The 144,179-nt window shown below is 41.1% G+C and overlaps 1 protein-coding gene across 1 annotated transcript; it reads left to right on the top strand.

Moving 5' to 3' along the window:
• Positions 1-74,655: 74,655 nt before the first annotated feature.
• On the top strand, positions 74,656-129,771 carry LOC142759228 (17-beta-hydroxysteroid dehydrogenase 13-like). The gene is made up of 7 exons (XM_075861189.1): positions 74,656-74,925; positions 116,984-117,091; positions 117,165-117,296; positions 119,993-120,099; positions 124,582-124,719; positions 126,598-126,714; positions 129,563-129,771. The coding sequence occupies exons 1-7, from the start codon at positions 74,716-74,718 to the stop codon at positions 129,651-129,653; spliced, it is 903 nt and encodes a 300-aa protein (XP_075717304.1). The 5' UTR covers positions 74,656-74,715; the 3' UTR covers positions 129,654-129,771.
• Positions 129,772-144,179: the final 14,408 nt, after the last annotated feature.

Below are 144,179 nucleotides of genomic sequence, written 5' to 3'. Positions count from 1 at the left end.
AAGAAAAAGGACTGTTTTTATTTTCACTGCCTAATTCTAATAAATTCTATGAAACATCTGTGGGGTCAAAATGCTCACTACACCCCTAGATGCATTCCTCAAGAGGTGTAGTTTCCTAAATGGAGTCCCTTTTTGGGCGTTTTCATTGTTTTGTCCCCTCAGGGGCTTTGCAAATGTGACCTGGCCTCCGCAAATCATTCCTGCTAAATGTGATCTCAAAAAGTCAAATAGTGCTCTTTCCCTTGTAAGCCCTGCCGTGTGTCCAAACAGCCATTTATGACCACATGTGGGGTATTGTTTTACTCAGGAGAAATTGCTTTACAAATTTTGTGGTGCTTTTTCTCCTTCAGTCCTTCTGGAAATGAGAAAAAATTAGCTAAACCTACATTTTCTTTGAAAAAATGTAGATTATTATTTTCAGGGCCTACTTCCAATAATTTCTGCAAAAAAACTGTGGTGTCAAATCGCTCACTATACTCCTAGATAATTTCCTCAATGGGTGTAGTTTCCAAAATGGGGTCACTTGTGGGGGGTTTCCACTGTTTTGTCCCCTCAGGGGCTTTGTAAATGTGACATGGCCTCCGCAAACCATTCCTGCTAAATTTGAGTTCCAAAAGCCAAATGGCGCTCTTTCCCTTCTCAGCCTCGCCGTGTGTCCAAACAGCCGTTTATTACCACATGTGGGGTATTGTTTTACTCGGGAGAAATTTCTTTACAAATTTTATGGTGCTTTTTCTCCTTTTAGTCCTTGTGGAAATGAAAAAAAATTAGCTAAACCTACATTTTATTTGAAAAAATGTAGATTTTCATTTTCACAGCCTACTTGCAAAAATTTCTGCAAAAAACCTGTGGGGTCAAAATGCTCACTATACCCCTAGATAATTTCCTCAAGGGGTATAGTTTCCAAAATGGGGTCACTTGTTTGGGGTTTCCACTGTTTTGTCACCTCAGGGGCTTTGTAAATGTGACCTGGCCTCCGCAAACCATTCCTGCTAAATGTGAACTCCAAAAGCCAAATAGCGCTCTTTCCCTTCTCAGCCACGCCGTGTCTCCAAACAACCGTTTATTACCACATGTGAGGTATTGTTTTACTCGGGAGAAATTGCTTTACAAATTTTGCGGTGCTTTTTCTCCTTTAGTCCTTGTGGAAATGAGAAAAAAAATCGCTAAACCTACATTTTCTTTGAAGAAATGTTGATTTTAATTTTCACGGCCTACTTCCAATAATTTCTGTAAAAAACCTGTGCGGTCAAAATGCTCACTACACCCCTAGATAATTTCCTTGAGGTGTCTAGTTTCCCAGATGGGGTCACTTTTGGGGGATTTTGACTGTTTTGGCACCGCAAGAGCCCTTCAAACCTGACATGGTGCCTAAAATATATTTTAACAAAAATAAGGCCCCAAAATCCACTAGGTGCTCCTTTGCTTCTGAGGCCGGTGCTTCAGTCCAGTAGTACGCTACGGCCACATGTGGGATATTTCCTAAAACTGCAGAAACTGGGCAACAAATATTGAGTTGCATTTCTCTGGTAAAACCTTCTGTGTTATAAAAAAAATTGTATTAAAAATGTATTTCTGCAGAAAAATATGAAATTTGTAAATTTCACCTCTACTTTGCTTTAATTCCTGTGAAATGTGTAAAGGGTTAAGACATTTTCTAAATGCTGTTTTGAATACTTTGAGGGGTGAAGTTTTTAAAATGGGGTGACTTTTTTGGGGTTTCTAATATATAAGGCCCTCAAAACCACTTCACAACTGAACTGGCCCCTGTAAAAATGTCCTTTTGAAATTTTCTTGAAAATGTGAGAAATTGCTGCTAAAGTTCTAAGCCTTGTGAGGTCATAGAAAAATAAAAGGATGTTCAAAAAACGATGCCAATCTAAAGTAGACATATGGGTGATGTTAATTAACAACAATTTTGTGTGGTATAACTGCCTGTCTTACAAGCAGATACATTTAAATTGCGAAAAATGCTAATTTTTGCAATTTTTCGCTAATTTTTGGTGTTTTTCACAATTAAATACTGAACATATCGAGCAAATTTTGCCAGTAACCTAAAGTCCAATGTGTCACGAGAAAACAATCTCAGAATCGCTTGGATAGGTGAAAGCATTCCGGAGTTATTACCACATAAAGTGACACATGTCAGATTTGAAAAATGAGGCTCTGTCAGGAAGGTCAAAAGTGGCTAAAGAGGGAAGGGGTTAAGCTGGGCTTGAAGATTGTGTGCTGTAAGGCGCCGATCATGCAAACTGTTGACTCAGAATCAAAATTCATATTATTTTTATGTTTTTAACTTACATTCGAGCCTATGAACCATTTTACATTATTTGCTGTACTAGAACTGTGTTAATGTAATAAAATAACTGGAAAAATTGGGGTGTTCTAAAGCTTTTGTCTGGTAGTGTATATGTGTGTGTATGTATATATATAACTAGCAAAGAACAGCAGCACTCACAAAAAAGCATGTGAATTCTGGGCGCCAAGCAAGTAATCCTGATCCTAGGGATTATATAGATACATGAAGAAGATCTTGCAGCACTCCAACTTCAAAGTATAAAACTGGTTTATTTAGACAACATTAAAAAAAGGTGCAGCGTTTCAATTCCTCATTGGGATCTTTCTCAAGCATGGTGATACAGGACAAGCCATGGTTTATACAGCATGTGTGTGATTAGCATAATTAACTTCATTAAAATATATCAGTGTTTTTACATATTGTACACACAGTGCATAAGGTATCAAATAGCATAACATTTATACAGATAATATACGTGACAAAATATAATTAGTGACTATCAAAATAAACAAACATAATATAGAAAGAAGTACATAATTACTACATTATCTAAAATTCAGCAGTTGTGTTAGGGGCTGGGACTGCAGGACCACTCACCTATCCAAAGAGAGAAGTTTTTTTATGCATTCAAATCCAGGTAAATTAAAACACAGGGCAATTATGTAGTCGCAAGCTGTGTGCAGCATCACATGGTATCTGCTGCCCATGCATGAAACAGACAAGGAGAGCATGACTCACAGCAATCTATTAACCCCTAGTAGTTACAAGACTATGACATCCAGCTTCAGGAACGGAAGTATTACGTTGCTAAGCAACGTACTATTCTGTGTGCATGTCTCATTAGACTGGCAAAGGAGCTTAAAGTCACTCCCGAAACTTCGTTAAAGTTTCTTAGGGACTTACTCACACAGCACAGCGTGATCTCGCGAGATCACGCCGTGCTGTCATTCACTGAAACTTTACTGAAGTGTCGGGAGTGTGAATAGACATCGCGTTCTGGCTGGAGGCAATGTCTATTCACTCTCAAGACACTTCGGTAAAGTTAATGTGGGAGTATGTGATTGCACAGCGTGACCTCGCGAGTGTATGACGCTGATTGGTCAGCGTCATACACTTCTCTTTAAAAAGCCCAGTTGGTAAAAATGTAAAAACACGCCCAGTTATCTATTAAGACACTAATTAGCATAAATCTAAAATTGCTCATAACTTGCTCAAAATTTATCGTATTTCAAAATAAAAACCACTGTTGTTATCTACATTACAGCGTCGATCACATTATGTAGGAGATAGGGCACTTATAATGTGGTGACAGAGCCCCTTTAACCCCTTCCCGCCGCAGCCCTTTCTCAGATTTTCATTTTCGTTTTTTTCTCCCCACATTCCAGAAGCCATAACGTCTTTATTTTTTCGTCGATATAGTACTATGAGGGCTTGATTTTTGCGGGACAAATTGTAGTTTTTCGTAGTACCATTTATTTTGCCGTATAATGTACTAGGAAACGGGAAAAAAATTATTTGTTAACTTTATTCTGCGGGTCAATACGATTACGGCGATACCAAATATGTATCGTTTTTTCTATATTTTACTACTTTTACAAGTAAAATCCTAAGTGTAAAAAATAACATTTATTTTGCGTCGCCAAATTCCGAGAGCCATAAGTTTTTTATTTTTCCTTCGATTAAGTGGTATGAAAGCTTATTTTTTGTGGGATAAGCTGTAGTTTTTAATAATACCATTTTTGTGTAAATGCGACGGTTTGATTGCAATTATGTTTGTTTATTTATTTTTTTAATATGCTCTAGGGGGAAAATGGGAAAAGAGGTTTTTTTTTAACTTTTAATTCTTAAAAAAAAAATTTTTACATAAAAAAAAACTTAATTGAACTCATTTTTACTTTTTTTATTAGTCCCCCTAGGGGACTTCAACCAGCGATCGTCAGATCGCTTGCACGATATACTGCTAATGTATTTCATTATATCGTGATTCTGACAGGTACGTATTAAGCCCTGCCGGAGGCAAGGCTTAATAGGTGTACAAAGGTGGCGGACCTGGTGGCGTTCATTAAGCCCTCAGGCAGCCATAGCAACCATCGCCCCCCCCCGCGATTGCGTTGCGTGGGGCGCGATGAGCTGTTAGAGTGGGTCGCCCCCTCTTTCTGACGATCTAAATGCTGCGGTCGGTATTGACCGCGGCATTTAACTAGTTAAACTAGCGGGATCGTGCTCGAGCGTGATACCGCTAGTTACTCTGAAGTGTCAGCTGTAACATACAGCCGACACCAGCATCGTATGGAGCGAGCTCACTGCGTGAGCCCGCTCCATACTTCCCCTACCCGACTTTGGCGTATGGATACGTCAAATGTCGGGAAGGGGTTAAAGCAATTAAAAAGAATGACTTGCCAGAGATAAACTCATTGTACAGGCCAGTAGTAAAAAGTTATGGTCAATGCATTCTATTGCAAAGCACATTGTAATGTCAAGGGATTAAAAAGTGAGAGAGACAAAGGGAAAAAATACCCTGTTTTAGATCACCATAGGACATAGTGGGAAACAATAAAAACAAACAAAGTCATAATCTACATATTACAATCGACAGTGCTTTCGTTCATATAAAATTAGTTGGCTATAATAATAGTCCACACGTGGAAATTGAAACCCTGGTCCACCCTTACGTGGCCAGTAGTCACCGCAATCCGGGTTCTGAAAAGATCCACGTAACACTTTCTATCACCTGGGCCAATCTCAGTATCCCACTATCGTGTCACACACAACTGGGTGCCAGCTTGCACAGCGGCTCAACCAGCATTATTTAAAGTGTGCTTACTGTCATATTATTCTTTTTTTTTTATTCAATAATGTTAAACAAGAAAAATGACATTGTGACCCCAATATATGCCATGGAATAAAAATTAGACAAATACTACCATTATATCTCAATCTAATCAATCTCAAGACATTACAAAATTTGTAAACAAATAAAATTTTCATCTTGGAGCATGCAGTGGAATTTTGCGAGATGGTGTTTTGTGGTCCCGGAGTCCCGCAAGATTCTATAAACAAAATATCAGTATAAACATCAATATATGTATATAGCTATATTAACCCCTTAATGATTCTCTGCATCGTTTTTTTTGTTTATTTTTTATCCCGTTCATGTTTTACGCTAAATAACACAGATTAATTCTTCAGGTTTTCACGGTCGTTTAGATACCTAATATTTGTAGGTTTTTTGTTTTTATTTAGTGTAGGGGCAATAGAATATATTTTATGCAAAATAATGACTTTTTCTTTTACTTTTTTTTTTTTTAAATCCCTTTAAGGGATAACTTTATTTTTAACTTTTTTTCTTACTTATAATGTATTAGCATACTCCTGTATGCTAATACATCAAACTGTGTCACTATGACACAGGCTGCTGTTAGGGCAGCACATAGTGTGCCCGTACAGCAGGCTTACTGAACAGACAGCCCTGGGGTCCTTTTGTAGGTCCCCAAGGCTGACTGCAGAGGGATTCCCCGGTGTTTGATCACGTCACCGGGTTTCAGATGACTAGATCAAAGTGGGGAGTTACCTTTGATCTTGCCACGGACCGCGACGATCAAAGGGTTAAACAGCTGGGGTCCGAATGTTTTCCGACCCCATCTGTATTCAGCAGGCTCCTCTAGGATCAGGAGCTGTTAGTTTCAGCTCCTGCTTAGAGGATGAGCACTCATAGGAGCGCTCATCAGCCTAATCTACAGCGACACCAAAAGACGTCGCTGTTAAGGAGTTAATAGAACATTAGAATGGATCACATAATGGACATGGAGGATATTGTGAGAGCAGGGAGGGGCCAAATATTTAACTAACCCATTGTGACTCTAGCCACGTTGAATTCAACATTCAGCCCATTGGGCTTAAGTGAATTAAGCAAGAAGTTCCACTTTAATTCACACTTATTCAATAATTTTTGTCTATCACCATCTTTACGAGATATGGGAATGTGGTCAAGAATCATACATTTTAAATCTTTCTCATTTTGTTTAGATACGGGTAAGTCTAGTTTTTTCTTCCGTATAGAGTATCTGTGGTTGTTTAATCGAGTTTTGAAATCACAAGTGGTTTCTCTCACATACAGAAGTAATCATGGGCACCATAATACATAAATTACCCAATTAGAATTACATGTGAGATAATGCCTAATCTTGTATTCCCTATGTGTAAGGGGGTGTATGCATACACTACCTCTACACATTAGGGGACAATTAATACAATTATAGCAGGGAAAGTTACCCACTTTATGAGGTCTAAGTAAGGTCTGTTGTCCACCCTTGGGGACTGCCCCAACTTCCGTTTTAACGATTTTGTCCCTTAAATTCTATGGACGTCTGTAAGATATAAGTGGGTTATTATTTAGTTCCTCAATATGTGTAAAACATTTCTTTATAATTGACCAATGTTTGTTGATAATTTTTTAAACATTCCCACTTAGATCATTGTAGGTTGCGATGAAAGGAACTCTCTTTCATCCATTTAAATTGCTATGTGTATTAAGTAGCCTTTCTCTTGGTATTTTATTAATCTTCTCCTTGTGTGTTCGCAATAACTTTCTAGGGTATCCCCTCTGGAGAAAGTTAGAAATCATAATTTCAAGAGAGTGATCCAAAGTAGTCTGATCCTCTACAATACCTTTCACTCTCATCATTTGGTTATATGGGAGCGAGCATATCATATTCTTTGGGTGACAGCTTTCAAATCTAAGAAGTGTATTACGGACTGTTTTCTTAATGTATAGTTCAGTATAACATTTACCATTGTTTAGGACAACCATAACATCCAAGAATTGTTTAATTTCAGTAGAGTATACCATAGTGAACTGTATATCGGGATCAATATCATTCAAAAATGTATGGAAAGCCAACAATGAGTCCACAGTATCAGTCCAGATGAGGAAGATGGCGTCTATGTATCTCCACTACCTCAAAACATGGGGAAGTGGTGGGATACAGATGAACATCTCCTCAATCATTTTTGTGACTTGGTCTGGATGGCTATGCTGAGATATTTCCTATAACTTTGTAAGATAGGCACATGTAGATATGCATCTGTTAGATCTATTGATGACATAAAGCTGTCTTTTTGAAGAATGGTAAGCACAGGCCGTATGGTCTCCATCTTGAAATTTTTTGTCAAAAATTTGTGTAGATATGTAAGATCTATAATCATGTGCCATTTTTTCTCTGATTTTGGAATAAGACAAATTCTGAAATATCCTTTTTTTTTGTTCGAATGGGACTGATTCCAAGGCTTTTTTGTCTAAATTCTTGAACAAGATTCATCAGAACTTTAGTTGCTTGATTGATGAAATATTTGTCTTGTGGAAAGTGTTTGAATTCTAGTGAGTAGTCCCTTTGAATTGTGGAGGACACCCATTCATCTGTGGAGGTCTTTGACCAAATGAACGAAAACAGATTTAGTCTTCCTTTATAGCTCTGGCATCATAAATCATTGGGTTTTGAGTTGTTCTGCATCTTTTTGAAGTTAGCAGAGTTGTCTTGTCGAGGTCTGAAACACCATTGCTTATTCTGAAACCCTGATTTCTTTCTGATTATTCGGGACCTTATATTTTGGAAACGAAAGGACCTGAGACTGGAATTAGGTCTTTTCGATTGAGAAAAGGAGTGACCTTTCCCACCCGCGAGTGCTTATAAAATATCTTTTAGCTGTGGACCAAAAAGACTACCTGACTGAAATGGTAAGTTACAAAAATTTGTCTTGGCTCGAATATCCCCGTTCCAGAGTTTTATCCATAAGGCTCATCTGGCTGAATTAGCCACAGACATTGCTTTAGATAAATTTTTAATAACATTAAGTGGGGCATCACAAAGAAATTCAGATGCATTTTTAATGAGAGGTAGTGACTCCAAAATGTCATCTCTGGGAACACCATCTTTTAAATCCTGGGTTAACTGAATTAACCACACACGTAAGGCTCTAGCTCAGGGGTGGGCAAACTTTTTGACTCGCGGGCCACAATGGGTTCTAAAATTTGACAGAGGGGCCGGGCCAGGAGCATTTGGAGGGAGTGTTTGGGCCGGATATACTAAAGCATTAAATGTAGTGTGTGCAAACCTCATAGCACAGTAAGAACACTACAACCCAATTTATTAACTGTCTTTCAAATGTGAAAAATAGCCCTTATCAGTTAATAAATTTGTCTCAAGGAATATGCAAGATATGGCATTTACATACTATTTCGCAGATACTGGGAGGAGGAAATGTAAATAGATTAAAATAACATACGCACTGTGATTTATCAAGAAAAAAGTTCTGTTGACTCTGTAAATTAGCTGCCAACCTCTGAGCAGTAGCCGCCCGTTCTTGTGTTGACTGCTTGCTAGCATAGTTTGCATGCTTCGTGGCAAAGTGACGGCTGATATTGTACTCTTTGAAAACCGAAGGGCTTAATGGTGACGTGAAACGAAGTGAAAATTAAAGTGAAATAAAGAGAAATACGCGCCACATTAACCCCTTAATGACCGGGCCATTTTGCACGTTAATGACCAAGGATTATTTTTTGTTTTTTCACGGTCGCATTCCAAGAGTCGTAACTTTTTTTTTATTACGTCGACATAGCCGTATAAGGGCTTGTTTTTTGCGGGACGAGTTGTATTTTGTAATTGCACCATTTTTAGATGCTTACAATATATTGATTAACTTTTATTAACTTTATTTTAGGAGAGAATTGAAAATAAGCAGCTATTCCAGCATTAATTTTCACGTTATAAATTTATGCCCTTTACTATGCAGCATAAATAACATGTTACCTTTATTCTACGGGTCGGCACGATTACGAGGATACCAAATATGTAAAGGTTTTATATGTTTTCCTATGTTTGCACAATAAAAACCCTTTTAGAAAAAAATTACTTGTTTTTGCATCGCCGCGTTCCAAGAGCCGTCATTTTTTTATTTTTCCGTCGATGTGACCGTATGTGGGCTTGATTTTTGCGGGCCAATGCGTAGTTTTCATTAGTACTATTTTGGGGTACATAGGACTTATAGATTAACTTTTATTTTATTTTTTATGGGGGGAATGGGAGAAAAGAGAGAATTTTGCCGTTGTTTTTTGCGGGTTTTTTGGACGCCGTACATCCGGCGGTTTCATTAATGTGTTCATTTTATTGGTCAAGTTGTTATGATCGCGGGGATACCATATATGTGTATGTGTTATTTGTTTTGACACTTTTACTGAATAAAACCACTTTTTGGGCAAAAAAAGTAGTTTTATTTGATTTTGACTGTAATTATTTTATTTTTTTTCAACAAACTTTATTTAACTGATTGACATTTTTTTTTTAAGTCCCACCAGGGGACTTCACTATGCGATGTGCCGATCGCATATATAATGCTTTGGTATACTTAGTATACCAAAGCATTATTGCCTGTCAGTGTAAAACTGACAGGCAACCTGTTAGGTCATGCCTCCGGCATCGCCAAACAGGCAGTTGCGGAAGACAGACCTGGGGGTCTTTGTTAGACCCCCGGCTGTCATGGAAACCCGACGGCGACCCGCGATTTGTTTGCGGGGGCGCCGATCGGGTGACAGAGGGAGCTCCCTCCCTCTGTCAAACACATTAGATGCCGCTGTCACTATTGACAGCGGCATTTAATGGGTTAAACTGCCGGAATCGGAGCGCGCTTCGATTCCGGCAGTTGCAGCAGGAGCCAGGCTGTGTATAACAGCCGTGCTCCTGCCGCTGATCGCGTGGGTACACTGGCAGTACCCGCGCCATCACAGGACGGATATATCCGTCCTCCTGCGCGAACTAGCAGCTGCTGAGGACGGATATATCCGTCCTTCGGCGTTAAGGACAACGGTCAATGTGTTTTGAGTGCGCCATCTATTGGGAAAACGTGGGCATTGCAGGGAAAGGGGAAAAAAAAGGAGGTTTTTACTATGATTTGGACAAGTTCGGCGGGCCGGATTAAAAAGCCTAACGGGCCGTATGTGGCCCGCGGGCCGTAGTTTGCCCATGTCTGCTCTAGCTACTGGAACTGAGGGAAATGCCACTTTGCAGGTAGAAGCTGCATCTAAATATGATTTCTTTAATGACCCATCAGCCTTACTCTCCCTAGGGTCTGGAAGCAGGGTAGAATCCTCTGAAGGAAAAATAGATTTTTTTAGAGAGCTTGGCAACTGGTTAATTTATTTTTGGTACACAGTCCCATTGTATCCCATACTGAAAATCCATTTTATAGGTGGATCTTGCACCTGGTTCAAATCTCTTGACAGGCTTAGCCCACTTTCTGTAGGGCCCTGTTCACACAGAGTTTTTTGCAGGCAGAAAAATCTGCCGTTTGCTGCGTTTTTCAGCCGCAGCCATTGAGCACCGCGGGCAAAAAGCGCAGTGAAAAACGCTTGCTCTGCCTCCTATTGATGTCAGAGACGGAAACGCCCGAAGAAAGGGCATGTCGCTTCTTTTACCTGCTACGGTCTTTTTCCGCTTGCGGCAATAAACGCCTCCGCTTGCCATTGAAATCAATGGGAGGCAATTTCGGACGTTTTTTTTTGCCACGGCAAAAAAAAACCTCTGTGTGAACAGGGCCTAATCATTCAGTGGGGACAGAGTGGTCAGGAAGACCTTTGTCTTTGGTAATAGGTAAATAGAAAAGCTTATCTTTTTTAGATTTAGCTTTAAGCTCTTTTTTAGACACCATGGTGACTTTTACCGACTTAATGAGAGGGGGCAAATTCTCTTTTTTGAGAAGAAAGAGATCCTCAGGGACATCAGTCTTCATGATGAGGATATACTAGAGGATAATGGGGTGGTTGCTCTGGCAGAGTTATGCTTCTTCTTTGTATGAGAAGATCTAAGACCTTCAAATGTAGAAGAAAGTTGCTTTTTTAACCAGGACAAAAAATATTGAGCTTCAGCCCTATGAGGATCCTGTTCCTCTGTGTTACAACAAATAGAACAAATATTCAAAGGTGTATCTTCAGACAGGGGCTGGTTGCATTTTTCACATATTCTCTGTTTAGAATTTCTCTTTCCACTGACATGTCTGGTAGAGGGCATCTAGCAGAAAAGAGAGAGTAAGCCAGTTAAGATACTAAGGGCAACACATGCTAACAACATGTAACATAGAAATATTTAAAAGCACAGAGGTCCAAACTCAGAAAGTATAACCTAAATGTTTGGAATAGAGCAACAACTGATGCTATGATGTATAATACAAACCGTAAATACATAAAACTTTTCCAGGTGACAATTAGAATGCCCCAGATAGGGATGCTACTCACATTGCAGGACCCAGGATTCTGCTGCCTTGGCAATGGCGTTATCAAACACTGAGTGCTAATGTTTAACTCTCCTAAAAATCCGATGCATGTACGCAACGAGAAGAAACAAGTAAGGGATTACCTAAAATGGCGAGATATCGCGCATGCACCATCCTTGCTCGGGATCAGCTGGTTTAACACCGGCACCTTCATCACACAATTCCATGGAGGTGCATACAGAAGGGAAGACCATGTACGGCTGCCTAAGCAGGACACTGGTGATGTATTCCTGTGTCAAATATGCCAATAAGGCACAAAGGTGCAGCGAATGGAAAAAAGACAAGAGGGCATAATGGCTCTTCGGAACGAGGTACCAGAAACTCTTCTGGTATACAGCCCTGAATGATAGATAAAAAGAACGGAAGGAAGTAAAATAACTAACTTAAAGCGGTTGTCCAAGATTTTTTTTTCCAGTAAATTTAAACACAATTTGCACATATTTACAGTTGAAAAATATACTTACCCGTGCAATCTTGCTTCTGTTCTCCGCTCTGGCTGTTCTTTTCTTCAGCTCACATGACTTCTGACGTCACTTTTTCAGGCTCCTCCACTGTCGTGTCGTATCCCAATCACATGGTCTCGCCCCAGAGAGACCTCGGATGGGATACGACACGTCACTGGTGACGTGTCGTTTCGGCGTGTGCTGACTGATTACTGCCCGCCCAGTGACTCAGGTCAGGGGACAGGTCCACTCCCGTGCTGCGGCCTCCCAGCAGCTGCTTCTACTCTGTGCTCTGTCGAGAAGCAGAGTTGAAGCTCCGCCCACAGCCCGTCCTGACCTGTCAGCCAGGAGACATGGTGAGTGTGTATACAGTGTGTGCCTCTGTCTTTGTATGTGTATATGTTACAGTGTGTGTGTCTCTGTCTGTCTGTGTCTCTGCATGTGTTTTTCTCTTACATTATCTGTTCTCAGGGAGTTATCACTGTGTTATCTGTGGTGTTACATAGGACTGCAGGCAACATCTACCACATTATCTGTAATCAGAGAGTTATCACTGTTATCTGTGGTGTTACATAGGACTGCAGGTAACATCTACATTACAGGGGATCATGGGAATAGTGGGTTACAAGACAGGAAACAGACAGTAAGGGATGTAAACAAACAGCAACGGATGTAAACAAACAGAAAGAGCAGCAGTGACGATGGAAATCAAACAGGAACTGGTTAGAAGTTTAATAGGGGGTATTAGGGAAGGCAAACCAAGGCTAGGGGACACTTTTTAGAAAAAAAAAAATCCTGGACAACCCCTTTAAGGACTCCAACGGAGTTCCACCTGTAATCTTCTGACAACTGAATAGAAAAAAATATATAAGTACTTAGGGTTCCTCTGTGCCTTATATAGGAGGTCCTCCCTTAGTCTAAAATCTAATAAAAATTGAATCTTTCTTTCTAACATTGTCAGCATTTAAATTATCCAAGTCCATTAGGGAATCAGTATCTAATGGCAAAATAAATTGTGGCTGGATATACTGAGCCAAAATATTTTTCTTAAAATTAGTGAATCAGCTAGAAAAGGTGAATTACTTTGAAAAATTGAGGGAAGAGAGGTAAAACTGCTTGAAAAAACAATAAATTCGATTTTACAATTGGTTTCTGCAATTAATGCTCTCCAGTAGGCTTGACCATCTAGTGTATCAAAATTATAAAATTGTCAGTCTTAACAAATTCTTAAAACTCATGATATACTGTAGCTGTAAAGACTTTCTATTCGTAAAATAGTTGTGGATATTTCTACAAAGTTGCTCCACAAATTTTGGAATTTCCTTACAAGCATCTGCTGCACATAAAGCATGACAAGTGCAGTGGATATGAAATATTGATGGTTGTTCCATTTTAAAACCTAGCACGGACAGAATTTTTTGACTCTATGATAACATTGACTCGTCAGTTAATAGTGCCTTAACATTTTTATGGGGATTCCATCCTCTGTAAAGAATTTTCTTATCGCACTAATATAGCATTAGCTGTACCATTTTTTAAATCTACAACCCTGCATAATTTATATTGGGCTTTGACTAGCACTTTATAAGGGCTCGTCCACACGTAGCGGAATTGCTGCGGGCGGAAAATATGCAACAGAATACAGTAGCAGCAAAGTGGGTGAGAATTAACAAATCTCATCCACACGCTGCGTAAAAATTCCGACCAGAAATTGATCTGCTAGTGCGTATTTTTCATACCGCAGCATCTGAATTCAAGCTGCGGAAAGTGGAGTGAATTGCTGCATTTTTCAGAGGAGATGTCACCATCTCCCAGCATTGAGAAAAAAGCAGCAAAATACTCCCCATTTTCTGCAGTAAAAAACACAGGAAATGATGCTTTTTTTGCCGCAGCGGAAAGTCTGCTATTTTCGAAGGAATTGCTACAGAAATTTTCTGCAGCAATTCCGTTACGTGTGGACAAGCCCTTAAATGTAGCAAAACAACACACATATGGGTATGTAAATGGAAAACAGACCAAATAGTAACTACAAGTTGCACAAAAATTTGTTTATTTAGAAATAGACATGTTTAAAAACATTTAAAACAGCACATCATGCTGGAAAAAAATACACAAGGGGGTTGCCACACTAATAAACGGCCAAATAGATAATACCCCGAAACCACCTAAATCCCTCAGCTTGTATAGCTAATATAAAGGCATAAGAAATTTTGCATCAAACCGTGAGTATTGTAGTGTCATGGATACCAAAAAGAATGGGATGAATGGTTCTGACTGCCCCACGCGTATCAGGTGATCCCTGAGTATAAAATACATCCCCGAACCTAGAAAAAAATGTAAATGTGCGCTGGATACAGAGCGCTCTGTAGTAGCATTTTATAAGCATTCTCAATAGCTGATACTTACCACACTTCCTCTTGTGTGCTGTTGTCAGGTCCTCCCAGGAAGCATCTATGGTCGAGTATACCTCCTATAGGCGTGTTGTGGTCCTCATGTTGGCGATCTGACTGGTCCCACAGCGGTAGATGAGCCTCCATCAGATTGATGAGGAGTTCATTATTTATAAAGATCTTATAATCCTCTTGCTCCTCATCTTCCCTGATGGAGCTTGTGGAATCATGGAAAAAAGTTCAGAGATTAAATTGCATTTTTAAGCACAGAAAAATTCAAATACAGCATACATTAATTACTTTACTTTATAACATTAGCCAAGATAAAATATTTTTAATAAGTAAAGAAGATAATGCCTGTCTTTGGGAGAGAAATGACATTAGGGGTAAATGTTACAATTGATAATTGGTACAAAAGAAAATGATAACACAGACGTTTTGATATTCAAATGTGTGGAATTCCTTTTTTCTTTGGGGGCTGCAGTATGGCAAAATGATAATAGAATTGATATTGTATAAATGTGCAATATGTACAAGTCTGCAACCACCATATGCTCCCCGACGCTGCACTGTGCCGGTCCTGGGATGACCTGACTGGCGCACTTGAGTTGGTATTTCCTGTAAACAAATTCAGTAAAGAATGAATAATTTGTAATATTTTTGGGGATTTTTTAGCATAATATTACAATACTCACATTTGGTGAAGCCACCTCGGGTATAGCTTCTAATGAACTGGTTAGCGATCGCTGGTCAACAACCGGCTAAAATACGATGGAATAATTAGTAATATTTAACAAAAAATAATAATGTGTGTATATATATATATATATATATATATATAATGTAAAACTTACGGCTTCTGCAACAGTACTATTTTCTTCACTAGAGGATGAAGAGGAAGCTTCTTATGGGGGGAAAAAAAAGCATGTAGGGCACATTTTTCATTATTAATTTAAAAGCCAAAGAACAATACTTACTACAATTCACAGTCTGGATCTTGTAGGGTAATCTTCACCACTAGAAGACATCTATGGAAAATGCATTTCATAAAAACAGTAATCAATTTACCTTTTTGTTTTTTGTAAAAGAATTAGTCAGGATTTATTTGCATGCTGAATAGTTGTTTTTCCCACTTTGATTGTACAGGGCAGTGAGGTTGATCTTCTGGATTTAAAAATAAAAAATAAAATCGATGTTAGTACTTTAAAAACTTAAAAATTTAGATAACAGGGAAAACAGAGTAAAAACAAAAAAATTGCAAACATGAAAAGTCAACTCAGCACACTGATCATAATCACTGACGTATATAATAATTCAAGATTTTGATTGACTAATGATAACAATAATTACGCTCCTAAAAGCATATCCCACATGCAACACATAAAGCCCTTTGTACCAACGGTATTTCAAACGTTAAAGGGATTGTCCCACAAAACACATGTATCCCCTATCCGCAGGTATGTATCCCCTATCCGCAGGTATGTATCCCTATACATGTGTGATCGCTGGGGGTCAAACCGCTGAGACCAATAGCGATAAGGATAATGGGGAACCGAAAGTTGTTTATTATGGAGCTGCCCGACACAGGCTCCGGATATCCCATATAAATTAATTGAGCACTAGTCAGGCATTCGCACAAGTGCATGGAGCACTTCGGGGAAATTTCGGGCACCCATTATCCTTATTGCTTGGGGTCCCTCCGGTCAGACCCCCAACGATCACACATGTATCTCCTATCCTGTGGATAGGGGATACATGTGTTTTGTGGCACAACCCCTTAGGCTATGTTCACACAGAGTATTTTGGGGGAGGAATATCTGCCTCAAAGTTCCAAACGGAATTTTGAGGCAGATATTCCTCCCCCAAAATACTCCGTGTGAACAGCAATTATCGCGCCGTTTTTCGCCCGCGGGCATAAAACAGCGAGATATACGCTTTCTCCTGCCTCCCATTGAAGTCAATGGGAGGTCGGAGGCGGAAGCGCCCGAAGATAGGGCATGTCGCTTCTTTTTCCCGCGAGGCAGTTTTACTGCTCGCGGGAAAAAGACGCCGACGCCTCCCATTGAAATCAATGGGAGGCGTTCTCGGGCCGTTTCTGCCGAGTTTTGCGACGCGGTTTCCGCGTCAAAAAACTCGGCAAAAGACCCCGTGTGAACATAGCCTTAAATGACCAAGCAGTTTTAACTTTTGACATACTCGCATTCAAAGACCTATTACTTTGAAAATTTTCAGTCGACATAGCTGTATAACGACTATCATTTATGAATTATAAACTTTATGAAACATTTTTTTTAGTCCCACTAGGGGACTTCACTATGCAATCTTTTGATCACTTTTATAATACACTGCAATACTTCTGTATTGCAGTGTCTAATGCATGTCAGTAAATGACAGGCATCTGTTAGACCAGGGGTCTCAAGCACGCGGGCCGCATGCGGCCCCTGAGGATGTCATCTGCGGCCTGCGACCCGCGGGGAGAGGAGAGAGCGCTCCTTCAGGACGTCAGTTCTACGGCGAACGAATTGCTGAGCCCGCGGGGAGAGGATAGATAGGTCAGAAGGAGGAGCGCTCCTTCATGACGTCAGTTCTCCTGCGAACGCATTGGTGAGCGCTACTTCATTACGTCAGTCCCGGACGCATTGGTGAGCAGTGGAACGACAGTCCCATGTAGTGAAAAACCCTTGTAGTAGCGCCCCACGCACCCCACTTTTGACAGCGCTACACACTTCGGTCGAGGAGGGAGTCACAATGGAGCTACCTACATGGAAGGGGCATGTGGCGCTGTCAGCAGGGTGGGGTTTGTTGTGCCCATTCTACAGCAAAGGAATCCCAGGCCAGTGCATCGGCATGCTCTGGCTTGGGATTCCACCCCTGTGTGGTACTATCTATAGGGGGGTGATGATCTACAGTGGTTTGTGGCACTATCTACAGAGGGCACTGTGGCACCATACAGAGGGCAGTGTAGCATTACATAGGGCACTGGGGCACTATACAGAGGGCAGTGTGGCACTACAGAGGGCACTGTGGCACTATACAGAGGGCAATGTAGCATTAAATAGGGCACTGGGGCACTATACAGAGGGCAGTGTGGCACTACAGAGGGCACTGTGGCACTATACAGAGGGCAGTGTAGCATTACATAGGGCACTGTGGCACTATACTGAGGGCAGTATGGCACTACAGAGGGCACTGTGGCACTATACAGAGGGCAGTGTAGCATTACATAGGGCACTGTGGCACTATACAGAGGGCAGTGTGGCACTATACAGAGGGCAGTGTATAATTACATAGGGCACTATACAGAGGGCAGAGTGACACTACAGAGGGCACTGTGGCACTATACAGAGGGCAGTGTAGCATTACATAGGGCACTATAAAGAGGGCAGTGTGGCACTACAGAGGGCACTGTAACACTATCTACAGAGGGCACTGTGACACTATCTACAGAGGGCACTGTGACACTATCTACAGAGGGCACTGTGGCACTATCTACAGAGGGCACTGTGGCACTATCTACAGAGGACACTGTGACATTATATACAGAGGGCACTGGCATTATCTACAGAGGGCAGTGTGGCATTATCCACAGAGGGCACTGTGACATTATCTGCAGAGGACACTGTGACACTATCTACAGAGGGCACTGTGGCACTATCTAAAGAGGGCACTGTGGCACTATCTACAGAGGGCATTGTGGCACTATCTACAGAGGGCACTGTGGCACTATCTACAGAGGACACTGTGACATTATATACAGAGGGCACTGGCATTATCTACAGAGGGCAGTGTGGCATTATCCACAGAGGGCACTGTGACATTATCTGCAGAGGACACTGTGACACTATCTACAGAGGGCACTGTGGCACTATCTACAGAGGGCACTGTGGCACTATCTACAGAGGGCACTGTGGCAATATCTACAGAGGGCACTGTGGCATTATCTACAGAGGGCAGTGTGGCACTATCTACAGAGGGCAAATTTTAATTATTGGGGGATCGGACAGTATATTTTTACTGAGGGGGGGCAGCAGACTGTGTATGCGGCAGTGGCTGTACAGCGGTGTATTTGTAGGTAATAGTGCCCTGCAGAAGTGGATGTAGGTTACACTGCTCTGCAGTGGTGGATGTGGATAGTAGTGCTCTTCAGCGGTGGATGTGGATGACAGTGGGGTCTCAAAAGAAAATTTCAAAAGGCCATTTTTTCAGGGACCAGTTCAGTTCTGAAGTGGCTTTGAGTGCCTTATAAGTTAGAAAATCCCCATAAATCACCCCATTTTGAAAACTGCACCCCTCAAGGTATTCGAATCAGCATTCTCAAAGTGTTTTAACCCTTTAGGCGTTTCACAAGAATTAAAGCAAAGTAGAGGTGAAATGAACAAATTTTTTTTTTTTTTGCCAAAATTAATTTCTAATACATTTTTTTTGTAACACAGAAGGTTTTACCCGAGAAATGCAACTCAATATTTTATTGCCCAGATTCTGCAGTTTTTAGAAATATCCCACACGTGACCCTAGTGTGCTAATGCACTGAAACACAAGCCTCAGGAGCACCTAGTGGATTTTGGGCCTCCTTTTTTTAGAATATATTTTAGGCACCTTGTCAGGTTTGAAGAGGTCTTGTGGTACCAAAACATTGTAAACACCCCAAAAGTTACCCCATTTTGGAAATTACACCCCTCAAGGAATTTATCTAGGGGTATAGTGAGCATTTCGACTGCATAGATTTTTCACTAAATATATTGGAATTAGTCTGTAAAAATGAAAATCTACTTTTTTTCTGAAAAAACATAGAAATTTTTTATATTTACAAGGAATAACGAAGAAAATGCATTTGTAAAGCAATGTCTCCCAATTTACGGCAATACCCCATATGTGGTAATAAACAGCTGATTGGGCAGCGCTCAGAAGGGAAGGGGCGCCATTTGGATTTTGTAGCACGGATTTTGCTGGATTGATTTCCGATGCCATGTCTCATTTGCAATGCCCTGGAGGTACCAAAACAGTGGAAACCCCCCAAATGTTACCCCATTTTGGAAACTGCACCCCTCAAGGAATTTAGGGGTATAGTGAGCATTTCGACTGCATAGATTTTTCACTAAATATATTGGAATTAGTCTGTAAAAATGAAAATCTACTTTTTTTCTGAAAAAACATAGAAATTTTTTATATTTACAAGGAATAACGAAGAAAATGCATTTGTAAAGCAATGTCTCCCAATTTACGGCAATACCCCATATGTGGTAATAAACTGCTGATTGGGCAGCGCTCAGAAGGGAAGGCGCGCCATTTGGATTTTGGAGCACGGATTTTGCTGGATTGATTTCCGATGCCATGTCGCATTTGCAACGCCCTGGAGGTACCAAAACAGTGGAAACCCCCCCAAATGTTACCCCATTTTGGAAATGACACCTCTCAAGGAATTTATCTAGGGGTTTAGTTAGCATTTTGACCACACAGGTTTTTTGCAGAATTTAGTGGAATTAGGCAGTGAAAATGAAAAAACATAGAAATTTTTAATTTTTAAAAGGAATAAAAGAAAAAAGGACTACAACATTTGTACAGCATTTTCTCCTGATTACGGCAATACCCCATTTGTGGTAATAAACAGCTGATTGGACCCATGGCAGCGCTCAGAAGGGAAGGAGCACCATTTGGATTTTGGAGCACGGATTTTGCTGGATTGGTTTTCGGTGCCATGTCGCGTTTTCAACACCCTGGAGGGACCAAAACAGTGGAAACCCCCCAAAAGTGACCCCATTTTGAAAATACACCCCTCAAGGACTTTATCTAGGGTCATAGTGGGCATTTTTACCCCACAGGTGTTTTGCTGAATTTATTGGAGCTAGGCCTGGAAAAATGAAAATCAAAATGTTTTCCAATAAAATGTAGTTTTAGCTCACATTTGTTCATTTTCACAATAGATAAAGGATAAAAAAAAACTCAACATTTGTAAAGCAAAGTCTCCTGAGCACAGCAATACCCCATATGTGGTAATAAACTGCTATTTGGACACATAACAGAGCTTAGAGCGCCGTTTTGCTTTTGAAGCACAGATTTAAATTAAATGGCTTTTGGGCAACATGTTGAATCTGCAAAGTCTTTGATTTGCCTGGACATACAACTTTTCCTCCTTTGCTTGAACATATGACAGGACTCAGGAGTGAAAGAGCAACATGCGCATTTTTAGGTGTAATTTTGTGATTTGCACAGTATTGGTCCACAATTGCATAGGCTCCGAGGTAAAATAAAAAAAAACCTGAGTAGTAACCCTATTTTGGAATGTACACTCCTCAAAGTAATTATCAAGGGGTGTAGTGATCATGCTGAGGTATGAATACGAAACTGGAGATAGTATTCTGAATTCCTTTATTTTAAATTAGCCCTCAGGTGCCAGAACATAGAAGCATTCACCAGAAACGAATTAGAGAACTACACCCCCAAAGTATTCATCTAGGGGTATAATGAGAATTTTTAGTTTTGTTTGGTATTTTGGTGGAAAGCCAATTTATCTGTGGGCATTTTGATAATAGAAATAATAGTTTAGAATTTTTAGAAATATATAATTTTTAATGGACAAAATAGTTAAAGGGGTATACTAGTAAATAATTATAATTTAATTTAGTAATCAAGGGAGGTATCATAAATCTGAAAGCATTGTTTCATACATAACCCGGGTTTAGAAGGGCATGTGTCACACTGATACGTTGTATCTTTCCTGATTCCTCTCTTAGAACAGACACGACATCGCTTTTGGGGTTTACTTTTTTTTGCAGTAGGAGGCACTTTACTGGGGAAATGCTGCCCTGGTACGATCCTGGTGGCCTCACTAGTAGCCCTGCTTGCTCCCGTTTCCTCCTGATCTCCAAAAATAAGGCATTTTATGACTTTTTCTTGGTAACCAAGAAAAGTCTCCTGATTGCCGGCACGCTAAAAAAAAGTACAAAAGAATTGTACATGGCCATTTGAACCAGATGGACAGCTAGTTATTTGTACCATAATCTGTTTTTTCTCATGGCACATTATGGCTGCATCATTTGATCGGCGAGGTCAACTCCACCCATATTCTTGTTATAATCCTGTCTGCAGAGAGGCTTGGAGGTTGTGGTGTATTTGGACAGGGTTGGTGTCATCGCCATGAATTAAGGTCAGCATCAGAACGTCTTTTTTATCCCTAAATTTCATGTGCCGGATCTGATCGCTGCACAATGCTCTGCATTCCCCGGCTCTCAATTTAGCAGCTATAAAAGGCTTTGGGAGGCCTCTCTGATTGCGGCGAATTGTGCCACAGGCTACCGTGTTTTTGTCTTGGAGGCATTTAAAAAGTGACATACTGGTGTAGTAGTTATCAAGGTACAAGTTGTATCCTTGATTTAGAAGTGGATGTATGAGGTCCCACACAATTCGTCCATTTATTCCCAGAGAAGGGGGGCAGTCTGGGGGATTTATTTGCAAATCTTTCCCCTCATATATTCTAAATTGGTGGGTGTATCACTTTCGCAGAGTTTATACATTTTTATTCCGTATCTCGAGCTTTTATTAGGTAAATATTGGCGAAAGTGTAGCCTCCCTTTGAAGTGGACTAGGGACTCGTCGATGCTTATATTTTTCTCTGGGATATATGCCTCCTGGAATTTCATGTTCAGAAAATTTATCAGTGGCCTTATTTTATTTAGCCGGTCAAAGTTAAGGTCATTTTGAGGGGGACACAGGGAGTTATCACTATAGTGTAAGAATTTTAAGATGGCCTGAAAACCTTTCCTGGGCATTACAGCCCGGTACATTGGGGTATGATAGCGGACGTCTGTAGTCCAATATGACCTAATTGTGGGTTTCTTTATTAGGCCCATATTTAGCAGAAGCCCCCAGAATCTCATCATTTCAAATGAATCTATAGGTTCCCATCTCTGGGTCTTGGCAAAATGGGAGTTGGGAAGAGTGGCAAGAAACAGTGTTGTGTATAAGTTGGTTTGCACAACTATTAGATCAACTAACTAAAATCTAAAAAAATCTATTGCCCTGTTACCCATGATGTCCACTTTTATTCCTGAATGTGCAAGAAAATCAGGAATATGGGGTGTATACATAGAGGGGGGCAGCCAGATGGTATGGTTTGCGGTAGGCTGACTCTCAACGCCACTTCTGCGCCTTTGAGGAGGTTCCTGAATATCCTCATTATCAGTGGAGGAAGATGATAAAAAAAAATTGGAAATCTTCGTCACTGTCTGTGTCCGAACAGACAATAGCATACACCTCCTTGGCGGTATATAGGCGGCGAGACATACAGTGAAGGAAATAAGTATTTGATCCCTTGCTGATTTTGTAAGTTTGCCCACTGTCGAAGACATGAACAGTCTAGAATTTTTAGGCTAGGTTAATTTTACCAGTGAGAGATAGATTATATAAAAAAAAAAAAAGAAAATCACATTGTGAAAATTATATATATTTATTTGCATTGTGCACAGAGAAATAAGTATTTGATCCCTTTGCCAAACAAGACTTAATACTTGGTGGCAAAACCCTTGTTGACAAGCACAGCAGTCAGACAAGTACATTTTGTTGAACATCATAATTTTTTGCATAATTATTAAGGGATGCTCATTCCTCATAATAGGCCATCTACTGTATATCCTATTGGTGGGTGGTGCGACTACATGCACCCATGACTATCAGCTGTATTCAACATGGCATAGCGCTCGTATATACGGTCTTTCGACTACATAGTTTAGAACCGGTTTGTACGGTCAATTCCTGACACACTTGTAGTGGGAGTTCACAGAAGTGTGTACTGTGAATTGCAAAGTGTGTGTGCGATTGATATTACAAGCAGGTTAAATGAAGGGGAAGCATGCCTTGTAGAAGCGCTGTTTACACAAAAATTTTGAAACATGCATGCGATATTTAAACAAAATAATACTAGGCCTGTAATACGTCATGACGATAGTAACATTACTTTAAATTTTGTGGATCAAATTACAATATTGTTTAAAAAATGCGCAAAAAACAAAAAAAATAAACTTACGGACAAAGTTCCATCACATCTTCCAAGAACATTTTGTTACAAAACAGCAATGAAAATAAACATGCCCAAATGTCAAATATTAATATTTCTGATACCAAATGTGGCAATTTGAAATGCAAGTTAAAGTGTATGTTCACAAATGGCAGAAGTCTAGCAAGCAAAATGGGGGAGCTAGAGGCCTTGGTACTGGAAGAAAATATAGATATAGTTGGTGTTGCTGAAACATGGCTAGACTCTTCTCATGACTGGGCTGTAAATCTACAGGGTTTTACACTTTTTCGGAAAGACATGACAAATAGGAAAGGCGGTGGTGTATGTCTGTATGTGAGAAGTGATATGAAGGTGAGTGTGAATGAGAAGTGTGAGTGTGAAGATTGTGCGGAGATTGAAACCTTGTGGGTGGAACTAGAAAGGGAGGTAAATACTGAAAAAATAACTTTTGGTGTAATCTATAGACCCCCAAATATAACTGAGGAGATGGAAGTTAAGCTATACAAACAGATCACAGGCGGGTATTGTAGTGATAATGGGAGACTTTAATTACCGGGATATTAATTGGGTTCATGGTTCGGCTTCAACTGCAAAGGGGAGAAATTTCCTCAACCTGTTGCAGGAAAATTTTATGGGCCAGTTTGTGGCAGACCCGACTAGAGGTGAAGCTCTGTTGGATCTGGTCATTTCTAATAATATATCACTATATGTACTTCCAGGAGATAAATCTTTTGACTATCAGTCAGAAAAGATTAAACATATAACCAAGTGAGAACTTGGTGCATTGACCTATTATATGCAAGAAATAGCCTACAGATGGGGTCAATTAACACAAGATTGTTTGAAAAAATGGCCTTTATTGTTAACGTATGAGACAAAACAGGTTTAAAAATGAAACATGCAGTGCAATATAAAGGTGTCCTACAAAGCAGGAAGCATATGGGCATAACACAATAAATAAGAGTAAATGTAAGCCACAGGGGAATAATGACACAGTACACGCTGCTTTATAATGGGCAAAAATCCCCATGCATGTAGTTGGAGTTGGTTACAAGATGAGCGTGAGGTAATCATTGAGAGTAACAATATAGATTTATGTAATAAGAGAAAACGCGCTAATGGGAATATACACCGTGTTCCAAATTATTATGCACATTGGATTTAAGTGTCATAAACATTTAACTATTAGTTTTTCAATTAAACTCATGGATGGTATTGTGTCTTAGGGCTCTTTGGATCATTGTAATCGATCTCAGACACCTGTGATAATTAGTTTTCCAGGTGTGCCCAATCAAAGGAAAACTACTTAAGAAGGACGTTCCACATTATTAAGCAGGCCACAGGTTTCAAGCAATATGGGAAAGTAAAAGGATCTCTCTGCTGCCGAAAAGCGTGAATTAGTGCAATACCTTGGACAAGGTATGAAAACATTGGATATTTCAAGAAAACTTAAGCGTGATCATCGTACTGTGAAAAGATTTGTGGCTGATTCAGAGCACAGACGAGTTCGTTCAGATAAAGGCATAATGAGGAAGGTTTCTGCCAGACAAATTAATAGGATTAGGAGAGCAGCTGCTAAAATGACATTGCAAAGCAGCAAACAGGTATTTGAAGCCGCTGGTTTCTCTGGAGTCCCGCGAACCTCAAGGTGTAGGATCCTCCAGAGGTTTGCAAGTGTGCATAAAGCTATTATTCTGCCACCCCTAAACAATGCTCACAAGCCGAAACGGTTGCAGTGGGCTCAGAAATACATGAAGACTAATTTTCAAACCGTGTTGTTTACTGATGAGTGCCGTGCAACCCTGGATGGTCCAGATGGATGGAGTAGTGGATGGTTGGTGAATGGCCACCATGTCCCAACAAGGCTGCGACGTCAGCAAGGAGGTGGCAGAGTCATGTTTTAGGCTGGAATCATGGGGAGAGAGCTGGTAAGCCCCTTTAGGGTCCCTGACTGTGTGACAATGACCTCTGCAAAGTACGTAGAATTTATGACTGACCACTTTCCTCCGTGGTACAAAAAGAAGAACCGTGCCTTCCATAGCAAAATTATCTTCATGCATGACAATGCACCATCTCATGCTGCAAAGAATACCTCTGTGTCATTGGCTGCTATGGGCATAAAAGGAGAGAAACTCATGGTGTGGCCCCCATGTTCCCTGGACCTCAACCCAATTGAGAACCTTTGGAGCATGCTCAAGCAAAATATCTATGAGGGTGGGAGGCAGTTCACATCAAAACAGAAGCTCTGGGAGGCTATTCTGACATCCTGCAAAGATATTCAAGCAGAAACTGTCCAAATACTCACAAATTCAATGGATGCAAGAATTGTGAAGGTGATATCAAAGAAGGGGTCCTATGTTAACATGTAACTTGGTCTGATAAGTTTTTTTATTATTGAAAGAGCTTTTGATTTCTGTAAATATTCTCTCCTGATGCTGCAAATTCAACAAATTATCATTTTAGTTCTCGTTACAACCTTTAAAATGTTTTGATCTCTGCTGTGCATAATAATTTGAAACAGTGCATTTTGAGTTTTTTACATCTAAAAATAAATCTGTTATCATTAGGAGATTTGTTCAATAAAATTTGCATTATACTCCAACGGTTGATGGCTTGAAGATTATACTGACTGTCATTTGTATCGACTATTTAGGAAAATCAGAAAAAAATAACATTTGCATAATAATTTGGAACGCAGTGTATGTTCAACCAGACCTGTGTAGGTGGCACAGTAAACAATGTTACTTACCCATATTATTGCTCCTGCACTGTAGAGATACCAGCCCGACGCGCATTTCGGCAGAATGCCTTCATCCGGGGGTGGTGTCTCTCCAGAGGAAGCTGCTAATTACATAGGCATTGTCCAATCATGTCCGGTGTCGCGTCATCCGGAGGGGTCAGAGATAGAGCGACGAGGATGTCACTCCGACTCCGCCCATCCAGATAGAGACTGCAGGACATCACGGACACTCCCCCTGATTCGTAAGCGCTCGGCTTATGCCTGGTTGGTGGAATGGATTATTCTCTGAAACGAGATTGGACACATGCAGAAAGAAAACACATGTTTGGAGAGGAGATACTTGAAGGGAGACAAAGGTTGATCGCTAATATGCTAAAACACAGAATCTGTCAAACGGATGACATGTAAGTGAATCAAATAGGGGAAACATATAAACGTGAAAATTGTGAAAATAAAATATGTGTTTGGTGTGCATGTGAAAACACATATGTGTGTGCAAAAATTATGATATTTAAAAGTGTGTGACTGAAAGAGAATATTATAATTGTGAACGAAAGATATATATGATGATGAATGGGTGAAAAAAGTGTGAATGGTGAGTTAATCGGCTGAATGTAGATATGGTCCAAGCTAAGTTAAATAGAATAGATGTGCACAAGGCCCCAGGACCAAATGGGTTACAGCCTACAGTTCTTAACTCCTTAATGACCGCCCACCGTCTTTTGCCGGCAGGCGGTGCAGGTCCTTAGTCTACAGCGACGTCTTTTTGGCGTCGCTGTAAAAGAGGCTGATGAGCGCTTCTGTGAGCTTTCATCCTCTAAGCAGAAGCTGTAACTAACAGCTCCTGATCTTAGAGGAGTCTGCTGAATACAGCTGGGGTCGGAAAACATTCGGACCCCAGCTGTTTAACCCTTTGATTGCCGTGACCGTGGCAAGATCAAAGGGTACTCCCCGTTTTGATCTCGTCATCGGAAACCCGGTGACGTGATCAAACTCTGGGGAATCCCTCCGCAGTCAGCCCTGGGGACCTACAAATGACCCCAGGGCTGTCTGTTCAGTAAGCCTGCTGTTCGGGCACACTATGTGCTGCCCTAACTGCAGCCCGTGTCATAGTGACACAGTATGATGTATTAGCATACATGCTAATACATTATTATTAAAAAATAAAGTTATAAATAAAGTTATCCCTTAATGGAATTTAAAAAAAATAGTAACAAAAAAAATAAATAAAAAGAAAGGTCCAAAAAAAAAGTCATTATTTTGCATAAAATATATTTTATTGCTCCTACACTAAACAAAAACAAAAAACCTACACATATTAGGTATGTAAACGACCGTTATAACCTGAAGAATTAATCTAATGGGTCATTTAGTGTGAAACGTGAACGGGATAAAAAATAAACATGAAAAATGATGCCGTTAATCGTTTTTTCTTATTTTCACATCGTAAAAATATTTTTTTTCTACCTCCAAACTATGAAAAAAAATATTAACATTTTTTCAGCATAAAACAAGCCCTCATATGGCCACGTCAATAAAAAATAAAAAAGTTATGGCTGCTGAAATGCAGAGAGGTAAAAACTTAAAAATGTAGCTGGTCATTAAGACTTTTTCAGGCCCGGCCATATAAGGGGTTAAAGAGCTTAGTTCAGTTTTTTTTTTCCCCCCTCTTCATAATATTTAGAGATTCTCTAGTGACTGGTATAGTGCGCAGGGCAAATGTGGTGCTTATTTTCAAAAAGCTCTATGTCTTCCCCCGGGTAATTATAGACCAGTAAGCTTGACATCCATCGTGGGGAAAATGTTTGAGGGGCTATTGAGGGACCATATACAGGAGTATGTGACAAAAAATAGTATTACAAGTGGCAGCCAGCACGATTTTACTAAGGACAGAAGTTGTGAAACCAACTTGATTTGGTTTTATGAAGAGAAGACAGAGGGGCCTGTGGATATAGTGTTTTTGGACTTATCAAAGGCATTTGACACTGTCCCTCATAGACGTCTAATGGGTAAATTAAGGATTATATGTTTAGAAATTATAGATTGTAATTGGATTGAGAATTGGCTCAAGAACCGTATCCAGAGAGTTGTGGTCAATGATTCCTACTCTGAATGGTCCCCGGTTATAAGTGGTGTACCCCAGGGTTCCATGTTGGGACCACTATTAATCAACTTATTTATTAACCCCTTAAGGACTGAGCCTGTTTTGGCCTTAAGGACACAGCCTATTTTTTCAAATCTGACATGTGTCACTTTATGTGGTAATAACTCCTGAATGCTTTTACCTATCCAAGCGATTCTGAGATTGTTTTCTCGTGACACATTGGACTTTATGTTACTGGCAAAATTTGCTCGATACATTAAGTATTTAATTGTGAAAAACACCAAAATTTAGCGAAAAATTGCAAAAATTTGCATTTTTCTAAATTTATATGTATCTGCTTGTAAGACAGATAGTAATACCACACAAAATTGTTGCTAATTAACATCACCCATATGTCTACTTTAGATTGGCATCGTTTTTTGAACATTCTTTTATTTTTCTATGACATCACAAGGCTTAGAACTTTAGCAGCAATTTCTCACATTTTCAAGAAAATTTCAAAAGGCTATTTTTACAGGGGCCAGTTCAGTTGTGAAGTGGATTTTAGGGCCTTATATATTAGAAACCCTCGATAAGTCACCCCATTTTAAAAACTTCACCCCTCAAAGTATTCAAAACAGCATTTAGAAAGTTTCTTAACCCTTTAGATGTTTCACAGGAATTAAGGCAAAATAGATGTGAAATGTTCAAATTTCTTTTTTTTTTTGCAGAAATTCATTTTTCATCAATTTTTTTTTGTAACACAGAAAGTTTTACCAGAGAAACGCAACTCAATATCTATTGCCCAGATTCTGCAGTGGCCCACATGTGGCCCTAGTGCACATATTGACTGAAGCACCGGCCTCAGAAACAAAGGAGCACCTAGAGGATTTTGGGGCCTCCTTTTTATTAGAAAATATTTTAGGCACCATGTCGGGTCTGAAAGGCTCTTGCGGCGCCAAAACCGTGGAAATCCCCCAAAAGTGACCCCATTTTGGAAACTATACCCCTTGAGGAAATTATCTAGGGGTATAGTTAGCATTTTGACCCCGCAGGTTTATTGCAGAAATTATTGGAAGTAGTCCATGAAAATGAAAATCTACATTCTTTCAAAGAAAATGTAGGTTTAGCTAATTTTTTCTAATTTCCACAAGGACTAAAAGGAGAAAATGCACCACTACTTCTGTAAAGCAATTTCTCCCGAGTAAAACAATACCCCGCATGTGGTCATAAACGGCTGTTTGGACACACGGCGGAGCTTAGAAGGGAAAGAGCGCCATTTGTCTTTTGGAGCTCAAATTTAGCAGGAATGGTTTGCGGACACCACGTCGCATTTGCAAAGCCCCTAAGGGACCAAAACAGTGAAAACACCAAAAAATTGACTCCATTTAGGAAACTACACCCCTTGAAGAATCCATCTAGGGGTGTAGTGAGCATTTTGAACCCACAGGGGTTTCATAGATTTTATTAGAATTGGGCAGTGAAGATAAAAAAAATCATTTTTTTCAAATAAAACGTAGCTTTAGCTCAAAATTTTTCATTTTCTCAACAAATAAAGGAATAAAGAACCCCAACATTTGTAAAGCAACTTCTCTGGAGTACGGCAATACCCAATTTGTGGTCATAAACGGCTGTTTGGACATACGGCAAGGATCAGAAGAGAAGGAGTGCCATTTGGCTTTTGGAGCACAGATTTTGCTGGATTGGTTTCTTGACACCATGTCACTTTTGCAAAGCTCCTAAGGTACCAGTACAGTGGAAACTCCCCAAAAGATACTCGATTCACGAAACTACACCCCTTGAGGAATTCATCTAGGGGTGTAGTGAGCATTTTGACCCCACAGTTGTTTCACAGATTTTATTAGAATTGGGCAGTGAAAATAAAAAAAATCCTTTTTCTTCAATAAGACGTAGTTTTAGCTGAAAATGTTTCATATTCTCAACAAATAAATGAAAAAAAGCACCCCAACACTTGTAAAGCAACTTCTCCTGTGTACGGCAATACCACATATGTGGTCATAAACTGCTGTTTGGGCACAGAGTAAGGCTCAGAAGGGAAGGAGCGCCATTCGGCTTTTGGAGTACAGATTTTACTGGATTGGTTTCTGGGTGCTATGTCGCATTTGCAAAGTCCCTGTGGGACCAAAAGAGTGGAAACCCCCCAGAGGTGAACCCCATTTTGGAAACGACACCCCTCAAGGTATTCACCTAGGGGTGTAGTGAGCATATTAACCCCACAGGTCATTGGCAGAAATTGGTGTGCACTCGATGTTGCAGAGTGAAAATGGTTTTTCAATAGATATGCCATTATGTGGCGCCCAGCTTGTGCCACTGGAGACACAGACCCCAAAAATTGTTAAAAGGGTTCTCCCGGGTATGGCGATGCCATATATGTGGAAGTAAACTGCTGTTTGGGCACACTGTAGGGTTGAGAAGGGAGGTAGCGCCATTTGGCTTTTGGAGCATGGATTTTGCTTGTAGTAGTTTTGTTTTGAGTCTTACTAGTGTTTCCGTTTATAATGTGGGGGTACATGTAAGGCGGGCGGAGTATATAAGGGGCATAGTCAGGTGGTATAGTGGGGTAAATAAAAACAATAAAATAATCCATAGATGTGTGTTACGCTGTGAAGCAATCCTTTCAGCACAGGCCGATGTCGCACTGATAAATGGTCTTTACTTATTCCCCTTTTGGTCCACACTCGGCACCTTTGAAGTTTGGGGAATTTTGCTGGGAAAGTGTTGTCCTGGTATAATACGGGCACCATCGCTTCTAGCAGATATGTTTGGGCCCTCCCCTTCCTGGTTCCCTAATTTTAGGGGCCTTGATAATTTGCCACTTGAAACAGAAGAAATGTTCCCCTCGGGCCGGCACAACTGCATATTTTTATTTCCTGGCTTTTTTGGTGCCTTGACTAATTTTATTTTTTCATAGACGTAGTGGTATGAGGGCTGGTTTGTTGTGGGACGAGCTGTAGTTTTTATTGGTACCATTTTGGGGTACATGCAACTTTTTGATCACTTGTTATCCTTTTTTTTTGGGAGGCAAGGTGACCAAAAAACAGCAATTCTGGCATATTTTTTTAGTTTTTTTCATGCAGCGTTCACGATGCGTTATGAATTACATGTTAGCTTTATTCTGCGGGTCAGTCTGATTCCGGTAATACCTCATTTATAGCACTTTTTATGTTTTACAACTTTTTGCACAATAAAATAACTTTTGTAAAGAGAATGGATTTATTTCTGTCGCCAAGTTGTGAGAGCCATAACGGTTTTAAATTTTTCGTCGACGGAGCTGTATGAGGGCTTGTTTTTAGCGAGACGAGTTATCGTTTTTATAGGTACCATTTTTAGGTACATGCGACTTTTTGATCACTATTTATTTCAATTTTTGGAAGACAAACTGACCAAAAAATAGCAATTATGTCAGTATTTTTTAGTTTGTTTTTTTTACGGCGTTCACTGTGCAGAATAAATAAGATAATATTTTTATAGTTCAGGTTGTTACGGTCGCAGCGATACCAAATATGTATGGCTTTATTATTTTTTTCAATAATAAATGACTTGATAAGGGAAAAAGGGCGATTGTGTTTTGTGTTATTATTTGAAACTTTTAGTGTATTTTTTACAACTTTTATTTTTACTTTTTTTACATTTTTTTTTTACACTTTTCTTTAGTCCCACTAGGGGACTTGAAGGTTCAACTGTTTGTTTGATGTTCTAATACATTGCACTACCTATGTAGTGCAATGTATTAGAACTGTCAGTTGTTCACTGACAGCAAGCCGATCAGGCTCCTCCTCCGGGCGGGGCCTAATCGGCTAACGTAATGGCAGATAGGAAGCCATTGTTAGGCATCCTGTTGCCATAGTAGCAGTCGCCAGCCTTGCCATCGCATGGCAAGGCTGCCGATTGCATACAAAGCACTTTGATGCAGCGATTGCATTGAATCGCTGCATCGAAGGGGTTAATGCCAGGAATCGTAGCTAGCTCCGGTTCCTGGCGATAGATCGGGGTGTCCGCTGTAACATACAGCGGACACCCACTGCTGATGACGAAGGCTCAGCTTCTGAGCCGGAAGCTGAGCCGGCGCCATCTTGCCGATGGTACCAGAAGCCTCCTGGGCCCCGCCGACGACGGGGCATAGGAGGATTCCGTTACTGGCGGACCGGGAGGTATGTATTACCCCTCCGATCGCCTTTGCAGCCACCGGCAACCCAGCGATCACGTTGCTGGGGTGCCGATGGCTATAAACTCCTCACATGCTGCGATCTCTATTGAACGCAGCATGTGAGGGGTTAATTGGTCGGATCGGAGGCTAGCTCCGGTCCTGCCCGATACCTCAGGGTGCCAGCTGTAACATACAGCTGTCACCCGGCGGTGATGTCGCTGGCTCAGCTCCTGAGCCAGCTTCATCTCCATGACGTACAGTTACGTGGAGATGCGCGAAAAGGCCATCTCCCATGACGTAACTGTACGTGAAATGGCGCGAAGGGGTTAATGATATAGAGGATGGGATTAATAGCACTATTTCTATTTTTGCAGATGATACCAAGCTATGTAGTATTGTTCAGTCTTTAGAAGATGTTCATAAATTACAAGCTGATTTGGACACACTAAGTGTTTGGGCATCCACTTGACAAATGTAGATAAATGTAAAGTTATGCATCTGGGTACGAACAATCTGCATGCATCATATGTCCTAGGGGGAGCTACACTGGGGGAGTCACTTGTTGAGAATGATCTGAGTGTACTTGTAAATCATAAACTAAATAACAGCAGGCAACGTCAATCAGCTGCTTCAAAGGCCAGCAAGATATTGTCGTGTATTAAAAGAGGCATGGACTCGCGAGACAGGGATATAATATTACCACTTTAGAAAGCATTAGTGAGGCCTTTGTCTAGAATATGCAGTTCAGTTCTGGGCTCCAGTTCATAAAAAGGATGCCCTGGAGTTGGAAAAAATACAAAGAACAACAAAGCTAATAAGGGGCATGGAGAATCTAAGTTATGAGGAAAGATTAAAATAATTAAACCTATTGAGCCTTGAAAAGAGACGACTAAGGGGGAACATGATTAACTTATAGAAATATATTAATGACACATACAAAAATTATGGTGAAATCCTGTTCCATGTAAAACCCCCCTCAAAAAACAAGGGGGCACTCCCTCCGTCTGGAGAAAAAAAGGTTCAACCTGCAGAGGCGACAAGCCTTCTTTACTGTGAGAACTGTGAATCTATGGAATAGTCTACCGCAGAAGCTGGTCACAGAAGGGACAGTAGATGGCTTTAAAAAAGGCTTAGATAATTTCCTAGAACGAAAAAACATCAGCTCCTATGTCAATGTGTAGAAATTTTTCCCTTCCCTTTTCCCATCCCTTGGTTGAACTTGATGGACATGTGTCTTTTTTTTAACCGTACTATGTAACATAAGCTGCTGGGTGAGCATGTACGCTATTTTTTTTTATGGAGCCTGTCCGCTTTTTCCAACTTGGGACCGCTCATGTCTAAATTGGTCCTGACACGAATTCCGATGAGTTTTAACCTTGTGTACTTAAATATTAAATATTACGTTATTATTGCACTAGACATAGAACAGGCCATATGTATGATCGACTAGATGCACTTTCGCGGATCAGCTGAAGGGGCCGTGGCGATTGTGCGAGGTATGCTGTTTACCCTCTGACACACTTGGAGCTGCGCATACTGTATACCACACCTACAATTGTGTGTGCAAAGCACATTAACCCCTTAAGGACGCAGCCTAGTTTGGGCCTTAAGGCTCAGAGCCCATTTTTTAAATCTGACATATTTCACTTTATGTGGTAATAACGTCGGAATGCTTAAACCTATCCAAGCGATTCTGAGATTGTTTTCTCGTGAGACATTGGGCTTTATGTTAGTGGTAAAATTTGGTCGATATATTCAGTGTTTATTTGTGGAAAATTGCAAAATTTAGAGAAAAATTTGAAAAAATAGCATTTTTCCGAATTTAAATGCATGTGCTTGTAAAACAGATGGTTATACCAGCCAAAATAGTTACTAGTTCACATTTCCCATAAGTCTACTTTAGATCTGCATAGTTTTTTGAACATTTTTTTATTTTTCTTGGACGTTACAAGGCTTAGAACATAAACTGCAATTTCTCATATTTTTAAGAAAATTTCAAAAGCCTTTTTTTAAGGTACCTGTTCAGTTCTGAAGGGGCTTTGAGGGGCCTATGTATTAGAAACCCCCATAAAACACCCCATTTTAAAAACTAGACCCCTCAAAGTATTCAAAATAGCATTTAGAAAGTTTTTTAACCCTTCAGGCATTTCACAAGAATTAAAGCAAAGTGTAGGTGAAATTTGCAAATTTCATTTTTCTTGCTGAATTTCAATTTTATTCTATTTTTTTCTGTAACAAAGAAGGTTTTACCAGAGAAACACTACTAAATATGTATTGTCCAGATTCTGCAGTTTTTAGAAATGCCCCACATGTGTCTCTAGTGCGCTCGTGGACTAAAACACAAGCCCCAGAAGCAAAGAAGCACCTAGTGCATTTTGAGGCCTCTTTTTTATTAGAATATATTTTAGTCAGCATGCCAGGTTTGGAGAGGTGTTGAGGTGCCAAAACAGTAGGAATCCCCCAAAACTGACCCCATTTTGGAAACTGCACCCCTCAAGGAATTCATTTATGGTTATTGTTACTATTTTGACCCCGTAGTTTTTTCACAGCGCGTATTTGAATTGGGCTGTGAAATTAAAAGAATGACAATTTTTCCAATAAAATGTCATTTTTGATCAGAATTTCTTATTTTCACAGGGAACAAAATGCCCCATTTGTCCTGAATGCGGCAATACCCCATTTGTGGTGATAAACTGCCGTTTGGTCCCATGGGAGGACTCAGAAGGAAAGGAGCGCTATGTGTTCTTAGGAGTCCAGATTTTGCTGGATTGGTTTTCGGGTGCCATGTCGCATTTGCAGAGCCTCAGAGGTATCAAAGCAATGGAAACCCACCAAAAGTGACCCCATTTTGGAAACAAAACCCCTCAAGGAATTTATTTATGGGTGTTGTGACCATTTAGACCCCACAGTTTTTTCACAGAACTTATTTGAATTGGGCTGTGAATTAAAAAAAAAAAAACTTTCTTCCAATAAGATGTCGTTTTGGCTCAAAATGTCTTATTTTCACAACGAATAAAATACCCCATTTTGTTGCCCAATTTGTCCTGAGTGCGGCAATACCCTATTTGTGGTGATATACTGCCGTTTGGGCCCATGGGAGGACTCAGAAGGAAAGGAGCGCTGTGTGTTCTTTGGAGCCCAGATTTTGCTGGATTGGTTTTCGGGTGCCATGTCGCATTTGCAGAGCCCTAAAGGTATCAAAGCAATGGAAACCCACCAGAAGTGACCCCATTTTGGAAACTACACCCCTCAAGGAATTCATTTATGGGTGTTGTGACCATTTAGACCTCACAGTTTTTTCACATAATTTATTTGAATTGGGCTGTGAATTTAAAAAAATGTAATTTTTTCCAAAAAGAGGTAGTTTTGGCTCAAAATTTCTTATTTTCACAAGGAATAAAATACCCCAATTTGTTGCCCAATTTGTCCTGAGTGCGGCAATACCCGATTTGTGGTGATAAACTGCCGTTTGGTCCCATGGGAGGCCTCAGAAGGAAAGGAGCGCTATGTGTTCTTTGGAGCCCAGATTTTGCTGGATTGGTTTTCGGGTGCCATGTTGCATGTGTTATGTCTTATAGCGTTTGCACAATAAAATACATTTTGTAAAATATAATTTACTTTTTGTGTTACCTTATTCTAAGAGCCATAACCGTTTTATTTTTCCATCAGGAAAGCCGTGCGAGGACTTATTTTTTGCATAACGAACTGTAGTTTCCATCAGTACCATTTTTAGGTACATGCGACTTTTTGATCTCTTTTTATTCCATTTTTTGGGAGATGAAGTGACCAAACAATTGTGATTGTGGTACGGTTTATTATTATTTTATTTTACGGCGTTCACCGTGCGGGATAAATAACGCCATAGTTTTGTAGTTCAGGACGTTACGGACGCGGCGATAACAATTATGTATAGCTTATTTGTTTTTTTATATATTTTTATTAATAATAAAGGACTGATGAGGGAAAAAGGGGGATTTTTACTTTTAGCACTTTGAAAACTTTTATTTTCTTATTTTTACACAACTCTTTTTTACTTTTTTACACTTTTTTTACTTTGTCCCACTAGGGGACAAGAGGGCAGGAGGTTCTGATCGCTATTCTAATACACTGCACTACATACGTAGTGCAGTGTATTAGAGCTGTCAGCTTTTCGCTGACAGCAAGCATAGTGGGTCCTGACTTTGTCAGGACCCACTAGGCTTCCGTCGATGGTGTAGCCAGAGTCCATTGTTAGGATTCTGGTTGCCATAGTAGCCATCGCGGCCCGCTATCGTGTAGCAGGCCTGCGATGGCAGCTTAACCCCTAAGAAGCCGCGATCGCTATTGAATGCGGCTTCTAAGGGGTTAATCGGCGGGGACCACCGCGATCGGTCCCTGCACACTAAGCTGTGATAGCCTGCTGTCGGAAACAGCAGGTATCACAGCTCAAACACTCGCCGGGGAAAGATGGCGCCGTGTTAACTCAGGTCAGTACTATTACTGAGCTGAGCGCGAACGATGCGCTCAGCAGGACGTAATAGTACTGACCTGAGCGCGAAGGGGTTAATGAGACGGTAATCATTAAAATGGATTCAGCGCTTGCACATGCACAGCAGCTCAATTCAACAAAACATTTTCATGTGTGCGTAAAGTTTGACCACAAACAAGCATATATTAATGGCATAATAGCAAAACAGGTCATAAATAATCAATTACAGCAAAGTGCAATGTATGTATTTACTTATTTTCTGACGCTGTGCACTTGTTCCCAGCTCCCATCTGCGCACCAAAAGCTCCTTTGCAATTTCCTCCAATGCTGCATCCTTTTTATAGCAGTCGTGGTAGGATTTGGACCACGTATCCCATAGTTCTGGGTGGTCATGCACCAAATCTATCTTGTCTGTTAAATGCTAGGAACTTTGGCACACCCTGCCGTTGCTTGGCAACGGATCCATTAAAAACTGACGGCACACAAATGCCTTCCGTGTGTCGTCCGTTGTTTGGACTGACCCATAGGCTGAAGTGGGCATGAGGCCTAAGGTCGTGCAATTAAAAAAGGATATACCACCAGGAAGAAATTGAATCTACTATATTATTATAAAAAGGCTGCCTTCTCATTTAGTCCCAAATGGGCCTGGGTCCGTAGTTTTACAATGCAGTGATATTCAATCTGTTCAAGATGCTAAAATTAGTTGCCCCCCTCGGGAGCCCAAGGAGAGTTTGTCAATTCCACAAACTTTCAGATCCTGCCATCTCTCATTATGTGTTTCTCTAAAATGTCTCAGTATTGGTTTATGTTTTGCAAATCTATCAAAAAAATGGAAAGAAGATATCCAAAACCCAAAGATTTGTGGCTAAGGTGCCACACGGTGCTGTCCTAGTAATTTAATCAAAAACAAAAAACTGTCCAGGACATAGCAAGCACTCATCTGGGTATAAAAATAAGGCACAGAAAATATATATATTTTATCAAAAATGAATTTATTTATAGGTATAAATGAGGTATAAAAATATATAATATATAAAATTTTATTTGTAGAAAAGGAAGGGAGATTAGGAAACCAATTCCCTTATGAATTCCCTATCAATAATAGAAATACAAATTAAAAACTACCAGGCCAGGATTATATAAATTAGAACAAGAAACTACAACCGCATATATATACATACAGTGAAGGAAATAAGTATTTGATCCCTTGCTGATTTTGTACGTTTACCCACTGTCAAAGTCATGAACAGTCTAACATTTTTAGGCTAGGTTAATTTTACCAGTGAGAGATAGATTATATTTTAAAAAAAACAGAAAATCACATATTCAAAATTATATATATTTATTTGCATTGTGCACAGAGAAATAAGTATTTGATCCCCTACCAACCATTAAGAGTTCAGCCTCCTCCAGACCAGTTACACGCTCCAAATCAACTTGGTGCCTGCATTAAAGACAGCTGTCTTAAATGGCCACCTGTATAAAAGACTCCTGTCCACAGACTCAATTAATCAGTCTGACTCTAACCTCTACAACATGGGCAAGACCAAAGAGCTTTCTAAGGATGTCAGGGACAAGATCATAGACCTGCACAAGGCTGGAATGGGCTACAAAACCATAAGTAAGACGCTGGGTGAGAAGGAGACAACAGTTGGTGCAATAGTAAGAAAATGGAAGACATACAAAATGACTGTCAATCGACATCGATCTGGGGCTCCATGCAAAATCTCACCTCGTGGGGTATCCTTGATCCTGAGGAAGGTGAGAGCTCAGCCGAAAACTACATGGGGGGAACTTGTTAATGATCTCAAGGCAGCTGGGACCACAGTCACCAAGAAAACCATTGGTAACACATTACGCCGTAATGGATTAAAATCCTGCAGTGCCCGCAAGGTCCCCCTGCTCAAGAAGGCACATGTACAGGCCCGTCTGAAGTTTGCAAATGAACATCTGGATTATTCTGAGAGTGATTGGGAGAAGTTGCCTTGCTCAGATGAGACTAAAAGTGAGCTCCTTGGCATTAACTCAACTCGCCGTGTTTGGAGGAAGAGAAATGCTGCCTATGACCCAAAGAACACCGTCCCCACTGTCAAGCATGGAGGTGGAAACATTATGTTTTGGGGGTGTTTCTCTGCTAAGGGCACAGGACTACTTCACCGCATCAATGGGAGAATGGATGGAACCATGTACCGTCAAATCCTGAGTGACAACCTCCTTCCCTCCACCAGGATATTAAAAATGGCTCGTGGCTGGGTCTTCCAGCACGACAATGACCCGAAGCATACAGCCAAGGCAACAAAGGAGTGGCTCAAAAAGAAGCACATTAAGGTCATGGAGTGGCCTAGCCAGTCTCCAGACCTTAATCCCATAGAAAACTTATAGAGGGAGCTGAAGATCCGAGTTGCCAAGCGACAGCCTCGAAATCTTAATGATTTACAGATGATCTGCAAAGAGGAGTAGGCCAAAATTCCATCTAACATGTGTGCAAACCTCATCATCAACTCCAAAAAACGTCTGACTGCTGTGCTTGCCAACAAGGGTTTTGCCACCAAGTATTAAGTCTTGTTTGCCAAAGGGATCAAATACTTATTTCTCTGTGCACAATGCAAATAAATAGATATAATTTTGACTATGTGATTTTCTGTTTTTTTTTAAATATAATCTATCTCTCACTGGTAAAATTAACCTAGCCTAAAAAATCTAGACTGTTCATGTCTTTGACAGTGGGCAAACTTACAAAATCAGCAAGGGATCAAATACTTATTTCCTTCACTGTATAGAAGATATCAATTTATGAGGATGTATAGGTTTAAGAATTAACCGGGAAGACCATCTAGGAAAATGTGTGTATATATATATATATATATATATATATATATATATATATATGAGATGAATGAAGTACCATTAAACAATTCAATACAGGATATGGACAGAACAGGACAGACGTTACAGGTCTGTCAGAACGGCATAGATATTAAGCACAGTAATGAACCAAGGTGCGGCCGGTGAAATAAAATATGCAGTAAGCATATACAAGATCCTTGATAGATTTTAGTATACTCATCTGTTGTATGTTCATCAGTCCGAAATCGGTCTAAGATCACTCTCGGAGCTGAGTGCAAATTGTTAGCTACATACATCCGACCTTGGGTTGTTATTTCCTGGCTCCAACCAAAAACTCCAGATTAATTAAGGAGTGAATTTCTCCGATCCCTTTTCGTCCGTGACGAGGTGGATTAATCCAGTTCCCAGGTGCAGGTAAATGGGAGATTGTTGTAACCACGTGCACTTCAGGATTATGGAGCCGGGACGTAATATCCTTTAGGGTATGTGCACACACACTAATTACGTCCGTAATTGACGGACGTATTTCGGCCGCAAGTACCGGACCGAACACAGTGCAGGGAGCGGGCTCCTAGCATCATACTTATGTACGACGCTAGGAGTCCCTGCCTCGCTGCCGGACAACTGTCCCGTACTGTAATCAAGTTTTCAGTACGGTACAGTTGTCCTGCAGCGAGGCAGGGACTCCTAGCATCGTACATAAGTATGATGCTAGGAGCCCGACTCCCTGCACTGTGTTCGGTCCGGTACTTGCGGCCGAAATACGTCCGTCAATTACGGACATAATTAGTGTGTCTGCACATACCCTTAGGATTAAATCCTATTAGTTCGCAGATTGCCGAAATAGATTCTCCTGGTTTCATGTGCAAGGTTTGTAAGGATACCTGCCAGAATAGTGAATAGCAAACCAAGCGTGGTTTGCGGCGTGGAGCTAGAAGCAACCACGCCAAAAGCGAGCGGTGTGATAACGTTTCTCACCACCGTTCATACGTCTTACGTGTTTCATCCCAGCTGGGACTTCATCAGAGACAGTGAATCATGTTCACAAAAGTACCTGTTTATATATAGCACAGGCATTTAAAGGTAAATTACCTATTTAAATATCCCAATCTTTTACACACAAGGAAAAATTGGGAATAAACTTTAAATCTAACTTGAAATAAATGTACAATACTTGTTAGCCCGATTATAGAAAAACAATCATTATAAAAACAATTTTTTTCGTTAGATAATATAACAAAATTACTATAGAACAAACAAAGCACATAATAGTCCTTATTACAAATAAGTCCAATAGAAATACTAAGATCGTATTCCGTGGGGTGAGGCATTTCCCTCCATAGAACAAAGAAAAAATGAAAAAGAAGAGAAAAAAAATTATAATAATAAAATAATGAAAAGAAAAAAGGGGAGAAAAAGAGAAGAATAAATTCCCAAGACATATTGCATATAATGATAATCCATTTGGTTATGAAACATTGAATTAGATGTTTGTCAATTTAATTAATATCCTCCTCTGTGTTTTGAACCACATAGATGTTTAATTCTCTATTTTAGAAAAAAGGACAAAAAAAGAAGGGTAACTGAGAGGGATGCCTACAAAAAATTCATTCAATCAGAAAATCACCAGTTAATCAAAAAATTACAGAGAAATGGAGGTACCAATTTGCTAGGTCGCCAAAATAAGCCGACATAGGCAAAATCAACCTCTCTACCAGCCAGATACAACAATTCCAAAGAAGTAATTAGAGGGAAAGAATAGGGATCTATCCAAAAATGGTTACCCGGGTCCACTAAAGAGAGCAGGGAGCCAGTCAAGGACCAATATGGTCATCGACCGGGTCCCCACTTCTCTATGGCGGAACCCACAAATAATCCAAAGCATCTAATGAGAAGAAAATGAATACATTATACAGGCCAACCAATAAAAGATACAAATCAAGTATAAATCTTCTCTATTTGAATACAAATAAAGGGAAAGTTATCTATCTGGTAAGCAGTCAACCGAGCGGATATCGTATCCACCCATCCATATACCAATACAATTTCAAAAGGTTAATAAGAGAACATAATAAAGTGTACCAAGAATTAGCTGCCAAAAAACTATTCTTGGGGGCAGGGAGCGAGTCGAGGGCCAAATTGATGACCATCAACCCAGTCCCCACCCTCCAGAGCAGAATGTCTAGGAAAACACAGCATGTTTAACCCCTTAAGGACGCAGCCTAGTTTGGGCCTTAAGGCTCAGAGCCCATTTTTCAAATCTGACATATTTCACTTTATGTGGTAATAACGTCGGAATGCTTAAACCTATCCAAGCGATTCTGAGATTGTTTTCTCGTGACACTTTGGGCTTCATGTTCGTGGTAAAATTTGGTCGATATATTCAGTCTTTATTTGTGAAAAATTGCAAAATTTAGAGAAAATTTACAAAAAATAGCATTTTTCAGAATTTAAATGCATCTGCTTGAAAAACAGACAGTTATACCACCCAAAATAGTTACTAGTTCACATTTCCCATATGTCTACTTTAGATTGGCATCGTTTTTTGAACATTATTTTATTTTTCTTGGACGTTACAAGGTTTAGAACATAAACAGCAATTTCTCATATTCTTAAGAAAATTTCAAAAGCCTTTTTTTGAAGGTGCCAGTTCAGTTCTGAAGTGGATTTGAGGGGCCTATGTATTAGAAACCCCCATAAAACACCCCATTTTAAAAACTAGACCCCTCAAAGTATTCAAAACAGCATATAGAAAGTTTTTTAACCCTTCAGGCATTTCACAGGAATTAAAGCAAATTGGAAATGAAATTTGCAAATTTCATTTTTTCTGCTGAATTTCAATTTTATACAATTTTTTTTTAGTAACAGAGAAGGTTTTACCAGAGAAACACTACTAAATATGTATTGTCCAGATTCTGCAGTTTTTAGAAATGTCCCACATGTGGCCCTACTGCGCTCGTGGACTAAAACACAAGCCCTAGAAGCAAAGAAGCACCTAGTGCATTTTGAGGCCTCTTTTTTATTAGAATATATTTTAGGCAGCATGCCAGGTTTGAAGAGGCGTTGAGGTATCAAAACAATGGAAACCCACCAGAAGTGACCCCATTTTGGAAATTACACCCCTCAAGGAATTCATTTATGGTTTTTGTTATCATTTTGACCGCACAGTTTTTTCACAGCACCTATTTGAATTGGGCTGTGAAATGAAAAAAATGATATTTTTTCCAATAAAATGTCATTTTTGATCAAATTTTCTTATTTTCACAGGGAACAACATACCCCATTTTGTTGCCCAATTTGTCCTTAGTGCGGCAATACCCCATTTGTGGTGATAAACTGCCGTTTGGGCCCATGGGAGGGCTCAGAAGGAAAGGAGCGCTATGTGTTTGTTGGAGTCCAGATTTTGCTGGATTGGTTTTCGGGTGCCATGTCGCATTTGCAGAGCCCCAGAGGTATCAAAGCAATGGAAACCCACCAGAAGTGACCCCATTTTGGAAACTACACCCCTCAAGGAATTCATTTATGGTTTTTGTTATCATTTTGACCGCACAGGTTTTTCACAGCACCTATTTGAATTGGGCTGTGAAATGAAAAAAATTATATTTTTTCCAATAAGATGTCATTTTTGATCAAAATTTCTTATTTTCACAGGGAACAACATACCCCATTTTGTTGCCCAATTTATCCTTAGTGCGGCAATACCCCATTTGTGGTGATAAACTGCCGTTTGGGCCCATGGGAGGGCTCAGACGGAAAGGAGCGCTATGTGTTTGTTGGAGTCCAGATTTTGCAGGATTGGTTTTCGGGTGCCATGTTGCATTTGCAGAGCCCCAGAGGTATCAAAGCAATGGAAACCCACCAGAAGTGACCCCATTTTGGAAACTACACCCCTCAAGGAATTCATTTATGGTTTTTGTTATCATTTTGACCGCACAGTTTTTTCACAGCACCTATTTGAATTGGGCTGTGAAATGAAAAAAATGATATTTTTTCCAATAAGATGTCATTTTTGATCAAAATTTCTTATTTTCACAAGGAACAACATACCCCATTTTGTTGCCAAATTTGTCCTTAGTGCGGCAATACCCCATTTGTGGTGATAAACTGCCCTTTGGGCCCATGGGAGGGCTCAGAAGGAAAGGACCACCATTTGGCCTACTGGAGCTTTTCTGGTGCTAAGTCATGTGTGCAGAAGCCCCTGAGGTACCAGTACAGTTGAAACCCCCGAGAAGTGACCCCATTTTAAAAACTACACCCCTTAAGACATTCATCTAGAGGTGTAGTGAGCATTTTGACCCCACAGGTACTGTGTAAAAGATAATGCGCAGCAGATGGTGCAGTGTGAGATTTGCAATTTTATATATGTATATGCCATTTCAGTGTCCAATATAGTGTGCCCAGCATGCGCCACGGGAGATATACACCCCTTAAATTGTAATGTGGGTTCTCCTGGGTACGACAATACCCTACATGTGGCTGTTATCAGCTGCCTGGGCATACGGCAGGGCTCAGAAGGGAAAGATGAGGGGGGTAAGCTGTGCGGAGTGCATCAGGGTAAATTAAAAATCAAGGGATGTATGATACATTTTAAAACAATCTTTTATACAGAGCCCTGGTTTTTCGGGACACGTGTCACATTGGTATATTGTGTTCTTCCTTATCCCTCTCTTATAGCAGACTCTGCACCTCTTTTGACTCTTTCCCTTTCCACCGGTTTGGGGAACTTCTCTTGGAAAGTGTTGCCCTGGTACGATGCGTGTGGCCTCGCTTCCAGAAGTACTGGGTCCCCCCCCTTCCTGGTCCCTAAAGATTAGATCTTGAAATTCCAGGAAAGTTCCCCTCTGGCCTGCACATCGACGTAGCACATACGCATTGTACAAAGCCATCTGTATGATGTGCCCGGCCAGCTTCTTATACCACACCGCATGGCGCTGTAGGGCTTCAGGACTTGATTTGACAAGTCCATCCCTCCCATGTACCTATTGTACTCCAGGATGCAGTCTGGTTTGGGGGTGGCCTTTCCTTCATATATCCTAAACCTGTAGGTATACCCTGATGCACTCTCGCACAGCTTATACATCTTCACGCCATACCTTGCCCTCTTACCTGGCAGGTACTGGCGGAATTGAACCCTCCCTTTAAAATGTACCAGGGACTCATCAATAGAAAAACACTTCTCGGGGGTGTATGCTTGGGAAAACCGGGCACTGGAACGGTCTAATAGGGGTCTCCGTTTATACAAACGGTCAAAACTGGGGTCATCTCGGAGTGGGCACGGCTCATTATCAGTATAATGTAAGAAGCGAAGTATTGCCTCATTTATTTATTTTTTTAGGTTCCAGTTCATTTCTGAAGTTGCTTTGAGGGGCCCATATATTAGAAACCCCTATCAAACACCCCATTTTAGAAACTAGACCCCTCAAAGTATTCACAACAGCATTTAGAAAGTTTATGAACCCTTTAGGTGTTTCACAGAAATTTAGAGCAAAGTAGAGGTGAAATTTACTCTTTTTATACCATTTTTTTTATAACACAAAAGGATTTATCAGAGAAACACAAATTAATACGTATTGTCCAGATTCTGCAGTTTAGAGAAATATCCCACATGTGGCCCTCGGGCGGTAATGGACTGAAGCACCGGCCTCCGAAGCAAAGGAGCACCTAGCGGATTTTGAGCCCTCTTTTTTATTAGGCACCATGTCCGGTTTGAAGAGGTCTTGTGGTGCCAAAACATTGGAAACCCCCCAAAAGTGACCCCAATTTGGAAACTAGACCCCTTGAGGAATCCATTGCAGTTTTCATGGGGTGCATGCGGCTTTTTGATCAGTTTTTATTCCATTTTTAGGTGGCGTGGTGACTAATAAACAGCAATTCTACTATTGTTTTTGTATACTTTTTTTTTTACAGCGTTCACCGTGCGCTATAAATGACATATTCACTTTATTCTGCGGGGCGATACGATTACGGCGATACCAGATGTTTATAGTTTTTTTTTATGTCTTATGGCGTTTGCACAATAAAATACGTTTTGTAAACAATCATTCACTTTTTGTGTTACCTTATTCTAAGAGCCATAACGTTTTTATTTTTCAATCAATAAAGCCGTGCGAGGACTTATTTTTTGCGTAACGAACTGTATTTTCCATCAGTACCATTTTTAGGTACATGCGACTTTTTGATCTCTTTTTATTCCATTTTTTGGGAGGTGAAGTGACCAAACAATTGTGATTGTGGTACGGTTTATTAATATTTTTTTTTACGGCGTTCACCGTGCGGGATAAATAACAAAATAATTTTGTAGTTCAGGCCGTTACGGACGCGGCGATACCAATTATGTATAGTTTATTTGTTTGTTTATATATTTTTATTAATAATAAAGGACTGATAAGGGAAAAAGTGGGACTTTTACTTTTATTACTTTTAAAACTTTTATTTTCTTATTTTTACACATCTTTTTTTAACTTTTTTTTAACTTTATTACTTTGTCCCACTAGGGGACTTGAGGGCAGGAGGCCCTGATCGCTATTCTAATACACTGCACTACATGCGTAGTGCAGTGTATTAGAACTGTCAGCTACTCACTGACAGCAAGCATAGTGGGTCCTGACGTTGTCAGGACCCACTAGGCTTCCGTCTATGGCATAGCCGGACGCCATTGTTTGGTGTCCGGTTGCCATAGTCACCATCGCCGGCCGCTATCGCGTAGCAGGCCGGCGATGGCAGCTTAACCCCTAAAAAGCGGGGACACAGCGATCGGTCCCCGCTGTAGGAGCTGTGACAGCTGCTGAACAAGACAGCAGCGTCACAGCTCCTGTATGTGTCGGGAGGACGGCCGAAACGGCCGTTACTCCCGAGACGTACTATTACGGCATGGAGCGCGAACGATACAGCTGCCATGACGTAATAGTACGTCAAGGAGCGGGAAGGGGTTAATAAGGAGGGACTATAGTACAGAAGCCAAATGGACTTAAAGGTACATATTAAACTTGATCTCATTATTTAGACTTCTAGGAGATAAGGTACCTAGGGTATACAGTGGAGGAAATAAGTATTTGATCCCTTGCTGATTTTGTAAGTTTGCCCACTGTCAAAGTCATGAACAGTCTAGAATTTTTAGGCTAGGTTAATTTTACCAGTGAGAGATAGATTATATAAAAAAAAGAAACAGAAAATCACATTGTCAAAATTATATATATTTATTTGCATTGTGCACAGAGAAATAAGTATTTGATCCCCTACAAACCATTAAGAGTTCAGCCTCCTCCAGACCAGTTACACGCTCCAAATCAACTTGGTGCCTGCATTAAAGACAGCTGTCTTACATAGTCACCTGTATAAAAGACTCCTGTCCACAGACTCAATTAATCAGTCTAACTCTAACCTCTACAACATGGGCAAGACCAAAGAGCTTTCTAAGGATGTCAGGGACAAGATCATAGACCTGCACAGGGCTGGAATGGGCTACAAAACCATAAGTAAGACGCTGAGTGAGAAGGAGACAACTGTTGGTGCAATAGTAAGAAAATGGAAGACATACAAAATGACTGTCAATCGACATCGATCTGGGGCTCCATGCAAAATCTCACCTCGTGGGGTATCCTTGATCCTGAGGAAAGTGAGAGCTCAGCCGAAAACTACACGGGGGGAAATTGTTAATGATCTCAAGGCAGCTGGGACCACAGTCACCAAGAAAACCATTGGTAACACATTACGCCGTAATGGATTAAAATCCTGCAGTGCCCGCAAGGTCCCCCTGCTCAAGAAGGCACATGTACAGGCCCGTCTGAAGTTTGCAAATGAACATCTGGATGATTGTGAGAAGGTGCTGTGGTCAGATGAGACTAAAATTGAGCTCTTTGGCATTAACTCAACTCGCCGTGTTTGGAGGAAGAGAATGCTGCCTATGACCCAAAGAACACCGTCCCCACTGTCAAGCATGGAGGTGGAAACATTATGTTTTGGGGGTGTTTCTCTGCTAAGGGCACAGGACTACTTCACCGCATCAATGGGAGAATGGATGGAGCCATGTACCGTCAAATCCTGAGTGACAACCTCCTTCCCTCCACCACGACATTAAAAATGGCTCGTGGCTGGGTCTTCCAGCACGACAATGACCCGAAACATACAGCCAAGGCAACAAAGGAGTGGCTCAAAAAGAAGCACATTAAGGTCATGGAGTGGTCTAGCCTGTCTCCAGACCTTAATCCCATCGAAAACTTATAGAGGGAGCTGAAGATCCGAGTTGCAAAGCGACAGCCTCGAAATCTTAATGATTTACAGATGATCTGCAAAGAGGAGTGGTCCATAATTCCATCTAATATGTGTGCAAACCTCATCATCAACTACAAAAAACGTCTGACTGCTGTGCTTGCCAACAAGGCTTTTGCCACCAAGTATTAAATCTTGTTTGCCAAAGGGATCAAATAATTATTTCTCTGTGCACAATGCAAATAAATATATATATATAATTTTGACTATGTGATTTTCAGTTGTTTTTTTTAAATATAATCTATCTCTCACTGGTAAAATTAACCTAGCCTAAAAATTCTAGACTGTTCATGTCTTTGACAGTGGGAAAACTTACAAAATCAGCAAGGGATCAAATACTTATTTCCTTCACTGTATATTGTAGGGGTACATGGCTCCCTAACCTCCAAAAAAACAAACTCTTTTTTTTTTTAATCAACCCTCATTGAGGGCAAAATTTATTTTTCTATTCAAGACTCGCTTTATATCTTCAATTGGGTTCTCATGTAGGGAACAATAATTCGGAGATTTGAGATATTGTTCAATTTCGCTGACAAAGTAATCCTCCGTGAGGAGGACAACATTACTACCTTTATCACTAGGTTTGATGATTACATCTTATGATTTTTGTAGATCTTTCAAAGATCTGAGTTCCTCTTTGGTAAGGTTGTCCTCACTCAGGAAGGAGGACCAGTCAACGGCATCCAAGTCCCTACTCATAGCTTCCTTAAAGGCCTGAGTATATTTGTTCAAATAAAAATTAGGCATAATACCACTTTTCTTACATAAACTAGTAAATTCTGGTATCAAAGGACTGTTCTCTGTTTCTAAAGTCCAATTTCCAACTAAATGTCCCTCCATCAAAAGATCTTCCAAATCTGCCAAGGCCCCCATATCTGATGGGGTTAATTTTGTATCATTAATCATTCCCTCACTTATCTCTCTCCCATCGTCATGCCACAGTCTTAACAGTATATTTCTTACAAATAGATATAAATCTTTATGGATTTCAAATTGATTTCCGGGTTTGGTTGGTGAAAATCCCAATCCCCGATTTAATAGACTTATATGGCTAGAGGATAGTGGGAAGTCAGTGAGGTTAATGATATTTTGGCTGTCTATTGTCTGCCCCTTCGTTGCCTTGTGTTAAATCTTCTTTTTTTCTCTTCCACATTGTCCCCTACGAGTAAACCTCGTTTTGGACCGCCTAAAAAAAGACACCTTTGATTGTGTAGTTTCGCTATTAGTATGTCTACCCATCTCATTATCGCTGGAGAAATCACTTGTTGTGTCTCCATCTGTGGAGACATATGTACTCTTTTTGGGAATAGCTTTACGTCTATTTTGACCCTCCCTTGAACCAGAAAAGGAAAAAACTTGATTTTGTTCAAAGTCATATATATCTCGCTGATATTTTTTTCTTTTTACGACTAGAGATTTCTATTAATTCCTGCTCAACATCTTTTCTCAAGTTGTTATTAAATTTTTCAAAATCAGGATGGGAAGAAAATTCATCTAGTTTTTTGACACTGATATCAATTTCTGAGGTCAAGGTTCCCAAAAGGACCCTCTCCTCATCAAGGATCATTTGCATTACATTTTTAGAATGATTTAAACATTCCTCATCCCATTTTTTAATAAATTCCTATCTTTTTAAATGTGACAGTGGTATAATACGCTTGCGTAAACCTCTTGGTGTAATTTCTGATTTCTTGTAAGCTTCCAGACTTTGAATGTCCCATTTTCTTCTAAAATGGCTTAATATTAATCTCCTATGATTCTTAAATAATCCAAATAAATCTCTATTTGAGTCATCTATATTTTTATTAATTTTTATTAATATACAATTGAAAAAAGCAGATATGTGAGCATCTACCTCTGCATCCAAACAGTAAGCCATTGAAAAAAAGGAAAAAAGAAAAAGGGAGAGAGGCGAGAGAGATGCCTCACCACATTGGATTTAATTAAATTTTACGGATATACAAAAAGAAAAACTGAGGAGAAGAAACTCCTCACCAATATAACAAAAAAAATGGAAAGAAGATATTCAAAACCCAAAGATTTGTGGCTAAGGTGCCACACGGTGCCGTCCTAGTAATTTAATAAAAAACAAAAAACTGTCCAGGACATAGCAAGCACTCATCTGGGTATAAAAATAAGGCACAGAAAATATATATATTTTCATCAAAAATGAATTTATTTATAGAAAATGAGGTATAAAAAGATATAATATATAAAATTTTATTTGTAGAAAAGTAAGGTAAATTAGGAAACCAATTCCCTTATGAATTCCCTATCAATAATAGAAATACAATTTAAACACTACCTGGCCAGGATTATATAAATTAGAACAAGAAATTACAACCGCATATACTGTATATTCATTGTCATGACACTGCAGTAACGTTATAGTGTGTTTATGTGGCTGCACATAGCTATATCGCTATGTGCAGTGTAAATGAATGGAGAGAAGTGTATGACGCTGATTGGTCAGCGTCATACACTCCTCTGTACAACGCTCACTTAGCGATATAGTAAAACACGTGCAGTTGTCCATTGAGAAACTCATTAGCATAAAGGTTATATTGGTCATAACTCCGTCAAAAATGATCGTTTTTCGAAATAAAAAACACTGCTGTAATCTATATTACTGCGCCGATCACATCATGTACAATATAGGCCATTTATAATGTGGTGACAGAGCCTCTTTAAACTCTTAACGCCGAAGGATGGATATATCCGTCCTCTGCAGCTGCTAGTTCGCGCAGGAAGACGGATATATCCGTCCTCTGACCGCGCGGGTACTGACAGTGTATACACGCGATCAGCGGCAGGAGCACGGCTGTTATACACAGCCTGGCTCCTGCTGAAACTGCCGGAATCGAAGCGCGCTCCGATTCCGGCAGTTTAACCCATTAAATGCCGCTGTCAATAGCGACAGCAACATCTAATGTGTTTGACAGAGGGAGGGAACTCCCTCTGTCATCTCATTGACGCCCCCACAAAGAATTCGCGGGTTACCGTTGGGTTTCCATGGCAGCTGGCAGCCTAACAAAGACCCCCAGGTCTGTCTTCAGCAAATGCCAGAGGCATGGCCTAATAGATTGCCTGTCATTTCTACACTGACAGGCAATAATGCTTTGGTATACTAAGTATATCAAAGCATTATATATGCGATCAGCAGATCCCATAGTGAAGTCCCCTGGTGGGACTAAAAAAAAAAAAATTTAAAGCAGTTAAATAAAGTTTGTGAGAAAAAATAAAATAAAATTTACAGTCAAAATAAAATAAAACTGTTAAACAAATAACACATATATGGTATCCCCGCGATCGTAACGACTTGAACAATAAAATTAACACAATAATTAAACCGCCGGATGAACGACGTCCAAAAAAAACCGCAAAAAACAACAGAAAAATTCTCCCTTTTCTCCCATTCCACCCCTTAAGAAATGAAATAAAAGTTAATCTATAAGTCCTATGTACCCCAAAATAGTACTAATGAAAACTACACCTTAGCCCACAAAAATCAAGCCCACATACGGCCACATTGACGGAAAAATAAAAAAGTTACGGCTCTTGGAATGCGGCGATGCAAAACAAGTAATTTTTTTCTAAAAGGGTTTTTATTGTGCAAACGTAGGAAAACATATAAAACCTATACATATTTGGTATCCGCTTAATCGTGCCGACCCATAGAATAAAGTTAACATGTTATTTACACTGCATGGTAAACGGCGTAAATTTATAACGTGAAAATCAATGCTGGAATAGCTGCTTATTTTCAATTCTCTCCTAAAATAAAGTTAATAAAAGTTAATCGATATATTATAAGCATCAAAAAATGAGACAATTACAAAATACAACTCGTCCCGCAAAAAACAAGCCCTTATACGGCTATGTCGACGGAATAAAAAAAAAGTTACGACTCATGGAATGCGACCGTGAAAAAACAAAAAATAATCCTTGGTCATTAACGTGCAAAATGGCCTGGTCATTAAGGGGTTAAGCATGCAATATGAATTGTTTATTTTGTATTGTTGACATTATTTTTTAAACAATTTGTATTTTATATATATATATATATATATATATATATATATATATATATATAATTTGTAAAAATACACTCCTATTACAAACAAATCACTGAGAAATAACTATATTAACCCCTTAGTGTCTAAGCCTGTTTTGGCCTTGTGGACACAGTACTTTGTGATACTGAAAAAATTTGGTCGTTAAATTCAATATTTATTTGTAAAAAGCAGTAACAGTTAGAGAAAATTTGCAAAAATCTGCATTTTTCTAAATTTGAATGTATCTGCTTGTAAAACAGATCGTAATACCACACAAAATATTTACTAGTTAACATTTCCCATATGTCTACTTTATGTTTGCATCGTTTTTTGAACGTCCTTTTTTTTGCTAGGACGTTACAAGGCTTAGAACTTTATCTGCAATTTCTCGCATTTTCGAGAAAATTTCAATAGGCCATTTTTTTTCAGGGACCAGTTCAGTTCTGAAGTGGCTTTGAGGGCCTTATATATTAGAAAGTCCCCATAAGTCACCCCATTTTAAAAACTGCACCCCTCAAAGTATTCAAAACAGCATTCAGAAATTATTTTAACCCTTTAGGCGTTTCACATGAAATAAAGCAAAATAGAGGTGAAATTTACAAATTTCTATTTTTTTTACGAAATTCATTTGTAATACAGTTTTTTCTGTAACACAGAAGGTTTTACGAGAGAAACGCAACTCAATATTTATTGCCCAGGTTCTGCAGTTTTGGATTTTGGGGCCTCTATTTTACTAGAATATATTTTAGGCACCATGTCAGGTTTGAAGAGGTCTTGTGGTGCCAAAACAGTGGAAACCCCCCAAAATTGACCCCATTTTGGAAACTACACCCCTCAAGGAATTTTTCAAAAGGTATAGTTAGCATTTTGAGCCCACCCCTTTTTTCTTTTGCTAAATTTATTGGAACTAGTCTGTGAAAATGAAAATCTACTTTTTTTCTGAAAAAACATTCGATGTTTTAGGTTTTACAAGGAATAAAGGCGAAAAAGCACCTTAACATTTGTAAAGCAATGTCTCCCAATTACGGCAATACCCCATATGTGGTAATAAACTGATGTTTGGACCCACAGCAGGGCTCAGAAGTGAACGAAGGCCATTTGGATTTTGTAGCTCTGATTTGGCTGGAATAGTTTTCCGTGCCATGTCGTGTTTGCAAAGCCCTGGAGGGACCATAACAGTGTAAACTCCCCAAAAGTAACCCCATTTTGGAAACTACACCCCTCAAGGAATTTTTCTAGGGTTATAGTTAGCATTTTGACCCCACACGGTTTCTGCAGAATTTATGGGAATTATGCCGTGAAATTGAAAATCTACATTTTTTCTAATAAAATGTAGTTTTAGCTCAGATATTTTTATTTTTACAATAGATAAAGGAGAAAAAACACCCCAACATTTGTAAAGCAAACTCTTCTGAGCACAGAAATACCCCATATGTGGTAATAAACTGCTGTTTGGACACAGCAGGGTTAGAATGAACGGAGCACCATTTGACTTTTGGAGCTCAAGTTTTGCTGGAATGGTTTGCGACCCCATGTCACATTTGCAAAGCCACTGAGGGGCCAAAACAGTGCAAACCTGGCAAAAGTGACCCCATTTTGGAAACTACATCCCTCGTGGAATTTATCTAGCGGTATAGTGAGCATTTTGACCCCACAGTTTTTTTTGCTGAATTATTGGAATTAGAGATGAGCGAACTTATCAAAAGTTTGGTTCGGCTAGTTCGCCGAATTTCACAAAAAAGTTCGATTCGGACCGAACCTGTCACTTCCGTGCGCCGAGCATGCTACTGTCCAGGATGCTGATAGAGTTAATGGGCTGCACTAACTTTTTCAGCAACCTTGACAGTACATGCTCGGCGCGCGGAAAATAATGTAATAAAAAAATAAAAATAATACGTTCGTACTTACTTTCCTCCTGTCCGGCCTCCAGCGATGACGTTTCATCCCTTTCGCCGCTGCAGCCAATCACAGGCTGTAGTGGCGGTCACGCACGTCAGGATGACGCTTCATCCCACGTGACCGCCTCTGCAGCCAATCACAGGCTGCAGCGGCGACATGGATGAAACGTCATCGCTGGAATCCGGACAGGAGGAAAGTAAGTATGAACGTATTATTATTATTTTTTGGCATGTATGTATGTTGGCATGTATGTATGTTGTCATGTATGTATGTTGTCATGTATGTATGTATATATGTGCATGTATGTTTGCATGTATGTTGGCATGTATGTATATATGTGCATGTCTGTATGTATATTTGCATGTATGTATGTATGTATGTATGTTTGCATGTTTGTATGTTTGCATGTATGTATGTTTGCATGTATGCATGTTTGCATGTATGTATGTTGTCATGTATGTATGTATATATGTGCATGTATGTTGGCATGTATGTATATATGTGTATGTGTGTATGTATATTTGCATGTATATATTTGCATGCATGTATGTATGTTTGCATGAATGTATGTTTGCATGTATGTATGTTTGCATGAATGTATGTTTGCATGTATGTTGTCATGTATGTATATATGTGCATGTATGTTTGCATGTAAGTTGGCATGTATATATATGTGCATGTTTGTATGTATATTTGCATGTGTATATATGTATGTTTGCATGTGTGTATGTTTGCATGTGTGTATGTTTGCATTTATGTATGTTTGTATGTATGTTTGCATGTATGTATGTTTGCATGTATGTATGTATGTATGCATGCATGTATGTATGTATGTATGTTGTCATGTATGTATGTATGTTGTCATGTATGTATGTATGTATATATATGTGCATGTATGTTTGCATGTATGTTGGCATGTATGTATATATGTGCATGTTTGTATGTATATTTGCATGTATATATATGTATGTTTGCATGTGTGTATGTTTGCATGTATGTATGTTTGCATTTATGTATGTTTGTATGTATGTTTGCATGTATGTATGCATGCATGTATGTATGTATGTTGTCATGTATGTATGTATGTTGTCATGTATGTATATATATATATATATATATATGTGCATGTATGTTTGCATGTATGTTGGCATGTATGTATATATGTGCATGTGTGTATGTATGTTTGCATGAATGTATGTTTGTATGTATGTTGTCATGTATGTTGTCATGTATGTATGTATGTATATATGTGCATGTATGTTGGCATGTATGTATATATGTGCATGTTTGTATGTATATTTGCATGTATATATTTGCATGTGTGTATGTTTGCATGTGTGTATTTTTGCATGTATGTTTGCATGTATGTATGTATGTATGTTTGTATGTATGTTTGCATGTATGTATGTTTGTTTGCATGTATGTATGTTGTCATGTATGTATGTATGTATGTTGTCATGTATGTATGTATGTATGTGCATGCATGTATGTTTGCATGTTTTTATTTTTGCATGTATGTTTGCATGTATGTTTATATATATGTGCATGTATGTAATTATGTTTGCATGTATTTATGTTTGCATGTATATTTGTGCATGCTTGTATATATGTATGTATGTATGTATGTATCTTTGCATGTTTGTATGTATGTATGTTTTCATGTGTGTGTGTGTGTGTATGCATGTATGCATGATAGTTTGCATGTATGTATGTATATATGTGTGTATGTTTGCATGTATGTATATTTGCATGTATATATGTGCATGCTTGTATGTATGTATGTATGTTTGTATATATGTATGTATGTATGTTTGCATGTATGTTTGTTTGTATATATGTCTGTATGGCCATGTATGAAACTGTCTGCTGGCGCCCTGTATCTAAGTCAAATTCGCGGCAGGCTTCTATACATGGTATAACAGTCAGTATCACACATTAAACGGAATCTAACCCTATGACATGTTTTATTTAATTTTTTTTTTTTTTTTTTTTTTTACAGGTTTGGTGTTTGGACTACGTCGGTTTCGAGGACTACTTAGATGACGGTTTTTTTTTCTACAATAAAATGGTTAATGAGGGTTGTGTTGGGGGTGCTTTATTTCAATAAAATATTTTATCTATATCTTTGTCTTTTTCTTTTCTAATTTTATTAATACCACTTTAGTAATGGCCGCTGTCTGAGTGACAACATCCATTACTAAGGTGAGGCTTAGTGTTAGCCGGTGCAGACGCTAACACTAACCACCATTATTACCCCGGTACCCACCACCACCAGGGGTGCCGGGAAGAGCCAGGTACGATCCAGTACCCAACCATCTGTTGTGATGGTCGGGCTCTGGGGCGGCCGTAGGCTGGTATTATGAGGCTGGGAAGGGCCAAAAAAGGTGGACCTTCCCACCCTTGTAATGCTAGGCTGCTGCTGCTGTGTTGTATCTGGCTGGTTTTTAAATGATTATTTTTTTTAAAAAAAAAGACATGGGGTTCCACCCAATTTATCATAACCAGCCACATACAACACAGTGTTATTAGCCTGGGAATGGACAAAAGCAGTGGCCCTTCCCACCCATGTAATGCCAGACTGCTGCGGCCTTGTATATGGCTGGTTATTAAAAATGTGGGGGACCCGTCTATTGTTAAATTTGTTAAATTCCCAAAAAAAACGACGTGGGGGTCCCCCCCATTTTTATAACCAGCCCGATACAACACAGCAGCAGCAGCCTGTTGTATGTGGCTGGTTATGATAAATTGGGTGGAACCCCATGTCTTTTTAAAAAAAAATTACAAATAAATATATAAATAATTTAAAAAAATGACGTGGGGTCCCTCCCACTTTTATAACCAGCCAGATACAACACAGCAGCAGCAGCCTAGCATTACAAGGGTGGGAAGGTCCATCACAACAGATGGTCGGGTACTGGATCGTACCAAGCTCTTCCCGGCACCCCTGGTGGTGGTGGGTACCGGGGTAATAATGGGTGGTTAGTGCTAGCCTCTGCACCGGCTAACACTAATTACCGCCTTAATAATGGACGCTTTCAATCAGCCAACTGCCATTATCTAGGCACTAATAAAGTTTAAAAAAAAACACAAAGACAATTATTTTTTATTGAAATAAATCCCCAACAAAACCCTCGTTAACCATTTTATTAAAATTTGAAAAAACGTAGATCTATGCAGTAGTCCAACGAATCTAAGACGTAGTCCAATCGGTACATCAAAATCTGCAACAACATAAAAAAACAGTTATCAATGTGAACAATACCAATACTTCTACTCACCTACACACATATATACACGCACACACAAACAAACAACCATACACAAACACACACATATATACACAAACACAACAAGATATACACACACACACACACATAAACAGACAAACACACACACGTATACACAAACTCACACATATACAAACAAAAACACACATATACAAACACACACATATACACAAACACACACATATACACAAATACACACATATACACAAACACACCCATATATACACAAACACACACACATAAACACACACCCATATACACAAACACACACATATACAAAAACACACACACACAAACATCTATACACAAATACACCCATATATACAAACATATACACAAACACATATACACAAACACACCCATATATACACAAACACACATAAACACACACACACACATATACACAAACACACATATAAAAACAAAAACAGACAAAGACACATACCCAAACACACATATATACACAAACACACACATACACAAACACACACACTGTTTCTTTTAAATGCTGCTGGGGAACCCGCTCGATCCACTATATAAGGCTGCGCTACAGTGCAGCATTTAAAAGAAACAGGATCCTGACCTGTCCATAGAGTTTAAGGCAGCACAAAGTATTTCCGGAGATGAGCGTGCAGATTCAGTGCTGCTGTGAACTCTGCTCTTACCATTACGTAGCTCTCAGTCTGTTACCTCTCCTCCACTCCTCTCCTTTAAGAACACCTTCACATGATTGGCAAGTCACCACGTAATGGTAAGAGCAGAGTTCACAGCAGCACAGAGTATTTCAGGAGATGAGCGTGCGGGGTGGTGACTTGCCAATCATGTGAAGGTGTTATTGAGGACAGGAGTGGAGGAGAGGTAACAGACTGAGCTACGTAATGGTAAGAGCAGAGTTCACAGCAGCACAGAGTATTTCAGGAGAGGAGCGTGCAGATTCTGTGCTGCTGTGAACTCTGCTCTTACCATTACGTAGCTCTCAGTCTGTTACCTCTCCTCCTCTCCTGTCCTCAATAACACCTTCACATGATTGCCAAGTCACCACGTAATGGTAAGAGCAGAGTTCACAGCAGCACAGAGTAATTCAGGAGATGAGCGTGCGGATCTTGTGCGGGGTGGTGACTTGCCAATCATGTGAAGGTGTTATTGAGGACAGGAGTGGAGGAGAGGTAACAGACTGAGCTACGTAAAGGTAAGAGCAGAGTTCACAGCAGCACAGAATCTGCACGCTCCTCTCCTGAAATATTCTGTGCTGCTGTGAACTCTGCTCTTACCATTACGTAGCTCTCAGTCTGTTACCTCTCCTCCACTCCTGTCCTCAAGAACACCTTCACATGATTGACAAGTCACCACCCCGCACAAGATCCGCACGCTCATCTCCTGTGCGTCCCATGAGTTCGATTGGTCTCTCCCGGCCACCGTATCTCCTTTGATAGCGGTCGTCATGACTACGGCCTTTGTCATAACCAAACACTCGTCCTGCTTGCGCCCTATAAAATGGCGGCTATGCGTCTCACCTTGCGTTCCATTGGCGTTCCTTCCCTGCCGTGTCAATTACAAACACTCGTCCTGCCTGTGCCCTATGAGATGCTATCTGTGCGTCTCATCTTGCGTTCCACTGGCATTTTGACTTCCTTCCCGGCTGTGTTCGCTTCTGGTCTCCATGACAACGCGTTGCTATTGTTGGTACAATTATTTCCATATGTGTCCAGCAGTTGCAAATGCATTTTTATCTATCTTACTTTAATTCTTTGTGTTTTTTTAAGTTTATGTTCAATGTTGGAATTTCATAATTCATTGCCTTTTCGCGCAAATATTTTATGCTATTTTGTTTAAATTATTTCATTACTATATAATTATGCAATTATGCGGTTATGTACTGTCTGATCATTTTAATTCCACTAAAGTTGTTAACATATGACAGCAATGAATTGTTTTAACACTTTACGTTTTGATTGAACTCTGACCCGCTGTTTTTGGCGTTTTTTTCAGGACTCTGGTCTGAATTTGGCTCAATTAGCCCTGCATTCCATATGTGTATAAATATGTGCCTCCTTACTGTCATCTTTACTTGCCTGAGGAAGACGCCAGTCCGGCGTTGAAACGCGTAGCAAATTGTCTATTATCAATACTACCTCAATTAAATGTATTAACTCTTTATCAAGCAGCGCCTCAGTTATCCCGTTTTTTCTTCCTTATCAATCAATTTTGCCATCTCTTTGAAGTTTTGCGTTGGGATCGGCAGCAGCTTTGTACTCACAGATTACTTTCAACTTAACAGGTGAGCAGTTACGATCTTTTGCCCATCAAATTCACAATTGATACACACATGTGGCGCCGTGTTTTTTCACTCTATTTTTAGTATATTACCTATGTTAGTCTCTGTAAATGGTCCCTTAAGTGTTTTCCAGCTCCCAGTGTTCCCGTTCCTGTATCCCGTGTTATCCTGGTCCTAGTTTTTTTTCGGAGACTGTGTGTCTAGTAAGTATCGTATTCTGGACTTTTGGTGCTGTAATTTAAGGTGGGCGGCCAATAGTTTCCCAGCTTTATGATTTTGTGACTAGAACCTAGCTTTAGTTTTTCTAAGATTCTTTTCATAGTCTGATAATTGACATAGTCTGAGTTGTCTCAGGAGGAGCAATTGTGATGCTGCGAGTTTAAAGGTGCAGTTTTGTTTTTTGCATCTATAAGACAGATTTCATCCGTCAGTCGTGATCTGAGCTATTCTTTGTTTTTTGACCATATGACTCAATCAAATAAATGTACCTCTAATTTAGGCCTTATGGGCATTCCATAGGGAGGCAATGCCGACTTCCGGTGTATCATTGTTTTGGAAATATTCATCAATAACTTTTTCTACGGTTTGTCTATGCGTGGGGTGGTAAAGTAGAAATTGGTTACATCTCCAGAGATACGTAGGGGGTGAGTTATGAGTTTCCATAAGCGTCAATGTGATTGGAGCATGATCCGACCAGCGGATGTTTCCTATGGATGTGGTTTTAACAAAGAAGTTAGCTTCACTGTCCAAGCTGACAAGAAACATATTGATTCTAGAATAACTATTATGTACTTGAGAATGATGGGAGACGTCTTTTTCAGAACTATGTTGTATACGCCAGACATCATGTATCTCCTCCCTCCAAAACAAGTCACCCAGGGTGGTGTGTGAGTGTTGAGACTGTGACGTAGTGTCCAAGTCCACATCCATTATGGAGTTAAAGTCACTGCACAAAACCAATTTGCCTTGTTTGTGCTTGGAAATTAAGCAGATAATTTTTTGTAGGAACTTCAATTGATGCCTGTTGGGTACATACAGTGTTAATATAGTGTATCTAACATTGTTGATGGAGCAAATAAGAATGATGTATCTTCCATTAGGGTCGTTTGATTCTACTTCAATAGCAGCACGATTTTCTTTGCGTGCATACTATTCCTCAATTTTCACTGAGAAATAGCGTGCTGCTATTGAAGTAGAAGCAAAGAATGAACAAAGTGGACATTCAGGAGGCTGTGGTTCAATAGGAAGCCTCAAACCCGGGACTTCTGACGTACACCTGGGTTTGAGGCATCCTATTGGTCCACAGTCTCCTAGATGCCCGCCCCATTGAATTCTTTGCTTACGCCTCAATGCTTGACCCATTTTCCTCTCATTAAAAACTCCTTAGGCCTCATGCACACGTCAGTATTCTGGTCAGTATTTTGCTTCAGTATTTGGAAGCCAAAACCAGGAGTGGAACATAAATAGAGAGAACCTATAATGGAAAGATTTGCACCTCTTACGTGTTTTGGATCCACCCCTGGTTTAGGCTTCCAAATACTGAAGCAAAATACTGACCAGAATACTGAGATGTGCATGAGGCCTTAGTGCTTGTGCACTGCCCCGCATGGAATAAATAGTGTTCCTGGAAAACACCTTTAACCCCTTCAGGACGCAGCCTGTTTTGGCATTGTGGCACAGCCGATTTTTTTCAAATCGGACATGTGTTGATTTATGTGGTAATAACATGGGAATGCTTTTACCTATCCAAGTGATTCTGAGTCTGTTTTCTCGTGACAAATTGTACTTTATGATAGTGGAAATATTTGGTCGATAAATTCAATATTTATTAATGAAAAACACCAAAATTTAGAGAAAATGTGCAAAAATGTGCATTTTTCTAAATTTGAATGTATCTGCTTGTAAAACAGATAGTAATACCACACAAAATAGTCACTAGTTACCATTTCCCATATGTGTACTTTATATTTGCATTGTTTTTTGAACATCCTTTTATTTTTCTAGGACGTTACAAGGCTTAGAACTTTAGCAGCGATTTCTCATATTTTCAAGAAAATTTCAAAAGGCTATTTTTACAGGTACCAGTTTAGTTCTGAAGTGGTTTTGAGGGCCCTATATATTAGAATCCCCCAATAAATCACCCCATTTTAAAAACGGCACCCCTCAAAGTATTCAAAACAGCATTCATAAAGTTTCTTAACCCTTTAGGCGTTTCACAGGAAACAAAGCAAAGTAGAGGGGAAATTTACAAATTTCTTTTTTTTTTGCCGAAATTCGTTTGTAATAAAAAAAATTCTGTAACACAGAAGGTTTTACCAGAGAAACGCAACTCAATATTTATTTCCCAGATCCTGCAGTTTTTAGGAATATCCCACATGTGGCCCTAGTGCCCTAATGCATACCTCCTAACTTTTGAATTCGGAAAAGAAGGACATTTTAATCCATGCTCCCTAACCACGCTCAATATCCCGCATAAGCACATCAAATCACGGCCATATCCTTCTTCAAATAACAAGCGCACATTCTCACTGCGGATCTCTAGACTGTCTGGATATCACAGATATTATATTTCAGGTTATATCGTCTTTATGTTACTTTTCCTATCTTGGTATAACATTTGCTCATCACGGCGGCAGCAGCTGCAGGACAAACCAAAAGGCTGAGAACAATGAAAGTCAAGAGGGAGACCCTGTGGTGGATGACTTTTCAATTGACAGGTAGCAGAGTTACATGATGGGGATTTTTTTTTCCAGTTGTGTAACTGCTACCGGTCAATGGAAAAATCATCCACATGAGCTCCCTTGTAGATTGCTCCACACACAGACCTCCTGTACATAGCGCCCGACACAGCCCCCCGTAGATAGCTCCACACACAACCCCCTGTAGATAGCTCCACATACAACCCCCTGTAGATAGCTCCACACACAGCCCCCTGTAGATAGCGCCACACACAGCCCCCTGTAAATAGCTCCACACACAGCCCCCCTGTAGATAGCTCCACACACAGCCTCCCCTGTAGATAGCGTCACACAGCCCCCTGTAGATAGCGCCACACACAGCCCCCCTGTAGATAGCTCCACACACAGCCCCCTGTAGATAGCTCCACACACAGCCCCCTGTAGATAGCGCCACACACAGCCCCCCTTTTGTACATAGCACCACATTACCCCCTCATCCTTGTACATAGTGCCACACAACCCCCCTCCCCCTTGTACATATTGCCACACAACCCCCTCCCCCTTGTACATAGTGCCACACAACCCCCCTCCCCCTTGTACATAGTGCCACACAACCCCCCTCCCCCTTATACATAGTGCCACACAACCCCCTTATACTTTGTGCCACAATGCCGCAAGAGCAGTAAAGGTAGCCGGCCCTACTGCTGCCACTCTCCGCTCTGCTTTGATGTCACTCACCGTCAGAAGAAGGCAGGAGTCTTGCAGCGGCGTTCTCACTGGTGTCGATGCCGGCCCGGGAGTGGACCAGTCCTGTCACCTGACCGGTGAGGTGACTGGACTGGTCCACTCCCGGGCAGGCATCGATCCCAGTCAGAACACCGCCGCAAGACTCCTGCCTTTTTCTGATCGCTGCTGCAGATGTCCGGCATGCAGGGCGCCTGTCAGCAGTGATCAGCTGTTTTGATACAGCTGCAGCGCCCAGCTGGACATTTTGCAGACCGCCCGGGATAGCGGGACAGCGGTGAGAAAACGGGACTGTCCCGCCGGATCCGGGACGGTTGGGAGGTATGCCCTAATGGACTGAAACACCGGCCTCAGAAGCAAAAGAGCACCTAGTGGATTTTGGAGTCTGCTTTTTTTTTAGATTATATTTTAGGCACCATGTCGGGTTTGAAGAGGTCTTGTGGTGCCAAAACAGTGGAAACTCCCCAAAAGTGACCCCATTTTAGAAACTAGGACCCTCAAGGAATTTATCTAGGGGTATAGTTAGCACTTTGACCCCACAGGTATTTTGCTATATTTATTGTAGTTAGTCTGTGAAAATGAAAATCTACTTTTTTTCTGAAAAAACATAGAAATTTGTCATATTTACAAGGAATAAAGAAGAAAATGCACCCCAACATTTGTAAAGCATCTTCTCCCGATTACAGAAATACCCCATATGTGGTAATGAACTGATGTTTGGACACACAGCAGGGCTCAGAAGGGAGGGAGCGCCTATTTTGCTGGATTGGTCGTCAGTGCCATGTTGCTATTGCAGCGCCCTGGAGGGAACAAAACAGTGGAAACATCCCAAAAGTGACCCCATTTGGGAAACTACACCCCTCAAGGAATTTTTCTAGGGGTATAGTAAGCCTTTATACCACACAGGTTTTTTGCAGAATTTAGTAGAATTATTCAGTGAAAATTAATATAAACATTTTTGTCCACTAAAACGTTGATTTTTTTTCATTTTCAAGGGATAAAGGAGAAAAAGTCACCCTAAATTTGTAACGCAATCTCTCCCGAGTATGACAATACCCCAGATGTGGTAATAATTTATTTGTTTAATAGAAATTAATTAACCTTTGCAGCACTGATCCTTTTTTGCTTTTCCATTTAAGTTTTTCACTCCAAGCGTTCCAAACGCCATAACTTTTTATTTTTCCATGAATTGAGCGGTGTGAGGGCTTATTTTTGACAGGATGAGCTGTAGTTTTTATTTGTACCATTTTTTGGTACATACAACTTTTTGATCACTTTTTATTACATTTTATTTAGAGCTTTGGTGACCAAAAAATAGTGATTTTGGGATATTAAATTCTTTATATCTTATAAAGATACCATATGTATATAGTTTTTTTTATGTTTTGCAGCGTTTGCACAATAAAATCACTTCTTTATAAAATAATTTATTTTCTGTGTCACCATATTCTGAGAGCCGTAACTTTTTTACTTTTCCGTTTAAAAAAGCGGTGTAAGGGCTTGTTTTTTGCGGGACGTGTTGTAGTTTTTATTGGTACTATTTTGGGGTACATGCGACTTTTTGATCACTTTTTATTCTATATTTTGGGAGGGGTGGTGACCAAAAAATAGTAATTCTGGCATTGTTTTTAGTTTTGTTTTTTTTGCTGCGTTCACCGTGCGGTAAAAATAACATTATAGTTTTATAGATTGGGTCGTTACGAATGCGGTGATATCAAATATGTGTGCTGTTTTTTTAACGTTTTCATTTTTTTCCTATAATAAGAGAATTATTATAGGAAAAAAATAATCTTTTATTTTTACACTTTTGTAAAACATTTTTCTTTACTTTTTTTACTTTTTTCTTTACTTTTTACACTTTCTTTTTTTACCTGCAGCTCTGATCGCTGCTAGAATACATTACACTACCTAGGTAGTGTAATGTATTCCAACTGTCAGTGTGACGTCACAGTCACTCTGACAGTTAGTCTACGAGGACCAGCCAGAGGCTGGTCCTCATAGGCTTCCATACATGGCAGACCCAGAGGCCGTTGCCTGGCCTCCGGGTGCCATCACAAGCATCAGCAGCCCTCACAATTTCTTGGGGGCTGCCAATGTGCTACAAACCCCCTAAGTGCGGCAATCACAATCGAGCTCCGCATTTAACGGGTTAATTGCCGAAATCAGCGGCAATGAGCCGCTGATCGGCAACAGTGGAGTGTCAGCTGTCAGGGACAGCTGATCTCCCAGTTCCCGATGCACACCTTGTCGCCGACACTGTGCATCGCGAACGGCAGTGACATCCTGTCACTCTGACAGAAAGTCTATCAGGAGGCTGGTCCTGATAGGCTTCCGTACATGGCAGACACGGAGGCCATGCTAGCCATCTGCAAACCTCAAGATTTCTTTGTGAGGTCTGCCGATGTGCTAGAAACTCCTAAAATGTGGCGATTGCAATCGATCACCGCAATTAAGGGGTTAATTGCCGAAATCAGCGGAAATAAGCCGCTGATCGGCATACAGTGGAGGGACAGCTGGCCTCCCGTTTCCTGGTGCACACTATCGCCGACAGTGTGCGTCGGGAACTGCACAGTAACTGTACGTCCCCGTGCGCTAAGACACTGGTCATCAGGACGTACAGTTGCGTCGTGGTACGACTAGGCGTTAACGGCCGGCGTCAGCTGTTTGAAACTTACGTATGGTGTGGGCTCAGCTCCTGCCATATTATGATGGCGTACGTTCAACCTAATAGTACGTTGTATGTCGCCAAAGGATTAAAATAAGCATATGTATGCGTGTTTATACCTGTGCATAGCTGTATGCTTATGGGTATGTGCTTTGTAGTTGATTATCTAGGTATTAACCCCTTAAGGACGCAGCCTAGTTTGGGCCTTAAGGCTCAGAGCCCATTTTTCAAATCTGACATATTTCACTTTATGTGGTAATAACGTCGGAATGCTTAAACCTATGCAAGCGATTCCGAGATTGTTTTCTCGTGACACTTTGGGCTTCATGTTCGTGGTAAAAATTGGTCGTTATATTCAGTCTTTATTTGAGAAAAATTGCAAAATTTAGAGAAAATTTAGAAAAAATAGCATTTTTCAGAATTTAAATGCATCTGCTTGAAAAACAGACGGTTATACCACCCAAAATAGTTACTAGTTCACATTTCCCATATGTCTACTTTAGATTGGCATCGTTTTTAGAACATTATTTTATTTTTCTTGGACGTTACAAGGCTTAGAACATAAACAGCAATTTCTCATATTTTTAAGAAAATTTCAAAAGCCTTTTTTTTAAGGTACCTGTTCAGTTCTGAAGTGGCTTTGAGGAGCCTATGTATTAGAAACCCCCATAAAGCACCCCATTTTAAAAACTAGACCCCTCAAAGTATTCAAAACAGCATTTAGAAAGTTGTTTAACCCTTCAGGCATTTCACAGGAATTGAAGCAAAGTGGAGGTGAAATTTGCAAATTTCGTTTTTATTTCTGAATTTCAATTTTATTCTATTTTTTTTCTGTAACAAAGAAGGTTTTACCAGAGAAACACAACTAAATATGTATTGTCCAGATTCTGCAGTTTTTAGAAATGTCCCACATGTGGCTCTAGTGCGCTCGTGGAATAAAACACAAGCCCCAGAAGCAAAGAAGCACCTAGTGCATTTTGGTGGTGCTTTTTTATTAGCATATATTTTAGGCAGCATGCCAGGTTTGGAGAGGTGTTGAGGTGCCAAAACAGTAGGAATCCCCCAAAACTGACCCCATTTTGGAAACTGCACCCCTCAAGGAATTAATTTATGGTTATTGTTACCATTTTGACCCCGTAGTTTTTTCACAGCGCGTATTTGAATTGGGCTGTGAAATTAAAAGAATGACAATTTTTCCAATAAGATGTCATTTTTGATCAGAATTTCTTATTTTCACAGGGAACAAAATGCCCCATTTTGTTGCCCAATTTGTCCTGAGTGCGGCAATACCCCATTTGTGGTGATAAACTGCCGTTTGGGCCCATGGGAGGGCTCAGAAGGAAAGGAGCGCTATGTGTTTGTTGGAGTCCAGATTTTGCTGTATTGGTTTTCGGGTGCCATGTCGCATTTGCAGAGCCTCAGAGGTATCAAAGCAATGGAAACCCACCAAAAGTGACCCCATTTTGGAAACAAAACCCCTCAAGGAATTTATTTATGGGTGTTGTGACCATTTAGACCCCACAGTTTTTTCACAGAACTTATTTGAATTGGGCTGTGAATTTAAAAAGAAAAACTTTTTTCCAATAAGATGTAGTTTTGGCTCAAAATGTCTTATTTTCACAACGAATAAAATACCCCATTTTGTTGCCAAATTTGTCCTGAGTGCGGCAATACCCTATTTGTGGCCATAAACTGCCGTTTGGGCCCATGGGAGGTATTAGAAGGAAAGGAGCGCTATGTGTTCTTTGGAGCAGAGATTTTGCTGGATTGGTTTTCGGGTGCCATGTCGCATTTGCAGAGCCCCAAAGGTATCAAAGCAATGGAAACCCACCAGAAGTGACCCCATTTTGGAAACTATACCCCTCAAGGAATTCATTTATGGGTGTTGTGACCATTTAGACTCCACAGTTTTTTCACAGAATTTATTTGAATTGGGCTGTGAATTCAAAAAAATGAAATTTTTTCCAATAAGAGGTAGTTTTGGCTCAAAATTTCTTATTTTCACAAGGAATAAAATACCCCAATTTGTTGCCCAATTTGTCCTGAGTGCGGCAATACCCCATTTGTGGTGATAAACTGCCGTTTGGGCCCATGGGAGGCCTCAGAAGGAAAGGAGCGCTATGTGTTCTTTGGAGCCCAGATTTTGCTGGATTGGTTTTCGGGTGCCATGTCGCATTTGCAGAGCCCCAAAGGTATCAAAGCAATGGAAACCCACCAGAAGTCACCCCATTTTGGAAACTACACCCCTCAAAGAATTTATTTATGGGTGTTGTGACCATTTAGACCCCACAGTTTTTTCACAGAATTTATTTGAATTGGGCTGTGAATTAAAAAAAAAAATATTTTTTCCAATAAGAGGTAGTTTTGGCTCAAAATTTCTTATTTTCACAAGGAATAAAATACCGCATTTTGTTGCCCAATTTGTCCTGAGTGTGGCAATACCCTATTTGTGGTGATAAACTGCCGTTTGGGCCCATGGGAGAGCTCAGAAGGAAAGGACCACCATGTGGCCTACTGGGAATTTTCTGGTGCTAAGTCGTGTGTGCAGAAGCCCCTGAGGTATCAGTACAGTTGAAACCCCCGAGAAGTGACCCCGTTTTAAAAACGACACCCCTTAAGGAATTCATCTAGAGGTGTAGTGAGCATTTTGACCCCACAGGTATTGTGTAAAAGATAATGCGCAGCAGATGGTGCAGAGTGAGATTTGCAATTTTCTATATATATGCCATGTCAGTGTCCGATATATTGTGCCCAGCATGTGCCACCGGAGACCTACACCCCATAAACTGTAATGTTGGCTCTCCCGGGTACGGCAATACCCTACATGTGGCTGTTATCAGCTGCCTGGACACACAGCAGGGCTCAGAGGGGAAAGATGAGGAGGGGTAAGCTGTGCGAAGTGGATCAGAGCGAGTAAAACTGGGGTAAATTAAAAATAAAGGGATGGATGATAAATTTGAAAACACTCTTTCATACAGAGCTCTGGTTTTTCGGGACACGCGTCACATTGATATATTGTGTCCTTCCTTATCCCCCTCTTATAGCAGACTCTGCACCTCTTTTGACTTTTTCCCTTCTTGCCAGTTTGGGGAACTTCTCCTAAAAAGTGTTGCCCTGGTACGATGCCTGTGGCCCCGCTTCCAGAAGTACTGTAAGGCTTCAGGACTTGATCTGACAAGTCCACCCCTCCCATGTACCTATTGTAGTCCAGGATGCAGTCTAGTTTGGGGGTCCCTGTACTGGTTCCTCGTACAGGTACATGGGTACTGGTGTGGCATCTCCCTGGTCTTGTACTTGACACACAATATGTTGCTGCTAGATTGTGCCCTGCTCTCACCCCTTCTGAGTGTTTGCCCAAGCAGAGTCGTAGGGAGGCCTCTCAGGTTTCTTCTAGCAGTGCCGCATGCCGCAGGACTTCTGGAAGCGAGGCAGTTGAAGAGTGGGACGCTGGTATAAAAATTATCCAGGTAGAGGTGGTAACCCTGGTCCAGCAGTGGGTGCACCAAATCCCACACAATTTTTGTATTAACTCCCAGTAAGGGGGGGCATTCTGGGGGCTGAGAACTGGTGTCCTTCCCTTCATATATCCTAAATTTGTAGGTATACCCTGATGCACTCTCGCACAGCTAATACATCTTCACGCCATACCTTGCCCTCTTACCCGGCAGGTACTCGCGGAATTGAAGCCTCCCTTTCAAATGTACCAGGGATTCATCTATAGAAATACACTTCTCGGGGGTGAATGCTGGGAAAACCGGGCACTGAAACGGTCTAATAGGGGTCTCCGTTTATACAAACGGTCAAAACTGGGGCCATCTCGGGGTGGGCACGGCTCATTATCAGTATAATGTAAGAAGCGAAGTATTGCCTCATTTTTATTTTATTTTTTAGTTTCCAGCTCAGTTCTGAAGTTGCTTTGAGGGGCCCATATATTAGACACCCTTATCAAACACCCCATTTCAGAAACTAGACCCCTCAAAGTATTCACAACAGCATTTAAAAAGTTTATTAACCCTTTAGGCGTTTCACAGGAATTTAGAGCAGTAGAGGTGACATTTAATTAATTTAATTTAATTTATTAGGCACCATGTCCGGTTTGAAGAGGTCTTGTGGTGCTAAAACAGTGGAAACCCCCCAAAAGTGACCCCTTTTTGGAAACTAGACCCCTTGAGGAATCCATTGTAGTTTTCTTGGGGTGCATGCGGCTTTTTGATCAGTTTTTATTCTATTTTTAGGTGGCGCGGTGACTAAAAAAACAGCAATTTTACTATTGTTTTTTATTCTATTTTTTTTACAGCGTTCACCGTGCGCTATAAATGACATATTCACTTTATTCTGCGGGGCGATACGATTACGGCGATATCAGATGTTTATAGTTTTTTTTTATGTCTTATGGCGTTTGCACAATAAAATACATTTTGTAAAATATAATTTATTTTTTGTGTTACCTTATTCTAAGAGCCATAACTGTTTTATTTTTCCATCAGGAAAGCCGTGCGAGGACTTATTTTTTGCGTAACGAACTGTAGTTTCGATCAGTACCATTTTTAGGTACATGCGACTTTTTGATCTCTTTTTATTCCATTTTTTGGGAGGTGAAGTGACCAAACAATTGTGATTGTGGTACGGTTTATTATTATTTTCTCTTACGGCGTTCACCGCGCGGGATAAATAACGACATCGTTTTGTAGTTCAGGACGTTACGGACGCGGCGATACCAATTATGTATAGTTTATTTGTTTATTTATATATTTTTATTAATAATAAAGAACTGATAAGGGAAAAAGGGGGACTTTTACTTTTATTACTTTTAAATCTTTTATTTTCTTATTTTTACACAACTTTTTTTTACTTTTTCACACTTTTTTTACTTTGTCCCACTAGGGGACATGAGAGCAGGAGGCCCTGATCGCTATTCTAATACACTGCACTACATGCGTAGTGCAGTGTATTAGAGCTGTCAGCTGTTCGCTGACAGCAAGCATAGTGGGTCCTGATTTTGTCGGGACCCACTAGGCTTCCGTCGATGGCATAGCCAGAGTCCATTGTTAGGATTCTGGTTGCCATAGTAGCCATCACGGCCCGCTATCGTGTAGCAGGCCGGCGATGGCAGCTTAACCCCTAAGAAGCCGCGATCGCTATTGAACGCGGCTTCTAAGGGGTTAATCGGCGGGGACCACCGCGATCGGTCCCTGCACACTAAGCTGTGATAGCCTGCTGTCGGAAACAGCAGGTATCACAGCTCAGACACGCGCCGGGGAAAGATGGCGCCGTGTTTACTCAGGTCAGTAATAGTACTGACCTGAGCGCGAACGTTCTACTTAGCAGGACGTACTATTACTGACCTGAGCGCGAAGGGGTTAAATTTGAACAACGCCTATTGTTCAGCAAAAATATTTTCTCTGTTACTGCTAGTCCTCCCTTTTTTGTATTACAAAATCATAAATAAAGAATTTATAAAACAAAGAGTGATCATACTAAGACAAATAAAGGTGGCGATGGGTATTAAATTATACTGATTGTCTGAAGAAAGTGGTTTAGAACAAAACTATTAAAAAATGGCAAAGTCCTGCAATGGTGTGTCTCTGGTTGTATTTAATACATAAACATAAAGTTAGGGCCTGTTCACATCAGCATTGCCCTTCTGTTGAGGGGTTCCGTCGGAGGTTTCCATCGGGTTAACCCCTCAACGGAGAGGCAAACGGAAACCTTAGGTTCCGTTTGCATCACCATTGATCTCAATGGTGACGGAAACTTTGCTAATGGTTTCCGTTTGTCACCGTTGGGAACAGGTTCCGTTGTTTTGATGGAATCAATTTCGTACTCGATTGCGCTATTGATTCTGTCAAAACAACCGAACCCATTCACAATGGTGACAAACAGAAATCATTAGCAAAGTTTCCGTCACCATTGAGATCAATGGTGATGCAAACGGAACCTAAGGTTTCCGTTTGCATTTCCGTTGAGTGGTTAACCCGATGGAAACCTCCTACGGAACCCCTCAACAGAAGGGCAATGCTGATGTGAACAGGGCCATATTCACAATCTTAATCTTATTCCGGTAGACACAGCTGGACAGTTTTGCATGTTCTAACAGCCACTCGCTTGTGCTTAGCTTCCAAATGGAAAAGTGTATAAACACTTGTACCGTCTCAGAGGTTCTTAAGAAAGTAGAAACACAATTACAATATGAACTTATATTTGCAACATCTAATGGCCAAAGATCCACATGTGTTTCCGAATGGGAGCGGTGGACCTTATTCATTTAGCGGAAATTCCCCACCACCCTACTTACACACTTACTACATTATAGACGGTACTTAGATATAGCTTTGTGGGCTCTAACCTATTTTCTTTTAACAGGCATCGGTGCTGTTTGTTTGTAGAAGTTTTAATTTTGTTTATATTCTTCTAACCTATGCACCTTTATATTTTTCTTTTGGATGTGATAGAGTGCACTATGTATTGTTGAAATCCTTTACATAAACTATGGTACGTGTAACTGCCTTTCCTTATGACTGTCCCTAAGGGCCCTCGTTCCCGATTATTGCCCTATGTGAACAGGGCAACGATCGGCGATGAACGAGTTAGGGTATGTTCACACGCTGAGAGGCAGTTACGTGTGAAAAGACAGACTGTTAACAGCTGCCTCGTTTCACACGTAAAAGCTCCTCCTCGTAATTTACGAGGCGTCTGAGACGCTCGTAAACCTTGAGCTGTGCTTCATTGATTTCAATGAAGAACGGCTCAAATTACGTGGCAAAGAAGTGCCCTGCACTTCTTTGCCGAGGCAGTAAATTTACGGGTCGTCGTTTGACAGCTGTCAAACGACGACTCGTAAATAACAGGTCGTCTGCACAGTACGTCGGCAAACCCATTCAAATGAATGGGCAGATGTTTGCCGACGTATTGTAGCCATATTTTCAGACGTAAAACGAGGCATAATACGCCTCGTATACGTCTGAAATTTGGCCGTGTGAACATACCCTAATAGCTCGTACATCGGCTGATCGCATTGTTTTAAATGCCGAAAACATTATGTTTAAACAGATAGGTGTGCTGAGGACATGATAGTAATGTGTGGGGACGAGTGATCATAGTAATGATAGCTCGTCCCCAAAATATCTCCTTGTGAAAAGTCTCGTTGATCTGCGCTTGTTGTTACGGCCAAAATTGGCTAGTGTAAAAGGACCCTTGCTGTGTACACTCGCTTTCTACTCTGATGTGTATCTGAAATGAACCACATGATATACAGTGAAGGGAATAAGTATTTGATCCCTTGCTGATTTTGTAAGTTTTCCCACTGTCAAAGTCATGAACAGTCTAGAATTTTTAGGCTAGGTTAATTTTACCAGTGAGAGATAGATTATATTAAAAAAGAAACAGAAAATCACATTGTCAAAATTACATATGTTTATTTGCTTTGTGCACAGAGAAATAAGTATTTGATCCCCTACCAACCATTAAGAGTTCAGCCTCCTCCAGACCAGTTACACGCTCCAAATCAACTTGGTGCCTGCATTAAAGACAGCTGTCTTAAAGAGGCTCTGTCACCAGATTTTGCAACCCCTATCTGCTATTGCAGCAGATAGGCGCTGCAATGTAGATTACAGTAACGTTTTTATTTTAAAAAAACGAGCATTTTTGGCCAAGTTATGACCATTTTTGTAGTTATGCAAATGAGGCTTGCAAAAGTCCAAGTGGGTGTGTTTAAAAGTAAAAGTCCAAGTGGGCGTGTATTATGTGCGTACATCGGGGCGTTTTTAATACTTTCACTAGCTGGGCGCTCTGAAGAGAAGTAACATCCTCTTCTCTTCAGAACGCCCAGCTTCTGACAGTGCAGATCTGTGACGTCACTCACAGGTCCTGCATCGTGACAGCCACATCGGCACCAGAGGCTACAGTTGATTCTGCAGCAGCATCACCGTTTGCAGGTAAGTCGATCTTACCTGCAAACGCTGATGCTGCTGCAGAATCAACTGTAGCCTCTGGTGCCGATGTGGCCGTCACGATGCAGGACCTGTGAGTGACGTCACAGAAGTGACTACTTCACCGCATCAATGGGAGAATGGATGGAGCCATGTACCGTCAAATCCTGAGTGACAACCTCCTTCCCTCCACCAGGACATTAAAAATGGCTCGTGGCTGCGTCTTCCAGCACAACAATAACCCGAAACATACAGCCAAGGCAACAAAGGAGTGGCTCAAAAAGAAGCACATTAAGGTCATGGAGTGGCCTAGCCAGTCTCCAGACCTTAATCCCATCGAAAACTTATGGAGGGAGCTGAAGATCCGAGTTGCCAAGCGACAGCCTCGAAATCTTAATGATTTACAGATGATCTGCAAAGAGGAGTGGGCCAAAATTCCATCTAACATGTGTGCAAACCTCATCATCAACTACAAAAAAAGTCTGACTGCTGTGCTTGCCAACAAGGGTTTTGCCACCAAGTATTAAGTCTTGTTTGTCAAAGGGATCAAATACTTATTTCTCTGTGCACAATGCAAATAAATATGTATAATTTTGACAATGTGATTTTTTTTTTTTTTTTATATATATAATCTATCTCTCACTGGTAAAATTAACCTAGCCTAAAAATTCTAGACTGTTCATGTCTTTGACAGTGGGCAAACTTACAAAATCAGCAAGGGATCAAATACTTATTTCCTTCACTGTACCTAGTATGTCTTGAATTACCTTTTATTGTACTGCCCGAAAAATCAATAAAAACTTTGTTGTTTTTTAAAACAGAAAAACAGAAGAAAAACATGTATAAAGATATTTTCTAGTCTGTGAAAACGTAACAACTTCATTGTTTGGTAAGTAGGTGCATACAATTCTGATACCAATGTTTTTTTGTTTTTTTTTCCACTTAATTTAAAAGCTATGCCTAAGAATCTGCCAAGAGATGTTGATTATTTCACAATCTATTGACTAATTCTCTTACATGGTATGCCTGGCTGCTCTAACGTTTTGGCACCTTTGCAAGTTTATTCAGTAGAATCAGTACTGTATTATAAGTTCAGCTGAAATTCTCCTGACGTGGACATTTTTGCACTTAGACTTCAAGGGGAAACATGAATGTCATATTAGACTATATAGCTCTTTTTTTCATTGCAATTTACGCCTATCTGGAGGCGTTTATCAAGTTGTTTATACCAGCAAAAAGAAAATCTGTCAGTGGAGATATTGTTTTGATCACTGGATCTGGTCACGGTATTGGACGACTTACTGCCCTTGAATTTGCCAAGTTGCAGAGTGTTCTTGTCTTATGGGATATAAACAAGGTAAAGTAAGAATATTATGTTTCTTACTATTTAGAAGATACATTAGTAGATTGTTATTTTCCAGTCATGTTATCATTAGCTGCACTCCATACATATGTTATCTTCTGGACTACTAGGACAAATTATCATAAGGACATATGGGTACATTATAAAAATAATACCTATTAATAATTTGTTCATAGCCGCAAAATTTGTGATTTATTATGAGAGATACAGCTTCCAAATGTCTTGTCCCAAAAAGGACCCACACTAGGGGACCTACATTCTCCTTACAGCGAACAGACATTTTTATTTTGGCTTTAGTTTTTTGGAGATTACCATAGTCACAAATTTGTCTTTACCTCTGTGTCTAATTATAATTTCTAAGTGTGTGGTAAAGCTGTAGGACCCAGAGTGTGTGGACAAGGGAACATTGAAAGTTAGACAATAGCAGATAAATAGAACTCCTTTTATATATATTTTTTTTTATATAGAATATCATGACTTATCGATCGAGGTGGGTCCCAGCGGCTGGACCCACTGAGCTAACATTTATTACCGTTGATAGGTAATAAATGTTTGTGGCTAGAATTCGCTTTCATGTTATGTAGATTATTATTGTGTTCTACCATGATTTCTATTAACCAGACACATCGTCAGCACATGAGTTAGGCTTCATTCACATCTGCGATCGGGTCAGCCGCGGATACATCACATGGCGGAAACCAACAGCGACCGTCGGAACCCATTCATTTTGATGGGTTCTGTTGGGTTTCCCGCATGATGTCCACTGTTTTGACGGACAAAATAACGCTGTTTATATGCTGTAAAAACTTTCCACAGATTAGCAAACTATGTTAAAACTATATTTGTCTTTATTCCTTCCGTAATATCTGATCCCTGCTTAATTTCTTTTTTTTATTGTGTTTGTACACTTGGTTACCGAAAAAGGTCTCAAATATCATTCAGTATTGCTAAAAGAGACTATTTTTATGTATGTAATCAGCTGTGTTGTGTACAAAGGAAAGAAAATCAAGCATGGTTCATGGATTAAGGATTGGAATAAGGGCATTTGGGGATGAAGTTTACTTATTTTCAAACTGTGAAACCCTCTTTCTCCTCATACTTGAAAATTAGGCTTATTTTAAATCTCTATGTGCCACTCCCACCATGTAAGATTTAGGTTAGGTTGCTTTTACACAGTCATAATACAGTCACATTTTATCATCTGGATTACAACTGCATAGCATGGCCTCACACAGTCAACCACCACACACCCCCAAACTGTGCTGTTGTGACTGTATTATGGATGCTAAGTGTGTCTGTAGTACCACTATGTGGAACCTGCCTTATTGAGATACAGGGATCTTTTTTTGTAGCAAACATTTTTTTTGGTTGTGCAAAACTTCTTTACTTCCACACTTAGCAAAAGGGGTGGCACGACAAATTTATTATAATTTATGCCAGATTATAGTGCAAATCTATGGCAGCTCGTATCCGGGGTAGATTTTATTTTGAGGCACAAGGACAGTCCAAGATGTAACAAATTTATTAAGAGCCATTGCATTTTACTCCAGCAGCCTACATTGTAAGGCTAGATGCCCACGGGTGTTGCGAATCTCGGACATGAAAAGGCAGTTTTCACGTCCGAGGTGCATCCGTGCTCTGCGCTGTGGGACGCGTTATCACACATCCCCCATAGACTGGAGTCTTTGGAGGGATGCGTGAAGCGTGAAAACATAGGACATGTCCTATTTTCTCACGGACCCTTGACACGGTCCGTTGAAACAACGGCCGTGTGAATGGCCACATTGAATTATACAGGTCTGTGTGACGGACGTTGTTTCAACGACCGTCACATGGACGTTTAACACATTTGCGTGAATAAGGCCTAAGACTGGTGTATGAAACCCCAGTCATAGTAAATCTGTCCATTGCCTAACACCATGGTCAATTGTTTTCTGAAAAACATTCCAAATACTGTCAGTTATCACTGAGAGTGAAAGAGGGGAGGGTGTTTTTAAGGACAGAAAATAAAATATGATCCATGTGAGTCACAGTGAAATTATTTTGTGTCTTCATTGCGACATCAAGTCACAGTAAAATTGTGCTCAAATTTTGTTATGCAACTTTCAGTTGACGTAGTGTCGCTCAACCAGTCTGTGTAGCCACAACCATATAAAAATGTGGTCGTCTACAGCGGTCACCAGATGGATGAAACTATTTATATCCATCAGGGCGTACAGTTGCGTCGTGGTACGCCTAGGTGTTAACGGCCGGCGTCAGCTGTTTGAATCTTACGTATGGTGTGGGCTCAGCTCCTGCCATATTATGATGGCGTACATCCAACCTAATAGTACGTTGTATGTCGCCAAAGGATTAAAATAAGCATATATATGCGTGTTTATACCTGTGCATAGCTGTATGCTTATGGGTATGTGCTTTGTAGTTGATTATCTAGGTATTAAATTTGAACAACGCCTATTGTTCAGCAAAAAATATTTTCTCTGTTACTGCTAGTCCTCCCTTTTTTGTATTATAAAATCATAAATAAAGAATTTATAAAACAAAGAGTAATCATATTCAGACAAATAAAAGTGGCGATGGGTATTAAATTATACTGATTGACTGAAGAAAGTGTTTTAGAACAAAACTATTAAAAAATGTCAATGTCTTGCAATGGTGTGTCTCTGGTTGTATTTAATACATAGACATAAAGTTAGGGCCTGTTCACATCAGCATTGCCCTTCTGTTGAGGGGTTCCGTCGGAGGTTTCCATCGGGTTAACCCCTCAACGGAAAGGCAAACGGAAACGTTAGGTTCCGTTTGCATCACCATTGATCTCAATGGTGACGGAAACTTTGCTAATGGTTCCCGTTTGTCACTGTTGTGAACAGGTTCCGTTGTTTTGAGGGAATCAATTTCGTACTCGATTGCGCTATTGATTCCGTCAAAACAACGGAACCCGTTCACACCGGTGACAAACAGAAATCATTAGCAAAGTTTCCGTCACCATTGAGATCAATGGTTATGCAAATGAAACCTAAAGTTTCCGTTTGCCTTTCCGTTGAGGGGTTAACCCGATGGAAACCTCCGACGGAACCCCTCAACAGAAGGGCAACGCTGATGTGAACAGGGCCATATTCACAATCTTAATCTTATTCCGGTAGACACAGCTGGACAGTTTTGAATGTTCTAACAGCCACTCGCTTGTGCTTAGCTTCCAAATGGAAAAGTGTATAAACACTTGTACCGTCTCAGAGGTTCTTAAGAAAGTAGAAACACAATTACAATATGAACTTATATTTGCAAAATCTAATGGCCAAAGATCCACATGTGTTTCCGAATGGGAGCGATGGACCTTATTCATTTAGCGGAAATTCCCCACCACCCTACTTACACACTTATTACATTATAGACGGTACTTAGATATAGCTTTGTGGGCTCTAACCTATTTTCTTTTAACAGGCATCGGTGCTGTTTGGTTGTAGAAGTTTTAATTTTGTTTATATTCTTCTAACCTATGCACCTTTATATTTTTCTTTTGGATGTGATAGAGTGCACTATGTATTGTTGAAATCCTTTACATAAACTATGGTACGTGTAACTGCCTTTCCTTATGACTGTCCCTAAGGGCCCTTTTACACTAGGCAATTATCGGGCAAAGAGCGATAATAGAGTCTATAGAGGGATGTGTAAAGCGTGAAAAAATAGGACATGTCCTATTTTCTCACGGACCCTTGACACGGTCCGTTGAAACAACGGCCGTGTGAATGGCCACATTGAATTATATAGGTCTGTGTGACGGCCGTTGTTTCAACGACCGTCACATGGACGTTTAACACATTCGCGTGAATAAGGCCTAAGACTGGTGTATGAAACCCCAGTCATAGTAAATCTGGCCATTGCCTAACACCATGGTCAATTGTTTTCTGAAAAACATTCCAAATACTGTCAGTTATCACTGAGAGTGAAAGAGGGGAGGGTGTTTTTAAGGCCAGAAAATAAAATATGATCCGTGTGAATCACAGTGCAATTATTTTGTGTCTTCATTGCGAAATCAAGTCACAGTAAAATTCTGCTCAAATTTTGTTATGCAACTTTCATATAAAAATGTGGTCGTCTACAGCGGTCACCAGATGGATGAAACTATTTACAGTGAAGGAAATAAGTATTTGATCCCTTGCTGATTTTGTAAGTTTGCCCACTGTCAAAGACATGAACAGTCTAGAATTTTTAGGCTAGGTTAATTTTACCAGTGAGAGATAGATTATATAAAAAAAGAAAAAGAAAATCACATTGTCAAAATTATATATATTTATTTACATTGTGCACCTAGAAATAAGTATTTGATCCCTTCGGCAAACAAGACTTAAAGGGAATGTGTTGTCAGCAAAACATGTTTGTTTTTTTTTAGTTGAACAATTAGTGTATAGGTGATTAAACATTGTTCTAATTTATTTTATTTTTTTCACGAGTCAGGAAATATTATAAATTGGATTCAATTGGATTCTAATTTATAATATTTCCTATTGCTGGTCACTAGATGGAGTCATTCCCAAAATTGCAGCATTGCATGTGGTAAAGCAACCACATTGCTTTATGCTGCAAAATTGGGTAAAAAGCCCTCGCTCTAGTGAGCTCTCAGCATCCCCCCCTCCTTTATCCTGGCTAGTGCCGGGAGAAACGAGGGGTTTGAACGGTCTAACCTCTTACACTGTGTGTCGCCATTTTTTGAGCTAACACACAGTGTAGAAGGTTTACATACAGTAGTAAACACACACTGAAACACAAACATACATAGAAATCCCTTACCTGCTCCAGTCGCCGCCGCTCCCTCCGGTCCATCCGCTCCGTCTGCTGCCGCTGCTCCATGTGCACAAGTCCGGAAGCCGCGACCGGAAGTAGTAATCTTACTGTCCGGCCGCGACTTCTGGTCCACAGGAAAATGGCGCCGGACGGCGCGCATTTCAAATTGAACTGCGTGGGAGCGGCGCATGCGCCGTTCCCACACAGCGGCGTACATGTTAGTGGATAGAACGGGCCCCGTTCGCAGTCCCTATGGGACTGGAGCTGCCGTATTCCATGTCTGTATGTGTCGTTAATCGACACATACAGAAATGGAAAAAAAAATGGCAGCCCCCATAGGGAAGAAAAAGTGTAAAAATAAGAAAAAGTAACACACAAACACACAAATTAATCCAAACGTTTTTAATAAAGCACTAACATATTTAACATATTAAAAAAAAATTTGTGGTAACACTGTTCCTTTAATACTTGGTGGCAAAACCCTTGTTGGCAAGCATAGTAGTCAGACGTTTTTTGTAGTTGATGATGAGGTTTGCACACATGTTATATGGAATTTTGGCCCACTCCTCTTTGCAGATCATCTGTAAATCATTAAGATTTCGAGGCTGTCGCTTGGCAACTCGGATCTTCAGCTCCCTCCATAAGTTTTCGATGGGATTAAGGTCTGGAGACTGGCTAGGCCACTCCATGACCTTAATGTGCTTCTTTTTGAGCCACTCCTTTGTTGCCTTGGCTGTATGTTTCGGGTCATTGTTGTGCTGGAAGACCCAGCCACGAGCCATTTTTAATGTCCTGGTGGAGGGAAGGAGGTTGTCACTCAGGATTTGACGGTACATGGCTCCATCCATTCTCCCATTGATGCGGTGAAGTAGTCCTGTGCCCTTAGCAGAGAAACACCCCCAAAACATAATGTTTCCACCTCCATGCTTGACAGTGGGGACGGTGTTCTTTGGGTCATAGGCAGCATTTCTCTTCCTCCAAACACGACGAGTAAAGTTAATGCCAAAGAGCTCAATTTTAGTCTCATCTGACCACAGCACCTTCTCCCAATCACTCTCAGAATCATCCAGATGTTCATTTGCAAACTTCAGACGGGCCTGTACATGTGCCTTCTTGAGCAGGGGGACCTTGCGGGCACTGCAGGATTTTAATCCATTACGGCGTAATGTGTTACCAATGGTTTTCTTGGTGACTGTGGTCCCAGCTGCCTTGAGATCATTAACAACTTCCCCCCGTGTAGTTTTCGGCTGAGCTCTCACCTTACTCAGGATCAAGGATACACCACGAGGTGAGATTTTGCATGGAGCCCCAGATCGATGTCGATTGACAGTCATTTTGTATGTCTTCCATTTTCGTACTATTGCACCAACAGTTGTCTCCTTCTCACCCAGCGTCTTACTTATGGTTTTGTAGCCCATTCCAGCCTTGTGCAGGTCTATGATCTTGTCCCTGACATCCTTAGAAAGCTCTTTGGTCTTGCCCATGTTGTAGAGGTTAGAGTCAGACTGATTAATTGAGTCCGTGGACAGGAGTCTTTTATACAGGTGACCATTTAAGACAGCTGTCTTTAATGCAGGCACTAAGTTCATTTGGAGCGTGTAACTGGTCTGGAAGAGGCTGAACTCTTAATGGTTGGTAGGGGATCAAATACTTATTTCTCTGTGCACAATGCAAATAAATATATATAATTTTGACTATGTGATTTTATTTTTATTTTTTTATATAATCTATCTCTCACTGGTAAAATTAACCTAGCCTAAAAATTCTAGACTGTTCATGTCTTTGACAGTGGGCAAACTTACAAAATCAGCAAGGGATCAAATACTTATTTCCTTCACTGTATATCCAGGACAGTCAATATAAGGCCTTATTCACACGAGCGTTGCGCATCACGTCCGAAGTGCATCCGTGCTCTGCGCTGCGGGATGCGTTATCACGCATTCCCCTTAGACTAGAATCTATGGAGGGATGCGGGAAGCGTGAAAAAATAAGACATGTCCTATTTTCTCACGGACCCTTCACACGGTCCATTGGAACAACGGCCGTGTGAACGGCCGTTGTTTTAACGGCCGTCACACGGACGTATTACACGTTCGTGTGAATTAGGCCTGACAATGAGGCATCCACTAGGTCTATAGGAGAGAAGGTTGCTTCATCAGCATCGAAGAGGGTTATTCACTGTAAGAACAGTGAGACTACAGAACTCTCTGCCAGAGAAAGTTGTCATAGTTAACTTATTAAAAAAGTTTAAGAAGCTCCTGGATGCCTTTCCTGATAGTAATTCTATTACACGTTATATGTACTAGATTACTGGAAAAGACTCGTTGATCCAGAACAGGGCTGGCCATAGGATAGATGGCGCCCTGTGCGAAATTATCTTTTGGCGCCCCACCCCATCATAAAAAAAATGCCCCATAAAAAAAGTATAATGCCCCCCACAGTATAATGCCTTTTTAGTGCCCCCATACAGTATAATAATATTTAATAATATAATATAACCCCTACAAGGACACAGTATTTTGTCCTCTAATTGTGCCCACACAGTATATTGTCCCCTGTAGTACCTCTACACAGTATAATGTCTGCTTAGTGGCCCCAATACAGTGTAATGCCCCCTCCCCTGGCTGCCACACACAGCCCCCCCCCCCATTGTAGATAGTGCCCTTCTGCAGATTGTGCCATACAGCCTCCCTGTAGACAGTGCCATACGTCCCCCACCTCCCCCTTGTAGATCGTGCCATACAGCCCCCCACCTTCCCCTTGTAGACAGTGCTCGAAAACAAAAAAATTGTAGTCACCTAGGCCTCATTCCCACGACAAACTGAGCTGCTCCACTACAGGATCCTTGCGTAGGCCGGCGTGATCCTGTAGCCTAGTACAGAGTTTCCCAACCTTTTCGGACTCCAGTCACCACTGGAAAAATAAAATTTCCTCAGGGCACCCCTACCAAAAATTGTTCAGAGAAAGACAGAGAATGGCTAAAAACAAGCACTACACACGTAGGGTATGTTCACACAGCGTTTTTTTTAAGGCAAAAAAAATCTGCCTCAAAATTCACAGTAAAATGACCATCAGCCCACCATTCACAGTAAAATTACCATCAGCCTGCCCTTCACAGATTCCTCCTGTAAATAGTGCCACACAGCACCCTTGTAGGTAGTGCCACACAGCCCCCTTGTAGGTAGTGCCACACAGCCCCCTGTAAATACTGCCACACAGCCCCCTTGTAGGTAGTGCCACACAGACCCTTGTAGGTAGTGCCACACCGCCCTGTAAATAGTGCCACACAGCCCCTTGTAGGTAGTGCCACACAGACCCTTGTAGGTAGTGCCACACAGCCCTGTAAATAGTGCCACACAGCCCCTTGTAGGTAGTGCCACACAGCCCCCTTGTAGGTAGTGCCACACAGCCCCCTGTTAGATAGCACCCCTCACCTTCCTGTAGATAGCGCCACTGTAGCCCCCTGAAGGAGCGGAATTCCCCTTTGGCCGGGAATTCCGCTCCTGAAGCGCTCCACTTGATGCCTCTGTCAATATATGGACAGGGACATCACGCGCTCCGTCCAGGAGCGGAATCCCTGTCCACTGGGGGATTCTGATCATTCAGGGAGCTACAGTGGAGATAGTAGATAGCAGAGCAGGGAGTTACCTCCCTTCTCTGATATAGTGGCCTCTCTGCCGCTGTAGCAGCCGCACGGGCGCCCAGATGCTTGGTGTCGCTGCTAGCAGCCGCTGAGTGAAGAAGCGCCTGGGCGGAAAGGTGGCTGCAGAGTCGCTTCTGAAACAAGCAGGGGAAGGGAGCCAGCGCAGCGCCCCCTTCCACCTGCTGGAGTGATACGCCCTGTGCAATGGCACAGGTCGCACAACCCTAAGGCCGGCCCGGATCCAGAAATATTCTGATATCTGGAGTTGGAAAAGGAATATTTCCCCTAAATGAGAAAAATTTGCTTCTGCCTCATGGGGGTCTTTGCTTTCCTATGGATCAACATTGCAGGAGAATAGGAACTGAACTAGATTGACTTATGTCTTATTTAAACTTTTCTACAGTAAATATGTTTACTATAGCCAGATCCTATTAAGGATTCCACTTCAGTGAGCTACCCAAGTGGCACTATGGCTCTGTGTATTTATTATAGTATTAGTAAGCACAGAATTTTAGACCTGTTAAGATTTATTTAACCCCTTCCCTCTTTAGCCACTTTTGACCTTCCTGACAGAGCCTCATTTTTCAAATCTGACATGTGTCACTTTATGTGGTAATAACTCCGGAATGCTTTCACCTATCCAAGCGATTCTGAGATTGTTTTCTCGTGACACATTGGACTTTATGTTACTGGCAAAATTTGCTCGATATGTTCAGTATTTAATTGTGAAAAACACCAAAATTTAGCGAAAAATTGCAAAAATTAGCATTTTTCTCAATTTAAATGTATCTGCTTGTAAGACAGGCAGTTATAATACACAAAATTGTTGCTAATTAACATCCCCCATATGTCTACTTTAGATTGGCATCGTTTTTTGAACATCCTTTTATTTTTCTATGACCTCACAAGGCTTAGAACTTTAGCAGCAATTTCTCACATTTTCAAGAAAATTTCAAAAGGCTATTTTTACAGGGGCCAGTTCAGTTGTGAAGTGGTTTTGAGGGCCTTATATATTAGAAACCCCAAAAAAGTCACCCCATTTTAAAAACTTCACCCCTCAAAGTATTCAAAACAGCATTTAGAAAATGTCTTAACCCTTTAAACATTTCACAGGAATTAAAGCAAAGTAGAGGTGAAATTTACAAATTTCATATTTTTCTGCAGAAATACATTTTTAATACAATTTTTTTTATAACACAGAAGGTTTTACCAGAGAAATGCAACTCAATATTTGTTGCCCAGTTTTTGCAGTTTTAGGAAATATCCCACATGTGGCCGTAGCGTGCTACTGGACTGAAACACCGGCCTCAGAAGCAAAGGAGCACCTAGTGGATTTTGGGGCCTTATTTTTGTTAGAATATATTTTAGGCACCATGTCAGGTTTGAAGGGCTCTTGCGGTGCCAAAACAGTCAAAATCCCCCAAAAGTGACCCCATCTGGGAAACTAGACACCTCAAGGAAATTATCTAGGGGTGTAGTGAGCATTTTCACCGCACAGGTTTTTTACAGAAATTATTGGAAGTAGGCCGTGAAAATTAAAATCAACATTTCTTCAAAGAAAATGTAGGTTTAGCGATTTTTTTTCTCATTTCCACAAGGACTAAAGGAGAAAAAGCACCGCAAAATTTGTAAAGCAATTTCTCCCGAGTAAAACAATACCTCACATGTGGTAATAAACGGTTGTTTGGAGACACGGCGTGGCTGAGAAGGGAAAGAGCGCCATTTGGCTTTTGGAGTTCACATTTAGCAGGAATGGTTTGCGGAGGCCATGTCACATTTACAAAGCCCCTGAGGGGACAAAACAGTGAAAACCCCAAACAAGTGACCCCATTTTGGAAACTATACCCCTTGAGGAAATTATCTAGGGGTATAGTGAGCATTTTGACCCCACAGGTTTTTTGCAGAAATTTTTGCAAGTAGGCTGTGAAAATGAAAATCTACATTTTTTCAAATAAAATGTAGGTTTAGCTAATTTTTTTTCATTTCCACAAGGACTAAAGGAGAAAAATCACCATAAAATTTGTAAAGAAATTTCTCCCGAGTAAAACAGTACCCCACATGTGGTAATAAACGGCTGTTTGGACACACGGCGAGGCTGAGAAGGGAAAGAGCGCCATTTGGCTTTTGGAACTCAAATTTAGCAGGAATGGTTTGCGGAGGCCATGTTACATTTACAAAGCCCCTGAGGGGACAAAACAGTGGAAACCCCCCACAAGTGACCCCATTTTGGAAACAACACCCATTGAGGAAATTATCTAGGGGTATAGTGAGCGATTTGACACCACAGTTTTTTTGCAGAAATTATTGGAAGTAGGCCCTGAAAATAATAATCTACATTTTTTCAAAGAAAATGTAGGTTTAGCTAATTTTTTCTCATTTCCAGAAGGACTAAAGGAGAAAAAGCACCACAAAATTTGTAAAGCAATTTCTCCCGAGTAAAACAATACCCCACATGTGGTAATAAACGGCTGTTTGGACACACGGCAGGGCTTAGAAGGGAAAGAGCACTATTTGACTTTTTGAGATCACATTTAGCAGGAATGATTTGCGGAGGCCAGGTCACATTTGCAAAGCCCCTGAGGGGACAAAACAATGAAAACGCCCAAAAAGGGACTCCATTTAGGAAACTACACCTCTTGAAGAATGCATCTAGGGGTGTAGTGAGCATTTTGACCCCACAGATGTTTCATAGAATTTATTAGAATTAGGCAGTGAAAATAAAAACAGTCCTTTTTCTTCAATAAGACGTAGCTTTAGCGCAAATTTTTTCATTTTCTCAACAAATAAAGGAAAAAAAGAACCCAACATTTGTAAAGCTATTTCTCCCGAGTACGGCAATACCCCATATGTGGTCATAAACTGCTGTTTGGGCAAACGGCAGGGCTCAGAAGGGAAGGACCGCCATTTGGAGTGCAGATGTTGCTGGATTGGTTTCTGGGCACCTGTGGGCCCAAAACAGTGGAAACCCCCCAGAAGTGACCCCATTTTGTAAACTACACCCCTCAATGCATTTACCAAGGGGTGTAGTAAGCATTTTAACCCTGCAGGTGTTTTGTAGAAATTAGTGTGCGCTCAATGTTGCAGAGTGAAAATGGGATTTTTTTCCATAGATATGCCAATATGTGGTGCCCGGCTTGTGCCACCATAACAAGACAGCTCTCTAATTATTATGCGGTGTTTCCCGGTTTTAGAAACACCCTACATGTGGCCCTAATCTTTTGTCTGGACATATGACAGGGCTCAGAAGTGAAGAGTACCATGCGGAGTGGAGGCCTAATTTGGCGATTTACAAAGTATTGGTTCACAACTGCAGAGGCTCAGATGTGAAATAATAAAAAGAAACCCCTGATAAGTGACCCCCCCTATGGAAACTGCACCCCTCAAGGCATTTATTAAGGGGTGTAGTGAGCATTTTCACCCCACAGGTCTTTTCCATAAATGAATGCGCTGCGGATGGTGCAAATTAAAAATTTATATTTTTCCCTAGATATGCCATTCAGTGGCAAATATGTCATGCCCAGCTTATGACGCTGGAGACACACACCACAAAAATTGTTAAAAGGGTTCTCACGGGTATGACGGTGCCATATATGTTGAAGGAAACTGCTGTTTGGGCACGCTGTAGGGTTCAGGGCCGAGGGAGCACCATTTGGCTTTTGGAGAGCGGATTTTGCTTGGTACTATATTTGTTTGAGTATTGCTGGTGTTTTATAATGTGGGGGTACATGTAAGCGGGGCGGAGTATATAAGGGGCATAGTCAGGTGGTATAAAAAAATAAAAATAATCCATAGATGTGTGTTACGCTGTGAAGCAATCCTTTCTGCACAGGCCGGTGTCGCACTGATAAATGGTGTCATTTCTTATCCCCCTTTTGGTCCACACTCCGCGCCTTTGTAGTTTGGGGAATTTTGCTGGGAAAGTATTATCCTGGTATAATACGGGCACCGTCGCTTCCATCGGATATGATTGGGCCCTCCCTTCCTGGTTCCCTAATTTTAGGTCCTTGATAAATCGCCTCTTGAAACAGAAGAAATGTTCTCCTCGGGCACAACTGCATATTTTTTTATTTCCTGACTTATTGGAGCCATAACTAATTTTATTTTTCATAGACGTAGCGGTATGAGGGCTGGTTTGTTGCGGGACGAGCTGTAGTTATTATTGGTACCATTTTGGGGTACATGTGACTTTTTGATCACCTTTTATCCTATTTTTTGGGATGCCAGGTAAACCAAAAAACGCAATTCTGGCACAGCTTTTTTTGGTTTTTTTTTATACAGAGTTCACCACGCATTATAAACTACATGTTACCTTTATTCTGCGGGTCAGTACGATTCCGGCGATACCTCATTTATAGAACTTTTTTATGTTTTACAACTTTTTGCACAATAAAATTACTTTTGTAAAAAGAATGTATTTTTTCTGTCGCCAAGTTGTGAGAACCATAACGTTTTAATTTTTTTGTCGACGGAGTTGTATGAGGGCTTGTTTTTTGCGGGACGAGCTATAGTTTTTATAGGTACCATTTTTGGATACGTGCGACTTTTTGATCACTTTTTATTGTAATATTTGTAGGGCAAAGTGACTAAAAAACAGAAACTCTGGTAACGTTTTTTACGGGTTTTTTTTACGCTGTTCACCGCGTGCAATAAATAATATAATATTTTGATACCTCCGGTCGTTACGGTCGTGGCGATACCAAATACATATGGTTTATTATTATTTTTCAATAATAAAGGACTTGATAAGAGTAAAAGGGGGATTGTGTGTTATTTGATTACTTGAAACTTTTATTGTTTTCAAACTTTTATTTTTTGCACTTTTTTTTACACTTTTTTATACTTTTTTTACACTTTTTCTCAAGTCCCACTAGGGGACTTGAAGGTCCAACGGTCAGATTTTTTTTTTTCTAATACATTGCACTACCTATGTAGTGCAATGTATTAGATCTGTCAGTCATTCACTGACAGCAAGCCGTTTAGGCTTCGCCTCCCGGCGGGGCCTAAATCGGCTTCCGTAATGGCAGAGCAGGAGACCATTGTGTCTCCTGTTGCCATAACAGCAGTCGCCAGTCCCGATTGCCTGTCAGGGCTGGCGATCTGCTTGTAACCGCTACGATGCAGCAATCGCTTTCGATTGCTGCATCGAAGGGGTTAATGGCAGGGATCGGAGCTAGCTCCGGTTCCTGCCGTTACAGGTGGATGTCAGCTGTACAGTACAGCTGACTTCCACCGCTGATGACGCCGGATCAGCTCCTGACCCGGCGCCATCTTGCCGGCAGCTACGGAAGCCGATCAGGCTCCGCCGCCGGGCGGATCTTGACCGGCTTCGGTGCTAGGCAGACCGGGAGGCCAGTATTAGGCCTCCGGTTGCCATTGCAGCCACCGGAACCCCGGCAATTTCATTACTGGGGTTCCGATGAGCTGCAAACACCTTAAGTGCAGCGATCGCGTTTGAGCGCTGCACTTAAGGGGTTAATGGCGGGGATCGAAGCTAATTTCGGTCCCCGCCGTTACAGTCGGATGTCAGCTGTAAGATACAGCTGAGATCCGGTGATGATGGGACCGGCTCAGCTTCTGAGCCGGTGCCAAACGTTTGACGTACATGTACGGCAAGATGCGGGAAGTCAGTACTTTCCATGACGTACATGTACGTCAAATGTCGGGAAGGGGTTAAAAAAGTTAGGTCCAGAACTATTTGGACAGTGACACAATCTTCATGATTTGGGCTCTGCATGCCACCACATTGGATTTGAAATGAAACAACTGAGATGCAATTGAAGTGTAGACTTTCAGGTTTAATTCAAGGGCTTGAACAAAAATATCCTGTGAAACGTTTAGGAATTGCAACCATTTTTCTACACAGCCTCCTCATTTCAGGGTCTCAAAAGTGATTGGACAAATTAACATTACCATAAATAAAATGTGTTATTTGTTAATACTTTGTAGAGAATCCTTTGCAGGCAATAACTGCCTGAAGTCTGGAACCCATGGACATCTCCAAACGCTGGGTTTCCTCCTTTGTGATGCTTTGCCAGGCCTTTACTGCAGCGGTCTTCAGTTGTTGCTTGTTTGTGGGTATTTCTGCCTTAAGTTTTGTCTTAAGCAAGTGAACTGCATGCTCGATCGGGTTGAAATCTGGTGATTGACTTGGCCATTGCAGAATATTCCACTTCTTTGCCTTAAAAAACTCCTGGGTGGCTTTCACAGTATGTCATTGTCCATCTGTACTGTGAAGCGACGTCCAATCAACCTTGCTGCATTTGGTTGAATCTGAGCAGAAAGTATATTCCTGAACACATCAGAATTCTGTGCTTCTGTCTTCAGGAACATCATGAATAAACACTAGTGACCCAGTGCCTTTGGCAGTCATGCATGCCCATGCCATCACACTGCCTCTACCATGTATTACAGAGGACGTGGTGTGCTTTGAATCATGAGCTGTTCCAAGCCTTCTCCATACTTTCTTCCTCCCATCATTCTGGTACAGGTTGATCTTAGTTTCATCTGTCCAAAGAATGCTGTTCCAGAACTGGGCTGGCTTCTTTACATGTTGTTTGGCAGATTCTAATCTGGCCTTTCTTTTTTTGTGACTGATTAATGGTTTGCACCTTGTGGTGAACCCTCTGTATTTACGGTCATGAAGTCTTCTCTTTATGCTAGCCTTAGATACTGATACACCTATTTCCAGGAGAGTGTTCTTCACTTGGGTAGATGTTGTGAAGGGGTTTTTCTTCACCATGGAAAGGATTCTGCGATTATCCACCACTGTAGTCTTCCGTGGACGTCCAGGCCTTTTGAAGTTCACGAGATCACCAGTGCGCTCTTTTTTACAAGAATGTACCAAACCTGTTGATGTGGCCACTCCTAACATTTGTTATACAGTGCCCACCAAAAGATTGTAATAATACGTAATTTAAAGTCACCTTTATGTGACAGTCCCAAGATCACACACACACGCGCCCACACACATTTAGGATTTTACTCGCGCGGTACATTTTGGGTAATGCAAACACCGGCGGTAGCCGATAATGAAGATGATAACTTTAAAATTAAATACCTCAGAATCGATTGCGGCATTGTTTTCATATTGAAAAGAGCTTTCAAATGAGCCCCCACTCGACCCCCCCCCCGCCCACCCCTCGGCCCCCAAGATGGTGGGGTGTTTTTTTGGCGTTAACTGGTAGATTTTATTACCCCATTAAATCCCACCAAATTTCAACCCTCTACCTCGAGCCGTTCAAAAGTTATGAGGGTGTTCTTTTGGTGGGCACTGTATATCTCTGATGGATTTCTTAATTTTTTTTTCAGACTAACGATGCTCTATTTCACTTGCATTGAGAGAGCTCCTTTGACCTCATGTTGTGGGTTCACAGCAACAAATTCCAAATGCAAATGCCACACCTGGAATCACCTTCAGACCTTTTACCTGCTTGATTGATGATGGATCAACGAGGGAATAGCCCATGAGACCTATTAAATAGCTTTTGAGATAATTGTCCTATTACTTTTGGTCCCTTGAAAAAGAGGCATCTACATATTAAAGAGCTGTAATTCCTAAACCCTTCCTCAAATTAGGATGTGAATACCCTTAAATTAAAGCTGAGAGTCTGCACTTTAACCCCTTCCCGCCATTTCACGTACAGTTACGTCATGGGAGATGGCCTTTTCCCGCATCTCCACGTAACTGTACGTGATGGAGATGAAGCTGGCTCAGGAGCTGAGCCAGCGACATCACCGCCGGGTGACAGCTGTATGTTACAGCTGGCACCCTGAGGTATCGGCCAGGACCGGAGCTAGCCTCCAATCCGACCGATTAACCCGTCACATGCTGCGTTCAATAGAGAACGCAGCATGTGAGGAGTTTATAGCCACCGGCGCCCCAGCAACGTGATCGCTGGGTTGCCGGTGGCTGCAAAGTCGATCGGAGGGGTAATACTTACCTCCCGGTCTACCAGTAACGGAATCCTCCTATGCCCCGTCGTCGGCGGGGCCCAGGAGGCTTCCGGTAACATCGGCAAGATGGCGCCGGCTCAGCTTCCGGCTCAGAAACTGAGCCGGCGTCATCAGCAGTGGGTGTCCGCTGTATGTTACAGCGAACACCCCGATCTATCGGCAGGAACCGGAGCTAGCTCCGATTCCTGGCATTAACCCCTTCAATGCAGCGATTCAATGCAATCTCTGCATCAAAGTGGTTTGTATGCAATCGGCAGCCTTGCCATGCGATGGCAAGGCTGGCGACTGCTACTATGGCAACAGGATGCTTAACAATGGCTTCCTATCTGCCATTACGTTAGCTGATTAGGCCCCGCCCGGAGGCGGAGCCTGATCGGCTTGCTGTCAGTGAACAACTGACAGTTCTAATACATTGCACTACATAGGTAGTGCAATGTATTAGAACATCAAACAAACAGTTGGACCTTCAAGTCCCCTAGTGGGACTAAAGAAAAGTGTAAAAAAAAGTGTAAAAAAAGTAAAAATAAAAGTTGTAAAAAATACAATAAAAGTTTCAAATAATAACACAAACCACAATCGCCCTTTTTCACTTATCAAGTCATTTATTATTGAAAAAAATAATAAAGCCATACATATTTTGTATCGCTGCGACCGTAACGACCTGAACTATAAAAATATTATGTTATTTATCCTGCGCAATGAACGCCGTAAAAAAAATAACTAAAAAATACTGACATAATTGCTATTTTTTTGGTCACTTTGTCTTTCAAAAATTGAAATAAAAAGTGATCAAAAAGTCGCATGTACCTAAAAATTGTACCTATAAAAACTATAACTCGTCTCGCTAAAAACAAGCTCTCATACAGCTCCGTCGACGAAAAATTTAAAACCGTTATGGCTCTCACAACATGGCGACAGAAAAAATCCATTCTCTTTACAAAAGTTATTTTATTGTGCAAAAAGTTGTAAAACATAAAAAGTGCTATAAATTAGGTATCACCGGAATCGGACTGACCCGCAGAATAAAGGTAACATGTAATTTATAACGCATGGTGAACGCTGTATAAAAAGAACTAAAAAAATATGCCAGAATTGCTGTTTTTTGGTCACCTTGCCTCCCGAAAAAAAAGGATAACAAGTGATCAAAAAGTCTCATGTACCCCAAAATGATACCAATAAAAACTACAGCTCGTCACACAAAAAAAAACAGCCCTCATACCACTACGTCTATGAAAAAATAAAATGAGTCAAGGCACCAATAAGCCAGGAAATAAAAATATGCAGTTGAGCCGGCCCGAGGGGAACGTTTCTTCTGTTTCAAGTGGCGATTTATCAAGGCCCCTAAAATTAGGGAACCAGGAAGGGGAGGGCCAAACATATCTGTGAGGGCGCCCGTATTATACCAGGACAACACTTTCCCAGCAAAATTCCCCAAACTTCAAAGGTGCGGAGTGCGGACCAAAAGGGGAATAAGTAAAGACCATTTATTAGTGCGACACCGGCCTGTGCAGAAAGGATTGTGTCACAGCGTAACACACATCTATGGATTATTTTATTGTTTTTTTTTACCCCACTATACCACCTGACTATGCCCCTTATATACTCTGCCCGCCTTACATGTACCACCACATTATAAACGGAAACACCAGTAAGACTCCAAACAAAACTACTACAAGCAAAATCCACGCTCCAAAAGCCAAATGGCGCTACCTCCCTTCTGAACCCTACAGTGTGCCCAACCAGCAGTTTACTTCCACATATATGGCATCACCATACCCGGGAGAAACCGTTTAACAATTTTTGGGGTGTGTGTCTCCAGTGGCACAAGCTGGGCGCCACATATTGGCATATCTATTGAAAAACCATTTTCACTCTGCAACATCGAGTGCACACCAATTTCTGCCAATCACCTGTGGGGTTAATATGCTCACTACACCCCTAGGTGAATACCTTGAGGGGTGTAGTTTCCAAAATGGGGTCACTTCTGGGGGGATCCACTGTTTTGGTCCCACAGGGACATTGCAAATGCGACATAGCGACCAGAAACCAATCCAGCAAAATCTGTAATCCAAAAGCCAAATGGCGCTTTTTCCCTTCTGAGCCCTACTCTGTGCCTAAACAGCAGTTTATGACCACATATGTGGTATTGTCATACACAGGAGAAGTTGCTTTACAAGTGTTGGGGTGCTCTTTTTCATTTATTTGTTGAGAATATGAAACATTTTCAGCTAAAACTACGTCTTATTGAAGAAAAAGGATTTTTTTTATTTTCACTGCCCAATTCTAATAAAATCTATGAAACACCTGTGGGGTCAAAATGCTCACTACACCCCTAGATGAATTCCTCAAGGGGTGTAGTTTCGTGAATCAAGTCACTTTTGGGGAGTTTCCACTGTACTGGTACCTTAGGAGCTTTGCAAATGTGACATGGTGTCAAGAAACCAATCCAGCAAAATCGGTGCTCCAAAAGCCATACGGCACTCCTTCTCTTCTGATCCTTGCCGTATGCCCAAACAGCAGTTTATGACCACAAATGGGGTATTGCCGTACTCCAGAGAAGTTGCTTTAAAAATGTTGGGGTTCTTTTATTCCTTTATTTGTTGAGAAAATGAAAAATGTTGAGCTAAAGCTACGTCTTATTGGAAAAAAAGGATTTTTTTTATCTTCACTGCCCAATTCTAATAAAATCTATGAAACCCCTGTGGGTTCAAAATGCTCACTACACCCCTAGATGGATTCTTCAAGGGGTGTAGTTTCCTAAATGGAGTCACTTTTTTGGTGTTTTCACTGTTTTGGTCCCTTAGGGGCTTTGCAAATGCGACGTGGTCTACGCAAACCATTCCTGCTAAATTTGAGCTCCAAAAGCCAAATGGCACTCTTTCCCTTCTAAGCTCCGCCGTGTGTCCAAACAGCCGTTTATGACCACATGCGGGGTATTGTTTTACTCGAGAGAAATTGCTTTACAAAAGTAGCGGTGCATTTTCTCCTTTTAGTCCTTGTGGAAATTAGAAAAAATTAGCTAAACCTACATTTTCTTTGAAAGAATGTAGATTTTCATTTTCACGGCCTACTTCCAATAATTTCTGCAAAAAACCTGCGGCGTCAAAATGCTCACTATACCCCTAGATAATTTCCTCAAGGGGTATAGTTTCCAAAATGGTGTCATTTTTGCGGGATTTCCACTGTTTTGGTGCCGCAAGAGCCTTTCAAACCCGACATGGAGCCTAAAATATTTTCTAATAAAAAGGAGGCCCCAAAATCCACTAGGTGTTCCTTTGTTTCTGAGGCCTGTGCTTCAGTCAATAAGTGCACTAGGGCCACATGTGGGGTATTTCTAAAAACTGCAGAATCTGGCCAATAGATATTGAGTTGCATTTCTCTGGTAAAACTTTCTGTGTTACAAAAAAAGTAGATGAAAAATGAATTTCTGCAAAAAAAAAAGAAATTTGAACATTTCACATCTACTTTGCCTTAATTCCTGTAAAACATCTAAAGGGTTAAGAAACTTTCTAAATGCTGTTTTGAATACTTTGAGGGGTGAAGTTTTTAAAATGGGGTGACTTATCGAGGGTTTCTAATATATAAGGCCCTAAAATCCACTTCACAACTGAACTGGCCCCTGTAAAAATAGCCTTTTGAAATTTTCTTGAAAATGTGAGAAATTGCTGCTAAAGTTCTAAGCCTTGTGATGTCATAGAAAAATAAAGGGATGTTCAAAAAACGATGCCAATCTAAAGTAGACATGTGGGTGATGTTAATTAGCAACAATTTTGTGTGGTATTACTATCTGTCTTACAAGCTGATACATATAAATTTAGAAAAATGCTAATTTTTGAAATTTTTCGCTACATTTTGGTGTTTTTCACAATTAAATACTTAATGTATCGAGCAAATTTTGCCAGTAACATAAAGTCCAATGTGTCACGAGAAAAAATTCTCAGAATCGCTTGGATAGGTAAAAGCATTCCGGAGTTATTACCACATAAAGTGAAACATGTCAGATTTGAAAAAATTGGCTGTGTCCTGAAAGCCAAAACAGGCTGTGTCTTGAAGGGGTTAAGCACATATTGATTATATAACTGTATATTCACTATGTTTTGGTAAACAGCTAAAATGCCAAAACTTGTGTCACTGTCCAAATAATTCTGGACCTAACTGTATATATATGCCTCTTGGCTGATTGTCATATGCATACTACAATTTACCAAAAAGAAGAAAAGTTAAAAAAACACATTTACCTGTGGCTAAACATTTTTGTACCCAGGACACAACGAAGAACATATGAAAGTTATTATATTGAAAAGCAATTTCAAATCCCAAAGAGAAAGAAGGGTCTGGGAATACAAATTTATGACAGTCTTTGACACACTTAACACAAGACTGAATTTGTTGCAAGGATTTATGTCATGTTACAACATCTAAGGTATCTGCTCTGAAGAAAGTGGAGGCACCCTAATTCACATAAATTAGGAGACCATTGGGATGTATTCCCACGGTGCAGTTTTGACGCGTGGCTGAACTGGGCATAGAAAAAAAACGCAGTTGCTTTTACTTCAATTTGCTACAATTTTGCCAATTGTGGTAAAAACGCTTGCATTTTGGTCTGGTTTTTGGCCACGCGGCAAATCTGCACCGTGTGAATACACCTTAAAACTTTCACACTGCTTATCTCTGAACTAAATAAGGACTTAACTCTCCAAGATTATTAGGTAGTCATGGCGACGTGTCTCTCTCTTCTGAGCGTAGCCCATCCTCGCTGTAGTCCATGTGACTGCTGAAGCCCTTGATCGGCTTTAGCAGTCACATGGAATGAAACGTCATCCCAGGAGGCCAGGCTGCGTATAGAAGAGAGAATCGCATCGCTAGGTCTATGGCGGGGGGAGGCTAAGTATGAACTTTTTCATTAATTTCAAATAAAAACGAAAAAATGTTCTCATTTGCGATTTATGTGGCAGAATGTTTGCATTTCCGCCGCAAAACATAGCTCTTTGTCGTGGGTTTTACCTCCCCATTAAATTCAATGGGGAAAACCTGCAGCAGAAGAGCAGCGATTCTGCAGCATAAATTGACATGTTACGGCTTTAAAAACGCACCGCAGGTCAATTTATGAACATTTTTTCGACCAATATTTTCCGCTGTGTGTGGCTGAGACACATGAATTCCATTGCGAAAAATCCACAGTATTTCCGTCTAGTGTGTTTACATTAATTTTTGCGGGGCGAGCTGCAGTTTTCACCGATAGCATTTTGGGGTATATGCGACTTTCTGATCACTTTTTAGTAAATGTTTTTGAAGCGCTAAGGTGACCAAAAAACAGCAATTTGAGTGCTTTATATATAATTTTTACGCCATTCACGAAGTGGGTTAAACAACGCTATATTATGATCGTTCAGACTTTTACGGACGCTGTGATACCAGTTATATTAACTTTTATTTAACATTGATTTAGTAAAAAAATGTGAAAAGGTGTTTTTTTTTACTTTTAAGGGTATGCCCCCACGTGGCGGATTTCCTCCGCAACTGTCCGCATCAATGCCGCACCTAATCCGGGTTGCGGATTACGGCTGCGGATCTGCCCAAAATGTGCAGTAAATTGATGCGGACTAGCTGCTGCGGACTGCGGAAAAAGTGCTTCCCTTCTCTCTATCAGTGCAGGATAGAGAGAAGGGACAGCACTTTCCCTAGTGAAAGTAAACGAATTTCATACTTACCGGCCGTTGTCTTGGTGACGCGTCCCTCTTTCGGCATCCAGCCCTACCTCCCTGGATGACGCGGCAGTCCATGTGACCGCTGCAGCCTGTGATTGGCTGCAGCCGTCACTTAGACTGAAACGTCATCCTGGGAAGCTGGACTGGAGACAGAAGCAGGGAGTTCTCGGTAAGTATGAACTTCTATTTTTTTACAGGTTGCTGTATATTGGGATCGGTAGTCACTGTCCAGGGTGCAGAAACAGTTACTGCCGATCGCTTAACTCTTTCAGCACCCTGGACAGTGACTATTTACTGACGTCTCCTAGCAACGCTCCCGTAATTCCGGGAGCCCCATTGACTTCCTCAGTCTGGCTGTAGACCTAGAAATACATAGGTCCAGCCAGAATGAAGAAATGTCATGGCAAAAAAGCAAGACGCATCCGCAGCACACATAACATGTGCATGACAGCTGCGGACTTCATTGCGGAATTTAGAATCTCCATTGAAGTCAATGGAGAAATTGCGCCATGAGTCCGCAACCAGTCCGCCACTGCTCCGCAACAGACAGAGCATGCTGCGGACACCAAATTCCGCTCCGCAGCCTATGCTCCGCAGCGGAATTTTACGCATCGTCTAAACGAACACTTCTAAATTTAAGTGGAAGTCAATGGAGAAACGGCTCCGCTGCGAATTAACGCTGCGGAGTGTCCGCAGCGGAATTCAAGTGAAATTCCGCCACGTGTGAACCCAGCCTTATACTTTCTTTTTTTTGGAACATAAAAAAACCAAAACTTTATTTAACTGTTTTTACTTTTTTTAATAGTCCCCCAAGGGGACTTGAAGCAGCGATCGTTGGATCGCTTGCATGATATACTGCAATACTAATATATTGCAGTATATCGTGATTCTGACAGTCTCCTTTGAAGCCCTTCAAAGGAGTACAAAGATGGCGGACCTGGGGGCCTTTGTTAGACCCCCAGGCTGCCATAACAACCGTTGTTACCGGCTGATCGTGCCATGGGGGGGCGGGATGAGTTGTTTGACTGGGCACCCGTATGATTCTAACACTTTAAGGCCTCATGCGCACGACCGTAGCCATGTGCACGGCCGTGATTTTCGGGTCGGCCGGCTGCGGAGTGTCACCCACGAGCCGCCCGCAAATCGCGGGCCATGAACATGGCCGCATGCATTATTTTCTATGAGCCTGGACCACAGAACATGGCTGTAATAAGACATGTCCGTTCTTTCTGTGGTTCAGGCTCCTGTGCCATACATGAACGTGTATTAGTGTATGTTCACACAGCCTATTTTCAGACGTAATTCGGGAATTTTACCCCTCGAATTACGCCTGAAAAGACGGCACCATTACGCCTGCAAACATCTGCCCATTGCTTGCAATGGGTTTTACGATATTCTTTTCAGACGAGGTGTAATTTTACGCGTCAATGTCAAAAGACGGCGCGTAAAAAGACGCCCACGTCAAAGAAATGCATGTCACTTCTTTGGACGTTTTTGGAGCCGTTTTTAATTGACTCCATTGAAAAACTGCTCCAATTACGTCCGTAATGGACGCCGCGAAAAACGTGAGTACTTGCAAAAACAGCTGAAATTCAGGAGCTGTTTTCGCCAGAAAACAGCTCCGTAATTTCAGAGGTAATTTGTTAAGACGTGTGAACATACCCTAACACAGCCGTCACCCGCTGTGTATGAAGCGAGCTCAGCCCGTGAGCTCACTCCATACTTCTACTTAATTCTTATCACGTACAGTTACGTGTTAATGCGTTAAGGGGATAAAGAGAGCAGAAGCAAACAGGAAAGTTTTATAAATATACTATTATATTGGATCCAATTATGCCTCATCTCCATTGGTCCTTGAAAAGTGCTCACACTTATTACTTTCTCAACTCAACATTTTTTTTAAAGCTTGTATAACCTTTATATGAATATTTTTTGGGGAAACACTTCTCTGAATTAGTATTAAACCATGCTAACCATTTACCATGTTTAGCTATGTGGTGTGCTCTAGACACTCATCACCTGTGCATAGAGCAACATGTAATAGGGGTAAACATGTCTGGGATGTATGATTGCAGTTTATGTAGTCTTAAGGGAGGATTTACACGAGCGTGTGCGTTTTTGCCCACGCAAAAAACGCGGCGTTTTGCGCGTGCTAAAGGTACTTGACAGCTCCATGTGTCATGATCATATGGTGCGCGGCTGCGTGCTTTTCGCGCAGCCGCCATCATTATGACACTCTGTTTGTATATTTGTAAACAGAAAAGCACGTGGTGCTTTTCTGTTTGCAATCATAGTTTGCCTGCTGTGTGGCTCCGTGTGGCATGCGTGATTTTCACGCACCCATTGACTTCAATGGGTGCGTGATGCGCGAAAAATGCAGAAATATAGGACCTGTCGTGAGCTTTAAGCAGCGGACTCACGCTGCGCAAAAATCACTGACAGTCTGCACTGCCCCATAAACTAGCATAGATCCGTGCGACACGCGTGAAAAGCACACGTGGTGCACGGACGTATTAACCCTAAGGCCGGGTTCCCACTTAGCGTAAATGCTGCAGAATTTACAGTAGCTGCAAAGTGGGTGAGATTTAGTAAATCTCATGCCTACGCTTCGAAAAAAAACGCAGCGGAAACGTTAATAAATTGACCTGCGGTGCGGAATTTAATTCCGCAGCATGTCAATTTATGCTGTATTTTTATTGATTTTCTGCTGCGGGTTTTCCCTATCGAATGGGGATGCATTCACAACGTTTACGCCGCAAAAATTGCACCGCCAGAAAAAAAAAAATCATACTTACCCAGAACGCCCTCCTTTTTCCTGCAGTCCGGCCTCCTGGCATGACGTTGTATCCCATGTGACCGCTGCAGCGTCACATGGCCTGCAATGTCATCCAGAGAGGCCGGAGCGGACATGAGAGGAGAGAGTGGGTAAGTATGTGCGCTTATTTACGCAGCAGAATTTCTATCCGAAAAATCACACCAAATTGTGGTGCAGTTTTTTGGCCGGAATGTCCGCTACGGAAAATAGCAGGTAAAAAAACAAAACATACTCGTAGTTATGGTGACGCGTCCCTCTGACGTTCTGCAGCTGAGCCTGCTGGGATGACGTTTCATTCCATGTGACTGCTGCAGCCTGTGATTGACTGCAGCGGTCACATAGTATGAAACGTCATCCCTGGAGACCAAGCTGGACACAGGAGCATAGAGACCCGGGTAAGTATAGACCTTTTTTCTGAGTTGCGATTTTTGCAAGGGAAAAGCAGCTTTTCTGCCACAAAAATCGCAACATCTCCTGTTTTTTTGCGGGGGAAAACCCGCAACAGAAGACCAGACATTTCGCCGGATAAATTGACATGCTGTGGATTGAAAACCTGCACCGCAAGTCAAATTATGAAAGTTTTTCTGCGTTTTTTTAACTATTCCTCCAAAAGGGGACTCAAAAATCACCAATAATTGATCCCACCTGAAAAGCAAATAAAATATTCCTATCACAAAATACAGGCAGATAACCAATATAATACAAAAAACAACATCTTTATTAGATACAAGATAAAATGGAAGCACAAACCCATGATGCAAGGATCCCCACACAAATACTAAAAACCTCCTATAGAAAAAAAATGCATAGGTAAATACAGCAAAGTGCAAGTGCCTGAACAATAAATACTGACAAGTGTAGAGTTGCGCCTCATGCACACGACCGTTGTGCCACTCGGGCCGTTTTTTACGGCATCCGAGTGGCACCCGATAGTCTTCATGGACCCATTCACTTTAGCGGGTGAATCAGGGCCGTGAAAATTGATCAGAGTCTCCGATCCGAGGAAAGATAAGACATGTTCTATCTTCTCTCGGATCACTGTCGGGACTCAGCCGGCGCACACGATCGTGTGCATGAGGCGTTAGGAAAAGACAGGCAACTGGCAGATCTCAGTCAACCCCCGGAAGAAGCAGGTGGTGAAACACATGTTGGAGATCACGGTCCCCCTCTTTTGGTCTGTATTCTGTCCTCCTTTTTGTGCCTGTCTAGTCTAATTGTTTTACCTAACTCGACACTCGTCAGTATACGGCTGCTGAATTTATTGTTCAGGCACTTGCACTTTGCTGTATTTACCCATGCATTCTTTTTCTACAGGAGGTTTTTAGTATTTACGTGTGGGGATCTTTGCATTATGGGTTTGTCGTTCCATCCTATATTCTGTATTTTAGCTTGTATCTAATAAAGATGTTATATTTTGCATTTTGTTGGTTATCCTGCCTGTATTTTGTGATCGGAGTAGGCGGTTTTTTAACGTAGCATGTGGATGAGATTTGTTCAAATCTCATCCACTTTGCTGCTACCGTAATACGCTGCGGATATCCGCACCAAAATTAGTTGCGTAAAATCCGCAGTATTTACCCTACGCGTGGACTTAGCCTTAGGCTATGTTTACGGGGAGGAAGTTATGCGGCAGATTTCGCGGCAAAATTTTGCCTCCCATTCATTTTAATGGGAGGCTGATGCTTCTTTTTTCAGCTAGCTGACAAAAGAAGTGTCCCGCCTGATCTTCGTGCGGATTCCGTTCAAACCTCCCATTGATGTGAATGGAAGCAGGAATCTTCTCTGGCAGGGACCTGCCAAGCACAATCTGCCCTGTGAACATAGCCTTACACTGCAGGGAAACATCAAACTGCTGTTATTTTTTACTGCAAATGTATTGAAAAATGCACCAAAATGTATGCAGATTTTGGATGCGGTTATAAAGGCACCGCAACATCTGAATACATTGTTATTCTTATATAATTAAAAAAGAACCAAAGACACAATCTTATTTGGTGAGGGGAAAGCCACAACTTTATTAGATTACGACTGCAGCTTTATTAGCTTAAAGGAGAACCTAGCCCATAGGAAAAAACTTATGTCAGATCTTGAGGTATTAAGATTTGAATGTAGGGGGCATGGGGCCGGACACACTCTTGGTACGCTCCTGGAAAGGTATAACCAGTATGCCAGGCCACTGCGTCCACAGTGAGCATGTTCTACACGACCAGCAGGTGATAATTCTCTCAGTGCCAGGTTCTCATTCCACCAGCTGTGACATCTGTGTAACAAAGAGAAAAGCATAAATTGCAAAGATACAAACAATAAATTACAGAGCGGAAAGCAATCTCTGGTCTAACATAAGACAGGGAGAGGGTGGGAAATTCTTAAACATAAAGGTAGTCAGTCAGACCAGCGCAGGGCTTAATAAAGCTTCTCTTAGCCCTCCCTTTAACTCTGGCTTTTACCAATCAAGGGCTAGCTCTAAACCTGCCTGAAAAACACTCCACCTATCTCCTATGTCGCCTGCCATCATAAACTCCTGGCAATTCTGCGGGAATTTTATATTCATGGCCTATACTCAGATCAGTGGGGGTCCGACTCCTAGCACCCCAACCGATCAGCTGACTTAAGGGGCCTCTTCAATGTTTAACAGACACAGCATGTTTTTTAGTTGTATTTACATGGTTTTGCCTTGGTTTTCGCTGCGCGGCAAAAAAACACACTGGATAAATGCATGCGTCTTTACCAGGATTAGCAAAATCACAGTAAATCGTGATAAATATGCATGCAGTTTTCGGCCACACGATAAGGAATGCGGCAAAACCGCACAGTGTGCAACTGACAGCCGTCACCTCACTGCAATGGGTTGAATCAAGGATCACTTTGATACCGCCTGTTTAAACCCTTAGATGACGGTGTAAAGAGCGACCGCAGCTTCTAAGCGGTTAGAAAGAAGGGGGTAGACCTCCGTGACGTGAACGCAGTGTGCTGATAATTGTCATGGCAGCCTGGCCCGTAGGTCTGCCATCTTTGAGCTCCTATTAAGGAGTCTGTTCAAATCACGATATACTGCAAAACATTAGTATTTCAGTATATAGTGCAAGCGATCCAACAATCGCTGGTTTTATGTCCCCTTAAAAAAACTGTTAAATAAAGGGTTTTTTTTAATTATTTTTTATTGACATAAAATTTTTTAATTAACAGACCTTGAATTGCCGCATCCAGAAAAGTCAGCGGTGAACATTTTATTAAAGAAAAATAAAGAAATTAGCAACACCAGAATTGCTGTGTTTTGGTCATTACAAAAAGTGGTAAAGCATAAACAAAACATCTATATAAATTTGACATCACCGTAATTGTATCAAGCTGTAAAATACAATTAACATGTCATTTTTACTGCACAATGAACGCCATAAAAATTAAACTCACAAAACAGTGGCGGAATCACTGTTGTTAGATGGAACTAAAACGTGAACACCACAACACTACTCCGGTTTTCTTTATAAATCTTTACTTACTCAATAACCGTATAAACAGATGAAATCAGCAACTGTATAAGTTCAACAGTCTATTTATCTTTCAATGGCTCCGCCTGATATCAGTCTCTGTCCTTTACGCGTCTCCGGACGCTATGGTGTAATAGCGACGGGCCTGGCAGGGGTTCTGTAATCGGCTGATGGCTCACCTTGGCAGTATGCGCGGTGTCCAGTTAGTCCACTCTTTGGATCGTTGAGCCAAAGGGTGCTTCTCTCGTGTAATAGCAGCAGCCCGGTCACTGTTGCTCCCAGTCTCTCGCTCAGGGTACCAGATAGTAGTCTGCTGGATATGACTCCTAGGTTCTTCTTTTCCTCACACCAGTGTGGAGTTCCTTATCCTGCTGCTCTCTCTTTCTTGCTGTTTACTTTGACTTTCAATATCTCTTCCCTGAGCTCATAGCTCATGCTCCTTCTCTCCCTCCTTCAACTTGGTTGCCCCCTCTCCACTTGCTCATCCCCCCTGTTCTGTTTTTAGCTCCACCCCCATTAACCCCACGTTTTCATGTCCAGTGTAATCTGTCCAGCACATGTCCAGTGGTCACTAACAAAATAACAGGCATTATACAATAATAAGTAACAAACAATGCTTCAACCACCTACACAAATAGTAGGAAGGGGGGAAGTAGACAGACACCCAAGGGTTAACGAAAGGGGGAAACAGAAGAGGGCTGGGACCCCTGTGACCGACGTTCGGAAGGGGGCTATTACCCCTATCGTACAAGGGGGCTGGGACCCCTACGATACCGTGGGTACGGAGGGGGCTGATACCCCTATCACCCAAGGGGGCTGGAACCCCCATAACTGGTCTGGTATATGTGGGGAGTGGGACCCCTTCCACAGCATGGGGGCTGGAACCCCTCCTACACTGTTTTTTGCCATTTCACCTTAAAAATATTTTTTTTTTCACATTCCCAGTACAAAATATGATACAATAACTAGTGCTATGAAAAAACACAAACCCCCATACGGCTATGTCGATGGACAAATAAAAAAGTTATGGCTTTTTGTAGCCACGAGTTAAACAATGAAAATGAAAAAACAAAAATAGTCTGAGGAGGGAAGGGGTTAAAAGATAGCTATACAAGGATAATGGGACTAAATCCTTGTAGTACATAATTACATAGTTAATACAGTTGAAAAAAGAAACAAGTCAATGAGGTTCAAGCTATAATCGTATAGTGGTGATCCAGAGGAAGATAAAAAAATAAACACGAGGCAGATGTCAATTGCCCCATATTAGGGGGAAAATTCCTTCCCAATTGTAATTATTTGACCGGTTGCTAAAGTTAAGTTTACTGTCCACCAATACACGCAAGCGTTTTAGGGTATGTTCACACGCTTAACCAAAAATGTCTGAAAATACGGAGCTGTTTTCAAGGGAAGGGCGGTGACGCCCTCGTTGCTCCAAAAAGCTCATTTGCATATGAAGAATATAGTGATTATAGCTGCAACAGAGCCACAAATCGAAAAAATAAAAACAGCATTATACTCAGGTGGGCCTACGCTATATTACTATGTTGCTGCTTTGATAGGACAATTTCTTAAGGGTATGTGCACACGATGAGAGGCTTTTACGGCTGAAATTACAGACTGTTTTCAGGAGAAAACAGCTGCCTCGTTTCAGCCGTAATTCCTCCTCCTCGCATTTTGCGAGGCTTCTCCGACAGCTGTAAATTTTGATCTGTGCTTCATTGAGTTCAATGAAGTACGGCTCAAATTACGGCTCAAATTACGTCTGAAAGAAGTGTCCTGCACTTCTTTTGACGAGGCTGTATTTTTACGCGTCGTCGTTTGACAGCTGTCAAACGACGACACGTAAATGACAGGTCGTCTGCACAGTACGTCGGCAAACGCATTCAAATGAATGGGCAGATGTTTGCCGATGTATTGTAGCCCTATTTTCAGGCGTAAAACGAGGCATAATACGCCTCGTTTACGTCTGAAAATAGGTCGTGTGAACCCAGCCTAAAGGTCTGCTCTCCTGGATCCAATTTTGGGTTTGGCTTAAAAAATGCATGCAAGACTGCACTGTGTAAATAAAGCCTGACAGAACTGTCCTCCGGGCATATGTAGATTGCCAGTCCAAGTCTGATACTAATTAAACTTTGGTAAGAAAAATTGCCATCTGTGCAGTCTACATGCTTTAATAAGATTAGGAAACCAAATGTGTTTTATTGCAAAATACCGGGTTTAAGATTATCTGGTTTCAGGTAAACTTTAAATGACATGTACTATTGCATTGCAAGGCCAAAGGAAAACAGAATTCTTTTAAACCATGTCAGCATCAAGCTCTACAAAGTGTGTATTCACACTATTTGTCTTTTTCTAGTTTATCTTTGCAAGAGTGATTTATTATATTTCTCCTGTAATGTAAGTATTGGCACACTTTACAGTTCATTATTCCTGCCATGTTACACCTAGGAATATCTAGATTAACACTGCAAATAACACAACACATCACTTTTTCCATATAATATTTCTGCTTAGTGAAAAATATAAAGTTATTTCTAGGTCTGCTTCCCATTCTTTTCGTTGTATAGTATGATGGACTTATCACCTTCATCTATTAAGCTGCACCTGAAGGGCATTAATCATCTCAATCTTTAACATCCTTTTATAAGTTACCACTCATAGATTTGTATAGGTTATCTGCTTTCCCTACTTGATCTCCCAACAATAGTCCCATCTTTAGGGTGGCTCAGACTATTGTTTAATCTAATAGACTATAAAGAAGTTCTAGGGTTCCTTGAAAGATATCATCTGGGATTAAGCTTTTTAATATGAAATATTGATTTTCTTCGCTGCCAAGCCCCCTACTCAGAGTGACGGCTCTAGCATCCAATCAGGAGACCACTAGAGCCGTCACTGAGAGCAGAAGGGAGAGGCAGGCAGCATTCAGTGAGGAGAGCCAGGGGAACATGAAGATCAGGAGTCCCCCTACGTGGCACTTGCGATCGCGAGTTCGGGGACATTCAAACGTCATGCAACTTGCAGGACCGTCACCACTGGTATAGTTACGCTACAGTCCCTGTACTGTATAAAGTGATGTCAGAAGTTTTAAGGGCTCAAAACTGATGACAGATTCCCTCTAACACTAGGCAATTTCTCTAAGGCTGGATTCACACGAACATGTCGGGTCCGTAAACGACGGAACGTATTTCGGCCGCAAGTCCCGGACCAAACACACTGCAGGGAGCCGGGCTCCTAGCATATCATAGTTATGTACGACGCTAGGAGTCCCTGCCTCTCCGTGGAACTACTGTCCCGTACTGAAAACATGATTACAGTACGGGACAATTGTCCCGCAGCGAGGCAGGGACTCCTAGCGTCATACATAACTATGATGCTAGAAGCCCCGCACCCCGCAGTGTGTTCGGTCCGGGACTTGCGGCCGAAATACGTTCCGTCCTTTACGGACCGAACATGCTCGTGTGTATCAAGGCTAAGCGTGCGCTCACACGTGGAATACTTTCATCGTATTTCCACAGAGTAGAAAATACGCTGCAGAAAATTACAATATATGCCTTTGAGAAAAATATTCTGCAACACAAGAACTAGAAAAATCTGTCTGCGTTGCAGAATATTTTCCCCATAGGCGAACATTATAGTTTTCCGCAGCGTACTTATGCTGCAGAAATACAATGCAAGTACGCCACGTTTGAGTAAACTCTAAGGGTATGTTCACACGGCCTATTTTCGGCCGTTTTTAAGCCGTCAACGGCCGAAAAAATCGGAAGCAGAACGCCTCCAAACATCTGCCCATTGATTTCAATAGGAAAATCGTCGTTCTGTTCCGACGGGCCGTTTTTTTACGCGGCCGTTTTGAAAAACGGCCGCGAAAAACAAGTGCATGTCACTTCTTCAGCTGTTTTTTGGAGCCGTTTTTCATAGACTATAGAAAACAGCTCCAAAAACGCAGCCAAAAACGCAGCGAAAATCGCGAGTTGCTTAAAAAACTTCTGAAAATCAGGAGCTGTTTTCCCTTTTTTGCTAAGCATGTGAACATACCCTAACTCCTTGGATTCCCCGTGGAAATTCAGCTAAACAAGCTGGAGCCTTAGGGTATGTTCACACAGCTTATTTTCGTCTGTTTTTCGGGCCGTAAACGCCCAAGAAACGGCTGTATAATCGGAAGCAGAACGCCTCCCAACATTTGCCCATTTGCCCATTCATTTCAATGATAAAAACAGCGTTCTGTTACGATGGGCCGTTTTTTTACGTGCCCGTTTTGAAAAACGGCCGCGAAAAAGAAGTGCATATCACGTCTTCAGCCGTTTTTGGAGCCGTTTGTCATAGACTCTATAGAAAACAGCTCCAAAAACGGCCGTAAAAAAACGCAGCGAAAATCGCGAGTGGCTTAAACAACGTCTGAAAATCAGGAGCTGTTTTCCCTTGAAAGCAGCTCTGTATTTTCAGACGTTTTTTGCTAAGCGTGTGAACATAGTCTTAGGGTGTAGTCTCAAGTGGCATATTTGCCTTGTATTTCTACAGTTCTGAGCTACAGAAATCTGATTACTATAAGTATATAGTGTGAAATTAATCAGCACAGTATTTTTGGACCTAAGATCAAATTGGGGTTACAAGGTTGATGGTTTTGCTTTATGGGGAATTTTGAAGAATAATCAGAAAATAATGTATGGACAAGTTTGTGTTGATTATTGATCAGATAAGAATGTATGGACACGTACTTTATTTTCCACATACAAAATAGCTACTTTAGCATGGGCTGTAAAAATTTAGATTCGAGGACAAAGGCCAGTTGCTTTATAAGGGATTGTATCCAACACATTTTGTAATACTAATGTATAAAAGTGCAAGAATGTTATTGATTATGTTGTAATACGAGGTTAAATATTTACTAATAAGTGTAACTTTTAGAGAATTGCTACATTTTTATTGAAGAGGCTCTGTCACCAGTTTAATACTTCTCTATCTCCTACCTAATCCAATAAATGCGTTGATGCTGATAACTACTGTTTTGTTTTTTTAACTTAAGTTCTGATCATTTTTAGATTTATGCAAATTTTTTCTAAATGCCCAACACTGGAAATGGGACAACACTAAGGAACAGGCAAGTTCAGAAGGGCAGGGCCCTTTTTATAGTTAAGGGTAATCTGGGAGTAATTAATTCATTATTTACATATGCGCGTGCTGGCCCTTTTAGGCCGGGATCCAGTAGAGAACACTACAGGACAGAGCGGACGCATGTGCCGGCGTCTCCAGAGAGGGAGACGCCGGCAGGAAGAGGAAGATCTGCAGGAGACAGATAAGTGGACGTCGCGGTCCGTCATCGCGGTCGTAACACTATCTCTCTGAATGTAATATAAATAACAAAAGTGATATGGTAGCTACATTAACCTATGTTAAGGATATATCAGGTTTTAACTCCTTACTAACATTTGATGTACATTAACCGTTTTAGGACACAGCCTATTTTGGCCTTTTGGACACATGATTTTTTCAAGTCTGACGTGTCACTTTATGTGGTAATAACTTGGGAATGCTTTTGCCTATCCAAGCGATTCTAAGATTGTTTTCTCGTGACATATTGTACTTTACGTTAGTGAAAAGATTTGGACGATAAATTCAATATTTATTTGTGAAAAACTTAAAATGTTAGAGAAAATTTGAAAAAATTAGCAGTTTTCGAAATTTAAGTGTATCTACTTGTAAAACAGATAGTAATACCACACAAAATAGTTACTAGTTTACATTTCCCATATGTCTACTTTATGTTTGCATCGTTTTTTTCACGTCCTTTTATTTTTCTAGGACGTTACAAGGCTTAGAACTTTAGCAGCGATTTCCCATATTTTCAAGAAAATTTCAAAAGGCTATTTTTTCAGGGACCAGTTCAGTTCTGAAGTGGCTTTGAGGGCTTTATGTATTAGAAAGTCCCTATCAATCACCCCATTTTGAAAACTGCATCCCTCAAAGTATTCAAAACAGCATTTAGAAAGTCTCTTAACCCTTTAGGTGTTTCACAGGAATTAAAGTAAGTAGTAGAGATGAAATTTACTAATTAAGTTTTTTTTTAATGAAATTCATTTGTAATAAAAAAAAATCTTTAACACAGAAGGATTTACCAGAGAAACACAACTCAATATTTATTGCCTAGATTCTGCAGTTTTTAGAAATATCCCACATGTGGCCCTAGTTTCCTAATGAACTGATGCATCGGCCTCAGAAGCAAAGGAGCACCTAGAGGATTTTAGGCTATATTTTAAGTACCATGTCAGGTTTGAAGTGGTCTTGTGGTGCGAAAACAGTCAAAACCCCCCAAAAGTGACCCTATTTTGGAAACTACACCCCTCAAGGCGTTTTTCTAGGGGTATAGTTAGCATTTTGACCTCACAGTTTTTTTGCAGAATTTAGTGGAATTAGTCTGTGAAGATGAAAATGTCACATTTTTTAATTTTCACAAGGGAGAAAAGAGAAAAAGCGCCTCAATATTTGTAAAGCAATTTCTCCCGATTACGGGAATACCCCACTTGTAGTCATAAATGTTTTTTTCATTAGAAATTAATTAACCCTTTCAGGACTGATCATTTTTTGCTTTTTCATGTTCGTTTTTCACTCCCCGCCTTATTCTGCGTCTCAATACGATTACGGTGATACCAAATTTATATAGGTTTTTAATATTTTAATACTTTTACAAAGAAAAGACTTTGTTAAAAAAAATTTTTTTTGTATCATCACATTCTGAGAGGCATAACTTTTTTATGTTTTGGTCAATTGAGCGGTCTGGAGGCTTATTTTTGGTGGGACGAGCTGTAGCTTTTAGAGGTATCATGATATGGCACATACAACTTCATGATCACTTTTTATTAAATTTAGAGCGAAACATTTTTTAAGGTGGCCAAAAAACAGCGATTTTGGCTTTTTAAATTCTTTGTTTCTTACGGCGCTCACCGTGCGCAATAAATTACGTTTTACTTTATTCTGCAAGTCGGTCCGATTACGGCAATACCAATATCGTTTTTTTTATGTTTTGCAGCAGTTGCACAATAAAATCACTTTTCTATAAAATAATTTATTTTCTGTGAAACCATATTCTGAGAGCCATAACTTTTTTATTTTTTAGTCAAAAAAACTGTGTAAGGCGGGATTCACACGACCGGGTCCCGCCCGAGCCCGAGTGTCGGCCGGTAAAATCGGCCATTTTGCCCGGCCGGTTTGCATTAGTTTTGCATCCGGGCCGGGCAGATCTGGACAGTGACATCAGCGGCAACTCCTGAAGGGGAATCCCCATGTGTTCGGGGATTCCGCTTCAGGAGTTTCCCCTGATGTCACTGCCCAGATATGGACAGAGACATCAAGCGCTCTGTCCAGGAGCGGAATCCCCGAAAACACGGGGATTCCGATCCTTCAAGGAGCTAAAGTGCGGCTAGCACATAGCAGAGCGGGGAGATACCTCCCTGCTCTGCTATAGTGGCGTCGCTACAATAGTAGCAGCCGCAGCAGCAGCAGCTGCTAGCGGCGCCATCGAAGGTGTCGCCGGGCCAGGGCGCTTTTAAAACCAGCAGGGGAAGGGCGCCAGCGCAGCGCTTCCTTCCACCTGCTGTACACCCCGGCCCTGCCACACAGTGTACAACTATTCGTCCGAATGGCATCAACTCCTCCTCCTCACATGCACTCTGCGCTGTGAGGAGGAGATAGAGCGCAAGCGCCGTAAAACCCGGCCATCACTCGGGACACATTCCGGTGAAGGCCGTGTATTACCCGGCCCCATAGACTTCTATGGGAGCCGGGCGGCCGGGTACCCGGCCGAAAACAGGGCGTGTCCTATTTTTTGACGGGCGGTTTTCCCGGCCGTCAAAAAATCGGTCGTGTGAATAGCCCCATTAGGGGTCTATTATTCCTAATGCAGCCGGGTGACGGCCGATTTATGAACGGCCGGCACCCGGCCGGGAAACCCTGTCATGTGAATGAGGCCTTAGGGCTTGTTTTTTGCAGGACGGGTGTTAGTTTTTATTGGTACTATTTTGGGGTACATGCGACTTTTTGATCACTTTTTATTCTATATCTTGGGAGGGGTTGTGACCAAAAAATAGCGATGCTGGCATAGTTTTTCATTTATTTTGTTTGCGGTGTTCACCATGCGGGAAAATAACATAGTTTTATCGTTTTGATCGTTACGAACGCGGTGATACCAAATATGTGTACTTTTTTTTTACGCTTTCATTTTTTTCCTATAATAAAAGACTTATTATAGGAAAAAAACTCTTTTATTTTTACACTTTTATAAAACATTTTGATTAACTTTTTACACTTTATTTTTTTACCTGCAGCTCTGATCGCTGCTAGAATACATTACACTACCTAGGTAGTGTAATGTATTCCAACTGTCAGTGTGACGTCACGGTCACTCTGAGGCCGGATTCACACGAGCATGTGCGTTTTGCACGCGCATAAACCGCAGCGTTTTGCACACGCAAAAGGCACTTAACAGCTCCGTGTGTCATCACCATATGATGCGCGGCTGCGTGATTTTCGCGCAGCCGCCGTCATTATGACACTGTTTGTATGTTTGTAAATAGAAAAGCACGCGGTGCTTTTCTGTTTTTATTCATGCTTTTGACTGCTGTTGCGCGAATCATGCGCGTCCCACGGAAGAGCTTTCGTGTGGTGCACGTGATTTTCACGCACCCATTGACTTCAATGGGTGCGTGTTGCGCGAACAACGCACAAATATAGGACATGTCGTGAGTTTTACGCAGCGCACACCAGCTGCGTAAAAATCACGGACTGTCAGCACGGCCCCATAGACTAATATAGGTCCGTGCGAGGCGCGTGAAAATCATGCGCGTTGCACGGACGTATATCACGTTCGTCTGAATAAGCCCTGACAGTAAGGGCTTATTTACACGAACGTGTAATACGTCCGTGCAACACGCGTGATTTTCACTCGTGTCGCACGGACCTATGCTAGTCTATGGGGCAGTGCAGATTGTCAGTGATTTTTGCGCAGCGTGAGTCTGATGCGTAAAACTCACGAAAGGTCCTATATTTCTGCGTTTTTCGCGCATCACGCACCCATTGAAGTCAATGGGTGCGTCAAAATCACGCGCAGCGCATGGAAGCACTTCCGTGGGACGCGCGTGATTCGCGCAACAGCAGTCAAAAGTATGTTTGCAAACAGAAAAGCACCATGTGCTTTTCTGTTTACAAACATCCAAACAGAGTGTCATAATGATGGCGGCTGCGCGAAAATCACGCAGCCGCGCATACTATGCGCTGACACACGGAGCTGTTAAGTCCCTTTTGCGCACGCAAAACGCCGCATTTTTTGCGTGCGCAAAAACGCACACGCTCATGTAAATCCCCCCTAAGTCTATAAGGAGCAGCCAGAGGCTGGTTCTCATAGACTTCCATACATGTCAAACCCGGAGGCCGTTGCCATTTCAACCCTCACGATTGCATGGGGGCTGCCGATGTGCTACAAACCCCCTAAATGCGGCGTTCACAATCCATCGACACATTTAAGGGGTTAATTGCTAAAATCAGCGGTGATGAGCCGCTGATTGGCAACACTGTAGTGTCAGCTGTCGGGGACAGCTGAAATCCCGGTTCACGATGCACACTGTCGCCGACAGTGTGCATCGGGAACGACACAGTGACTTCCTGTCACTATGACAGGAAGCCTATCAGGACCAGCTGGAGGTTGGTCCTGAAAGGCTTCCATCCATGGCAGACACGGAAGCCATTGATTGGCCTCCGTTTGCCATGCTAACTATCGGCAAACCCCGAGATTTCAGAGCGGGGCCTGTCGATATGCTAGAAACCCCTAAAATGCGGCGATCGCAACCGATCACCGCATTTAAGGGATTAATTGACAAAATCAGCGGCAAAGGACCGCTGGACGGCAAGACTGGAGTGTCAGCTGTCGGTGGCAGCTGACACTCGCTACACCGGGAACGACTCAGTAACTATATGTCCTCGTGTGGGAAGTAACCCCCCGCGACGACGTATAGTTACCGACTCGTGCGGGTAGGGTTTAAGGTCATAGTCGGTAGGGGAAGTATGGAGTGGGCTCACGGGCTGAGTTAGCTCCATACGCCACAGGTGTCAACTCTGTATTACAGCTGACACCCATCTCTAATGGAATTGGAGATCGCTCCGATTGCAGTCAATTAGCCACTTAATGGTAAGGCCACACGGTGCAGCCACGTTGCGTTTATGTTGCGTTTTAAAACTGCAGCGTCATTTTCCAATAGAAGTCAACGGTGGAATTTGTGTTATGGACAGACTACTGCTATTATATTACAATGCATTTTTTGTGCGGTTGATCGCATCTTCATAATGTCTACCACATGCGGTTAATGACCGCGCTGCCAATGTTGTTGCTGAACTGCTTGCGTTTTTGCTAACAGTTCTGCAATGCATTGTAAGGAACTACATACAGGAAGCACCTAACAAACTTCAACACCAGTGAAAACTATGTCTGTAAACTATGTGCGTAAAAAAATGCGACAGCACTGCAGCATTAGGGTATGTGCACACGATAGCAGGTATTTACGTGTGAAAAGACAGACTGTTTTCAAGAGAAAACAGCTGACTCGTTTCACACGTAAATGCTGCTCCTCGTAATATACGAGGCGTCTGTGACGCTCGTAAATCTTAAGCTGCTCTTCATTGAGTTCAATGCAGAACGGCTCAAATTACGTTGCAAAGAAGTGTCCTGCACTTCTTTGCCGAGGCAGTCAATTTACGCGTCGTCGTTTGACAGCTGTCAAACGACGACGCGTAAATTACAGGTCGTCTGCACAGTACGTCGGCAAACCCATTCAAATGAATGGGCAGATGTTTGCCGACGTATTGGAGCCCTATTTTCAGGCGTAAATCGAGGCATAATACGCCTCGTTTACGCCTGAAAATAGGTCGTGTGAACCCAGCCTTACAGAGACAAAAAACGCATGCAGTTGACCGCATGCGGTTTTCAAGCGCAACAAAACCGCAACAAAACCGCGTCAATGACGCACCGTGTGGCCTTACCCTTAATGCTGCGGTCAATAGCTATATAAATATGCTGAAGGCCCCTAGTTCTGCCATCTTTGTGTTTCTATGAGCCGGTATAAATCTGAATACACTGCAATGCAGCTTGTTAAAATCCCATTGGATGGACAAAAAACTTAAAGAAACAGTAAAACAAAGTAATATACGAGGGTGAACTTTTATTTTTCAGTTTTTAAGCACATTTTATGGTACAATAAATAACGCTTTTAAAATATACAACTCGTCCCACAAAAAAACGAAACCCTAATACGGCTTTGTCGATGGGAGCACGGTCCGTAAAATAAAAAAATAGGACATGTCCTATTTTTTACGGAAGCTTTCTACGGCCCAGATACCTTCCTGTAAATATACGGGAAGGTGTCCATGGGCCAAATAAATTAATGGAACCGTATTTTGAATATTCCGGTCGTGTGCATGGGCCCTTAGACAGTGGCAAACATAAGAGATTTTTAAGGCAACATTACTTGTACATTAGTACTGTACAATAGCTCTGTATTAGGGAGGTGTAGACCCTTTCCTTATTTCTGTATGGTGCCTCTGTATATGGCATCATATTATGGAGGTATTCTCCCCTAGAAGCAATTCAATACAACATCTAATTGAACATGGCACAGGAAGGAACAATAATATGGCCTTGTCTATAAGCCCTTAGTTTTCATGTGCCATATAATAACTGTGAGAAATAAACCTCTGTGGACCAACTTTCAAACTCAGCGGCACTTGGTACAGTATGGGCCGATAGCAGTCTATTGGTAACAAATTACGGCCATGTGCATGAGTCCTTAAATAGTAGGTGGACTAAATGGAACGGCTTTGTTTTCTTCATGCTGTTAAATTATATGTTTTAAATTACTATTGAAGGAAATATGTCGCAAACTTAAATTTATTTATTTTTAAAAAGTGACTTATTTTTATTATATTTTTTTAAAAAAAAATAGGTATTTTTTTTTCCATCACAAGGTGGGAAGTATTAAAAATAAAATCATAATTTGACATGTTTACCTATTTGGCCACCAGAGGGAGCACTTACTAGAATTACAGCAAGGTGAATCAGGCCACTCAACCTTACCCACAGCTGCTGTAAATGTAGGAGGGAGACTCAACCCCTCCCTATTTTTGGCTACAAGCCATGAAGAGGTGTCTTCAAATTGTCAACCAGTGTCCAGCTCCCATTTTGGAAGTGATTCTACAAATGGCAACTGGTAGCAGCTATAGGATACACGAAAAGGCTACGGGTATGTTCACACGCTTAACAAAATATGGCTGAAAATATGGAGCTTTTTTCAAGAGAAAACAGCTCCTGATTTTCAGCCATTTTTTAAACAACTAGCGTTTTTTGCTGCGTTTTTTTACGAGCATTTTTTCTATTGAGTTGATGAAAAGCGGCTCCAAAAACGTCTCAAGAAGTGACATGCACTTCTTTTTACGGGGCGTCTTTTTACGCGCCGTTATTTGAAAATGATATGTAAAATAAGAACAGAACAGAATGCCGTATTTCCCATTGAAATCAATGGGCAAATGTTTGTAGACTTTCTGCTTTCCGATTTTTCTGCCATTTTTCGGGACGTTTATGGCCCGAAAAATGGCTGAAAATAGCCCGTGTGAACATACCCTTCGAATGATGAAATTCAAGTGGGAAGCCCCTGTGGTGAATGACTTTTCAGTTGACAGGTTCACACGGCGTGTATTTGACGCATTTTTTGTCACTGAAAAATGGTTAATTAAGCTTCCCATTTACATCAATGGGAAAGCGCACCGTTAGTACATACAATGTGCTTTTTAAGCTTGCGTTTTTAAAAAACGCGTTGCATAGAAAAAGCGTCAAGTCAATTTTTTGGCACGTAAAATGCGACAGATGTTCCCATAGTTAATGAGTGTCCTAATCATGCGCCAAAAAAAGCGCAATAAGCGTGCACAAAATGCGTAAAAAAAACACGCGAAAACCTCATTACAACGCTTGATTAAGCTTCCCATTTACATCAATGTGAAAGCAACCTGTGTTTACGCAATGTTTTACGCAAGCTTTTGAAAAAAAAAACGCATCAGGTCATTTTTGGCACTTATTTCGACGCGGAAACCTCGTCGGAAGCAGCTCCAAAAAACGCTCTAAATCTCCTCCCACTGATTTCTATGGGAGGCAGCAGTGTTTTTTTTACCTGAAAGTTTTTTGTCCACTCGCGGCAAAATAAAAGCTTTCTTGAGGCATTTTCCGCCTCAAAAACCCCATTGAAATCAATGGGAGACTGAAAAAAAGCAGCAAATGGCCACGGCGTTTTTGACGCAGTGTTTTATGTGGTTTTTGACAAAAACCGCTCCTGTTTTATTTTTCCTTTGCCTGTTGAATAAAGAGGTAAAAAAAAATCTTCAAAAAAGTGTCAAAAACCCAGCGTGTGATACAAAACCACTAGCTGATCTTTCCAGGCAGAATTTTCTGCCTGCAAAAAAAACCCTGTGTGAACTGACCCAAAAGAGTACAGAGCAGTTTGAAAACTTGCATTTGAGAGACGAACGTGTAAGAATTAACAGCCCTGGTGTGTTACATGATTCTAGTAGCATTATTTGCCTGGAATAAATACTGATTCCACCCATAAATGTGTATTATAACATCTTTCTGCAGGATGGCAATGAAGAAACGGCAGAACAATGCAGGAAGCTAGGAGCTAAAGCTTTCCCATATGTGGTAGACTGCAGTAAAAGGAATGAGATTTATGCTGCAGCTGAAAAGGTGGGTATCCACTTTAATATGTTACATTAATATGTCTTCATTACTAATAACCTGTTTCTATGATATTATGAAGGTGAAGACAACCATTGGAGATGTGGATATTCTGATAAATAATGCAGGAGTGGTGTTTGGTGTAGAATTTCTGGAGCTACAAGATCATCAAATTGAGAAGACATTTGAAGTTAACATTCTGGCTCATTTCTGGGTTTGTAATATACCTTTTTAGTTTTGAAAGAATAGTAGTTACAATAATATTTGAAAATCATTTGTACAATGGTCCACATTTAATAAGCAGTATCTCTATCTAAGGCTTCGTTCACATCTGCGTCAGGGCTCCATTCCGACGTTTTGTTTGAGCTTTTTCGGGGCGTAGTCGACTACACTATTCATTCGTTCAAAACGACGGAACCCTTGCACAACGGAGACAAACTGAAACCATTGGCACCGGATCCGTCACCATTGATAATGGTGATGGAAATGGAAACCTACGGTTTAGTTTGTGTCAGTCAGGGCTCTGTCCGACGAAAAGCTCCGATGGAACGGAGCCCTGACGCAGATGTGAACGAAGCCTTAGTGAATGTGGGCCATTGAGTTACTGTAAGGCTGGGTTCACACACCCTATTTACGGATGTAATTCGGGCGTTTTAGCCTCAAATTACGTCCGAAAATACGGCTCCAAAGCGTCGACACACATCTGCCCATTCATTTGAATGGGTGTTACGATGTTCTGTGCCGACGGTCATTTTTTTTACGCGCCGCTGTCAAAATACGGCGCGTAAAAAAGACGCCCGCGTCAAAGAAGTGCCTGTCACTTCTTGAGACGTAATTGGAGTCGTTTTCCCTTGACTCCATGGAAAAACAGCTCCAATTACGTCCGTAATGGACGCAGCGAAAAGCGCCTGCGTCTGAAATTCCGGAGCTGTTTTCTCCTGAAAACAGCTCCGTAATTTCAGCCGTAATGGGGGCTGCCGTGTGAACATACCCTAAGTCTTTATCTGTACTTCATCTTATTGTTTACAGTAAGGCTCTGTGCACACTTTAGGCTGGGTTCACACAACCTATTTTCAGGCGTAAACGAGGCGTATTATGCCTCGTTTTACGCCTAAAATAGGGCTACAATACGTCGGCAAACATCTGCCCATTCATTTTAATGTGTTTGCCGACGTATTGTGCAGATGACTTGTAATTTACGTGTCGTCGTTTGACAGCTGTCAAATGACGACTCGTAAATTGACTGCCTCGGTAAAGAAGTGCAGGGCACTTCTTTGCAACGTAATTTGAGCCGTTCTTCATTGAACTCAATGAAGAGCAGCTCAAGATTTACGAGCGTCACAGACGCCTCGTATATTACGAGGAGGAGCATTTACATTTGAAACGAGGCAGCTGTTTTCTCCTGAAAACAGTCTGTCTTTTCACACGTAAATGCCTCTCATCGTGTGCACATACCCTTAAAGTGAATCTGGCACCAGGTTAATGCTGCCCTCAGATATGCCTCAGAGACCCTGATTCAAACGCTGTATTACTTAGTTGTCAATGATCAGTAGTTTTCATAAAAATCACTTTTTAATGCAGCTTCTAATTATGGGCTGATTGACAGCTTTCTTCTAATACTGTGCATAGGGAGAAAGCGGTCAATCAGCAGTGGGTGGTGCTAACTGCAGCTTATGAATATTGAGGATTACATAGCGCCCCGTCCACTTGTTCCGTCGGCTCTCTGTCAGGGTGATTTTACCTGAAACAATAGCGCTTCTGCGTCTGTGGTTCCTAACGGAGCCTCCAATGCAGATGTGAACAGGGCCTTACAGAGTAGGAAATACAGAACATCTACTACTATGTTGTTCAATACATTAAGGCTATATTCACACGACAGTGAAAAAAATGGCCATTAAAAAATGATCAACTGTCAGTTTTTCATGGCCGTTTTGCATCAGTGTCTCCAAATTTTCATCCATTGCTAGTCCGTCTGTCCGTTTTTAATGGCCGTTTGTCATCCATATTGCATCCGTTTTTCATGGCCGTTAAAAAAACTAATTGAATGAATTTCATTTGTCAGGTTTTTTTTTTGTCCCAACCCCATGAAAACATTCAAAGGAAGGTCATTGTCATGATTGTTTCACAGCCCCCCTGTAGATGATGCCACACAGACCCCCTATATATGATGCCACACAGACCCCCTGTATATGATGCCACACAGATCCCCTGTATATGATGCCACACAGACCCCCTGTATATGATGCCACACAGCCCCCCTGTAGATGATGGCACACAGCCCTCCTGTAGATGATGCCACACACACCTCTGCGGAGAAAGCACCCACTCCCTGTAGTAATCTTCTGAGACTGTCTCTATAAATTCAGGACAGTCCCGAAAAATTTGCTACAGTTGACAACAATGCCCCCTGTACTAGCGCCACAATACCCTTGAAGTGAGCGCAACAATACCCAACATATAATTCCACCTGAATGTCCTACACACTCACTGATGCAGCGCCGTCTACTTCACGTGTGGTCTCTAGTCTTACAGGTTCTTCGAAGGTGCAGAACCCGTGAGACTAGAGATCACACCTGTAGAGGTCGGCACTGCATCGGTGAGTATGTGTCATCGTGCCGCCGATAGCCAGCAAGGACCCAATAGTTTGTCTCTTGAATCCCCATGTCACAGATCCGTTTTTAACGGTTGTTAGTCCTATTTTTTGACAGCCAATATTCACGGGCCGTTAAAAAAACGGCCGTGTGAATACACCCATAGAACATCATTGTTCTGAAAACGTCCGTTTCAAACTGTCGTGTGAATGTAGCCTTACTTTATTGATAAGTAAATGTATCAAGTGCTATTTATGTTGGATACCTTGTTCATGTCTATGCCTAGATATTAAAAAATAACATTGAATTTATTTTCAAGACTACCAAATCTTTCTTGCCTGCAATGATGAAAAGAAATCAAGGTCATATAGCTACTGTGGCTTCTGTATGTGGTCATATTGGCTTAACCTATCTCGTAGATTACTGGTAAGTTGAATTTATTCTTAAAGGCTATGTACACCTTTGACAGTTTTTTTTTTTTTTTAAATAAATAGATCAGTCAGTGTGTAACTTCTTAATAAGTTTTTATAAAAAATTATTTCTACTTTTTCAGATATTCTCTATACAGAACTGCTGTATCTAGCGCTAAATTCCATTCCCGCCAGGTTCAGTGAGAGCGAGTCCTGCATGACTCTGACACGCAGGATCCACCTGTAATCTATCACATCTAAGTTCATAACTTAGACACATAGGACCTGCTGTCACTGGACCTGGCAGGAATATGAACCCCTCACTAAAATGCCAAATCCAATCTTGTCTGTCACCCTAACCCCAAAATGTTGAACCTAGTAACATTATATATATATACATACATACAGTGAAGGAAATAAGTATTTGATCCCTTGCTTATTTTGTAAGTTTGCCCACTGTCAAAGACATGAACAGTCTAGAATTTTTAGGCTAGGTTAATTTTACCAGTGAGAGAGATTATATAAAAAAAAAAAAAGAAAATCACATAGTCAAAATGATATATATTTATTTGCATTGTGCACAGAGAAATAAGTATTTGATCCCCTACCAACCATTAAGAGTTCAGCCTCCTCCAGACCAGTTACACGCTCCAAATCAACTTGGTGCCTGCATTAAAGACAGCTGTCTTAAAGAGGCTCTGTCACCAGATTTTGCAACCCCTATCTGCTATTGCAGCAGATAGGCGCTGCAATGTAGATTACAGTAACGTTTTTATTTTTAAAAAACGAGCATTTTTGGCCAAGTTATGACCATTTTCGTATTTATGCAAATGAGGCTTGCAAAAGTACAACTGGGCGTGTTGAAAAGTAAAAGTACAACTGGGCGTGTATTATGTGCGTACATCGGGGCGTGTTTACTACTATTACTAGCTGGGCGTTGTGTATAGAAGTATCATCCACTTCTCTTCACAACGCCCAGCTTCTGGCAGTGCAGCACTGTGACGTCACTCACAGGTCCTGCATCGTGTCGGCACCAGAGGCTACACTTGATTCTGCAGCAGCATCAGCATTTGCAGGTAAGTAGCTACATCGACTTACCTGCAAACGCCGATGCTGCTGCAGAATCATCTGTAGCCTCTGGTGCCGACACGATGCAGGACCTGTGAGTGACGTCACAGTGCTGCACTGCCAGAAGCTGGGCGTTGTGAAGAGAAGTGGATGACACTTCTATACACAACGCCCAGCTAGTAATAGTAGTAAACACGCCCCGATGTACGCACATAATACACGCCCAGTTGTACTTTTACTTTTCAACACGCCCAGTTGTACTTTTGCAAGCCTCATTTGCATAAATACGAAAATGGTCATAACTTGGCCAAAAATGCTCGTTTTTTAAAAATAAAAACGTTACTGTAATCTACACTGCAGCGCCGATCTGCTGCAATAGCAGATAGGGGCTGCAAAATCTGGTGACAGAGCCTCTTTAAATGGTCACCTGTATAATAAACTCCTGTCCACAGACTCAATTAATCAGTCTGACTCTAACCTCTACAACATGGGCAAGACCAAAGAGCTTTCTAAGGATGTCAGGGACAAGATCATAGACCTGCACAAGGCTGGAATGGGCTACAAAACCATAAGTAAGACGCTGGGTGAGAAGGAGACAACTGTTGGTGCAATAGTAAGAAAATGGAAGACATACAAAATGACTGTCAATCGACATCGATCTGGGGCTCCATGCAAAATCTCACCTCGTGGGGTATCTTTGAATCTGAGGAAGGTGAGGTGAGAGCACAGCCGAAAACTACACGGGGGGAACTTGTTAATGATCTCAAGGCCTGCTGGGACCACAGTCACCAAGAAATCCATTGGTAACACATTACGCCGTAATGGATTAAAATCCTGCAGTGCCCGCAATGTCCCCCTGCTCAAGAAGGCACATGTACAGGCCCGTCTGAAGTTTGCAAATGAACATCTGGATGATTCTGAGAGTGATTGGGAGAAGGTGCTGTGGTCAGATGAGACTAAAATTGAGCTCTTTGGAATTAACTCTACTCGCCGTGTTTGGAGGAAGAGAAATGCTGCCTATGACCCAAAGAACACCGTCCCCACTGTCAAGCATGGAGGTGGAAACATATGTTTCCTTCCCTCCACCAGGACATTAAAAATGGCTCGTGGCTGGGTCTTCCAGCACGACAATGACCCGAAAACATACAGCCAAGGCAACAAAGGAGTGGCTCAAAAAGAAGCACATTAAGGTCATGGAGTGGCCTAGCCAGTCTCCAGACCTTAATCCCATCGAAAACTTATGGAGGGAGCTGAAGATCCGAGTTGCCAAGCAACAGCCTCGAAATCTTAATGATTTACAGATGATCTGCAAAGAGGAGTGGGCCAAAATTCCATCTAACATGTGTGCAAACCTCATCATCAACTCCAAAAAACGTCTGACTGCTGTGCTTGCCAACAAGGGTTTTGCCACCAAGTATTAAGTCTTGTTTGCCAAAGGGATCAAATACTTATTTCTCTGTGCACAATGCAAATAAATATATATAATTTTGACAATGTGATTTTTTTTGATTTTTTTTATATATAATCTATCTCTCACTGGTAAAATTAACCTAGCCTAAAAATTCTAGACTGTTCATGTCTTTGACAGGGGGCAAACTTACAAAATAAGCATGGGATCAAATACTTATTTCCTTCACTGTATATACAGTCCAGATACAAATGAACACAGCACTCCAACATACCCATATATCAGGCCATGTGCTCGTCACCAGGGGATGAATCAATTCCCCAACTTGAATAGAAAGCAACCATAGAACGTAGTAACGGCACCAGGACTTCAGAGTAGACTTCAGGATAGCTTGAGAAAGGTTCCTGTTGAACCGAAACGTCGCTTTCTTGAGGTGAATAAATCCACCTTGTTTTCATCTACCCAGAAGTCCTGGTGCCGTTACTGCGTACTATGGTTATATATAGCAACCATAAAACGCAGCAACGGCACCAGAACTTCAGAGTAGATGAAAACAGGGTGGATTTTATATATATATATATATATATATATATATATATATATATATATATAGATATATATATATATATATATATATATATATAGATATATATATATATATATATAGATATATATATATATATATATATAGATATATATATATCCTATATTATAGCTGTTAAACCAGCTGTAGATTAGGGCTCACCTGTCTGTCTCCCTACCCCAACATTACACCAGCTCATATAAAAAAAAAACAGCTCCTCTAAATTGTGTCTGGTCACTAAAGCCCAAAATACCTTGTTTATTAAAAAGTAAAAAAAAAAAATATCTAAACTTTCTATTCTAGAAATGAATGATAAACAGAACTTACCCACAATGTTAGGCTATGTTCATACAAATTTACAGTACATTACCAGTGAATGGGGCTTAAAGAGGGCCTGTCACGAGTTTATTAATTCCCTATCGCCTAACTAATCTAATGGGCGCTTTGCTGCTGATAACTAGAGTGGGATTTGTTTTAAAAAACGTTTATTATTTGCAAAGTTATGAGCATTTTTCTAAATATGTTAATGTAGCACTAATATATTACATATATATTACATATATACATAAAATATTTTTAACATATGTCAGTGGTTATCTGAATGTTAAAAAGCTGCACTAAGTTTCAGGCTGCAATCTTACTGCCTTTATTCATTTTCATATTCCCTGACATACAGTTGGCAACCTGCTCCTAGTTTCAGACTTTTCTCATATGGGCAACATCCTCTCAGCAATACATGCTGAATATGAGTCCAGGATGCTGCTGTCTTTACTAGCTTTCCAGTATCAGCACAGCTTTATTCCTGTACTCCTTTCCCCTTTTTCAACCCATGAGGGATTTTTTCCCCCTTGTGCTGACAGACACTGATGTTGAAGTAAGTGTGTGTGCGTGCGTGCGTGTGTTTTCCCCCTCCCTCCCTCTGCAGTCTGTCATTTGTACAGATAGGCTGCCTGTGTGATCAGCCCTTCCCCTGTGCTTACCTCCCAATCTACACTCTTATTCAGTACAGCTTGTGTGATCTGCCCTCCCCAAACACTTGGATACTCCCCACATCTGGCATGTACAGGGGGGAACAGAGAGAGCACTTAGAAGATTTTCCGCTGCAGTTTGAGGGCATGCTGCCAAGCAGGGGGAGGTTTCTTCTGCAGCCAGTTGTCTTACAGCCAGACACAGTAATGTGAGGAGGAGGGAAATAGCTGATCTTTGGGGACACACATAAGAATTATTTATATACTCTAGTTTTAACAGTTTTGATTACAATGGGAAAGATTATAATTAAATAAGACATATTTTCTACATTGTGTTCCTTTAACAGGTTTGAAAGAATGAAATAGGCAATAATTTTGGGTTTAGAGCGTGATGGGCCTATAAAGTCCATATGAACTAATTGTCTTATTATCTGCAGATGCAATTTTATTTATTTAATTGTTTTTATTCAGTGCTAGCAAATTTGGTGCTGTTGGATTTCATGAGTGTATGACTGAAGAGCTTGCCAGTCTTGGAAAAGATGGCATTAAGACAACTTGCTTATGCCCGGTATTTATAAACACTGGATTTGTCCAAAACCCAAGCACTAGGTAAGAAAATTATCTATTTTATACTTTTATACATACTTTTTATTTTATCAATTATGACTTTAACACTACAACTGATATAACTGCTGTACTCTTCATAGAGTCTTACATTTTATTACATATCATTCACTCGTTCAAGGCTGGATAATCTGTGATCACGCCTCTTTATTGGTACATGTTTTAATATCACAGGCTATTCTACCATATTGTTTAAAAAGGATCTGTCATGTTTCTTTTTTAATTCACATACCTTCCCTTATTTCTGACGTCCTCTGGATTCCAGCGCTATAATTTTAATTTTTTTTGGCCCTCCCGTTGTCCCGCTACAGCCCCTGCTCCACTTGGCACCTATTATGCTAATTTTGAGTAACGCTACAGAGAGGAAGAGACCAGTAGGCGTTGCCTCATGCATCACTGTGACGCTGTCTAATCAAAGTGGACAACCTCACAGTGATGCAAAAGACTTGCTCTGATAGGACAGCAGGAGGCAACGCCTACTGAGAAGAGATGAGGTTGTCTCCTCTCTGTACCTTTACTCAAAATTAGCATAAAAGGCACCAAGCGGAGCAAGGGCAGTAGCGGGACAACCAGAAAAATTACAGCACTGGAATCCAGGAATAATGAATGTATGTGGTTTAAAAAACAAAACAAAAACATGACAGGTCGTCTTTAAGTATTTATAGTAGAAAGGGCAGATTTTTTTGCAGAAATTTCTGTGACTGTCCCATTTTGATAAATGGGAGATTTTTTAATTTCAGAAATTTCTGCGACAAATCTGGCAAATGTGAATATACCATAAAAAGAGAGAGGTTTTATTTTATATTTATCAAACTGTGATAACTGATTCAGTGTTATCTCAGATACTGAAAACAGAGTTTTAAGGCTGGGGCTAGACCTAGACTTTTGTTTTGAAGTGAGCGATAAATCGCTGTACAAAGGAATGTATTAGGCTAAGGCTATTTATCTCATAATAAAAAAAAATCGCTGTGATATCCATGTGATAAATCTCTGTCCATAGGAATGTATTGAGTAGCATGAAAATCTGAAATTCCAGCATGTAGCGATAAAAAAAATCACTCACTGCAAAAAAAAAAATTTTTTTTTAGCCCCAGCCTTAATTGTCACGATCATTATTATCATTTTTTTAATTAAATAAATAAATGCCCAATTAACACTGTTGAACACTGTATTGTAATAGGGTTGTCAGCTCTGTTCCTTTGATTCAGATGTTGTCCTTTGTATGCACAAATTTGTTAGCGGGAATGTAAATTTTGAAAAAGACAATATTTAAGGCTCTGTTAACGTTATCTTCCAGAGCCTTCGTCAGGTTTCAGTCAAAAGCATAGCATTCAGCGGATTCTGTTGACAGTTGTTGACCTTTTGGATCTCTCAGACTATGGATCCGACACACTGTCATGGTTTTGGTTTCAAAATGAAGCCATGATGCTAGTGTAAACTTAGCCTAAATCAGGGTTTTACTATAAACATATTTATTTATTTATTTTAAATAATAATGTAAGTGTTTTTTACTGTATTTTATAGAAGACAAAAAAAATCAAGAGAAACTGCTTGAAAATAATGTATGTGCAAATATGGCCTAGTAATATTATGCTCTTTAACTCTTGCTGTATGAGGGGAAGAAGGATTGTTGGAGTTCTGTAACAGAAAATCTACGCTTCGACCAGTGTAAAGATATATTATAACAGGTGCTCTTGAATTTAGATCAGAGTATCTCTGGCAAATAAACGTGGTTAAAACCCATCAGTTAAGGCTTTAATTAGCTACTGTATGTTGGAGACAGACACATTTAGACATATGTTAATATTTTATCACAATTAGTTTTTTTTTTATTCCTCTCTTATATTACTTCCTTGTTTTCAGATTATGGCCTGTTTTAACACCGGAGCATGTTGCGAAATGTTTTGTGGATGGAATCTTAACCAATAAGAAGATGATTCTTGTCCCTCCATCTGTGAAAACATTCTTGACACTGTCAAAGTAAGACATTTCTTAAGAATATCCCAGTATTGGATTCAGGGGCGTAGCTAAAGGCTCATGGGCCCAGGTGCAAAAGTTCAGTTTGGGCCCCCCTACGCATCTTCCCTTTTAGGGTATGTTCACACGCAAACTCAAAAATGTCTGAAAATACGGAGCTGTTTTCAAGGGAAAACAGCTCCTGATTTTCAGATGTTTTTAAGCAACTTTTCGCTGCGTTTTTCACGGAGTTTTTTAAGCTGTTTCAATAGAGTCTATGAAAAACAGCTCCAAAAACGTCCCAACAAGTGATCCGCATTTCTTCGCGGCCGTTTTTTTACGCACCCATGTTTCAAAACGGCCGCGCAAAAAAACGGCACGTCGTAACAGAACGCCATTTTTCCCATTGAAATCAATGGGCAGATGTTTGGAGGTGTTCTGCTTCCAATTTTTCGGCCGTTTTTCGGACGTTTACGGCCAGAAAAACAGCCAAAAATAGGCAGAGTGAACATACCCTAAGTTTTAGCTGCATTGCTGGGTCTTTAAAGTAACCCATCGATGCAGCACTAACAGCCAGGGAGGTTCTTACAGTCTTAAAAGATCAGGGGCACAAGCCCCAACTCGTATGTTTTGCTTCCCCCTCAAAACAAAAATATATACATCGGAGATGAATAAAACAACTTTTATAACATGGCAGGCTTACAGCGGCGCAGTTCTATGTATGATAGTATACCTAAATAATGAAGTCACCAAATAATGGTCATATACCAGCTCTACATAGTGAAAAATTAATACACTACAGTTGTATCCCGTGACTCACAGGAGACGTCTTCTCCGATTTCCCCTTTCTACTCTATCCAGGCCAGACCGGCATGACTTCTTCCAGCCACAACTTGTCTCTTCACACAAACTACAAATTATGCTGCTAGCCCCAATAGCCCTCTTAGTGCCTCCTCCACCTTAATAGTGGCCCCATTTGTGCCCCAAACTGTACTAGTGCCCCATTTTGTGCCCTACAAAGTAATAGTGCCCCCACCACAAAGTAATAGTGTCCCACCACAAAATCATAATGCCTTTTTTGTGCCCCACAGTAATACCCTCCTTTGTGACTTATACAGTAATAATACCAACTTTTTTGCCCCCCTATGTCCTACACAGGATAAATTCCACCTGGGCAGTTTATAATTTTATTAATTGCAACATATTTAAAAAAAAAATCTCCCAGAATCATAAATTATCACCTATCCACAGTATATTTGATAATTTTCTTATTGCTGGAGGCGATAGTGAGACCAGGGGTCCAAAACCCTCGTATCCTCCTTAATGCACCCCTGCAGTAAAGAGGAGCTTGAATGGAGCGGCTGTTGAGCATACGCCCACCGCTCCATTCACTGTCTATGACAATGACGTAACCAGCTGAGCGCTGTACTCGGCTGTTTCTGTCATTCCCATAGACTTTGAATGGAGCAGTAGAGTGCATGCACGACCACTGCTCCATTCAATGTCCTGCTTACAGTGAGGAGGAATGGGGGGTTTGGGACCCCAGTTCTCATGATTGGTGGGGGTCCCAGTTATAACAAAATGATCACTTATCCTAAGGATAGGTGATAATTTATGATTCTGGCAAAAAAAAAGAAACCCTTAAGAAAATGCCCGTTACTAGATATTATCTAATAAACCTGTAGGAGCAGCCTCTTTATTATCTATAGTTTCCTAATGGACACTGGCATAGCAGGGCTTTGTGTTTCATATTACAGCACAGCTCCAGACCTCCCTAATGTGCAATCATGACCCACAATAACCTCTAGCCCCCTTATCAGTGTCTTCTCCATAACTGGAGGCTGGAGTTGTCCTGTAATACATTATGACCTTCAGTAACCTCTGTTATCAGAGTCCTGTCTGCGCCGCTCTCACTGCTGAATCCTCCAGTTCTGTCCTCTATTTGCAGGATAGAAAGAACAGAGAGAAACAGCAAAGATCAAACACAGTATAGGAAAAAAAACTAAAGAAAGATCATGTAACTACATGAGTGATGCCTGTCCTGCACTCACATAGATGTTGGGGGAAACGAGCTGCGATGAGATATGAGCTTCTTCCTTACACCGCGTGTGGCAGCGGGTGTATCTAAACTCCTCCTCCCCTGTCTCCTCCAATCCAGTGCCTCAGAGCACAAGAAGGGAGGGGAGATTACACACGCGGATACACACGCTGCTGCACCTGCGCTGTGTAAAGATCAAATTTATCTAAGAAGTAATAATACGGTCACTCTAAGTGTGGCGAGGGGGGCCTGCGGGCCCCCCAGTCTTAGGGGCCCGGCCGCAACTGCGACCGCTGTGATCCCTATAGCTACGCCACTGATTGGATTCCTTCACCTTCCACAACCTCAACAATAATTGGTGGCTGTCAACGTGAACAGGCATATACATCAGTCACCATCAATTATTAATTCTTCTTTCTAAGCAATTATCCAAACAATACATTGGCCCACATGCATCATGCAGTTTACATAAACTGCCCAAACAAGTTGTGAGTCACAACGTGCAATAAATTTGTGGTGAAACTTGTGACCTTTATTGTCACTTGCAGAATTTAGAACGTGACAGGAAAAGTGAGCGTGGGCTCCAAACAATTTTGAAAGCCTGGAAATGGCGCAAATTTGTATGCCTCTTAGACAGTGTACAATACACCAAATTCATTTAGAGGCGTGCGCCTTAAGATACGCCAATCTTAGTAAATGTGAGGCAACATTTTTAAATGCTGTTTGGTATAATATCTCATCAGAACTGTACTTAATATGACACATCATGTAGATTTACCAATAGGTGGTCGGTAAAATAACACAATGAAGTTTTAACTTGCATTTTTTTTCCAGGTTTCTTCCTCAGCGTGTAATATCGAGGATAAACAGGATGCAAGAAGTGCAGTTCAGTACTAAGTTCAGAAGTGCAACAAAAATGGATTAATGTTTCCTAAAGACAAATCACAAAAGCAAGGCGTATCTTCTGATGCTTAACACTAAAACATAATGTTGCTTTTAGTATAAATTTTCCAGTCATTTTTTCAGAAGTATGGCAAATTAAATTAGTGTTTGTTTTTTTTCTATATATATATATGTGTATATATATATATATATATATATATATATATATATATATATATATATATATATATATATATTACCTTAAATCAGGCAGCACTATGTAGAAAATAGAAAAAGTGTTTTAATCTAATCCAAATGCAACGTTTCCCTGGCGGGCTTGCTCCCTCATCATTACGATTTTCATGCTGTGCGGCTGCCATTTTTTGTTTTACTATCTATCTATCTATCTATCTATCTATCTATCTATCTATCTATCTATCTATCTATCTATCTATCTATCTATCTATCTATCTATCTAGATGTTTGCATTATCCAATTGCTTCCTTTGTAAGGACACCCCCTTATTGGCCAGTGGAAAGCTGCTGCATAGCGACTCTCGCTGTGGAGGACTTCGAGTATTTGAATGAGCGCCATGTAATACTAGATTTATAGTCTAAGGCTGGGTTCACATGTTGCGTTTAACATAGTGTTTCAGCTATAATCAAGTTTTAAATTTACTTAATCGTAATCGGCACTACTGCGCATGCGCTGGTAACATTGGCGCGTGCGCAGTAGTGTCGATTACAACTGGGGACATATTGTTTATGCTGCGCATGCACCGACTAAGATGCAGTAACTATGCACGCGTTCACTACACTACGGGGCCAGGCGCGAACTCGCCGAGTACGCTGCCTGGCCCTTGTCAATCAAATCCATCAAGGAGGGATGGGGGGTTGAACAGGGCAATGATACGCTAGCATTTTGGTGCAACGGACACGCCCTCGTTGCACTGAAATGCAAATTTGCCTAAACTTAATAAAAGTGTTTTTAATGCAAAGCAGGCACCCCGGGGAACAAGGAAAACACATTTAAAATCAGGTTAGTATGAGCTATATTTGCATACTGCTAGTTCAAAACGAAGTTCTGGTGACAGACTCCCTTTAAAATTTTACATCTAGTTATATCTATTAAAGCATGCCTCCAGCCAAAAATGAAAAATTCACATGGTTCCAGAATCCACATGTGTAGTAAGTGTGTGAAGGTTTTTTATCACCACCTGCAGTTGAACTGAACCGAACTTTGATCACCATAGAATCCTATGGTGATCTAAAATCAGTTCAATTGAGCAGCGGGAGGTCCAGGAGTTGTGGTTCTAATGTGGATGCTAATATGCGACTGTATTGCGCCAGTCTGAAAGTGAACTTAAAATTAGATTTCCTTTGCTTTTCACAAGACAACCACATTATCTAATGATCTTTCAAAATGTTGCAGCACAGGCAAAAAATATTTAAATTTCACACATTATATATAAATCACACATAGATATATTTGATTGAGACAACAACAATTTGTTCATGAATTCTCAAATAAAATATGATTACAAAAAAGTTGTAGATTTTTTTTATTGTATTGCATCATGGCAGAAAAATCTGCGACAACCAGAAGAAAAAATGGTACATGTAAATATACATATCTCACAGCAATGCTCCTAAGGGTGTGTTCACACTTCGTGGCCAAATCGCGTTTTTTGCAAACCAGGAAGTAAAGCTGCTCCCTTGACTTTTTGGACTTAAAGTGAGATCTAAGCTCAGTGTCCTTGGCAGTCCAGTCAGTACTCCATGTACTCCCAGTTTAAATTATTGTAAAATGAAAACCTATTTTTTCTGTCAGTCAGAGAAATATCCACATAGTATCCACAAATTACATCACTTAATTCACACTAGACAGTTATCAAATTGCTTACATGTTTCAAAACTCTTTAGCCTATAGGGCAGCCTAGCATGGGAACAGGTCCACTGCACTTTTATCCAAAACGGCACAAAAAATATTGTGATTTGGCTGTATATATGTCAGAGATTTGCTCTAGTGCTGTATATATGTACTGAGCTTTGTTCTGGTGCTGTATAGATGTACTGAGCTTTGTTCTGGTGCTGTATATATGTATTGAGCTTGGCTCTCGTGCCGTATATATGTATGAGATTGGTTCTGGTGCTGTATATATGTATGAGCTTGGGTCTGGAGCTGTAATTAAATATGATATTTATAATAAAATTGCAGGGCAGATAGAATTGTTTTCAATTCATTGTATATTTAATAGGAACCTGTCTGGCAGTTTTAATCCCTTGAACCGCCAACATGCGGTAATACATGACCTGACAATATTTCCAAACATTCCCCAGTATGTTTTTTTCAGATGCAGCAAAATCTATAAAATCAACTTTTAAAACGGCGCACACTATATGCAAATTACTCATTAAAGGGTCATGGGGCGGTGCCGCTATCCTGAAGAGTCACAGGGTCCTACCTCCAAACCCACCTTTCCATGTTTTATTGACATCCCCCTGGCTGATACAACTTTCTTGGATGCGCCATTGCCTTTTACTACTTGGGCATGCACCGTGCAGCGAGCTGTACTCTGTCAGGCTTCATCACTGCACCGCACATGCCAGGGGAGTACAAGGCAACGGCGCATCTGCAAGAGTTTGAGGAGGCTGGTAGTGATGTAGAACAGCTAGGGTGATGTAAATCAAAATCTGGGGGGCACCATTAAAATTTTCACCTCAGGCAGCAGAAAAGCTAGTATCGGCCCAGATGCTGTAAGCCACTTTAGGCCTGCAGCGTATAAGGCGCTGGGAAGACTCCCTGCGCAGGCCAGCGTGATGATGTCACTGCATCATGCTGGTCTGTGCATGTGTCCCGACCGGAGCCTGTGCAGCACTCCGTCCGTCGCGGAAACGGGGCAAGGTAATACAATATATATATTTTTTAGGGGGGGGCTGTGTGGCACTATATACAAGGGGGAGGGTGGCATCTATAAAAGGGGGGCAGGTGGCACTATATTTAAGGGGGAAGCATGGCAACACAATATTCAAGGGGGGAGCAGGGTGACACTCTATACAAGGGGAGAGCAGGGTGGCACTATATACAAGGGGGAGCAGGGTGACACTATATACAAGGGGGGAGCAGGGTGGCACTATATACAAGGGGGAGCAGGGTGGCACTATATACAAGGGGGAGAAGGGTGGCACTATATACAAGGGGAGCAGGGTGGCACTATATACAAGGGTGGGACATGGTGGCACTGTATACAAGGGCAGAGCAGGGTGGCACTATATACAAGGGGGGCTGTGTGGCACTACTAAGGGGGGGCTGTGTGGCACTATCTACTAGGGGGGAAGTATGGCACTATTTACAAGGGGGAGGGCTGTGTGTGGCGCAATCTACAGGGGTCTGTGTGTGGCACTATTTACTAAGGGGGGGCTTAGTGTAACTATATACAAGGGAGGGGAGCTGTGTGGCACTATAAACAGGGGGAGCTCTATGGCGCTATCTACAGGAGGGGCTTTATGGATATATTTACAGGGGGCTATAATCTACAAGGGAGAGGCGGGGGTACTATCTATAAGTGGGTTTTGACACTGTCTACAGGGGGGCTGTATAGCACTGTCTACAGGGCAGTCGTATGGCACAATCTACAGGGGGCACTATAGGGGGGGCTGCGTGTGGCACCTAGGGGGGGCAGTCAAAAGTTTGCTATGGGGCCCAGTCTTTCCTAGTTACGCCCCTGCTGACACATGAGGCAGCCACAGGCACTGTATTGGGCATAGTAGCAGCAAGCACAATATTGGGGGTAGCAGCTACGTACATTCTCCGTACCCTAGTGCAGTACCAAATATGATGGCAACTTTACAAAGCTGCAATTATCCTTCGCTACAAGCATGTAAGTATAAGTAGTAACAGCAAAGATACTTCTTTAATTCACTTCAGGAAAAACGCTGAACAATGTAAATCTGCTCGATGAGGCAAAAAGTCCTGATTTTTATGTGTGTACCTGGCTTTCTGAAAGTAAAACGCCTTGAGTTAAAATAATCAGACTTAATCAGACTCAAAATTCCATGCAATGAGGGCTATGCAATGTATATCATGAACACATAGTTCAGGAACACAGAGTAAGTGAATACAAGTTTATTATAATCACATTAACACAGTTAAGAGATCGCTTTGTACAAAATACCCTGCATGTATTAGCAGGATGTCAAACCAGGGTTTCCCCTATTCACGGCTTCTTTGGGAGGCAATTGTGTGGCATGGGACTAGAGGTTGGTTTCCATATAATGTATCCAGTGGCGGATTAAGTGCCGGCACATCATGGGTCGGGAAGGGGTTAAGTAATGAAGCGGTCATGGCGCCCGCGATGCCGGGTCCCCTGACTGCCGACTATAAGAAGCAGGGACTTTTTAGCAAGATTTAAAAAAAACTGCATCTTATAGTCCGAAAAATACGATACATACAGTTGCAATTAAAATTATTAAACCCCCTATTGCAAATGAGGTTTATTAGCAAAATTGACAAAATGTCAGCTGTTTGAAATTTTTTTTTATAAAAAATCAAGCAAGAACAATTTGAATAGCTTAACACAACTAATATAACTAATAAGTGGCTTCTCCAAACTCAAGACAAAATGCCACTTTTAATGACTAATACAGTCTCATAATTATTTATCCCCTTCATTAAAACGTAATTTGTACTTAGAAGAGCACCCTTTTGCGGTTAGGACCTGCTGCAAATGTAATGCATAGCCAGCTTCTGACAGTGTTCCTGAGGAATCTTAGCCCATTCCTCATGAGCAATGGCCCCTATATTCCTGAGTTTTGTGCTCTAACTGTCTTCTTCAAATTCCACCAAAGATTTTCTATGGGGTATACGTCAGGCGACTGTGACGGCCCCTCTAGAATCTTCCAGGAATTCTTCTGAAACCAAGTTTTGGTGGACCTTAAGTTATGCTTGGGTACAGTGTTCTGTTGGAAGGTCCAATGGTGCCCAAGCTTCAGCTTCCTTACAAAAGGCATGACAAGTAGCGTAGCTAGCGGTGGGGGGGGGGGCAGTGGCTCCGGGCCCACTGCGATGGTGGGGCATGCTCACGGCGATGGTGGGGCCCTCCGCTCTGCTCCCGCCGCTCTGCTCTTCTCCCGCCACTCCACTCTTCTCTCGCCGCTCCCACCATGACTGTGTGCGGCCACACAGCCATTCAAGCTAGCATACGTGCGTGCATGCTAGGCACGTCTGCTAGTGCACACATCTAGCGCTTCCCGCCAGGAACAGAAGAAGCCTGCCTGCGTGTGAGGAGAGGGTGAGCAAGCACCCCTCCGTGATGTATCCCATTCTGAAATTATACAGGGATAATGGCTGCTTTAAACAGGGATGATGGGAGTTAATACAAGGATGATGGCTGGACTACCCATCATCCCTGTATATAACCCCCATCATTCCTGTATATATTAACCATCATCTCTGTATATAACCCCCATCACCCCTGTATATAACAGCCTGGCTGGTATATACAGGAATGATGGCTGGTATATACAGGGATGATGGTTGATATATACAGGGATGATGGGGGTTATATACGGGGCAAAAATATCTAAGGCAGGCACTGCATTTATACTGCCACATACCCTGTGAAACACAGTAACTCAAAACCAAAGAATGGATATGTATAAAGCAAAAACCAATCAGTCATGGAATAGCTATGTGAATATCCAAAATATATTTTATTTGATTAGAACTCAGTATGCTATGCAGAGGTTAAAAACATTTAAAAACAGCATAGAGAATGCCATATACAAGTCAATGGGAAGGGGAGACATACCACCATGATAAGTGACAAACAAAGTAGTAACTCCCACTCACTCACCTAAACCCCTAGAGCAGACGTTCGAATGCCAAAGATAAAGGAACAAAGACAAAAATGTTGCATCAAAATTAGCATGAGATCAGCATGTCCTGTGTGAGAACCGTTTTAGGGGAGAGGGAGGAAGAGAAAGCAGCCATCATCCATGTATATAACCCCCATCATCCCTGTACAATACCCCCTATCATCCCTGTATATAACTGTATATAACCCCCATCATCCCTGTACACAACCCCCTATCATCCCTGTATATACCGAGTAACATGTTTTTTAAATATATTTTCGAGAAGTATAGTAAAGTGTTTTTCTATCTGAATTATATTAGTTGCATGCTGTAGGCCTAAATTTGAATGTAATTCTAGCAGCTCGCCTGCTTTGCTTTTGGGATTTGTATATGATAAGGTTTATGTGATGGATTAGAGCCAATGTTCTCCTTGCTTATATTTGGCTGGTCTACTGCTTTTAAGTATCAAGTTTGTTTGGACGTGTATCTCCTTTTGATATACAGCTGAATTGGTATTACAGTCGGCTATTAAACTTCTATAGATTAGGATGTGTCTCTGATATTGAGAGGGCTGCCGTTTCTTCTCCTGTTAATCATTCTTAATGTAATAGTCCCCTTCTTTTCTACTGTTTTGCATAATGTAGTAGATTGCATTTAAACTAGGCTATAAAATGTAATGTACTTAAGACAGCCTTTTATACTGCTCTCAAACTTTTATTCATCATGGATAATATAGCAGCGTATACAGTACAACACTCCTGCTCATTCAGAATGATAACCACTATGATTAGGTTGCGCCTCTGCAGTTTTAAAAATGCAGTGGGGAGGCCTACTGGGTTGGGGCCCACTCATATGTTTCGCCCCCCACCCCTGTGCTAAACCCCTAGCTACGCCTCTGAGCATGACATTTTCTCCTAGGATTTCCTGATACTTAATTGAATCCATCTCACCCTCAACACAATACAGGTTTCCAGTACCAGAGGAAGCAAAGCATCACCAAGCCACTGCCATGCTTCACTGAAGGCAGCATGTTCTTTTAAGGATAAGCTTCATGGTAACACAAACCCCAACACAGAAACAACAAACATAAATAAAAACACAGACCGCTTTTAACTTTGGAAAATATAGGCCGCGATGTTTATTAAGGGTTACCCAAGAATAAATAATTAAATACCACATAACCATAAAATTATTGAAAATTCATTAATCAATCATCATAAAAATATCCTTACCAGGGAAGTTCCTACGAGAACCTTTTAACAACTCCTTCACTGGAAAGGAATTGATCAGTGGCTGTAAACCCATTAGTTTCATAAAAAATGAGATTCCTGCTAAGATTTTTGAAATGTACGATGCAAAGTACTCTTTCTGAATTAACTCACAGATAAATAATAAAAACAAACAAACATCATTCTGCAAACAATCCAACTCAAGGCTTAAACAAAAAGAAATCCAGTCCCTCCATGCGGCCGAATAATCAGCCCATGTTCTTGGTGCTAAAGAATTTTTAATATTAGATGATATTAATCCCAAATCAAGTCCCATAAATGGGTTGGGCATGAGATCCCCTCTTCCTCTGCCTCCGGAGACAACTCCCGAAACTTCTGCCACTGACAACGAGACAGAGATTCAGCTAAATTATTATTTCTTCCTTCAACATAACTTGATTTCAACCATATATTAAAAGATAAAAAACACAATACCAGACGCCTTAATAATTTAGTGGTAAAATCACGTTTTGACGACAAGGTGTTGATGGCTAACACAACCCCTTTGTTGTCCGTGTGTAAAAGAATCCTTCTATTCTTGAATTCATGACCTCAAATTACAATTGCAACAATCACCGGAAAAAGTTCGAGTAACACTATATTCTTATTAACTTTATTCACTAACCAAGAGTCCGGCCAAACTTCTGCCGACCAACTACCATACCAATATGCTCCATAACTGACGCTTCCAGCTGCATCTGTGAACAAGCAAAGGGAATCTGAATCTTGAAATTCTTGTTGCCAGCAACTATGACCATTGAATTTACTCAAAAATTCCAACCAAATCCCTAAATCATCTTTTAATGGTCTAGTTAATCTAATATGTGCCCTAGGAGACTTCAATCCACGAGTAGCAAAATAAAGTCTTTTAGAAAAAACACGTCCCATTGGGAGGCACTTATCAAAGTAAAATTCATCTTCAAATTGAAAGCCTAGAGAGTTAAATCCCATAGGCTTAACCGGCAGTAGCCTGAAAGCTGATTTTATGTCGGCCTTGGCTAATAAAGCCTTGTGACCAAATTGTCGTAATAAAGCTACCGCCTGATCAAATGAGGAGTATACGACTGAAGCTGTTTCTTTACTGACTTCATCATTTAAAAATGACCTTGCTGGATAAGAAAGATGATGAATTAAACTAAATGACCCAGCTTCTTTCTTGGGCACTATACCCAAGGGAGATAATCTAAAGTTAATAAATGGCGGAGTATTAAATGGGCCAGCAATCCTACCTAAATCTAATTCTTTCAACAATTTATCCTTAACAATTACTTTATGAATTGCCACTGATTTCAAATTATCAACCCAGCAGAAGCCCTGGCCATTATACATTGGAATTTCAAACCCTTCATTAAAACCATTAAAAATGAGCTCCGCTTTCTCCCTGTTTGGGTAAAGCTCGAGCCATGGCAACATTTTTTCCAGAATCACTGGCGTCCACGCTTTTTGATAGCAACTCCTCGGTGCTGGGCAGCTGCTGTGCTGACTGACTCGCTTTCTTGAAACATCTACACATGGGGTGAGCGCCCCCACAAAAGGAACACTTGTGCTTATACTTACAGTTATTAAACCATTTGCAAGTCGATTCATTAAAAGCGAAACAGACTCCTTTCCTAATGCCATTTTGAGCAGCATTCTGCTGCTTAACTGGAGAGGATCTTTGTGGTAAAATTAAATTGAGCCAAAGACCCACATCTTTAACACCCCATTTAAGGGACGGGTAAATTGCCAACTTTTGTCTAAACATTTCGTCATAATTGTACCATGCCATACCGCCAAAATTGCGATATGCCTCAAATACGATGTCTACATACTGAAATAATCCGCAACAGTTAAAAGGGTATTTCTCACTTAACACTGCAGAATAAATGCAAAAAGCCTGTAGCCAATTATTAAAAGACCTAGGCATACTACGCTTCCTATCATCATCATTTCTCTCATCCTTTTTAGCTCTACGAACAATATGTTCTTTAGCTGAAGGCAATAATGATAAAATCTCTATGAATTCATTACGTCAAATGCGTTCTTTCAAATTCTTCTGTAAATGAAAGCCTAATGGAGACACTTCACAAGCAATTACTTCTTTAACACATGTCTCTATAACTCCTGTACCTTACTCTAATAAAGGAACATTTACTACAGTGTTAGCATTCACCTGTGGCAAAACTACAGAGGTATTAAAACTACTCTCTGTCATATTACTAGCTGAACTGCTTGGTTCTACCCATACTCCAGCTGCTGAGGCAGGAGCTGAAGCTTTCCTAATAAAATCTGAAATTAAATTCATAAAGTTAACAAGAGGGACATTAGTGGGGACAGAATGCATCTCATCCCTTGGCGACTCCATTTGTTCCTCCTCTGGCCCTAGTACCACCGCTGGAGCTAGGCCCTGTTCTTGATGTTGTACTCCTTCTCCTGAACACGCAGCCCGTCCTGTGTGGTGAGCCGCCCGACGCTGCTGCTGTGGCGTACTTGTCCGTTCTTCCGACTCCAACGCACGAACCTGGAACCGTTGCCTTGATGGTGTCACCGACCGCTCTCCTGATGCTGCCAACGACCGCTCTCCTGATGCTGCATGTCTCCGCTGTTTCCGCTCAGCTGACTGGAAAGTCTCCTCCCCTTGGCTGGCTGCCTGAACACTGCTCCTGCTTCAGTTGCTGTGCGGTGGAGGTGAGTAAACAACTCGGCTCCTCCTTGCCCTTTTAGTCGGCTTCCTGTCACTCACTGCAATATCCGGCTCTTCCTCTGCTGGCACCGCCTCACCCTGCTCCGTCACATCCTGCCGCAAGCTCTCTTCCAGTTCCGGCGGTAACTCCGACACATTGAGGCATCTTCTTAGCCAGTCTTCGCCGCCTGCCGACTCCGCTCTTCTCAACAGCTGCTGAAGAAGGTCCTCCATGGCTTTCCTTCAAAATCTTCTTCAAATGGCCCCGACCGTCACTGAACACCAGAATATAAAGGGGAAATCTTCCTGCCGTTTCCACTCAATAACCAATCAGGAGAAAGCGCAGGCTTCACAAGCTCCAGCTGGAAGATTCCAGAACCTGCTCGTATGTTCCATACAGCTGACCGACAGTTGACCCCAGCAGGTAAGTACCAACTGTAAGTAATAACAAGGGGAAGAAGGAAGAAACCAAACAAACAAAGAAAAACAAACAAAACAAACTCCATTTAACCCCTTCCCGCACTTTGGCGTAAATGCACGTCCAGGTGAGCAGTAACTTCGCGCACCTGGGCGTGCAGTTACGTCCGCGCTTTAACAGTTAACCGCCGCGCGGCGCTACACCGCAACAGCGGTTAACTGTGCAGGGCGTCTGCCCTGCTCTCCCCGTTGCCGATCCGCGGCCTGTCGCCGCTGAAATCGGCAATTAACCCCTTCGATGCGGTGGTCGATTGCGATCACCACATTGAAGAGGTTTACAGCGGATCGGCAGCCCCCACATGCATTTGCGGGGGCTGGCGATCCTTATCACGGCAACCAGAGGCCAGGAAATGGCCTCCGGGCTGCCATGTACGGAAGCCTCGGAGGAGCAGCCTCCGGCTGGTCCTCCGATGCTTCCTGTCAGTGTGACAGTTACGTCACAATGACAGTTAGAACACATTACACTACGTGTGTAGTGTAATGTGTTCCAGCAGCGATCAGAGCTGCAAATCTAAGTGTCCCCTAGTGGGACAAGTAAAAAAAAGATAACAAAAATGTTTTTAAAAAGTGTAAAAATAAAAGTTAGAAGTGACATAAACAAAGAATGCTTTTTTTCCTATAAGAAGTCTTTTATTATAGGAAAAAAATTAACACGTTAAAAAAAGTACACATATTTGGTATCACTGCGTTCATAACGACCCCAACTATAAAACTGTAATATCATTTTTCCCGTACGGTGAACATCGCAAAAAAAATAAACGAAAAACAGTGCCCGAATCACAATTTTTGGGTTACCAACCCTCCCAAAATATACAATAAAAAGTGATCAAAAAGTCGCATGTACGCCAAAATGGTACCAATACAAACTACAACCCGTCCCGCAAAAAACAAGCCCTTACACTGCTTTTTTGACTGAAAAATAAAAAAGTTATCGCTCTCAGAATATGGTGACACAAAAAATTATTTATTTTATAAATAAGTGATTTTATTGCACAAACGCTGCAAAACATAAAAAAATTAAATACATATGGTATCGCCATAATCGTATCGACCCGCAGAATAATGTAAAATGGTCATTTATAGCCCAGGGTGAAGGCCATAAAAAAAAGAATAAAAAACATTGTCAGAATTGATGGTTTTTGGTCACGTTGCTTGCCAAAAAATGGAACAGAACGTGATCAAAAAAATTTCTGGTACCCCAAAATGGTACCAATGAAAACTACAGATGGTCCCGCAATGAATAAACCCTCACACAGCTCCGGTGGAGAAAAAATAAAAAAGTTCTGGCTCTCAGAATATGGCGATGCAAAATGTGAAGAGTGTTCCAAAAGCAGATAAGATCGGGCGCCATTTATCAGTGCGACACTGGCTACATATCTGCGGATTATTATTTATTTACTGCATTATTATACCCTCTTATTATACCCTGATGTACCCCGCACAGATAACATATTCCCCCACATTATAAACTGAAATACCAGTAAAACCCCAAACAGAACAACTACCAAGCTACATCTGCGCCCCAAAAGTCAAATGGCGCTCCCTCCCTTCTGAGCCCTGCAGCGTGCCTAAACTCCTGTTTACATCCACAGATATGGCATCGCCATACCCGGGAGAACCCGGTTAATATTTTATGAGGTATTTGTCTTCAGTGGCACAAACTGTGCATAACATGTAGTGCACTAAAATGGCATATGAGTGGAAAATTTTAATTTTCACTTTGCACCATCCGCTGCACATTAACCCCTTTGCGCACCACAACATAGCATGTCTTAGTGTGGGGGGTGATGTATGGAGCGTCTCACGTGAAAAATAAAGAATTTAAAACGGCAAAAACGCTGTTTTTTGGTCACCTTGGCTCTAACTAAAAATGTAATAAAAAGTGCTCAAAAAGTTGAATGTACCAAAAAATGGTACCAATAAAAACGACCGCTCGTCCATCAATAAATAAGCCCTCATACCGCTCTGTTGACTGAAAAATAAAAAAGTTGTGGCTCTTGGAACGCGGGGAGGAAAAAACTAAAAAGGAAAATAAAAAAATGGATCAGTCCAGAAAGGGTTAATTACTTTCTAATGAAAAACCATTTATGACCACATGTGGGGTATAGCCGTTTATGACCACATTTACAAATGTTGGGCAGCTTTTTCCCCCTTTATCTTTTGTGAAATTGAAAAAATGCAACATTTTAGTGGAAGAAATGTTGATATTCATTTTCACGGCCTAATTCTAATAAATCCTGCAAAAGACTTGTGGGGTCTAAATGCCCACTATATCCCTAGATAGATTCCTTAAGTGGTGTAATTTCCACTTTTGGGGGGTTTCCACTGTTTTGGCCTCTCAGTGACTTTGCAAATGCGACATGGCATCCAAAAACCATTCCAGCTATATTTGAGCTCCAAAAGCTAAATAGCGCACCTTCCCTTCTAAGCCTTGCTGTGGGGCCAAACAGCAGTTTATTACCACATATGGCATATTTCCGTAATCGGGAGAAATTGTTTTACAAATGTTGGGGTGCTTTTTCTCCTTTATTCCTTGTAAAAATGAAAAATTGCTACCTTCTTTCAGAAAAAAAGTAGATTTTTACCTTTACAGAACAATTACAATGAATTCAGCAAAACAACTGTGGGGTCAAAATGCTAACTTTACCCCTAGAAAAATTCCTTGATGAGTGTAGTTTCCAAAATGGGGTCACTTTGCGGGGGTTTCCACTATTTTGTTCCCTCCAGTGCATTTCAAATGCGACACGGCACTGAAAACTATTCCAGCAAAATCAGAATTTCAAAATCCAAATGGTGCTCCTTCCCTTCTGAGTCCTGCTGTGGGTCCAAACAGCAGTTTATTACCACATATGGGGTATTGCTATAATCGGGAGAAATTGCTTTACATATGTTGGGGTGTTTTTTCTCTTTTATTCCTTGAAAAAAATGTACAATTTCGAAGTTTTTTCAGAAAAAAAGTAGATTTTCATCTTCACATACTAATTCAAATAAATTTAGCAAAAAAACTGTGGGTTCAAAATGCTAACTATACCCCTAGATAAATTCCCTGAGGGGTGTAGTTTCCAAAATGAGGTCACTTTTGGGGGTCTTTATTGTTTTGGCCCCACAAGACCTCTTCAAACCCGACATGGTACCTAAAATATATGCAAAAAAAAAAGGAGGCCCCAAAATCCACTAGGTGCTCCTTTGCTTCTGAGGCCTGTATTTCAGTAAATTAGCACACTAGGGCCACATGTTGGATATTTCAAAAAACTGCAGAATCTGGGCAATAAATAATAAGTTACATTTCTCGGGTAAAACCTTCTGTGGTATAGAAAAAAATGTATTACAAATGAATTTTGTAAAAAAAAAAATGAAATTTGTAACTTTCACCTCTACTTTGCTTTAATTCCTGTGCAACGCCTAAAGGGTTAAAACACTTTCTGAATGCTGTTTTGAATACTTTGTGGGGTGCAGTTTTCAAAATGGGGTGATTTATGGGGACTTTCTAATATATAAGGCCCTCAAAGCCACTTCAGAACTGAACTGGTCCTTGTAAAAATCGCCTTTTGAAATTTTCTTGAAAATATGAGAAATCGCTGCTAGAGTTCTAAGTCTTGTAACGTCTTAGAAAAATAAAAGAATGTTCAAAAAACGATGCCAAACTAAATTAGACATATGGGAAATGTTAACTAGTAATTATTTTGTGTGGTATTACTATCTGTTTTACAAGCAGATACATTTAAATTTAGAAAAATGCACATTTTTGCACATTTTCTCCAAATCTTGGTGTTTTTTACAAACAAATATTGAATTTATCAACCAAATTATTTCACTAACATAAAGTACAATATGTCACGAGAAAACAATCTCAGAATCGCTTGGATAGGTAAAAGCATTCCGGAGTTATTACCACATAAAGTGACACATGTCAGATTTGAAAAATTGGCTTAGTCCTGAAGGCCAAAACAGGCTCAGTCCTGAAGGGGTTAAATTAAAATAAACTCTATGTGGGGCTGTGATACCATGTGTCCCCCAAGCAAATTGCTATGGGGGGCCCTGACATTCTTCCTCCTCCAGACATACCGCTCATCCATTGGCCTGGAAAGTTCCAGTTTTGTGTCATCACTCCACAGAACACAATCCCAAAACTTCTGTGGCTTTTTTATATGGTTTTGAGCATATTGGAGCCAAATATTCTTGTGCTTTTGGGTCAGTAGAGTTGTACGACTTGGCGTTCGGGCATGGAGAGTTTAGTATGTGCCTTATTGTGTGAACTGAAACCTAAGTGCCTGCTGCCACCAAATATTGCTGCAGGTCTTTTGCAG

The sequence above is a fragment of the Rhinoderma darwinii genome, chromosome 1, assembly GCF_050947455.1.
Source record: "Rhinoderma darwinii isolate aRhiDar2 chromosome 1, aRhiDar2.hap1, whole genome shotgun sequence".
Taxonomy (NCBI): Eukaryota; Metazoa; Chordata; class Amphibia; order Anura; family Rhinodermatidae; genus Rhinoderma; species Rhinoderma darwinii.
The sequence above is the reverse complement of the archived record's forward strand: the minus strand, read 5'-3'. Positions and strand labels throughout refer to the sequence as shown.

Bases quoted from the DNA above. Each gene is read 5' to 3' on its own strand.
- LOC142759228 (XM_075861189.1), top strand. From the start codon at position 74,716: ATGAATGTCATATTAGACTATATAGCTCTTTTTTTCATTGCAATTTAC. The intron at 74,926-116,983 runs GTAAAGTAAGAA...ATCTTTCTGCAG, and splicing joins TCTTATGGGATATAAACAAG to GATGGCAATGAAGAAACGGC. The intron at 126,715-129,562 runs GTAAGACATTTC...TTTTTTTTCCAG, and splicing joins ACATTCTTGACACTGTCAAA to GTTTCTTCCTCAGCGTGTAA.